This window comes from Callorhinchus milii, unplaced genomic scaffold (genome assembly GCF_018977255.1).
Source record: "Callorhinchus milii isolate IMCB2004 unplaced genomic scaffold, IMCB_Cmil_1.0 Scaffold1, whole genome shotgun sequence".
In the NCBI taxonomy this organism is placed as follows: domain Eukaryota; kingdom Metazoa; phylum Chordata; class Chondrichthyes; order Chimaeriformes; family Callorhinchidae; genus Callorhinchus; species Callorhinchus milii.
In genome coordinates, this window is record NW_024704742.1 from 33,816,874 (window position 1) to 33,961,052 (window position 144,179).

General features: G+C 40.3%; 2 protein-coding genes across 5 annotated transcripts; both read right to left on the minus strand.

Moving 5' to 3' along the window:
• Positions 1 to 9,930: 9,930 nt before the first annotated feature.
• On the minus strand, positions 9,931 to 51,347 carry ap1ar (adaptor related protein complex 1 associated regulatory protein). Of its 3 annotated transcripts, XM_007897002.2 has the most exons (10): positions 50,952 to 51,347; positions 33,098 to 33,146; positions 31,192 to 31,218; positions 28,952 to 28,977; positions 25,974 to 26,070; positions 24,594 to 24,692; positions 22,630 to 22,694; positions 20,329 to 20,405; positions 15,111 to 15,239; positions 9,931 to 10,677 (listed from the first exon to the last, which is right to left on the minus strand). In XM_007897002.2, exons 1-10 carry the CDS (start codon positions 51,020 to 51,022, stop codon positions 10,415 to 10,417), a joined length of 903 nt encoding a protein of 300 aa, XP_007895193.1. In that variant the 5' UTR covers positions 51,023 to 51,347; the 3' UTR covers positions 9,931 to 10,414. The 3 variants fall into 3 exon arrangements, with proteins under 3 accessions (XP_007895193.1, XP_007895194.1, XP_007895195.1); XM_007897003.2 differs by lacking the exon at positions 24,594 to 24,692 and having other exon boundaries at positions 50,952 to 51,084; XM_007897004.2 differs by lacking the exon at positions 15,111 to 15,239 and having other exon boundaries at positions 50,952 to 51,083.
• Positions 51,348 to 56,342: 4,995 nt separating this feature from the next.
• Positions 56,343 to 67,273, minus strand: fam241a (family with sequence similarity 241 member A). Of its 2 annotated transcripts, XM_007896999.2 has the most exons (4): positions 67,188 to 67,273; positions 61,444 to 61,506; positions 57,680 to 57,947; positions 56,343 to 56,552 (listed from the first exon to the last, which is right to left on the minus strand). In XM_007896999.2, the coding sequence occupies exons 1-3, from the start codon at positions 67,236 to 67,238 to the stop codon at positions 57,702 to 57,704; spliced, it is 360 nt and encodes a 119-aa protein (XP_007895190.1). In that variant the 5' UTR covers positions 67,239 to 67,273; the 3' UTR covers positions 56,343 to 56,552; positions 57,680 to 57,701. The 2 variants fall into 2 exon arrangements, with proteins under 2 accessions (XP_007895190.1, XP_007895189.1); XM_007896998.2 differs by having other exon boundaries at positions 56,343 to 57,947.
• Between the last annotated feature and the right edge of the window lie 76,906 nt (positions 67,274 to 144,179).

The window sequence follows — 144,179 nt, forward strand, 5'->3', positions numbered from 1 at the left end:
TCTCGACTACAGATGGCTTCTTTATTTTTCCTGCAGAAGTGAATTACTTAGCACTTTCCTATTAAACTTCATTTACCATCTATATGCCATTCTGCTAGCCTGTTTATATCTTCTCACATTCTTCTGCAATTCCCTTTACTGTTTACCATGTCCCATAGTTTAAAATGCATAAAAAACTAATTTAAGAGGAAGGTGATGGTGGAACTTCTAAAATGTTTTATTCCATCACACTATTAATAGTATCTGTAGACAAAATGACACATCTCTTCTTGGCAGACAGGACCTTCCTCATACGCTTTACTGAAAATCTTTTGAAATGTTTTGCTCAAGGTCAGATGCATAACTTTTCAAAAGGACATTTGTTTTCTAAACATTCAAGGATTTAGTTTGAGTTACTTTGGACTGCAATGAATGCTGTTAGTTACAAATGTTCAGGGTATCAGAATGGATGAGATCAAATGGTCTGAAGAATCTTATTCATCTTGTACCTCTCACATATGGAAAGATGCCTCTCGAGGCAGTGTGGTGGCCAACATTTATGGTTTCTAACAAAATAAATTTTCTTAATTGAATATTTCTTAATTTAGGCCATAAATCAAGAAATATCTAATTAAGAAATAATCTGAAAATGCATTAATGATCAAACATGGATTTATCTAGACTTGTGCCACTTTCAGCCTGCAGACCACAGGTGGCCTCCACTGATCGATACCTCTCTTGTTGATTCTCTAGTGAAAATACATGCTAATGTACATTATTAAACCACTATCACACATGAATCTCTCTCCAACCAGCAAAAAATCTTGATTTTGTATTGTGCTGTAATGCGATTTGATTTGGAGCATATCAAACACGATTCATTTCACAGTTGTTAGAAAACATGACTTGTAATGCATATCCACAGCATCTATTCTCCTTTTTATAACTGGTTACAATCTACATTGGGCCTTGAAAGAAATCTGATAACATTTTAGTCACTGACTCTCATTCATGCTTTCATTATCTGACTATTTCCAACACTCTAGTTGACAGACTCCCTAATTCCTCCATACTCATGCTGCAGACTATCCAGAACTCAATATCCTCTCCTGCACCAGGCTCTGTGACCATATCATCTCTATGCTTGCTCAGCTCCGCTGGCTCCCCATTCTCTAGCAGATCAAATTCAAGATCTTCATGCTTATGTTCAAATCTCTCCACAGCCTCACTCCACCCTACCTCCTGCAACTTCCTGCAACTCGACTGACCTGGCCGCTCCCTTTGATCATGTTCCTCATGCTATGGATCCCAACATCGATGGGTGAGCTTTCAGCCATTCTGCCCCCGCTCTCTGAAACTCCATTCCAGAAACCCTGCAACTTGCTCCCTCCCTTCCCAATTTCAAAGCTTGCCTCAAAACCTACCTCTTTAACTTTACCTCTTTTAGTCATCTTTTCCTGTATCTCAATACCTGTCCAGAGCGCATTGACTAAAAGGAAGTACGTTACCAATAATGGCATGAGCAACTAGGGTTCAGTAGCACAGAATATTACGAACATTTCCTTTGTGCCTTGAATGATTTAAATTAACAAGCAGAAAAACATGAATACAGTTAAGCATGGTGAAGAATGAAACCACAGGTTACCCACCATCTGCAGTTTCAGCACAGAAAATTAACAGTACTTTGATAATAGCCACATTTCTGCAATTAAGACTGCACCTATGAGTCATGTTTTCCAATAACTGTGAGCATGAGTGGTGCTTGGTATGCACCAATTTAAACCACATTGAAGCACAATAAACGTTAATGATTTACGATATATCAATGCAGGTATCTATCTTCATTTAAAGGAGTATTTAAATATTTTACTTCTAGTTTGGACAGCATATTATAACTGTATTGTGTATTCTGTGCTGAAGGGATTATTATGTACAAAGTACTGTGCTGTTTTAGTTGATTGATTTCCTAGGCATTTTGATTAACTTGACCTAAACATAATTTACACACAATTTACTGAAACAAATATTTTTTACATACTGAGCATTGCATCTCCTTTTTATAACTTGTTGCAATCAATTAATCAGTCAATAAATGTAATGTTTAGTAATGCAGTTGTTTCCGACCTTGTGTATTGTCTTTGTTTTTTCTGTTATCTTAGTATGCAGAGTTTTGTTCAAAATGAAAATGTGCTAAAGGATTTGTAGCCAAATTAAAAATATGCTTCCTTTTTGATATTTCTCAACATAACGCTTGCGAAACATTTTCATCACTAACATTTGTGGAACTTACTGAAGGAAGCTATGAGTGAAACAGGAAGCGTCAATGTGTTTGAGAGGGAGTTATTTGGAGAGGGGAGTAGCAGGTGCATAAATCCTACTATGAACTAGTTGAACTGAATGACCTCTTACCATGCATTAATAGTGTATGCGCAGTGGAGTCCTGTAGTGTAGTGGTGTGAGACAGTGGCAGAGCCGGGCGATACTGCTGAGGTGAGGGAAGGCAGAGTGGGTAATGGCACGGATGTTGTGTAGAAAAGAAAGTTGAGGGTCAAACAAGATGCCAAGGTTCTGGACTGGCTTAGTAAGGTGGAGTATGCAACTATGGATGGCGATGCTGTCAGCGCCTGAGGAACGCTGCATGTGATGGTGTGGGGGCTAGAGGAGAAACCGTTTGTGGTGATGAAGTGGAGGCGGTGTGAGAGGTATGATCTGAACCCGTTAAAGCAGAGCCGTGAAGGTTGCGGTGAGAGGAGAGGCGGTGGATGAGGAAGTGTGGTCATAACATAACATGTAGGAGCAGGAGTAGGCCATTCGGCCCTTCGAGCCTGCCCCGCCATTCAATCATGGCTGATCTTCTAATCTAACTCCAGCTAATAACCTAACCCTGCCTTATCCCCATATTCCTTAATACCAATAAGAAATCTATCTATCTCAGTCTTGAATATGTTCAAGGACTGAGCGTCAACAGCCCTTTGGGGTAGTGAGTTCCATACATTCACCACCCTTTGAGTGAAGAAGTTCTTCCTCAACTCAGTGCGAAACGGCTGACCTCTGATTTTAAGGTTGTGACCCCTGGCTTTAGTTTCTCCAACCAGGGAAACAATCTCCCACTATCTACCCTATCGTGCCCTTTGATGATCTTACAGGTTTCTATCAGCCTATCTTCGTAACTCATCCCTGGTACTAACCTAGTAAATCTACGCTGCACCCCCTCCAAGGCAAGTACATCCTTCCTTAAATAAGGAGATCAAAACTGCACACAGTATTCCAGATGTGGTCTCACCAGGGCCGTGTACAGTTGCAGCAAGATGTCCCTACTCTTATACTCTAATCCTTTCATAATGAATGCTAACATACCGTTCGCCTTCCTAATTGCTGCTGCACCTGCAGACTAACTTTCTGTGATTGGTGTACAAGGACACCCGAGTCCCTCTGGACGCTAACACATTCCAATCTCTCCCCTTCTAAAAAATAACCCGCTCTATTGTTTTTGCTACCTAGGTGGATGACTTTGCACTTCCCTACATTATACTTCATCTGCCACCTACCTGCCCAATCACCTAACCTATCTATGTCTCGCTGCATTTTTTTAATGTCATCCTCTGTGTTGACACTTCCTCCTAGTTTTGTGTCATCCACGAATTTAGATACGTTAACTTTGATGTCCACATCTAGATCGTTGATGTAGATAGTGAATAGCTGAGGCCCAACGACTGATCCTTGTGGCACTCCACTACTCACATCCCGCCAATCTGAAAAGGACCCGTTTATCCCTACACTTTGTTTCCTACCTGTTTAACCATTCCCCATTTCAGGTTAATATGCTCCCCCCAACGGGTCAACGGGGTCAAAGGCAGCAGAGAGGTCAAGGAGGACGAGGAGGCAGAGGGAGCCCTGGTTGCAAATGGACAGAATGTCATTTGTCACTTTGACAGGGCTGATTCTGTGCTGTGGGCGGCACGGAAACCCGATCGGAGGAGTTCGTGAAGGGAGTGGCGGGAGAGGAAGGAACGAAGCTGGGAAGCAACAACTCGTTACAAGACCTTGGAGAGGAAAGGGAGGTTGGAGATGGGGCTCAATCAATCTTGTAATCAATCTTGTAATCTACAATGATCTACAATTCAAATTGTAATCTTGCGGTCATTGCAACTACCTTACTAAACAGAAAAATGTTATAAAATAAACTTGATGATAAATGTTGTGAACTTATGATCTATTCATTTCAAGATCCTGATCCCTTTCTTTACTGCCGTCACACTGTGCTGATGATTTCAGCACCAATCCACTAGTAACTGCAAATCACTCTCCTGTGTTGTGTCCTGTTGATGATATAGTTTGTATTCTCAGGCTGATTCTCTTTCTCTAATCTCTTCACTCTTTATATGGATGTTCGTCTACAAAATGCGCAGTCACTTCATATTACAGTATATTCCTGTGAAGCGCTTTGACGTTGTCCTGATGTGAAAGGGGCTATATCAAATGCAATGATTATTATTATTTGTTCACATTAAATAGTGTTTATATTTGTCAGACCAAGTTCATAAACTATTGAAATCACTCTGTGATTGATTATTCATAATTTTCGGGACCCCTAATTAATGAAATATTCTAGAAGATACGACTGGTGATATTTACTATAAATTAAGGGAAATATTACCCAAAGCTTTTGCCTAGTGACCAACAATAACAACTTGCGTTTTTTAGCACCCCTCATGCAAGGTAGCTTCCCAGAGTTCTTGGGAAATAATCCTTGCATTTGATATAGCACCCTATCAGGTTGCCGAAATATCTCAAAGTGCTTCACAGAATATATTGTAAAGTGAATGGACTGTATATTTTGTGGGTAAAATGCGGCAGCCAATTGCGCACAGCAGTGTTCCACAAAGAGTTGTGGATTGAATAACCAAATTATTATTATTTTTTTTTGATGGGAATATTACTTCTGGAAAGCGATCTGCCAATCAACTAACAATTGGGTTCTTACTTACTGCTTGGTAAACTGAGACATGTGAAGTAAGGAAACTTGCCTAAGGTTTCTCCGTGCCTAAGAATTCCTGCTAAAGTTCAGGATGAATGATTAACCTAGACATGACTTGGCAACCCTCTTGCTATACTTATTTTATTAGCTGAAAGGAATAATCCTTAGGGGAAAACTAACATCTGCTGTTGAGCAACACTTCCGTAACAACTCTTACCGATACCTGGCTTTATTACATGATACAGGTACAAAGAGTGTGTTATAAATACTGTTCCTTGTGATCACATCAAACTGTAAGAGCAAAATTCAAGCTTTGTTAATTTCAACTAACCCAAAGGTCACCTTATACAAAGTCCATCAGTCACCATTGTTTTCTCTCCCCGGTATCTGACAACCCCCGGATAAAATTCCTTGCTTGCTTCACAGCTATTTGCAGGGATAATTTCAAACTTCATGCAATGGAATGAGTTTCTTTAAATGGGGAATAAAACAACTACAGTTATGACTTTCAGCACTTACTTTCACTCTGATTCATTTAGAGAGACAGTCATTAAACTAAATTACCCTTCCTTTAAAAGACAGCAAAGCCAATGCAATCCAACAATGCAGCAATTCCCAGAACTGCAGGGGTCAGTCTATCTGACTCTATTCACATTTGAGATGTTTAAACCGAGATCCCTGGTTCAGGTGGACGTTAAAGATTCCATGGTACTTTTGGAAAAGAAAAGGGAGTTTCTCATAGTGTCCTGGCCAACAATGCTCCAAATAAGATTGTTTCACAGCTGTTTGTGGGATATTGCTGTGCCCAATTGTGTTGCTGCGTTTGCTGACAAATAGTCACTCAATTCTGCAGTAAATCCTGTGAATCGCTTTGAGACGTCCTTTGGACATAATAAGTCGTTATACCAAATGCAAGGATTATTACTAGATTAGTAACTAATTTACTGTTGCAATAAAAAAGGCCAGATTGTATGTAATTCCAACTCAGCCGGAGTAATGTAGAATGGGCGCTGTCGGGAGTTTAAAATAAGAATCAAGACATTCAGTTCTGGTAACTCAGGATGCAAATGACCTTCTTGCAATGTGATGATATCTTGGCCAGTAACCACAGAGAAAGAGTAAAAAAACAAATTGAATTGCAGCATTTATGCCATGGTTGCTGCCAGATGTATTTTAAAAATGCCACAGGAAGCAACTCTGCTTGAACAGTTTTGAAAAGTCAACCAAAGCGCACAAAGTATCTATCTATACTAATAAAATGACAATATCTGTCTGTCTGCATGCGCTTCAAGAAGGATCTCAATAACCGATTGATGTAGAGACATGATTTATACCTCATCGGAAAGGTCTTGCACCTGGGAATGACATGAACATTTTGTTTTCAGGTATCGCATATCATTCATGAGTTATGACCTAAAATGTAACAGTGCACCAAAATGAGTTGCCCACTCAGAAAACAACATGGCCAAAATGAGTCCTCCCACAGGAGTCCTCGCAGCTGAATATAAGTGTGTGTCTGTCTGTGTGCCGATCGACATTCCATATTGGAGCCTTTGGTTGCCATCAAAGCAGCAATGGGTACAGCTGGTTTTTAATAAGCAGAAAGAGGAACTGCAACTCGGACCAAACAAAGATGTTGATCCTTTCTCGGAAAAAAATATACTTCATTGGTTTTATTTCCTTCCACTCTTTTTGGAAATAACTGACTCAGCATGAGGTAGTTGGTTGACCTCTGGTAACTTATTCAAGTGGAATTCATGCAAGTTCAGACAGGAGTATCAGGAGGCTTATGTGAACATGGAGTGGTGGGACAATCAAAGCCAATGCAATCCTATCCTCGCACAATACCCATATGTGCACTTCACAACAACTGTCATAAGGCTGATTCCCCATCTGTCCTCATAGCCCAGGGGCTACGAAGGCCAATTTTGCACCACAACTGACGTCAGTTTAGTTCCACACTCATTTGAATGTTATTAATTTTCTACAAGGAAACTGTTCGCTCCCAAATAGTCACTAAACTTTACAGTAAATTTTGCAAAGCACTTTGAGACATTCACAACGACATAGGGTGCTATATCAAGCGCAACGATTATTATTATAGTACAGTATAACTTGTAAAATGATGCATATATTATTCTACTAGCATTCTCAACTGGAATCATAGCCCCCAAAAGCCAGAAAAATACCATTTTATTTTTAAGGATAAACAAATCATTAATAAGCTTCAAAAAACATTGCTCTGCCAATCTGCAAGGATGCCAATCTGCAACATCCTTTGTAACTCAAGCTTTTCCCCTTTTTATATACTTTATCGTGTTCATTAGCCAACAGTGTGACAAGTGACCATCGTTTGCAACATTTAAAGGGCTTCCTTGATACCTTCCAGCGTTCATCATTCAACAACAACAACTTGCACTTATATAGTGGCCTCCACACAGGATAGCGTCTCAGAGCTCTTAACAGTGGCGAAGCCTGACATTCATCCCGTTAATGTTATCTGGCAAAGGATTCTCCTGCAGGGAGGCAGATGCAGTTGGGTTGTGTGTTCAAGCCCCACATTGGCACTTGAACTCACATAGTCTAAATTGACACTCCAATGCAGTGCTGGGAGGGTTTAACATTTTCAATCCCATTTAAATATTACACACCTCTATAAGGTCACTCTCTGATAAGTCTTTCAAGATGGTTTAACGTCTCATCCAAAGGAGGTGCTGTCCTTTGGATGAGACGATAAACCATCTTGAAAGGAGACATATGTAAATCCATACTTTAGAATGAACAAATGCAGAATGAGAGAACATAGATATACAGTTACAAAAGGAAATCTCAGACCAGACACCAGGAAGTTTATTTTGCCGAGTGTAATTAACAGATTTCCAGGAAGGGTGGTTGAGCCTATGGTATGAGACTTACTTAAAAAACACACATCTTGATGTTATGATGGGAGCCAGTAAGGTGGGTATTATGTATGGATGAGATCAAATGGACCCCTCGCATAAAGGAACCTTCTTCATCCAAACTGATCTTGTTACCACTTCACCAATGAACTCAGTGTTGCCCTGCACTCCAATGTGCAGTTGGAGGTGCCGTCCTATGGTTGACTTTAAACCAATATTCTGTCTGCCTGTTTAGGTGGACATTAAAGGTCCCAATGGACTACAGCAAATCCCTGGGTTACTGGACTCCAGGTATCCAGAATTTGTACCCAGCCGGACTGGGTTTGGAATGCAATTTTTTAAAAAAAACATTTCCGCAAGCCGCATGTAGACTCCCGCCTACCCACTCTCCAAATCACCCGGCCCCCACCTCACCATTCTTGTTGGCATTTAGTGGTCTGAGCTATTGACAGACTCAGTTTGAATCCCGCGAGCAGAAGAGAGCTTATTCGCCATCTTCTTCTCACGAGATTCAAACGATTACAATTACGGCATTTAGCAGCATTTTTTGGCACTGAAAAAAGCCAGTACTGGCATTGTAATTACACTGAGCTGGAAATCCTGGCTCAGCTGGACCATTAGTCTGGCCAGCCAGGGGTTTAATGTATTCAAAAACGGAAGCGAGTTTCTACTAGTGTCCTGGCCAACAATCTCCAAATTAAGAAATTATCATTTACTTAATTGTTTTTTGCAAGAGATAGATGTGTACAAATCGGCTGCTGTGTTCACCTGTGAATATAGTCAATACACTCAACAGTAATTGCAGTAAAGTGCTTTGAGGTGTTTTGACATTATAGGCACTATATCAAACACAAGGATGATTATTATTTTAGTAGTACCATTATAGAATGTGGACTCACGTGATCGGATCTGGACTGGATTTGAACCTACATCCCATGTCACTAATCATGCACTACGCACTCCTCACAAACCAAATTAGAAACCCAAAACCTATAAATTCAATGTTCTCAGTGGGCAAGATTATCCGTTACCAGTTTAGTCAAGCAGCTGGATGAAGTACTTCACAGAATTGCCAAATGATTGCCATCTTCACCCTGTCCTGCCTCCAAGAAATTGTGAAAAATGAACAGAAAAACAGAAAGTGATGCAATTACATATTCCATGGTCCATCAACCCAACCATTTACTTGTCCTGATGGAATACTTTTAATTTTTTTTAAAAAAAGTAACAAAACGCATTTGGATGGAAAATGAGTTTCCATACTCAACTAAGAATGATTCACAACTTAACAGAAACAAGGATTCATTCATGATATGCAAATTAAAAAAACAAATTCAATTTCAAAAGGCTTCATGATATAGTGGAAGCCGCTTAAGCCGGACACTGGTTAACAACAACAACTTGCACTTATCTTGTGCCCTCCACGCAGGTTAGCATCTCAGAGCGCTTAAACGTAGTTTAGATTGGTTAGCCCTTGGCGTTGGATAAACCGGACGCAACGCCCAGCCCTAATTATTTGTATTTTCAGATGCTTTAAATGTGCTGGTTAATCAGGATAAGATATCATGCCGGTCGGCCGGTCACTGTTGCGCCTACTCACTCGTGCTTTCTGTGTCTCGAGTAGCTTCGGGATGGGAATGGGAGGAGACTGATTGCAATTAATTGACAGTGTACTCCAGCCATTCACAAGCAGCTCTGGGCTGTCAATCAATGAGGGGGGCGGAGGAACAGAAAAGTAACAATGGAGAAGGGGAGGAGTCAAATTGCAATGGACACCCTGGAGCCACTTGCGATTGGGTGGAGAGCCCATCCATTCACAAGCAGCTCCAGGCTGTCAATCACCTCAGAGCCACTGCTAATTGGTCCCTTTCCCATCCAATCAGAACAGCAATGGGCGGGACATTGAGTTGTCCCTCTTAAGCAGCTTCCACTGTATTTATAAATTAATGCAAGAAATCAAACTTGATCAATGGGCCAAGTTACCAATCTAGTGTGCTAACCTATAATACCAGACCTACAACCAGAATAGCAACGACCCACGTGAAAATAAATTCTTACACAACAACCATCAGGGATCTAGAAACTTTTAACCATTTATAGCATATTTTTTCCCCAATCACGTCACAGCCTTCTTTAGTTCACACCCAGAGTAGCGGGTTTTAAAAAAAACATTCATAAGTTTGAAGTTTACAAGAATTGCACTTATCAGAAATTGCGGGGTCTAATTTGTGGTATTTCGTAGCAGATTTCTTAATAAAGAAAGGGCATTCACTGAATTTTTAAACACATGAAATGTGCTGAAGAATACATTTTTCAGTATTTTTTTAAAGAAATTTGATAATTACACATTTCTACATAATAATCTGTTAAGAAATATAGCAAATTAGATCCATAAGTGTGCTAACGTGATACAAATCAACCGCATTCTTTAGTGGCCTATACACAGAGTCATACACCCACTTTAAAATGTAAAAAGTCCCACGTAGATGGAAATACATTCTTGCAACATTTCAAAAGTTTGGTCTCAATCAATCCACGTCGTCCACGAACAGCACTATCAACCCTGCTGGTCACTCTCTGAAGTAGTCACATCGCTAGGAGAGAGTTCTAGAACCGGGTTCACAAAACCTGCATATTCGGAATTCCCATTATCATCCAACTCGGCGCTGACAAAATCATTTTCCCATTCCAATCCTGTGGACTCATCTGAAGCAGACATGGGGTTGCTCCCAGGCCTACGGCTGCTGTGTCTCAAGGCTGCTTGCAGAATGTCTTCCTCTGTTTTTGAGCGTTCTCTCATTGGAATCAGTCTGTTAATTCCTTGAATCAGAAACAAAAGTATTTTTTAAACACAGAATGTTTCAGAATGAAATATGGATGGTAAACAATCACAGTTCCTTTACCAAAGTTTTAAATGAAGTGTCTCAAGATGCCACTGTACGTGAAGCTGCTATATAAATGCAAGTAGTAGTTGCGTTAAATTAAATTTGGGCTTAGTTATTGCACCAACTTACAACATAAAGCCTGAGATAATGGAGACTCAAACCATTGTGTTATAATGGGGTTTCTCTGTACTAGTCACCTGGAAGCTAGAAATAATTTGTTTGATTAGATTATAGCATGACAGAATAATTACCTCCAGAAATTAGAAACTCAAGTAAAGCTTTAAATAACAAATAACTGATTCATAAATTGCAACAGATTAACATGTTTACTTATAAGAAAAGACCACTAAAGTGGCTGCTCATTGGTCATGATACCGCTCACAGCAATATATTCGGTTAATAATTCTGCAGTGCAAAATTAACCAGTATATGAAATTGAGAATTCAATCATTGATGAACAGACATTTTGGCCCCCAAATTGTACACTAACAAGATTAGTCCTCCAAAGAGGAAGTATTTGGACTTTCCGACTACAAATCAGAAGAACCATAACTTTCTGTTTTGGCTTCCTGGTGTCTGAAACATGTGGAAATACGTCACCAATCGTAAGAGCATCCAAATCAGAGTGCCATGCATGCCAACCATACATGGAAATGTCCAACTTTAGAATGGAATGTGCATTCTTTCCCCAGAGGGATGTTTCTTAGTTACCTAAGTCTAGAAAGTATTAGACGCAGGTTAGCAAGAAACAAGGCTTGGAGACCACAGTGTGTGTGTTTGGGTACTGTTGAGCTAGGACCAGTCCTCATTTAAGGGCTTTGGCTTGCAGGGCTAACAGGAATTGAGTGGTAAGAAACCTTTTCCTCAGTGAGCAATCTGCTTCTCCACGTCCGACTCATGAACCAGGCTGCAGACCCGCCTGGCTCAAGAAACGGATTACTGACATTGCCACAGAGGGTTGATTATTTCTGACATTCCTTGCCAAGTACGTCACCCTAGAGCCAGTTTAGCTCCAAGAAGACCCTGCTTACCTTTCCTCCTTCCCTGGTCAAGAGGATAGCCAGTAATTGGATGCGACAATTTCCATATCTAGGTGGGATTCATGGAATTCCCAGCTTGGTTTGGATACTCTTAAGCATGGTGATGGGCTTTCACGTGTTCCAGACACCCAGCTGACCAAAAAAAAGCAATTTGTCATTTATTTGTTCTTGTCAAAAGTACCCCTCAACTCTAAAAATGAATTAAAAAGATGACTCATACAAGGCATCAGGAAATGGCTGCTATCATGTTTCAGTTTCTTGCTGGAAAATCAGATCATCTGACACACATCTAAATCTCCAATGTTACATAACTTGTTTACATGTTGGCATCACCACAATCTCAGACTCAGAGCACTCGGAAGGTTGTTACATTATGATGATGAATGACAGACTCTTCCAGTCAGCTGCACTGTAATTCTCTGCTCATAAACGATACAAGAGCTTTGTATTTCAATGCCTCAAATAGTACATTCAGCAATCTCAGCTTTCACCCCATGCGTTGTGTAGGTGGTGAAAGTGGTTAATGTGAATTTTCAGTGACAAAAGCAAAAGCAGGTAAAATTATTCAACATTTTTGTCAAATAATGTAGAAAAGGCTTTTACCAACAACTAAATTCAGAAAAATGTGTAATGGTTTCAATTGCAGAATTTGAAAACACTCACAGTTCATTTCATATAAGAACATAAGAAATGCTAGAGGAAAGACCAAGGTCCATCTAGTTTGCCCTCCACCTTTCTGGTAGTCACATATGTCCCGAACTACCCATGTACTATATCCCATTTCACCCCTGTAGTGAAATATAACTAATGTTTTCCAGTCACTTTTGTTTTCTGCATTATACTCCCATTCCTCCTCTCCCCACCAGCTGTTTGTGTCCTAATGATGCTGAATGTGATGAGAATTCTGCCGTTAGCACTGCTTGCCATTAGCATTCACATCAATACAGTTTGATTTGCACAGCAATGAGTCACTGCTCAGGAACTCGCAGAGAACAGAGAAGTGATTTGAAATAAAAATACCTTTCATACTTAAAAAAAATTCTTATAATTTTCTACACAAGAGTGTGACATAATATGTACATTTGAGTAGAAGGGGCTACAAAGGGGTTTGGTGAAAAGACAGACCATTAGAATTAAAATGTCTCCCAAAATCTAATTAGCTGGTGAAACCGGTTCAGTCAGATGAACGGCCTTTTCCCATGACCTAATAAAATAATAATAATCCTTGTGTTTGATATAGTGCCTTATCAAGTCATTGAGATGCCTCAAAGTGTTTCACAGGAGAAGCTGTAAAGAGGATTGACAGTGTATTTTGTGGGTGAAATGTGGCAACCAGTTTGCACACAGCAATTTCCCACAAATAGCCATGCAGTGAGTGACCAATTTTAATTTGGGGGAATAGGGCATGGGATCTCTAATGTCTATCTGAACAGGCAGATTGGACCTCAGTTTAACGTCTCATCTGACAGACATCACCTCCGACAATGCAACACATCTCCAGCACTGGATTGGACTGTCAGCTAAACTATATGCTTCCAAAATAACAGAACAGGCTTGATGGGTTGAATTACCTTCCTCTGTTTCAATGCTGCTATACACTAAAAACATTGAAAGATTAGCTTCACCACTTTGATTCAGTTCTTATTTTTTTTAAAAAAAGGAACTAATCATAGCTGAAAAATTATTTTAAGATTAGTTTTGCAGCATACCCTTCCGTAATTTCTACAGAAAAGAATTCCATGTTCACTGGGTCTGTACATTTTAGAACTGTCAGGTTAGCATTAAAGAAGTTACTTCACATGACAATAATAAGCAATTTTAACACAAGCTAATTTTGATCATTTTATATAAACTCCCCAGTGAAGTAAAATACAGTGGACAGTAAGAGATGCAATTGGGACTGAGAGTTAGATCTGTTGCCACAATCGGTTGGAATCAAAGGGAATAGGTTTGGTTTGTACATTGCACCTGAGAGGAAAATGACCAGTAATGCCCACAGGGCCAAACCATCCATGATAATATTGCTTACTCTAGTTACTAGTCTCTCTTCTCACAACACGAAGATTAAGGCAGCGGCATAACAGAAATATTTTAGACTGCACATTATTCAAGTATGCGAATATTACAACTTCAAAAAAGGTCTATTCTGAAGTGAATAAAGTAGTCAGTTCCTGACCATAACAAAATTGATCTAAAATAATTAAAACATGTTCTGCACAAAAAAGAAAGTACAGTGAATTATTGAGTGTTTAAACTGAGTCTTACATAAACGTAATGGTATCACAAGGAAGCCTTTATAGAAATCAAGCACCATAGTTCACACACCGTATCCCCTGTCATTCTTCCAATTCATGGAATAGTAAAATAGGATATAAAAATATTTTCAAAAGCTATGATCACCATTATGCCTGAGGCCTGTTATACATTTCCTGTAAGTAAAAAACAAAAAAGAACAGATGGAAACCCAGTCTCTTTGCTGCTCAGATACATTTAACCTGCGAATGTCTGCGTCTATATCTAACTTGAAATAGATAAAACAACAATCCTTCCATTTGATATAGCACCTTTCACACTGGAAGGACATGTAAAAGCACTTCACAGGATTTTACTATGAAGTGCAGTGACTGTAATCCATAGGTGAATTTGGCAGCCAATTTGCACACAATGATCCACAAACAGCTAATAATGTGAGTGACACATTTTATTTGGGGGACTGTTGGTCAAAACTCCTTTCTCTTTTTAAACAGTGCCTTAACGTCCACTTGAACAGGCAGATGGGACATCAATTTTACATTTCAAAGGATGACAATGCAACAATGCAGGGCTCCTCCAGCTTGTATTAGAATGTTAGCCGAGACCAATTTTAAAGCTCTTTCGTGGTTTTTGAACCTTCGACCATCTAATTCAAGGTGAGAGTACTACCAACTGAGCCAGGATGACACCCAAGTACATTCTTTAACATTCTTCTTCAGAGTACAGGACAAATAATGCAGACTTGCAGAGTTGGAAACTTTTTAATAAAAAAATAAAGCCTTTAAATGTGGATATATTCTCTCCAGCCTCTGATTAACACCCTCAAACGTTACACTAGTCTGTAGCCTCTGCCATTAAGAAGATGTGAGAATCTCCTTCGGATTTCCTTTTCCTGTGGGAAGCACTTTCACAGGCCTCATTCACAGTGCAGTGAGGTCAAGAACAACAACAACAAAAAGATTACATTTGTATAGAGCCTTTCACGTTGGGAGGACATCCCAAGGCGCCAGAATGTGGTAGGCGTGCAGGTTATTGTGGATGTGAACAGTAACCAAACAATATGCATGCACTGTACCTTCTTCATCCTCCCACTCGAGGTCCAGTGAAGTACTATCATCGTTTCCACTTGTTGATTTGGTTTTTACTGTCAAATCACAGCTGCTTTCAGTGTTTGGGGTCAGAATAGTAGGTTCTGAGGAGATTCCTAGCAGAGACACAGAAGATTCTCAACAAATCAGAACACTGCAGAATTGTGCTGAAAGGCATACACATTACAGCAATAAGAAGTGCAGGGAACCAAACAATTTTGATAGTAGTGCAGACTGGACTCCATAGCTGCCAACCTTCAAATTCTTAGCAGGTGAAATGTTCAGTAGAATAACCGTTACACTACAACTAGCGTAGAGGAATTGGATATTTCAAGTTATAAGAGAAGTCATAGAGGAAGGACTTTCCCAGGATCATTAGACACTGCCACAAGCCACTTTGAAAACAGTCTTGCAGCAAGGCAGCTCTGGTCAAATGTGAATCTGGGACTCCAAGGTGAAAGGCTAGTGCCCAACCCTTCTGCGACACTGAAATTTCTACCAGCAGATTTTAGTGGCCAATCACCTGGGCCAATAGTGTGCATCTCTCTCTGAGAGCGTGTCTCTGAGTGTGTCTGTCTCAGTGTGTGTGTGTCCGTCTGTGTGTGTGTGTGTGTCCCCGTCTCTCTGTGTCTGCGTGTCTCTCTCTCTGGGTATGTGCGCGGTCCTGGGTCCTGAGAGCTACTGTAATCTCACTGGTGTTCTCCCCTTCACCCCCACAAAAAAAATGGCCACTCATTTTTTGTTAAAGAAGGAATATAAATTTTTTTGCAACAATCTAACGTGTTATTTCCTCATGTTTAGTTTTCATCAATAAAGTGAAAAAATGCTGGTTGGCAATAAAATGTACTTCAATAACACCAAACAACTCTTCGCCATTTTTTGCAAAATTTGGCAAAAGGTTTTCCTGAAATTTTCTGCAAAATCCGCAAATCTCCCCGCAATTGGGGACAAATATTTCCGCACTTTTCTATTGGTCCAGCCAATCACTATAGGGTGCTGCATGCTCTACTTGTAATGCTCCACTCAGCCAGGAAGAGAAATCAGTGTTCCAGGTAATAGGAAACGAGCTACGTTATCAGTACAATGTGTAATGAGTGCAAACTTCCTGCAGTTGAATGTGGAGCAGACGGACTTCTTGGCTCCCGTCAACGTCTTCACTCCTGCGGATCTGAACTCCTCAACCTCCCTGCTCTCTCTCCCTCAGACTGACCAAACTAGCTCCACTATTCAAAAGAACAGAACTCTGCATCCGCGTACTGACCCGGACCAAACTCCGTACCCACATCTCACCAGTTCTGGCCAGGCTCCACTGGCTTCCCATCACTGAACAGATTGACTTCAAGATCCACATTCTCGTGTTAAAATCCATTCACTCCCTGGCACCTCCCTGCCTCTCTGACCTCCTCACTCCACCACCCGGCTCCTCTGCTCTACTGGCACCGGCCTCCTGCTCGTCCCTCGCACCCTCCGCCCCACCATCGGAGGTTGTGTTTTCAGTCACTGTGCCCCAAAACTCTGGAACACTCTCCCTCAATCCCTCCGCATTGCCCCCTCTCTCCCCTTTTTTGTCTTGCCTGAAAACCTTCTGGTTCGACCGTGCTTATGGCCAGCCCCCCACTGGCTCGGAGTCGGGCTCTGCCACAGTTAGGTGCTCTGAGATGTTAACATGCATGGATGGCTCTATATAAGTGCAAGTTGTTGTTGTGGTGCCATTCAGACCATTTTACGGGGTCAGAGCAATTTGCAGTTAATGTTAATTTGGCATGAAGATAACATAGTAGAGTAGAACCTGCATCAATCATGCGTTAACCCACTACACCGTGAAACCCTGGAAGACTCTTCCTCTATCCCTCTGCCTTGCCCCTTCCTTCCCCATCTTCAGGTCATGCCTGAAGACCTTCCTATTCCAACGTGGCTCCAGGCACCTCCCCATTCCCTTGGTGGCTCGATCCGCCATCCTTGGCCTCTGGCTGAATTAGATGGTATTAGCCAGGCTAGCACTACTTTAATGCCCTAGCCATGGGGGGGAAATCATTCTGGCTTCCTGCTCTTGAACACTATTTAATGACTCCTGCTGAAGCATGTGGATTGCGTCTTGGAATGCTGATCAGACTAGTTGGCTTAAAGTCTTCTTCTCAGTTAGCGGTAAAGATCCCATTATGAGATTAATGTGGCCAACAGCAGGCAATCTCTTACACACATCAAAAGATACTTAAGAAATAAGGTTATTAAAGGATATGCACAAAAAAGAATTAAAATATATACAATCAATGCATTTTACAATGTGTTTGAATGTCGAATGGCCTATTCCTGTTCTTAGCTTTCTTGTACTATATGTACACTTAAGTATAGTTTTGAAAACAATGATTCTGGATTTAAAAACACACTTTACATAGGACTGGCCAGATAGTAAATTGGCCAGTAAACAGCCTATGAAAACAGTGCCAGGTCTGTAGAACAATTTGCTCATTGTTTCGCAACAGCACCACCTACATGGCCAAGCCTGGCTGTGGTGACAGATCAATTGAAAGCTATGAAATTAAGTAGCCTTTTGTCTTGCTTATTTACATTCAGTTGATATTCAGTTTCATAGGTTTCATGGGGATAAAGGCTGTGTCAACAATCCTTATAGCCACTAGAATTTAGCATCTGGAATATCAACCTCAATATCTGCCAAACAAAACTGTACCGATTAGAGACTAATTTCCATTGTCGCAGGCTGGACAGAAACAGCTATTTGCATAGATTCATAGAAACTACAGCACAGTTGAGGCCATAGGGCCATCCTTCCACTTGGGGCATCTATCCTAATCTTAATTTCTTGCTTTTGTTCAGTATACCCATTTACATTGTTCTTCAAAATGTGCTGCCCACAATTTTATTTAATGACAGGATAGCAACTTGTTACATGGACACATTCTGCAATCTTTCTGAAGACTTTCTGAATAAACGCCCAGGCCAATCAGGAAATGCCAAGGGCACATGTGGCGACATACAAATTCATACTTAAAAATAAATTAAACCCCTGGGGTAAATTTGATCAAATTGAATTAACACAATTAAGACATGAACCATCGTCCCTTGCAGGTCAACTAATAGGATGATTTTTCTAAACTGATACACAAGTAACTTCAAGAATATTGGTTTCAAAACCGACTACCAAAGGTTTTTAATATCTGAAAGAAAATAAATGAGGAAAAGCAGATGACATATTTTTGGGACAGAAATCAACTATAGAAAACAAAAATCAGATAGAAACAGAAAGGGTTAGGGTAATTAACTAAAATAGTCTGTATTGAGAGTACTGATATTGAGAATTCCTGGCATTTAAGATTTTCTCTGAAGGTGGCTGAGGTAAGGTGATATAATAATAATCCTTACATTTGAAATAGCATCTTTCCACATCTTCGAGCCGTCTCAAAGTGTTTCACAGAATATACTGTAAAGTGAATTAACTGTGTTGTGTGGGTGAAATGCGGCAGTGAATTGTGCACAGCAGTGACCCACAAACAGTCGTGGATTGAGTGACCAAATTATTATTTCTAAAAATGTTTTTTTGAAGGGATTATTTCCCCCAGAAAAGCGGTCCGTCAATTGACTAACAGTCGGGTACCTACTTACTGCTAAGTAATTGCTCTAACCATACTCTACAGGACTCCACTGGTAAACGTAGCAGACAATTTGTGTATAGCAATGTTCCACAAACAGCCATGATGCAAATGATTAATTTTATTTTGGGGATTCTTGGCCAGGACATTTCTAATTATGAAAAAGTCCATATCGTAGATTGGCTCAATAGATTAGATTAGATTATTCTATATGTGTCATCCAAGAACCATGAAAAACAAAATATAGTAATACTTCAATTCCAAGCATGGTGAACATATAGACTACACTATAACAACAAAATAATTACATTTGTAAAGCGCCTTTCACGTTGGGAGAACGTCCCAAGGCGCTGAACAGTCAGGGATCAGGACTATTGATCCCTGACCGTTCTGACTCCCTAGGGAGGGACGTTTGCAAGCAAGTCATTTGTAATGTAAGATAGAATGTTTTTAAAAAGCGAGTGGGCAGATAAAACCTAATGGTATTTATTTTATGGTTTTGTACATTCCTTCATAAAGCAATTTTATTAGTGTTATTTTAGCTCCTAAAATTCTCTCTCTGAGGAAGTGATTTTCATTTGTCAGCTTTGATTGGAATCCTTCATTCTACGCTTTGCGAATGCTTTAGTGAACCGATGTCAGTTTAGTGCACTGTTTAATTTTTAAATCTTCTCAGTCAAAGACTATTATATAAAGTGGCTCTCGGGGTTAAAACATATTTAATAATGTACTAGCTTTTAAGCTTTTTTAAAACAAATTCTCTACACTAATCCCTGAAAATGCAGTATGAGCATTTTGAAATGTCCTAACATGAAAAGCTCTATGTGAATGTAAATTGTATCATAATTAGATTGTATAATCAATAAAGTTAGAAACAAAAGGTCCAATTAAATATTTCAACTCCGAAAACATGGCAACAATTATAATTAATTGATAAACTCTTGTTCAGTTATTTGCTAAGGCTTCCAGATGCTGTAATTCAACTTCAATTACCTATCTGCTTCAACGAAATGCATTCCTCATGCATTTCCATTGCTTAATTAATGCAGTCTTTTATGGTATTTATGATGCTTTTTAAATTGAAAGTGAGATTAAGTGGATTGAAAGAATGATTAAATATACCCAATATTAAAAATAATAGAAATCCAATACATTTTGACTTAATTTTATCACTTCTGTGTCAGCCTGGCTCAGTTTATAGCATTCTAGTCTCCGAGTCAGAAAGATGTGGGCAGAAACCCCACGTCGGGTCTTTGAATTTATATAATCCAGACCAAAGTTTCTCAACCAGTGAGTCGCAACTCAAAAGTGGGTCACCAGAATGTGTCAAAACAGATTATGAAATTTTATGCATTTTGTGTGGTTTTGGCCGATCGACAATCATCACAAAGGCCATTCACTGAATTAATACAAACAGTGTCGCAGTTGTGGAACGTCGAGAATTTACAACCTGCGGTTCAAATTCTGTTATAAAGTTATTTAACAGCACTGAAATTTGTCAATCAAAGGCAACAATCCATCCTTTTACTGTAATCTTGCAGTGGAGAGTTTGGAACGTCAGAGAAGCTAGTCTTGTCGTCAGTGAAACGATACTTACTGCATTGGTTCCTGAAGGCTTCAGACTGAGATTTTGCATTCTGTAGGTAGGATTCAAAGTCCTCCTCTCCTCCATCTCTGCAAAAAAATACAGGATTGGCAGGTAAAACAACCCATTCAGGTAACGTATACGTTACGCGCAAGGCAAGAACATTTTATACAAGATGTGGGTCTCATTGTGTTAAATGCACAGGTGAACTTCTGCATGCAGGTGGCAGTATTTGTTCATCACCAAGTACACAGTAATAGCCCATTTCAATTCCTTGTACTTTTACAGTTCTATTTTATTAATTATTCACCTGGCATGAAACACTAGGTACAAATCCCCAATTAAATTCCAGGAAGGCATTAACGTTCCAGGCCTGCACACAAGCTGTACAATGAAGCAACAGGATCATTAATTAAAGATGCAGCACACTCACAAAAAGAAACATCTCCTGAGCTTGGAGTAAGTATTATTCTAAAAAAAAGTAGGGCAGGATAATAGTCTGTGCTACAGCAAGTTCTCTGACCCTGGGAGTGAGAAAAACCTCAGCTATCTGATAATTCCTTAATTTTCCCCTCTTGGGAATTTAGGTTTAAACATACAAACAGATGTTGAACTGAATTTTCATATTGCAGCATCCGTTCTTCATGTTTGATGTTGTGAGCGAGGGTATTGCCGGGGAATTCACCAGAGAGACAAGTGCTATGTGTACAGAGGGGATTTTTGTGAATATTAGCTTCCCACAGTTTGGTGTGGAGATACGAATGGCATCCTGTCCCACTGCGGGTGCACAAACAGGATGGTGAGTAATGCATGAAGAAATGCAAACTAAATTTTGCTTTGATCCCAGGTCAGCCAAGCAGCAGCTCTGGGGCACTAGATTTGCTCTCCGTGGCCTTTGCACATGGAAGGGAGAAGAAAACATCAGACAGTAAGCCTATTCCTGATCACAATCCAGTCGCACCTGCTGGAAAAGGTCAAGACTGGTGGGGGCTCATTTTTTTTTAATGTGGATCCTGCCAGCAAGGAGTCACTGCCAGACCTTGTTAAGAATAATTGACCATTTGGGAAATGTACCAGAGGGAATCCGATGCTCTTGGAACTCTACCACAGCACGAGTCAGCATCTTCAGTAGATGGAGCGCCACAATACCACTTTACTTACTAGTGGCAGTAACATCCACCTAAAGCCAAGTATCAAGTTCTGTTTGAGCAATAGTTTTTGTCCGTTACATTTTATTCGGACCTTCGTTTCAGGAAAATATTCTCTAATTGCAAGTGAGCTCTCTTTGAGTCCGTCTAATTTAACTGTTTCTTTGACCTCCTAAAAACCTACCTTTCTAACCCCACCTATGGTCACCACCCACTTGACCCCTCGGTGTCCAGTTCTTTCATTGCAAAAGCGCTGCGAGACTTTATCCTACATGAAGGGTACAAGGCAAGCAATTCAATGTTGTAATGCTGTTGTGTACAGGGTATCCACAAGATCCTTTTACCCCGTTACAAAACAGCAATATGAGATTATGGAGATGCTGACACAAGCTGTCGCAAATGCACTTTGCCTCTTCACTCCATCCATGTTACGGAAGATGTTGTACCGAACATGGCTACAGATCATTATCTGCTATGAAAATTATGGCGCTCACACAGATCCTCTGGGTGTCTAAATACAACTAAACACTTGTACTGAATACAATTAAGTACTTCTAACTACTATTATCACCAGGAAATGCCTGTCCCAATATGTCTAGCATTATAAAACATCCTTTTTACAATTCTGTTTGGCTCCCAAAGGGACTCTTGCTCTCCTGCTTTAAATTGCTGGGGCGAGCAATGCCAGGTGAATAATTAATAAAATAGAACTGTAAAAGTACAAGGAATTGAAATGGGCTATTACTGTGTACCTAAGGTGTTCAATTCACCTGTACAGAACTCCTGTTAACACAAGCAGCAGCAGAAGAGTGGTGACAAGATTCTCCAGGCTGCTCAACCGGCTGATTCAGCATCTCAAAGCTTCCCCCATCTCTCTTCCTTTATTGGGTTTTGGTTTTACTGCCAATTAATTGTCCTGATGTGAATATGTGGAATATCCAATGCCTTGGGACATCCTCCTGACGTGAAAGGCGATATGCAAATGTAATTTTGTATTGTATCGTGAGGACAAAATAAGGGGTGGGGTGGGGGGGACGGGAGGTAGAAATTGCAGGGAAACGAAAATGCAAAGGAAAATCTGGAATAGAACCAATCTGAAGTCTTCATAAACTTCTATAATGCACTTGTTAAAGCTTCCTTATGATGTTAAAAAAATCTTTCTTACCCTTTTTGTTGGTCAGGGGTTGCAGCAACCTTTGCTCTCCTTTTCATCTTTTGTAACCTTTGTTGCTATAAAGCACATAGATCTTAAATGAGTCAACTTCACACACAGCAAACCATCCTCATCTTCAGACCAGCGCCCAGAGCAACGAGCGAAGAATGTACAAAACACACAACATATTTATCTTAAAAACTAAGCTGCTCTCAGGGTACATTTACACACATTAAGTATCAAGAGGCCTGAAGTTCCACGTATGATATTATAATAATATTCCTCGCCTTTGGTATAGCACCTTTCATACCGGGAGACCATCTCATTGTATGTATAGCCTCAACCTGGCCGACCATTTTCACTTAAAATTTAAGATTGCACAGAATTTTGGAAAATTCTTAAATTCATTTCGAACTGATCCCAGATTGAGACTGAATTCAAGAATTTTCAACAATCTTAATCAATCACCATCTTAAATTTTAAGACAAAATGATCTTACAGGCTAAGACTAAGTGGAATTTCAGGCCTCAGAAATTGTGAAGCGCAAGACCTCAAATGAAATTTTCATTTTAAACCTCAAGTTGTCAGCTTTTGAACAACTAGATTCTCGTCAGCTGGATTGTCAAACAGTGTTTTTCAGGATCCTCCACCACTCCAAAACTCAACCAATGAAGAAATGCTTGTTCTGCATCTTCACCATTTCCAAGCTACTTTGAGGAAGAAGTGCTATCAGTTCTAACACATTCTAAAAATGTTTTTGAAAAAAAGGCATACTAAACTTGTGCAATTCAGTCAGCAAAGAAAAATACGTAAATGCAGTAACTAAAAAATTGACTCAACTAACTTTAAATACTCGCAGATATCAAAAATTCTAGTTTCACATTTACTCTGTATGAAAAGATGGCACTCCAGATTTCTGAGTGTGGAAATTCTTACCATTAAACATGTCAAAGAGTGTTTTTAACACTATTATAATAATCCTTATATCATTGTGCGTAATTATGTCGGCGAAACACTGCAAACAACTTCACAGGATTTACTGTAACGTGTAGTGATTGTACTTTTAGGTGAACGCAGCAGTAATTTTGCACAGCAATGTCCCACAGAAAGCCATGAAATAAATGATTAATTTCATCTGGGGATTGCTGGCAAGGACACCAGGAACTCCTCCCCTTCTCTTTTTGAATAGTATTATAGTATCTGAACAGATGGGTGAGACCTCATTTTAATGTCTCATCCAAAGGATGGCACCTCTGGCAATAAAGCGTTCCACCAGCATCGGGACCATAAGCTCAAAGCCCTGACAAGCAGTGGATTATTGCTATACAGTATTAAAAAGAGGGGAAGTTTTCAATTATGTAAGTTATAGACAGGATAGAAAAACTTCAAATGGATTTGGCTTATTATTACAAATGGGATAGGAGTCTAATAGACTACTTCTGGAGTACCCTCTTTCTCTTCTGTCAGAATCACAGATACATTTCTGGCATATGGGTGAACATTTAAAGCAAGAATGTTAAAAGCCTTGCAGATTGCATGAGAAGTCAGAAAGAAGGGAATAAATTGAGGATTATCAAAGGAAGAAAAAAAAGGGAGGTTATAAAATCTGTTTTTATTTATATACACAATAGAGAACTGCAGGAATTCTATGCCACAAATGGCATTTGAGGCAATGCCCTTAACATAGCACTGCATAAAAAAATGGATAAATACCTGAGGAAAAAATATTTAATGTAAAAGAGAAAAATACAGGGAAAGGGATCAGAAAAGGTACAGTAGCTCTAATGTGGGTTAAAGCAAGCACCAGCATAGATACTAAAAGCCTTAAATAGACATCTTTCCATGCTGTAAACATTCTGAAAGTTGTTTTTAAAAACGAAGGCAGCCTGCTGTAAGTGCAGCCATTTTAAACAGGTCTGTGTATAAGAGATTAGGTTTTGCAGATCCAAAACCAAACTGGGGCTTCATCCCCTCACCTCCAAAAGCCTTTTCTGTTTTGCTGCCCTGGCTGCTTCACGCTGGGCATTATAAAATGCCTCTTCTTCTATCCTTAACTGTTCCTCTTGTGCAGCTAACTGCATGTGAACGAAACAAAAAAGGTTAACAAAATGATAAAACGCTTCATTGGGTAAATAAACATCAGGTGTGTTACAAGCATTCTGAGCGAAAGCTCAGTATTCTACGTCGAAACGAAATAAATATAATGTACAACTCAATCAAACATTAAAAGCAAAAATAATAAAAACGTCCACATAAAAATAAATAACATTGAGAATGTGTTCTTAAGGGAAGGTGTATATATCAAAGGTGAATTTTTTTCTCAGGCTCAATTATTTCTGGTGTATTTCAATGCAATTCGATTCTCAGGTTGGATAAATTAAGCCCTCAGGATAAGGCGCTTAACAGGCTTCACATTCCATTCAGTTGACAGCTGCCAATTTAGCTCTGCACCAGATCATCAGTCTTTCTAGTCCCCGTCAGTCACGCAGAGCACATAGTGCAGAGATAGCTAATAAAGCAGTTTCAGGATCCAATTAATTGCCCCATAAAGAGACTACTTGAACCTGATGCATTGTAGCTTTTGTTTTATAAATTCACAACCGAATGGTGCACTATATATCGCACATTGCGAAACAGAAGTGCAGAGCAGACTGGCGCTTGAAAAGTCCAATACCTACTCAGCAGAAAGACAGTAAATGGAGGGGAATTGGTTCTTTTAATAAAACTCACACTACACTTTTATATTCCAAATCTTCGAAATCTAAGAGGCTCAAACAAACAAAATGAGCTTTCAGGATGGGAGGTTCTTAATACAGCAATTTGCATAGTGGTGCAGGAGGTTTCTACATCAAATTGCTGTACATAGTGCACAATGGATTTAAGGATTCCATTGCAAACAAACTGCAGTAAGCCAGAACTTCCAATAACAGCAATGGCATAATACAGGATGATCCTGTAACACTGCGGTGTCTCGGGTCCATTAAATTAGATCCACGATATAAAAGGTCTGCAAAACCAATATGGTGGCAATACCACTTCTGGACAGTTGCACCTCTTCTGGCATGAATTGGACAGGTCCCTGTTCATATGCTCAGGAAGCTAGACGCTCAGCGACTACTCTCACAGCTTTCTCGAGTGCTAGAACTGCCCATGAAAACAATCACAGCTGACCAGCCAGCCTCCTGATCAGCTGGGTAGGAAGTCATGCAGTCTGTATCAAAAGCTGTTGGGTATTTTACGCCTAATAAGTGAACTCGCGCTTAAGCAAGACATGTTATAAAAAGGTCATCCTCTATTTTGTGCATGATATTTTTGAGATGTTCAAAACAACAGAGAGCACAGAGAAACAATCCTACCTCAGTTTGCAGCTGGCTGTCCACCATCCCTTGCCTCTCGGCAATGGAGTCATAATGTCTATTCTGAAGGATTTGGATTTCATCTTCACTGATTGGTCTGTCAAAATTGAAACATTCAGCAATAATAATAATTGAGCTCCCAATCTACAGTATACACTGGAGCCATTTAATACATTTAACATGGCAAAGGTATATGCAATTGGGTCACATGTAGTGTGGCACAGTCTTAACGTTCAAAATCTCCACTTTTGATTTAAACAGTTTGAATCACATCAACAAAACGATTTAAAAACAGCTTGGTATTGATGCCAGACTTTTTAAAAATGGGTGTTACAATGAGATCACCTGTTTTTACAGGCCAGCAGCCAAAAAAAAGCTCACAGTTTGCTGATAAACATCAATTTACAACACAAAACACCCCTTTGACTTCAAAACAGAATTTATTTATTCAGTGTTTCAGAGCTGCTGTAATTCCATAATAAGATCATGCTGTTTTAAATATGTTATCCATGACCAATGAAGGAAAACACTTAATGATTTTCAACAACAACAAATTACAATTTGTATAGTGCCTTTCATGTCAGGAAGACGTCCCAATGCCGTGGACAGTCCAGGATCTGCACCCAACTAAGTAATATATGAAAATTGTTTTATAACGTGATCACCTAGGCCCAATGTCTCAGGCCCTGCACTATAGAGAGGTTGGTTATAGTGGCCAACTTTCAGATCATCAAGCCATCACACCGAGGAGATGTTAATGCTGCTCGTTGTGCACAGCTGTTTGAAATGGTTAGTGTCACAATCCAATCACTTTATAAGTGAACCCACACTACCTATGGCAAGGCATATTTTAACAGCTTTGAGATGAATTTTCAAAAAGGGAAAACAGGATCCGTTTGCGCCACTGCTTCACTGGACAGTCACAAATGCTCCAGGGTCTGCAGTTAGTTTTGTATAGCATGCAATGTGAACATCATGCTCAGTGATACATGGGCAAATAATAATAATAATAATCCTTGCATTTGATATAGCGCTTTTCACGTCGGGAGGACGTCCCAAAGCGCTTCACATAACACACTGTAAAGTGAATTGACTGTATATTTGTGGGCGAACGCGGCAGCCAATTACGCACAGCAGTGTCCCACAAACAGTCGTAGATTGAAAATGACCAATTTATTATTGTTTTTTGTGTTGGAGGGATTATTATCAGGCGTGTGGAGTAAGGAAACTTGCCCAAGGTTTCGCCCTGCCTGGAATTGAACTCAGGTCTCTCGCTTGCAAAGCGAGTGCTCTAACCACTGAGCTACAGGACTCCAAAAATGTGTGCAGCACAGAAGGGAACCCTTTCAGGCACCAAGAGCTGCATTTTCTAAGTGGAGTCCTATTAATAAATAAAATTGGCTATCTTCCAGTCACACACACACACCACAGTTGATAGCAGATTCATTTAAATTATCAATGTCACTAAAATCTTCACATTTGAGCAGTGACAGATTTAAATGGAGTCCTGTAGCTCAGTGGTAAGAGCACTCGCCTCGCAAGCGAGAGACTGGGTTCGATTCCCAGCAGGGCGAAACGCTGGGCATGTTTCCTTACTCCACACGTCTCTGTTTACTTAGCAGTAAATAGGAACACGGTTGTTAGTCGATTGGCGGATCATTTTTCGGGGCATAATAATCCCATTGAAAAAATAAATAATAATAACTATTTGTTCACTCAATCCACAACTGTTTGTGGGATACTGCTGGGAGGAATTGGCTGCCGCGATTCGCCCACAAAACAGTCAATTCACTTTACAGTATATTCTATGAAGCGCTTTGGGAGGTCTTGAAGACGTGATAAGGTGCTATATCAAATGCAAGGATTGTTATTATTAATAAATGAATGGGTTTTGTCAGCAATAATTAAGTCAGTATAGAATCACAGAATATTGCAGGACATAAGGAGGCCATTCGGCCATTGTGCCTGTTGGTTCTTTGGAGGACAATCAGTCCCACTTCCCGCTCTTTTCCCATATCCGTGCAAATTTTTCCTTTTCAAGTACCTATCTAATTCTCTTTTGAAAGCTGTTATTGAATCTGTTTCCACAGCCCTTTCAGGCAGTGCATTCAGGACCGTAACAACTCTCTGTGTAAAGAAAATTCTCCTTATCTCCCCTCTGGTTCTTTTGCCGATTATCTTGAATCTACGTGCCCTGGTTACTGACCCACTGGCAAGTGGAAACAGTTTCTCCCCAACTACTCTATCAAAGCTCCTCATAATTTTGAACACCTCTATTAAATCTCTCCTTAACCATCTCTGCTCCAAGGAGAACAATCTCAGCTTCTCTAGTCTCTCCACATAACTAAAGTCCCTCATCCCTGGTAGTATTCTGGTAAATCTCCTCTGCACCCTCTCCAAGTATCCAGAAAATTTACCAATTAGCAGGTTTAAAAAGCTACACTAAATGTATCAGCAGCCTGCATTAATAAGCTCAAGATGCAGTTAAAGCTCCATTTGAAGACATTTAATGACCTTGTATTAAGCTCTAATTATTGGTTCTAAATGTCATTTCTGATGTTAGATATTATAATCGGACAGCTGAAGGCAGCGTTAAGTTGTTCATCTGCATTCTGCACCAGACAAGTGGCACTGCGGGGTTCAGGAAAATATTAATTCTAAGTTTCTTCAAAGGCTTTGGCATTAAACACTAAGGTGGCTCAGCCAGCACTGCATTGGAGTGTCAGCCGAGACTATGAGCTCAAAGTTCCGACTTAGGGCTTGAACTCACAACTCCCCTCCACCAACCCCCATACCCACCCCACCGCCCCGATGTCCGAATACTACCAGTTGAGCCAGGCTGACTCATTAATGCCTATTCACCTCGACTTGAAGGTTAAACAAACATGGCAGAATGATAATTTTGTGCAATGGTTTAAATGAGAGTCAAATTCCACTCCGAATACATGTCTAATTCTAACAATTTTGTAGCTCCTTACCTGGGGTTGGCTCCTGGGCTTTCACCCTGTAAAGTAAAAATCACAACATTAATGCAAAAAGATCTGCACTCAGCAATGCTTCACAACGGAGTCATGCAGTTCCAACCTTTTTTTGGCACAGTATCCTCTCCTCCCCCATTTTTAATCTGTTTTCTTCCTCCACCTCAAATCCCTCAGGCACCATTAACAAAGAGGTTTTTCAAATGATCGAGTTCTAAGACTCTTAAGTGTTTTTTTTAGACCAAATGGGGAGATATGGAGGAGTGTGGATTTGGTGAAGGGTGGGGGGAGAAAAGAAGAGTGCACAGATTAAGTTACTTTTAAGTCTCACTCTTCTCTAAAAGCTCTTCTCAGACATTTGAGTTGAGGAGCATTTGGGAAAAATTAGGAAAATCAATCTGACAGTACTAAAAATGAGCAGCAGTTATGCTATAATTTCAGGAACAGTTAAAGGATGATTCTAGCATGCTAATTTATTTAGCTTAAAATGTAAGTGCTTTTACAACTCAAATCTTACATAGCGAAAACTGCAACAGAACTCACACAAGTTGTATCAGTTGGGACCATAACACTTAATGTGACACACAAAGTCCGAGTGTAGGCAAACTTGTACAAGTCGTATAAAATCCGATTTAATGAATATTCTACACTGCACATACATAATTCAATGCAGCCGGTAAGTCCGCATGTGGTAGTTCATCACTGCAGCTGGTAAGTGCACATGCAGTGACAGGTCAAAACTAAGTTTCCCGCGATCCAATGAGTCTTGACCCGTCATCTCATTCGCACTTACCGGCAAGTGTTGAAATTGCATTGAATCACAAGAAGTGAAGTACTTCTGCGCATGCATGGGTCGAAGAATCAAGACTACGTTTCCCGTGATTCAATGTTGCTGGCCGGTAAGTGCTCATATATCGACGGGTCAGCCATTTACCGCGAATCAATGCACTGATATGTGTGGGAGTAATGGAGAGCAGGGGAGCAGTGTTACCAATTAGGAGGTGATAAATACGACCAGTGCAAAAAAATGTAAATGATCTTGATAGCAAACTGAATGGGACTCGGGTGAATGTATGAGTTAGGCGATTATACAATTTATAAAGATAAGACTTATGCAAATTTCACTGTATTACTAAACTGTTCATTTTAACCTAGATGATCGTATTGATGAGAAACACTTAAAATATAAATCTATATCTGAATTGTTACTGCATCAACCAAATAACTCTGCTGTTATCCAAAATGAAAAAGGCAAATTTGAAGCAAATGTTGCTTTTGGTAACATTAGGATTTAGTTCAATAAGGAATGTCACTGACGACCACACACGGGATCACTAATGTAATCTTGTTAAATTGTCATTCAAGCTCTTCAGTGATGCCCTCTTGCACACTGAGAAAAGAGCATCAGGCCTAGACCTCTGACCCTTTGAAGATCATCTCCCAGGAAATGTGACAGATGGCGAGCCCAATTAATATGTTCAGTGGTTTGTAATCAGTTAGGAAAGTTTCTTTTTTCATTTCCCATTAGTGTCATGTTTCACTCCCTCATGGTCAACTAGAAAAAAAATCTTTTGACATTGATGGTCTTCTGAGAAAGATATCCATCACAAAGGGGGGTTCAGATGAAGAAGGCCCATCATCCCACTTGATCTCATCCTTCCACAACAGCATCTCAACTAACTTCCCATTTCAATACCAAGATAGGTCTTAAATGAGATCAGTGATTTGCGTACAATCACAGTTCCCAGTAACTTGTTCTCACTGTTGATTACATTCCGTGTTTTTAAAAATAAAATGCTTTCTGGTGTTTTCCTAAAATTGCCTTTACAACCCTGAACTTGTACCATCTTGACATGTTTCCTTGGCATACTTGAAAAATTGTTCTGCGTTGATCTCCATCCCATCAAGCATCTTATAAGATTCTCTCCTCTCAGACTTTTTTAAAAAAAAATTATCCAGTTATTATTAATCACAGCTCAACACTGTCTTCAAAACGGGAATCAGCCTCATTGCTCTCTTTGTGCCTTGAGGGCCCTGGCAGCCTTACTATGTCACACTGAATAAAACTGTATTCCAGGTGTAGCCTAACTCAATTGTAGTTTTAGTCCAGTTAAAATGCATGTTTAACGCTGACCTAATTACCCGGCGAGGGAGACAGCTGTGACACAGATAAATGCCAATAGCCCATGAGACACAGATGCACTTAGACAAACTCCTCAAGGGAGTGAATGCAAACATACCTCATCACTCTCCACCAAATTCTCAAACTGCAAAAGAGAAATAGAACACCAGTTAAGTGCTGACTCACCGTCTCGACCTTACAACACGTACATGTAAGAATTAACTTGAGCAAGCCTCTGGTTTCAGTGAAGGAAAAAGAAACCGATCACAGTAGCTCTTCCCTAATGAAACTGGAGACCTGAAATTTTAGATTCTGTTCTTTATTAATCCAGAGCAATGCTGCTTTAACGAAATGCCTCATAACCCAAAAAATGAGACAGATTTATAACTGGTCTGAAAAAAGCCACATGTCCCCACTTCCAGGTCACAGTTTTGCTCACAAAACAGTCACGACATTTTACAGTATATTCTATGAAGCTCTTTGAGACATCTCAATGATGTGATAAGGCACTATATCAAATGCAAGCATTATTATTATTGTTATAAACGTCACTCCTGGGGCAAACCGGCTGGCCTGCTGCACATGGGCACAGGAAGCTGGTTGGTCAGCCACATTTGCTCACACAAACATTTCTAGCACCAGAAATGTTTGTGTGAGTGGCTGAGGCTAACAATTTGGCATCCTGCCCACCTCCTCAGGAGCCAGGACATTCCGCGCCAACAATTTAAATGCACTTCTTGTAAATGCAGATCAGTAGATCCACGTTCTAAGCAATTCCGTGCTCCAGGGAAATGCTTAGTAACAATGTCATCATGTAAATAAGAATAATTGAACAAATATTGCCAAAAAGCTCCTTAAAGCAATAATGGATTGAATGTGCTGTGGAAATTCGTCAATCACGGTAAATAATCTGTCCCTCTTTCCATAGTATTCTCTAGTCAATTGTGCCAGCTAGGTCTCACAAGCAGTTACGATGAAAATGACAATTATCTGGAGATGTATATGTAAGCGTGCTCAATAAATTATCTCTCCTACACGGTACCTTAGTTTAATAGCACAACTGAAAGACAAGTTGCGGCCATACGTGTAAAATGAAAGGCTCAAAGTTTTTTTTAGTTGGCTGGATGTCTGACATGCGGAAACCCATCAGTTTGACATATGTTCAAGGCATCACTCACCCTGAAGTGAGGATGCACAGAAGGCAAAGTTCTACATCAGTCAATTCCTATCAATTATCCTCAATAACAGAAGAATTTTTTTTAAAAAAGGAGGGAAAGGGATAATAATCCTTGCATTTCATACAGCACCTTATCACGTCTTTGAGACTTCTCAAAGTGCTTCACCGAATATACTGTAAAATGAATTAACTATATTTTGTGGGCGAAATGCAGCAGCCAATTGCGCACAGCAGTGTCCCACAAACAGTCGTTGATTCAAGTAATCAATTTATTTATTTTTTTGAAGGAATTATTAGCCCCGGAAAAGCGATCTGCCAATCGACTAACAACCAGGTTCCTACTTGCTGCTAGGTAAACAGAGGCATGTGGAGTAAGGAAACTTTCCCAATGTTTTGCCCCGCCAGGAATCAAACCCAATCCCCTTCTTTAGAGGTGAGTACTCGAACCACTGAGCTACACGACTCCCCAAGGAATAAGGGTGCCAACTTTAAGGCACGCATTTTGACAGGGGGTCAGGGCCACTGGCAATTGAACCAAGTAAATCTAAACACTTTACTTCTGGGAGGCCAAACACTGCGAAATAGGTTCTCCTGCACAGTTCAACCATCCTGGAAGTCTTTTCAGACTAGATACCATTATATCAATATAATGGATCATTCTATTGCTATCTCCAGGAATGCCATTATAAAACTATAATCAAATGAGAATACTAATTTGGATAAATGCAAAATCTATTAATTTTGAGTTTGTAAACATTTCACCCACTCAGCACTTTTGTCACTGCAGAATTATTCAATGAAGATGAACAATGCATTTCCAGGCTGCAGTAAATAATACATTACATACCTCTATAGTAAAGTGTTCTCCGTGAGCGCTCGACCTAAAATACTTCGATCTAGAAAAGAAAGTGATCCGTTAGGTGTTGCTGGATGTTATTCTGACAAGGCAACAAAAATTAAACTAGTTACACTGGTAGTTACTGCAATGCTTCCTCACATTGAAACATCTTAAAACATTTCATACAATTACTGTATTTTCTTTGAAGTTCATTCGTGCTAGGAATGTAACACAAACAATGCAAAGAACGACCAAATGTTTTTCAGCAAATTTACATGTTGCCAGGACACCACTGCAACTTCTTTTAAGATCCACCTCAGTCTAATGCCTCATTGGGAAGAGACCTGGGTTCGATTCCTGGCAGGGCGAAACGTTGGGCAAATTTCTTTACTCCACACGCCTGTTTACCTAAGTAGGAACGCTTAGTCGATTGGCAGATCGCTTGTCTGGGTTGTAATAATTCCTTCAAACAATAAATAAATAAGAAATTGGTCACTTAATCCACAACTTTTGTGGGACACTGCTGTGCGCAATTGGCTGCCACGTTTCGCCCACAAAATATATAGTCAATTCACGTTCTTTGAAGCGCTTTGAGACATCCCGAAGACATAAGGCGCTATATCAAATGCAAGGATTATTATTATCTTCAACGATACACCTCTATTGGCTGAAATTCCAGTCCAAACAAACATGGACTCAAATTCTACTGTGGGGCTCAAACTCACAACCATATCACCCAGAACTAAAGTAACTCAGGAAATGTCACCAGCCATAAACAAATTGATCACTAGATGTAAATTTCACTACTCATGTCAATTGGGAGAACAAAGTAGTTCATTACTGCCCAAAATAGTCTTCCTGTCATTTATACAGTGCAATTATTTTTAATGACTTTCCATAATAAAACCCGTCTCATTTGGTAGCACTTTTACCCCTTTGCCAGAAGGTTGTGAGCTCAAACCATACGTCAATACTTGAGCTCAGTGGCACTGCAGTGCAGTCCTGGGTGTGTGCTACATTTGTCGCTGTCCTTTGTATTAGATGTTAAACAGAGGTCCCAGCTGCCTGTTCATGTAGCTGAAGATCCCACTAACTATTCAAAAAGTAGCTAAAGATCCCATTAACTATTCAAAAAGAGAAGTGAGCCTCTCCTGGTCTTGGCCAACAATCCTTCAGTTCATTACTGATACAATGGCTGTTTCGGGGATCTGCTGTACAAATATACAGTCAATACTCTTCACAGCTGTGAAGCTCTTTGAGATGGAACTTTATAGCATAGAAGGCCACTGAGTCCATTGTGTCTGCTCTTTCTTTTAAGATCAATTCTTGCAGTCCCATTTACCTGCCCTTGCCCCTCTCGTTTATTCCTTTTTGGTATTTGTCGAATTCCTTTTTGAAAGCTCATATGGATTCTGCCTCAAACACTTCCTGGCAGGACATTCCATATCCTAACTACTCTAACTACTCCTAACGTGGAGTCCTGTAGCTCAGTGGTTAGAGCACTCGCTTTGCAAGTGAGAGACCTGAGTTCAAATCCAGGCAGAGGGCGAAACCTTGGGCAAGTTTCCTTACTCCACACGCCTAATAATAATCCCTTCAAAACAAAAACAATAATAAATTGGTCATTTTCAATCTACGACTGTTTGTGGGACATTGCTGTGCGCAATTGGCTGCCGCGTTCGCCACAAATATACAGTCAATTCACTTTACAGTCTATTCTGTGAAGCGCTTTGGGACGTCCTCCCGACGTGAAAAGCGCTATATCAAATGCAAGGATTATTATTATTATTATTATTACTCTGTGTGAAAAAATACTTCAGCATTGTAGGTGCTATATCAAATGGCAGTATTATTAAACTATTTTTTAATTGCATCCATCAATTACACAGAGAAGAGCAACTTTAGCCATTCTCAATTCTGCAATGTAACAAAAGCAAGAGTAAATGGGTAGAACGTAGTCAGTGAGCATGCTCCTCGGGCTCCACCAAAATCATTCTTATCAGGTTGATCATGTTAACATGATGTAGGTATAAAACTGATTATATACCCAAGACAAAACTGATTTTAGATATTAAATCCAAAACACAAAGTCAATAAAGGATTTGGGTTTGTTAAATTAAATTGCACCGTGTGAGGCGCAGGTCTGTACGCTCGACTTGCAAGCGAGAGGACTTTGGTTCGATTACTGGCAGGGCGAAACATTGTACAAGTTTCCTTACTCCACACACACACCTCCGTTTACCTAACAGTAAATAGGAATCCTGTTGTTAGCCGATTGGGGGGACCGCTTTCCAGGGGTAATAATCCCTTTTAAAAATATTTTTTTCAGCGAAGTTCAATTGTGTTATTTGAATCAGATCCTTTTAAACTGTGAAACATTCGGCACAATTATAGATTTTTGCCCTTACAATCTTAGGTTGTATCTCAAGAGTACTTTGACAGCAGTGTCAGTATCACACATCATCAAACCCTTAAGTGCTATATCACCAATGTACTGGGGATCTAGTGACAACAGTGCTCGTGCTTTTAGCCTTTTTGTTTTTAATTCAATGTGACGGCCTTCATGAATAATTAGTCTGGAAGGTATTGTGAAGTGATTTTAATGTCAGAATGGCTTTCCACAGCCACAATGATTATTATAGCTCTGGGTTATTTTTTTCTCTCATCAATACATTGTAAGAGTTTAAGACCAATGGGTATAGTTTCTTCACTGCATGCAGTCCTAGATATTGGTTTGGCCTAGATCATGGCTGTGGATTGAATAGGTCAAATAATTGAATTGAAAAGAAAATGTAGCTGTAAAGACAACAGCGTCCAAGACAAATATATTGCCTTTAAAGAAAATATGGGATGATATCTAATTAAATAGGATAATTTGTTGAAGTACAGAGACCCCCAATTTCTCAACAGTTTGATAAGACCCACGATGAAGAGTTATAGGGAGGGACAAAGTACAATACTAATTGAAGCAGCAGCACTGTTCTGACAGACTGAAAATAGTGCAGATAAAATAAAAGCAACAATGCCTGCAACAACTTGCATGAAACTCATGATCAGAAGTGTTGTTATAAAGGCAAATACATGCAACAGGATTTACAGTATTGAGGGTAACCCTGAAGCTGTTCCATCCTTTCACTTTGTTAAAATGGATTAAATTGTTTAGATTACAAGTGCTTCCCAATACTGATGTTACTCAGTAACCAGAAAACATGCTCGATGACTCCTGGTTGGACAACTCTCAATGTCTCCAATAGCTTCTAGACATTACAGAATGCAATATATTATCTTTAAAATGTTACTGAAAAAATAGGTTATTAAAAAAATCAATAGCTTTCAATATTAATGAAATGTGAAATGACTGAATGCATCTGATTTGTGATTAATAATAATCCTTGCATTTGGTATAGTGCCTATCACAATAAAACATCAAAGTGATTCATAGACAGTTGCTATCAAGCATAGTATTGTATATTATATGTAAATGTGGCAACTAATTTTGACAAACAGCTATGATGCAAATGACTAATTTATCTGGAGGATTGTTGACTAGGACCCCAGGAAAAACTCACTTCTATTTTTGAATAGCTATCATGGGATCTTTAATGTCCACCTACACAGGCAGATGGGACCTCAGTTTAATATCTTATCCACACTCTTCCAATGCTGCCTAGACTGTGAACACAAAGTCTCCAACAGGTGACTTGGACCCACAATCAGAGATGTGAGTGCTACCAACTGAGCCAAACTGACAATTTACTGGTAGTACAAAACCGATTTCCACTCTCATTGAGGCAATCTCTTCACATCACATTATGTAGGGTAATTATTATGTGCGTATAGTGTCAGCCGAGCTCAGTTGGTAGCACTCTCGGCTCAGTCAGAGGATTATGGGTTCAAGCCCACTTTGTGGTTTTGAACTCATATAGTCGAGGCTGACACTCTCGTGCACTGCTGGAGGTGTACTACTTTTTCGGAGGTGCTGTCCTCAGGTAAGACTTTAAACCAAAGTCCTGTTCAGGTGGACGTTAAAGATCCCAAAGCACTATTTGAAAAAAGGAAATTTCTTCTGGAATATATATAGATATATATTTATTTGTTGATATATATTTACTCTGGTCTCAAATAGTATCAAATCCTTTACGGAAAAGAATATGCAACATGTTATTATCCCGTTACAGAATGCAACCGACCCAGCACCTAGTGGCGGGGGTGGCCTCCGTACACTCCACTCTGGTGAAGGAACCAAGGCTTCCTCGCCTCGGGGTTCTGCTGCCCTTTGCAGGGTACAATTACAAATGGGGTCTTATACCCCCCTCCCTATCTCTCCCTTCTTAGTGGGGAGCGGGGACAGGTTCACTGTACACAGGTTGTGCACAGTAGCTCAGTGGCTAGAGCTAGAGCTCCTGTAGCTCAGTGGTTAGAGCACTCGCTTTGCAACCGAGAGACCTGAGTTCAATTCCAGGCAGAGGGCAAAACCTTGGGCAAGTTTCCTTACTCCACACAGAGCCTAATAATAATCCCTCCAAAAACAAAAACAATAATAAATTGGTCATTTTCAATCTACGACTGTTTGTGGGACATTGCTGTGCGCAATTGGCTGCCGCGTTCGCCCACAAATATACAGTCAATTCACTTTACAGTGTGTTCTGTGAAGCGCTTTGGGACGTCCTCCCGACGTGAAAAGCGCTATATCAAATGCAAGGATTATTATTATTATTATTATTATATTTGTTTGGGACGCTCCCTCAAAGGCCAAATCTGGGCCAAGTACAGTAACACCAAAAGCACCTCAGACATTATCACCAGGTTTTTCCCGGTGATGGAAAGCGAGCGCTGGCGCCACATCCCCAGTTTCTTCCTCACTGTATCTAGATGCTCCTCCCAGCTTTTTTGGTACGCCCCTGCCACCCCGAACTAGATTCCGAGGACCTTGCATTCTGTTCTTCACTTCATGGCTGCAACCTTGCTAGATGCACTGGAGGATACAGGCTACAACCTCACATAGAATGTATTCACTACACTGGAAGATTGTACGACCTCCACTCTTCAGTTACAGAGTTACAGTTCAGTTACAGTGATATTAATAATCATGAATAATAAGCCCTCCAAAAACAAAACAATAATAAATTGGTCATTTTCAATCCAAGACTGTTTGTGGGATATTGCTGTGCGCAATTGGCTGCCACGTTTCGCCCACAAATATACGGACAATTCACTTTACAATCTATTCTGTGAAGCACTTTGAGATGTCGAGAAGACATGAAAAGCACTATATCAAATGCAAGGATTATTGCTATTATTACAGAGAAAGTAAACCTAGAACAATATTTTCAAATATGCCAAGAAAACAGGATGAAAGGGCACAGGGTTAAGATTGTGAAGGGTAATGTATGAATTACCACCACCAGCAGATGGTGATTTCTTTAGAATTTTTAAATTTAAAATTTCTAAATTTCTTTAGAGAGAATGTGATCAACAACTGAAATAATTTACCAGGAAATGTGTTTGAGGGTAAAACGCTGCACTTATTTTAACAGAGACACTAGAATCAATATGCTGGACGAATGAGATTAAACGCATTGAAGGGACTTTTTCATCTGATACATTTTAAAATAAGTTTAGAAAAAAAATTAACCTGGGACTTCAGCTGAACCACAAATACAGTCCAATGTGTATCTGTATTTACTGAAAAAGTACTTTACTTACTGCTCAGTTTATACTTGACTGTTGACAAAAGATGACATCTGAACAGCTGCCTAGAACAACTGAACATTTACCATTAATGAAGTTAATGCCAGTTCACAGTAGCAAATCCACACCACAAACTCCGGAGTTGACCAGCAAGGAGTATACGTGGTAAAAATGGATTGCTCTAATTTTTTTTTTAAGTTGGCTTATTACACACACACACACACACACAGAGCCTTCCAGTATACAGATAATTGCATAGAATTGTCACTGCGATGATCCAGTTAAAACTTTTAACCTCTTGCAACATCTTCAGAGTTCAACAAATGACATGACCTTTACCATACACTCAATTTGAAATGTTTAACTGGTGAAACAAGGTCTATTCGCCATTTAAAAAAAATTGGGCCAAACATTTCAAATTTAAAAAGGGCTTTGTTAAAACTAATAACATTCTCATCTCTCTTGCAGCAGTGCTGTTGGAAAGATCAACTTTTAAAGAGAAATGATTAGCTTTTACTGTCAGGTGCACCAAGACAGAAGAGGACACAGGTTTAGTGTTGCAAAAGGCATTTCAAGACAGATAACCAGGAAGTGTTTCTTTACCCAGAGGTTAATTGATGACTGGAACACATTGTCAGGCCTGGTTCAGGCCAGAGCGCTGGACCCATTTGAAAAAAAACAGCTTGATACTCTGATGGGATGACACTCGGGTGGGAGTTCTGGGAGAATGAGATCAAATGGGATGAAGGATCTTCTTTATTGGAACCAATTTGGGGTTCCTGCCAGTAAACTGGGGTAAGAGGCAATAACTAATTCTATCACATTGGTCATTTAGTCACAAATTGTATGGGAAAAAGGGTCAGAAGCAGTTTGCCAATAACAGTTACTAGATTTGACAACCATTGTCCTGTTCAACATAGATAATTTGACCCAGGTGCAATAAAATTGCAGTTTTTTTTTGTTTACCAGGATTATCAAACTTTTCTAAGGTTGACGTTTCAGTGATCAGTTATTGTAATCTCCTCCTGTATCACCGACGAAACAAATCTTTCCACAGAAAAGTGATGTTAAAAATTGAACCTGAAACATGTTGCAGCACAAGGTGGCAGTTTTGACCACAAACTCAGGCTTTACAATGCACAAGCTCTAATTTTTTTTTAAAAAAATTACATTTGGAACAAATAGTTTAAGATTAGGTCGTCATCATGAAATATTTCTGGTTACAATATTTACTAGGCTGAACTGAAACTCATCTCACCAACAGCGCAATTGAGCCAACTAACCCCACATCTTGAGAAACTCAGATAAAGATGTTGTGAACACATACATCAGCATTGAAAGACCTTTGCAGTGCGTTTCAGATTTCATAGCTTCACTGCAGCATGTAGCAGCACGAGCATCAGTCAATTGATTTGGCAGATTGGTGTACTAAAGCACTAGGGGAGTCAGACTTAGTGCTTGCAACTCCTTCCCATACAGCAAGAACCTTGGAGTGTTGCCTCGTGCAAAAGCTTAGACTGGTAAAATGACTAGCTGCGTGGTCATCATTTCAATCAATGTCACAGTTCCAGTAGGAACTCAGATACTTGTTCATGGAATGAGGTGGAGCGAGGGTAAAGGGAAGAGAAAATGAGTCTCAGATGCAGAACATTCATACCAAATTGTACATTGTACATCAGTCAGTGTAAAACCTCATGTTCTGCACCAAACCCATTCAAAGAATAAAAACAAATATTGCACATTCAAATGTTTAGCGATTCAATATCGGTACAATTCCACCTTATTTCACAGGAACAGAAAATCGATTTTTTTTTTTAAACCTTGCATAAAAGAAAAGGTATTTTGAAAGCTGCCAAATATTCCTTACTGAAAGGGTTATCAGGAGATGTGGGTCCTCGTCCTCTCCTTGCACAGTTCGATTATTCGAGAGTCAAGGCTGGAAACAAAACACATCTGCAGAAAATCTTAAGATTTGACTCACACTGTTTTTGGGTACACAGTGTATTCAAGTCAAGGCTTTTTATTTGTGCTTGTTCAAAACTGATCCACGGTTGGATCCATTACCCATTTACCACATTCTTTTGCCATGTTCCTACTTTAAAGTAGGAAAGATCTTACTTTTAAGTTTGTCTATGTCGTAGCCTTAACAGATTAAGAGCTTAGTTAATTTTGTTTTCTGCTTTTGTGACTGGATTTAATGCTCCATTTAAACTGCACAGTTGGTGACGTGTAAAGGCATCTATTTGAATCTAATGCTGTTGGCAGCAAAAGAAATTAATTCCCAAAATTCCAAACAGACTTGAAACTTCAAATAAAAATCAATTGGCAGCTATTAATATGTTGAGAGAGATGGCCAAACTTCTGGCTATGATACCATAATAGTTCAGCACTGGTCTGTGCCCTGCATTTAGTTTCAAGTACGTTATCAGCTCAACAACAACAACAAAATTAAATTTGCATGGCGCCGTTCAAGTCAAGATGCTGGACAGTCAGTGTTTGGACCCAAGCTGGGGGTCAGGATCGGGCAGGGGGGAGAAGGAGGGTGATCGAAAGCATGGTCAAAGAGGAGGGTCTTTAGATGGGTCTTGAAGGAGGCAAGGGAGGGGTGAGGTGGAGGGACTGCGGGATGGAGTTCCAGAGGGTGGGGGCAGATTGGCAGAAGGCCCGCCCGCCAATGGTGGGGCGGGAGAGGTGGGGGATGTTAAGCAGGCTGGAGCTCACTGAGCGGAGGGAGTTGGCAGGATGGCAGGGTGTTAGGAGGTCGCAGAGGTAGGGGGGAGCAAGGCTGTGGAGGGCTTTGAAGGTGAGGACCAGGATCTTGAACTGTATCCTCTGTGTGATGGGAAGCCAGTGGAGTCGGGCGAGGATGGGGGTAATAGGATCACGAAGCCTGGTGCAGGAGAGGACATGGGTTGCAGAGTTCTGGATGATCTGCAGCCTATGGAGGGAAGAGTTGGGGAGGCCGACAAGCAGAGAGTTTGCATAGTCAAACCTGGATGTTTTGCAGTGTCAGACAACCCAGCACCTAGCAACAAGCAGTTCAAACCAGTTAAGCGAGCGGAAATACATCATTTGATGTGGCATCAAGAGATCCAGAATAGATTCATATAAATCCAGAATTGCTGTGTCTGGCTGGTATTGAATTTGCTTCAGTCCTGCACAGGTCTCTGATGTAAATGATATTGAAAGGCTTTGTAAAGGACAATTCTATGCAATTTTATTCCTTGTGTGAATGTGTCAGTGTGACTGAGTTGGTCACACTCTTTTCCATGGTTGTGGTTTGTTCCTGTTACATTCTTAGGTGGCAGTCTAGCTTAGTTGTCAGCGCTCTCGCCTCTGAGACAGAAGGTTGGGTGTTCAAGCCTTACCTATCTACTTTAAGATTTTGAATTCTTATGGTCTAGGCTGACACTCAATACTGCACTGCATTGTCGGAGGTGCCGCCCTTCAGATGAGATGCTAATCTGAGCGGATTTGGATCCAGGACATTATAAGAAACTCCCTTCTCTTTCCGAACAGCACCACAGGATCCTTTAACATCCAGCTAAACAGGGTACAGACAAGGAGCACGGCTTAGCATCTCAGCCGAGGGATGGCACCTCCAACAATGCAGCGCTCCCACATCAATCTCCGACTGTTTGTGGGACACTGCTGTGCGCAACTGTCTGCCAAGTTTCGCCCACAAAAATACAGTCAATCCACTTTACAGTGTATTCTGTGAAGCGCTTTGATACACCTCAACCACATGACAAGGCGTTATATTAAATGCACATATTATTATTTTATCAACAGGAAAATCTTGAATTAACTGATCTCAGCCGAGCAGCAATGAGGTGCTACAATCTCAAGTCTTCATAATGGGTGGTGGGGGGGAGAGAAAGAGCTGAGGTTTCCCCATGACTACTATCCAGTGATTGTAGTTGTAGATCAAGTGTATTCTGCTACAAATAGTGTCCCAATACTGTCCTCAAGATCATACCACACCCATTTTTCAAAGATTAATGAAAAGCCCAAAATGGTGTTGAAATGAATTGGGTCCAATGTTTCAGAGGCTACATTATAACAAAGTGCAAAAAAGGGCAGACTTCCGGATTACCTGGTTGCTGCAAACTTCCAGTGTGTTGCTCACATGGACTGACATCACTTCTGTTGCAGCATGCGGGAAGTGACATTGGTAGTGCTTCCTGCTCACAGCACAGGAAATGACTTACTGATGTCTCCTGCACATATCAAGCATGCACAAGAAATTACAGTGATGACTCCTTGACCCAGAGATTGGCCTTTGTTGTTAGCATGGGGAATTGGCTTGACCATGCCAGAAGCTGGGTTTATCATGGTTCCTTGTACTTACTATCCACCTACTGAGGACTTGTTGGATGTCGAACGACCAACTAGTGACTATCCCCCTTGGGAGGTGGGGAGGGGGGAATATAAGCGGGGTCTCCTTGGAGCTGAACTGGTGACACGGTGACATGCCTGGCAATAGATTGGGATCGAGCCAGCCCTCTGTGGCTGTCTCAGTAGTCCAGTAAGCAGTATGTGTCCCTTCAGGGAGTGCGCCTTCCATTCCAACAATCTAGCTCTGTGTAGATGGGATGCAAGGAAATCTCGGCTTGGTTTGGATACTCTTTAGTATTGTGATGGTTTCATCATGTGTCAACGACACCCGGCTGAACAAAAATGGTTCTACTACTCAATCGATCGCAACTCTCAGCAAACTCATGCTCAATTGGGATGCATTTTAACAGGGTACTGGCCCTGAAATACAGCGACATGTACTTGGCTTCAGAGTATGCAACAAAATTCATCTGATAAAACAATATTTCCCAATACTTTTTCCACAGTGGGATGCCAATTGTGTCAGTTTTAGTCAGAGATCTTCAAATCAGTCATACTGATCAGCAATAGAGCCAACTATCCAATTTATAAGAGCCAGTGCGGAGAGTAATGGGAAGAGAGGCGTAGGACTTTTTTAAAAAGCTATTGTGTCATATTTTGCAATTCTAAAACTACAGAACCACGAGTCTCAGAGGAAATGCAAGGTAGATGTGGAAAATAGAAGACATTAGAGCTCTGGTTCAAGGAAAATATTTTCCAAAGTGTTATTTTGTTCATTGCTAGAGCTACTAAATTATGTGCATTTTTATTCACTTAATTATTTAGGCCAACAAAGTTTTACATCGACTGTCTGAAGAGTAGAACTGGCAGAGAAATGGGAGAATGTTAAACGTCCACACTCTTAAGTGAGGAAATAATCTATTGTCTGGGGGATTACTGATGGGACACACAAACCATACAGAAAGGTGGAGAGGGGAAACAAACGCACCCCACCTTGTATCTCAGTAATGAAGGCAATGCACATTCACACCATTTCTTTCATTTATAAGTGACCAGAGGCCAAAATCCCAACACACACTAACAAAAGCAAAATAGACATGTCTGTTGACTCTCCCTTAACAGTGAGCTTCCAAAGTAGTAGGAACAAAAATCAAGTGCATTTAAAAAAAGTATAGATTTTGTAGCATTAAGTCTATTTCATTAGCTAGTGATGAATCTCTATAGATTCCTGGCATAACTAGGCACTGAGCAGTGCTTATACCAGATGTGCAACAGTTGCACATCATGCACTGCACTGGAGTAATTATCTTTTGTTCCTTTATGCCAAGCAACACAGAATATATATTTTTTAGAGGTACTACATGGTGTTTTCTCCTAAAGTATCGCCCCACTGGCAATCAGATTGAAATGGAGCTGGGTCTCAACTCCAGCAGGGAGCACCAATACCAGCATAGCAACTTCCAATCTGATGGGTATTCAGGTGAGTAGACAACGGGAAATAAAAATCTTACAACATTTGGTTTTAAATGATTGGAATACATGAGAGGTGCTGCTTCTCTAAATAACTCTCTGCAGCTTTAGGAGAAAAAGCCTAAGCACACACGACACCTTGAACTAGTTTCAATGAAAGTACAGGGCAACTGATAGGCCTTCATGGACAGCTGTTGCAACTGATTTTTAGAGATAACAATCAGAGAAAATTCAAAATACTGAGATGGAACAGTTGAATTGGAATTAAATGGTATTTAGCGTTTGGCAAGAAGACCTTATCCATAACTTGAAGTTCTGGTATTTGATGTCTGGAAGAAGCCAGAGTGAGAAATAGTGCAGAAAGAGATATACCGCAGATTGATGGGGTTTGTCAACAACTGGAGTCCTGTAGCTCAGTGGTTAGAGCACTCGCCTCACAAGCGAGAGACCTGGGTTTGATTCCCGGCGTGCGAAACCTTGGGCAAGTTTCCTTATCCACATACCTGATAAGAATCCCTCAAGAAAAACAAACAATAATAAATTGGTCACTTCAATCCACGAGTGTTTGTGGGACACTGCTGTGCTCAATTGGCTGCCGCGTTCCGCCCACAAATATACAGTCAATTCACTTTAAAGTACATTCTGTGAAGAGCTTTGAGACGCCTAGATGTGAAAATGCTATATCAAATGCAAGGATTATTATTATTATAACAAACAATTTTACATGGACATTCCTGAGAAGTGTTTCAAAATATAATTTCAACAGTAATGCAAAATATCTAGTCGCACCACTCCCAGGGACCATTGGGAAGTGTTTATGCTCTTGTGGTGGCTCAGCAAGTTTATTCATAACTGACCATATAACCCAAGACGATCCTAGGTTCCATCCCTAACTTTTGGCTGATCTCACCCAGCATGGCAACCTGGGTACTACAACTGGCCCTGGTACTGAACATGGTTGCAGCAGGTGTATTGCGTACAGTAATAGTGTACCGAACACTATTTGTAAACTTCTATTGTGTACAGTAATATAGTATACTGAAGGTTTTGCAGCATTTGTTTTTTTTTAAAAAACAATTAGTATCCAATCGTTTTCCTAATTTTCTCCCCAGTGACATATGACTCTCTGCTTTTGGCCTGGCCTCCTCTTACATGAGTATGTTTCCACAGCCTCTGTTGGCCCTACGGCACAATTCTACAGAAGAATAGTTTTAGATCCTGGTTCTCTAAGGCACACCCACTGTGACTCTTTCAACTGTAGTTTTTCACAATGATAGCCCTTCACAGATACAGTATTAATGCAGCCATTAGCTCCCGATTTGTAATGTGGAACAAGCACAATGGCATATGAAGAGAAATAAAAAAAAACATTCTATGCCAGAAAACAGGAATTCTGCAATACATTTAAGTGGAAACCCCTCTAAGTCAGCAGTTTTAAATTTTGCTAATAATCAGGTAGGGCCCCCTATGGTGGCTCCTCAAACGCACGAGAATTTTCAAGGCTTTATTTTCATCTAGAAATGATTGTGCCAAGCAGTCTCCAGAGTAATGATTTTAATTGGACCCATAACAATTACACAAGCTTTCAAACCTGAGTTTTCTTACTCAGGTACATTTTGCACGAGCAGACCTACGGAGGAGGGGCAGATTGAACCTGAATCTCTCCTCAATGACTGAACACCCTGCTTTCCCTCCTGCCCTCCAGCCTTCCCAATCCCCACCCCCAGCTCAGGTCCGAAACTCTTACTGCCCAGTGCCTCGGGATGTCCTCCCGACGTGAAAGGCGCTATACAAATGTAAGTTTGTTGTTGCCTTTCTCATTGCTGAATCGGCTGGATTCAGGGGCTCTGCAGCAGGGCTACGCACTCATTGATGCGGATACATAAGCGATGCTGCAACTGATCAAGTCTTCATCTGGACAGCTGCATCTTCAAAATCCTGCGGTGCTTTTGCATAGAATCACACAGCCAAGTATTCACACCAGCTCCACTACTTGCTTAAGAATAGCTGGGACATTAAGAGCCCCAGGTTTTTAATGCAGATAAAGAAAACTGCAGTCTGGATACGTACAGCATCTGACAAGTACAACACATTGGCATTCATTTACTCCCCAACTGAGTACTTCTGTCTCTAATAAAAGGATTTGTAACATGTTGGCCTCATGTCTAGATAGATCCACATATGCGATTATGTGACAGAACAATAAGTGCAACCTCTGTCACATGAGTACCCTTTACACTTACAACATTTTCTTTCTCTTTGGAATACGTGACATCAGGCACAATATCGAGGAAAACCACGTAAAACAATGATCATTCCAGCTGGTGAAATATGCCTTTTACATCTCGAGACTCTCAAACTTATGGAATAAACTGCATGACTTTGTGGCTTTAACAATGCGTGTAAAAGGTCAACTATCAGATGAACAGTCAGTCAGGTGTTTGATCACTTTTGGGTTTGAAAATTGTATCAACATAGAAAAGTTACACTACCAGTTTCACGAGTCATGAAGGCGTGGTGAATACACCAAGTTCTGTGTCAGTCGCACCTTTCATGTACTGTGCGTATAGATGAGCCTTGCATTTGGTAGTCAGGAGGTCATCTCAAAGTGCTTCACAGGATTTACTGTAAAGTGTTGTGACTGTATTTTCTAGACAACCGTTCAACAGGCGTTCCTCTGTGGGTCGACATCAAGAGGTTTGACTTCAGTGGAACAGAAAGATTTGAGACGTGCCCATCAACTATATACCACCTCATCTAGACCCACTAAATTGGTATCAAAAGAAAAACAGCTGGATTACCACAAGCCCACTGTGAAACCGGCTCCTACTGTCCCATTCTCCCTCTGTCCCTCTACACTATACTTGTCCAGTCATAACTTTTACTCACAGTATTTCTTTCCTGGGTGATTCACTTCAGTATCACCTCCATTTTCTATCGTTCTTTCCTGAACTGACTCGCACGAGGTTCTGGCTTTTCCACATTTCCTTCCTGTTTCAACTCTTTCTCAATCACAGTTTCTTTTTCCATCTCAGCAAGATAATTTGCATATTCTACACAGTAATTTTGGGTCAGCAGATATTTGCTGTGGCTAATTAATAATAATACTTGTGTGTTAAACAGCCTGCTGTACCCCACCAACATTTACTTCACTCAACAAAACTATGTATGTACATCAGAGCATAGTTCAAAATTAAACACCAGATTTTTACTCTACATTAATGACGTCAAAAAGGTACAAAGGACCAATGCAGTCCATCTAGTACTTTTGATGCAGTCAATGGAATCAAACTGATTCAGCATTCGCATTCTGCCAAGAGTCCACAAACCAGTGTTTGAATACTGCAGACCAGTCCAATGTCACAGCAAATAAAGATGCAAACAACCTTTACAGTAAACAATAAATATTATCACAAATTGTTTTAAAAACATAAATCCCTAATGTAAAAGCTGCTCATCAGTCAGCTGATTGTGGCTAATTTACAATATGGACTTGTATAGTGCTTTCAATGTAGGCAGAATATGTTAACATGCTTTACAAAGATGAAGTGAACATCACTGACTTACTGATCATTGTTCACAATGTTAGAAAAAAAAACCTTGTTTTGATTCTACTACATCAGGGACTGGATGAGTGCAACCATCCTGCAGCTGAACATGGACAAGATGGAAGCCATACGCCTTGGCTCCAGTCAACATCTTCACTCCTATGGATCTAAACTCCTCAACCTCACCGAACCAGCGTGAAACCTAGGCATCCGGTTTGACTCCCACCTGACCTTCCTCCCCCACATCCGGACCCCGACCAGGACTGTCTTCTTACATCTTCGCCACATTGCCCACCTCTGACCATACCTTAACCCAAATGCAGCCGAAACGCTCGTGTATGCATTTGTCACCTCCCACCTGGATTACTCAATCGCACTTCTCGCCGGTCTCCCCAGCTCCACCATTCACAAGATCAGCTCAGTCACAACTCTGCTGCCCGCATACTGACCCGGACCAAACTCTGTACCCACATCTCATCAGTTCTGGTCAGGCTCCACATCACCGAACAGATTGACTTTAAGATCCTCACACTCATTTTCAAATCCATTCACTCCCTGGCACCTCCCTACCTCTCCAACCTCCTCACTCCCCAGTCCAACACCCGGCGCCTCCACTCGACTGGCATCGGCCTCCTGCGTGTCCCTTGCACCCTCCACCCCACCATTGGAGGTTGTGCTTTCAGCCATTATGCCCCGAAACTGTGGAACACTCTCTCTCAATCCCTCCGCTTTGCTCTCTCTCTCCCCTTTTCCAAATCCTGCCTGAAAACCTTCCTTTTCGACCATACGGTCACCTACCCCCACCCCCCCACCCGGCTTGGAGTCGGGCTCTGTCATTGTTAAGCCCTCTGAGACGCTACGCTGAGTTGAGGGCGTTATACAAGTGCAAGTTGTTGTTATTATACAAATTACAGATGCAATTTGGTATGAGTAATCAAGAATATCACACAATATATTGGTACAACATTAAAACTCATCTTGCGTGAATTTTCCTTTAATGTATTAATAATACTCAATAAGTGCGTGATATTCACCACTACGCCCCCAAAACTCTGCAGCACTCTTCCGCTATCCCTCCTCCACCTTGCCCCTTCCTTCCCCATCTTCAGGTCGCGCCTATTTGACCGTAACTACGGGTAACTCTCCCTCTCCACGGCTCAGATTGTGCTCCCCCACTGTCAAGCGCTCTGGGATACTACATAAATGTATGTTGCTGTTGTGGTAAAGTTCTACTCACAAGTACAAAGTTTTATTCACAATTCAATGAGCGCAGAATCCACCAAATAGCAAAAATCTAGTCACTCATTTTATTTAGTTGTACCTTTTTGTGGAATTATTTCCCAAAATTACATTAAAACTTACATGAGTCACATTAGTCGGGACTGTATTTAATATTACTTACACGGAGTCCGAGTTGCAGGCAAACTGTCCAGACTGTATAAAATCAGATTTAATCAATAATCTACACTGTGCATGCGCAATTCAATGCAGCTGGTATGTAGGCATATGTTAGTTCATCACTGCAGCTGGTAGATGCACGCGCAGTGACGGGTCAAAACTACTTTTCCTGCAATTCAATGTGTCTTGACCCATCGCCACATGTGCACGTAGACGTATTGGGAGTTTTCTCATTGATACTTGTGATAAACTTTTAAAAAGTAAACTAGGTTAGGCTGTACAAACTACATAAACCATACAGGTTGCACCTTAAAAGAGGCTTAAGGACAGTTTTGCCCAATTCCTGAACAAACAACCCAAGATATGTAGTGACGAGGAGTCAGGTAAGAAATAAACTCAAGAACAATCTCCCTCTTATTTCTGTTCAGATTGTGTCAAGAGAGGAGAACGTAAATATGTAACATTGAAACACGAAACACCAAAAGTGATGCCTTACATTTAAAACAACTGGTTTTGAATGGCCATATTGTAACATTTTGGTTGCAATTGCAATAGGGACGAATGAACTGCACTCGACAGGACTTAACGTGTGGGAAACGACTCCAGCAAACACGAGCTGGGACTTGATTAACAAAAAGGGGGGGAAAGAAAAACACTCACAGCTCAATTCTTTTAACAGGAAAGATGAACGCACGTCCCTAACACATTTATTTATTTATGCATTCATGAATTTTTTTTAAAAAAAAGCCCATATACACCCATTATATCCTGAAGGGTGTGTGGCAAAGTATAACCGGAGTGGCTGTTTTTATACGGTCGGGGTTGCATTGAACCAGATGTGTAAACTCCTGTGCACATCTGTAGTCCCGACTGCCAATGAGAAGTGCAAGTACTTGCACCTGGTAACTGCCCCTCTGACTGGGGGAGAGGAGGAGGAGGAGGGGGAGAGGAGGAGGGGAGACAACATGGAGTCCTGTAGCTCAGTGGTTAGAGCACTCGCTTTGCAAGTGAGAGACCTGAGTTCAATTCCAGTCAGGGCGAAACCTTGGGCAAGTTTCCTTACTCCACACAGAGCCTAATAATAATCCCTCCAAAAAACCAAAACAATAATAAATTGGTCATTTTCAATCTACGACTGTTTGTGGGACATTGCTGTGCGCAATTGGCTGCCGCGTTCGCCCACAAATATACAGTCAATTCACTTTACAGTCTGTTCTGTGAAGCGCTTTGGGACGTCCTCCCGACGTGAAAAGCGCTCTATCAAATGCAAGGATTATTATTATCATAAAGGCACAAGGCAACACCTCACACATTTAGCAACGAAGCAATAATAATGACAGTAATAATAATAATAATAATAATGATGATGATGATGATGATGATGAAGTGCATTGGTGCAAATTAACCGAAGCACTCACCCTCCGCCTCGCTGGATCCTGTTGGCCTCTTTCCTAAACAACCCGAAGCACTGAGCCCAGCAGTTGCCCATCGCGCATACTGCACCGCACCTCTCTCTCTCTCTCTCTGTGTGTGTGTGTGTGTCTGTGTGTGTGTGTGTGTCTGTGTGTGTGTGTGTGTCTGTGTGTGTGTGTGTGTCACCGGGTGAGCAGGAAGCACAGCACTGAGGACACCGCGTCCGTGCGACCCCGGCGGCGGGGGGTGAGGGGGGAAGGGCGAGCCACCCAGGCCTGGCGGGAGGAAGATAAATAAGCGGCCATGTATTTAGAGGAGGAGAGAGAAGGGAGAAGGGAGACCACAGCGCTGCAGCCACACACACCCGCTGCCTCCTCCTCCTCCCTCCCTCCCGGGGACACGCGCTCCGGGACACGTCCGTCCGCCCGTCCGCCCGTCCTCACCATTGTCGCGTCACGTCCGGGAGCGCACACCCCGCCCCCGACCCCGCTCGCCGCGCTACACCAGGGCCACCGGAGAGGGCGCTGTCACCCGCTCACACCCACCGCGCTACACCAGAGAGGGCGCTGTCACCCGCTCACGCCCACCGCGCTACACCGCGCTACACCAGAGAGGGCGCTGTCACCCGCTCACACCCACCGCGCTACACCAGAGAGGGCGCTGACACCCGCTCACACCCACCGCGCTACACCAGAGAGGGCGCTGACACCCGCTCACACCCACCGCGCTACACCGGAGAGGGCGCTGACACCCGCTCACACCCACCGCGCTACACCAGAGAGGGCGCTGACACCCGCTCACACCCACCGCGCTACACCGGAGAGGGCGCTGACACCCGCTCACACCCACCGCGCTACACCGGAGAGGGCGCTGACACCCGCTCACACCCACCGCGCTACACCAGAGAGGGCGCTGACACCCGCTCACACCCACCGCGCTACACCAGAGAGGGCGCTGTCACCCGCTCACACCCACCGCGCTACACCAGAGAGGGCGCTGACACCCGCTCACACCCACCGCGCTACACCGGAGAGGGCGCTGACACCCGCTCACACCCACCGCGCTACACCAGAGAGGGCGCTGACACCCGCTCACACCCACGCGCTACACCGGACCGAGAGGCGCTGTCACCCGCTCACACCACGCGCTACACCGGAGAGGGCGCTGACACCCGCTCACACCCACCGCGCTACACCGGAGAGGGCGCTGTCACCCGCTCACACCCACCGCGCTACACCAGAGAGGGCGCTGACACCCGCTCACACCCACCGCGCTACACCGGAGAGGGCGCTGACACCCGCTCACACCCACCGCGCTACACCAGAGAGGGCGCTGACACCCGCTCACACCCACTGCGCTACACCAGGGCCACCGGAGAGGGCGCTCACCCGCTCACACCCACCGCCACCAGAGAGGGCGCTGACACCCGCTCACACCCACCGCGCTACACCGGAGAGGGCGCTGACACCCGCTCACACCCACCGCGCTACACCAGAGAGGGCGCTGACACCCGCTCACACCCACTGCGCTACACCAGGGCCACCGGAGAGGGCGCTGTCACCCGCTCACACCCACCGCGCTACACCAGGGCCACCGGAGAGCAGCTGCTGGTGGGAGCCGTGGCTCAATGTGCAGGGAAGTGTGTGCAGGCTGTGGGCAGTGAGACTGTAGCTGATAAGACTCGCCGCAGCGGCAACAAAATGACAGCGGTATATAGCGCCGGCGTTGGGGGAAGATGAGCAAATGGGGTTTTGCTTGGAACGGAGTCGGCCGAGATGTCAAAACCGAGTCACTCCTCTGTTGCTGAGCCAGAACGGTCCTCAGCAATTCAGGGAAGTCCCTGTCGGCAGAGCAGACCTGACGTGTCGGCGGGAAATGAATGCAAATACGTTCCTCCACACTCTCAAACCTGTGCCAAAAATTATATCTGTAATGTGCAACAAAAAGTGCGTTCTTCGCTGTTGCAGCCGGTAAAAACAGCCCAACCGCTGCCGGTGTTTCCCTGGATTGGATTGTGCAATAACTGTGTTCTGTGAAGCGCTTTGGGACGTCCTCCCGATGTGAAAAGCGCTATATCAAATGCAAGGATTATTATTATTATTATTCTTTGTAGTGCCCTCTGTGATGGTGGCGGTGGTGGAGGTGGAAGAGGATGGTTCCACTAGATGTTGGTTGACCGGTAACTGAGGGTAGGGAGTCATCCCATTGAACTCCTGTGATCCCTGCAAGCTGAAACTCAACGTGTCAGATGGTCCTCGCTGGACAAGCAGTGGGAAGCTCACCAGCCAGCTCTCGCCAATGATTACACACACACTTGTACCTCATCCCTAACACCAGAGTTACCAGAGAGGGCACTACACATGTTGCAAACTCCCAGCAGGGAAACTAATCTCCAAATAATTTCAATAAAAATGTGACATGAATTGTACTTCTGCACAAGCTTTCCAAGAAACAACAAAACAGGTTATTTTCCACTTATCTACTGGTTATGACTGATAATAATAATAATAATCCTTGCATTTGATATAGCGCTTTTCACATCGGGAGGACGTCCCAAAATACTTCACAGAATACACTGTAAAGTGAACTGACTATATTTGTGGGCAAACGCGGCAACCATTGTGCACAGCAATGTCCCACAAAATGACCAATTTATTATTGTTTTTGGAGGGATTATTATTAGGCGTGTGGAGTAAGGAAACTTGCCCAAGGTTTCGCCCTGCCTGGAATTGAACTCAGGTCTCTCTTCTAAACGTTGCCCAGAATATTTTATTCACCACCACAAATAGCTACCGAAGCTTAGTGCATAACAGCGTTTAAAATGCAACTGGTTAAATCTTGAAGCAAAACAGTAAAGGATATTGGGAAAGAATAGAGGAATTTAACTTCATTATTTTTATAATAGCAATTATGGGTGCTGACTCTGCTATCTTTCCTGCCAATGTTAGCAAACAAGTTGAGACTAATGAATAGATTTTTAAAAATCAAGTGAGAGAAAGATATGGTTGGCCTTAATGACATGACCATTTCAGACAAAGTATTGAGTTTGTGATAGTTCCAACATCTCCTGTTAATCCTGCAAGCCAAAGCCCTGATGGATAGGATGGCTCTAGCTGGACAAACTATGGGAAAGCTTGGTGGACAGCAATATCAATGGCAAGCTATGCAGTTTTAACTGGTTAGACTCCAGCAGTTATAACTGGTTAGACTCCAGCAGTTACCCCAACACGCAGTGTGGTGTCCTCAAGCCTAGCTCTTGGCAACCTGCGCTTAAAACCTTCCGGAATTAGATTAGCAAGATGCTTCCCTCCAGGGAGAGTGCATATCCCGTTCCAACAATCCATCTGTGGGACTTCCATGTGTAAATGGGATGCATGGAAATCTGTTTGGTTTGGATACTCTTAAGCATGGTGACGGGTTTCCATATGTGTCAGACACATGGCGTTCCCCTCCCAAAGAAAAAATGCCATCTGTCAAGGGCAGGATTAATCCCTCACTTGATGGATGACAGAAACAAGCAACTCCCTGCGAGGTGATCTAAGTTTGTAATATTATCCAAAGTGACGAGTTGCACGGTTCTGGTCAATTGAAGGATCATGGCGTGGCCTCCCGCCCTTTCCAGTTACAGCAAAGGGCGGGAGGTCATAGTGCAGCCCTCCAGTAGACCAGAGGCTTCTGATGCATCCGATCATGAGCACCCCACCTCTGCTGAGCATCCACACCACAGGATAGGGGGGGAGGCCTCTGTGATACAAGGTACCAGATTATAGGACAAGTTAACCAATTAATTTTACGGTGCAAGTACTTATAAGAATTTCTACAATGCAGAGTTACGTGTTAAGCAGTCCCTTATTAACATTTTTAATGAAAAGCATGTAGGATATTTGACAGCCTGATGAATTAAGTGATAATGAGTTAATAAGTCAGTTGAGTTCACTGTATGCAATTCCAGATAGCACAGTGGAAGAAGCATTAAACAGCATTTCCCCCCACCCACCCCACCCAACTGCATGTTGCATGCCTGATAATAATCCCTGAAAAAAAAATTGGTCATTTCAATCTATGACTGCTTGTGGGACACTGCTGTGCACAATTGGCTGCCACATTTCACCCACAAATATACAGTCAATTCACTTTACAGTCTATTCTGTGAAGCGCTTTGAGACGTCTAGAACATGTGAAAAGCACTATATCAAATGCAAAGATTATTATTATGCTAAATGGAGCACTATTCTTTCTTCAGAACCTTAAAGGCAGTAACTGTTAAACTAAAGCAGGTGCAAGTAGATAGAGCTGTTTCAGCCAAACTTTCATACAGATGATTCAACTTTGAATCACTCGCACAATGAATCACTCGCACAAATATAATTTAATTCCGTCGGGCATGATTAATGTAAACAGCAAAATAACAATCAACAATATTCTACTTTAGCCTCATGTGTCTTTTCCTTTTAAAAAAAAGAAATTATGAATGTGAATAGCTTAGACACAGTAAAATGTCATTTAGTTACCAACATTTATAGCATTCTCATCTCCAGCAGCTGCTCCAAAATAATCAGAGCAATTATAGCTGCTTAACAATACGGTGAATCCCTGCTGCGCCCCTTACAGATGTTAAAACAGGGCCAATTCTGACAAATCTGTTCTTAGTTTTTCTATTGCTTGATAAACAATCCATTGTTTTCTAACCAAAAGGTTGCTCACGGGGTGGGGGCAAAGCCCTAATGGGTCAGTTGGCCCTATCTGGACAAGAAGCAAGAATCTAACCAGACTGTGCTTTCTAGCTGTGCAATTTCAGTTGGTTAAACTCTAGCACGCACAAGCTTTGACTCTTGCCAACCACCACCTAACTCTGGATTTAGGTGAGCAGGGTGCGTCCCTTCGGGGAGAGTGCACAATGCATTTCGGCCAAGGAAATTTCTGTGTGTTGATGGCATGGATGGAACTCTCGCTTGGTTTGGATACTCTTAAGCGTGGTGACTGTTTTTTGCATGTGTTGCACACTAGGGTGACCAAAAAAAAAAATCCTTTCATAATTTTAAACCCAACCAGGTGCCTCTATCCTCCTATACTTGGGGAGTGCTGCGTTATCAGAGGTGCAGTCTTCAGTTGAGACATTAACATAGGGGACTGTTCAGATGTATGTTAAAGATGTGGGAACTTTCATGTTAGGACATCCCAAAACACCTCACAGTGTTGGAGGGAAAGATGACTGAAAAAATAGTCTAAGAGGTTCTGTAGAAATATTGTGCCAATTAAAGTGAAGAAATTACTAAAACGGCCGCAATGTCGCAATGGCTTTGAACAAGGAAATCCTGTTTGGCATCCAGAGCGGCCCAAAAAACTGAGCAATAACATTAGTTAGTGCCAACATCAGACACAAACACACACATGCATTGAGTGGTTCCAAACATTTAAGCAGTAATGTGATTTTCATTGGCACATGAAGTTCGCTGTGTCATTTTACATAATGAAAACACTATGCAATCATTTAGGATCCAGTAAAAATGAGAGGCACAAGAACCCAAAACACAAATGAGCTCAAATGTTCGTCTTTTTTTCCTTTCTAGATGGCTCTTCCCCATCAAGTACAGAAGTATCTGAAACTACAGAATTAAAATGTTTTATCAAACATTTTCCACTTAGCAACAGGCCTAGCAGTATTAAGCAAACTGTCTTTGTTTGGACCCTATTTGCACTAAAACTGCTCATCAGCTTCAGACTCCAGGTTTTAGTGCAACTATATGATCCAGATCAGATCCTTCCAGTTAAACCTGGAAGCATTTGTACAGCATACAAACAGTTTACAAAAACACTTAACTAGAATTAACAAAAAAACAGTAAGAGATATTTTGATACATTAAGAAATCTAACAGAAGTACTTGATGGTACAAGTCCCTTACTCCACAAAAATACACATTTGTTTTCAATTAGTATCCTTAAAAAATACACTGAAGCATTCATGTGCTTACTGAAATATTTATAGCAATTTTCCCCCAATAATTGGCATTTAACAAAAATCTTATCATTCAATACCTGATTGAACAGTCTGCTGCAACTCACTTACAAAAACATTTTCATTACCTAATGTTTAGTTCCATGCATACTGCCAAAACTCAAAGGAAACAAAATCCACAGATAAATATAGATATCCACTGAATCTACTTTAAAGCCGGTTCAGATGGGTATGAAGGAATCCAAACAAAACCAAAGGGAGGGGAGAAAAAGAAAACATCAATAAAAGTATTTCACTCAACATAATATACTTTACAGAAATATACTTTACAGAAGACACAAATCTGGTACTGTATACAAATTGCTTGCATATGTTTTACAAAAGGATTTACAGTTATTAACAAGAGTTTTTATCTACAAACTACATAATGCAAACATATATTTCATGCCCTGAGCTTTTCTGAACTATTCTGGGATATTTGAAGAATCTTTAGCTTAATTCTGCTTAAAACTAAACATTTTAATATATTCAATAGAATTACAACATTTTAGCCCAAACCTTGAAAATATTGCATGTTTTTTGCAACACAATAAAAAAACTAATTTCCTCTTTTTCAGTTGTAAATACCAATACACCATATCTATCTGGGTATTTTGCATATTTTGACATGTAAGTAGCATACAGTATTTATAAATGTATGTACACAATTAAGAATTCATTACAAATTCTGAACATAATTATATAGCATTTACAAACAAGGTAAACAAGATTTCATACATTCTTTTTAGAAAATGTCCTCCTATCCATGGATGAAAACAATAACAAGGCTGAGAGCTCCCACCAAAGTTAAAGCTTGTAATCCAAGAAAACCCAACATGAACCAAAAGAAAACGATTACAATAGGTTCCACATCATATGTCCCCAATTCCATTCTTGAGAAGCCGGCATTGAGTAGACATTTGTTGAGCTCGCCAAAGAGTGTTCCCATTTTTTTACAGTCATCATTCGAGCGTTCTGTGGCAATTTCTCCATCCTCCACTGCAACCTATTTAGGAAAGAGTACAATGCTATCAGCAGGTTTGCCACTTGTGTACAACCCCCCTGTTCAAACTTTAATACACAAATACATTCAACTGTATTTAATTGCAGAGCAACTTAACATCATGTCAGCTTGGCCCATTTGATAGCATTCCTGCCTTTGGGTTAGAAGATTGTAGGTTCAAACCCCACATCAGGACTTTAAGCAGCCTGGACTCACAGTCCAGACTGACACCCCAGCTCAGTGTTGGGGGTGGGGGGGGGTTGGGGGGCAGCTAGTGTGGCATTGGCTAAAGTCAGATGTGATGTCAAACTAATGTCTGTCTGTTCAGGTGCCTAAAAAAACCATGACACTATTTGGAGGGCAATTCTCTATCTTATCCAACAATTAGAATCATAGAATCATACAGCACAGAAAGAGGCCATTCGGCCCATCATGTCTGCGCCGGCTCCTAAAAGAGCAATCCAACTCAATCCCACTGGCCCGCTTTCTCTCCATAGCCCTGCAATCCTGTCCTCCTCAAATACCCATCTACTTCTCTCTTAAAATTTGTTATTGAATCAGCTTCCACTACCCTTTCAGGTAATGCATTCCAGATCCAAACAACTCGCTGGATGAAAACATTTTTCCTAACCTCCCCTCGGTTTCGTTTAACAACGATCTTAAATCGGTGTCCTCAGGTTACAGACTCACATGCCAGTGGAAACAGTTTTTCCCGGTTCAACCTATTAAATCCTCATGATCTTGAAAACCTCTATTAAATCCCCTCTTAATCTTCTCTGCTCTAGGGAGAATAATCCTAGTTTTGCTAACCTCTCCTCATAACTAAGGTCGTTCATTCCTGGTACCATCCTGGTAAACCTCTTTTGCATCCTCTCCAATGCCCTAACATCTTTCCTAAAGTGCAGTGCCCAGAACTGAATGCAGTACTCCAACTGAGGCCTTACCAGCATTTTATAAATATTCAACATAACCTCCTGACTTTTGAATTCTATGCCCCTATTTATAAAGCCTAGTATCCCGTATGCCTTTATAACAGCTTTATCTACCGGTCCTGCCACCTTCAGAGATTTGCTTATGTGGACCCCCATGTCTCTCTGTTCATTTGTCACCTCAGCATATAATAATATGGGATACCGGTGTGCACAAACAACTATGTTTGCCTACAAATAATAATAAAATAAATAATAATCCTTGCATTTGATATCTTCGAAATCACATCTTCGAAATTTCTTAAAGCGCTTCAGAATATGCTGTAATTTGAATTGACTGTATATTTTGTGGGTGAAAATACACAAATCACTACAGTTTACGGTCATTACCATAAGCAGGTTTCAATCTTAAAGACCCAATATAAAATGCAGATGATATGCAAGAAGTTACTATTTTTGCAATAAATTAATCACATCAAAATAACAAATAAATGAACTAGATCATTTTGGATCATTTTAATATTGCGGTAAAAATCCAGATTAACATTGTAACTATAAAATACTCGTCTTATCTAACATTTCATAATCACAGTTCGGGAAATTAGACTTTTTGGTTGCTACTTTTCTTCTCTGTCCCTCCCCCTCCAGGGCTTTGGGTTCACAGGCACTGGTTAGCTTCCAGGACCTCGCCCTAATTGGCAATTTTTCATGGGCGAGTACAGATAATGATAACACATTTTTTTGAAAATCCAACCGTTTTCAGTGCATTTTCTAAACTCACTTTGGCCTTTTCATTCAGTGTAATATTTCTGCAGGGCAAGGGATCAATTTACCATATATTCCAAGTCCACTGAACTGCTAGGGCGTGAACAAGAATTACTGCTTTACAATGTTCTCACTCTCACACCTAGTCACAGAGAGGTAACACGAAACACACTGCGTGGATATACAGGAGAGTTCTACCCTACCCCCCACTCCCCGGGGTACCAAATTGAATGCAAATGAAAACATTCCAAATCCTACGCAAAAACTTCCCAAAAGAATTCAAGCATCAAACATGAAGAACTCCGAAATTATCAAATGATTTATGTTACACAAATACAATTAGCTACAATTTATTAGTTATAAGTATGCAATGTGGGCAAAACACCCTCAACCTTCTGGTGTTATGTAAGACCATCTCGCCCCAAACTCCAGACCAGGGAAGTCTGTGTTTGCCTTATAATAATAATATTTACATTTGGCAGCCGGTCTTAAAGCACTTTGAAGGATATACTGTGTGTTTTGTGCGCAAATGCTTTATATTGAAAAATTAATGCTCTAAAGCCCAAAACCAACACACTGAAATACTTCAACAATAACCGAGTTGTTCAGACATTGACTCACTGACATTGGGATGAATCATACTCTGATTGTTTAAAAATGGTGATCTTTTCCCATTCATAAAGATGTAATGAAAAGATCGCTGTTATTAAGCAACCATAGTATGATCGCTTAGGTTCTAGCCAGTCTGATATAATGACAATTCTTGTAGAAACAAACAGGAGTTAAGAAAAGCATTAATAAAAAAGGCATAAAAAAGACTGGAGAATGAGAAAGGAGTGCAAAATTAAAGAGAGATTAGAAAAAAATTAAATTGCACATTATATGATTAATGCTGGTGCTGCAGCCAGCATTGCAGTACAGTTTCACAGGAGTCAGTGCAAGATTATGATGGTACAAGTCAGCCGAATAGTGAGCACATCAGAATGGCACATATGGGGCATTTATTTGTAGAAGCAGATTTCAAAGTACAATGTCCTGAAATTCAAATAAAAAATAGCCAGTGTATGGTTCTTTCCCCTTAGCACACGACTATGCCTACAAGATTCATTTTGCCCAATAAAATCAATAAGCAACAAATTCTGCATCCAGATGTGTCTATATAAATAATGCTATTTATTTATAAATAAAGAAAGGTACAGTCTCAGATCAGCAACAAAGTACTCCAAGGTATCAGACTGGGTTCCCTTGGTGTCACTGTTGTAAAGTGTGCACACAGTGCAGATCTGTGGTGACAATTCATAGTTCAGGATGCTTTACTATTCACCTTCACATTTCTTGACCAATTTGATATTCCAAACTATCACTTGCCTTTCTGTCTGAATTAATTCTAGTTAGTGGACTCTAACTTGATAATGGCATACAACCAGATTTAGGAGATTAGTTACAATGCAAGTAAAGCTTTAAAAGCTACATTTAATCATTTTTCCAATGTTGCAAAGCCAGAACATTTAAACTTTCTTCAAAAATATTTTCATTAAATGATCAACATGTACCCATTTATCCCCATGCAACTGAGGCCTCGGATTTGACAGACAGCATGAATATAAAAGCACTATTTTACTATCAGTTGTATTCATTGAGGTTTTAAAGAAATTATATCCCTTATTGTAAATTATTATAGTTCCAATTGAACTGAACATGTTTTCATCTTGCCCATTTACACACCATGCATTTGTCAACATTTCAACCAAGATCATTCAGTAGCAGCAAAACAATGTGTACAACGTTAAATACAATAAATGTACCTGATTCTCTTGAGTACCCTCTGTAACAGTCTCATTCACATCTGAAATTGTTTTCTTAATAGCCTAAAGGTGATCAATAGGATGGAATGGAATGAATTAGATTCACAATTAACAAAACATGAGGTTGCCGGCCAAGTTTTAAGAGTCCGCAAAGCAACCTGCACACCACTGGACCTTACAAACATCTTTAAGGAGCTTCTTCCTCTTCTAATTCCATGCTGTTCAAAGCACTATTGTAAGTGCCCATTAGCTTGGGTTTTGGAGAAAAGCCAGCACAACTACGGGAATGGGCAGAACATTCTAGCAGTTTGATTCCAAAAGGGAAAAGTATGTATCCTTTTCAACTCTGACAGATCATTTCAGTTGTAAGTTACCTTATTTCAAAGGATACCATAAGATAATAATAATTCTTGCATTTGGTACATAGCGCCTTTCACATCACAAGGACATCCCAAAGTGCTTCACAGGATATACTGTAGAATGACTGGGACTTTTGTGGGTGAATGTCAATTTGCACACCAGTAATAATGTCTCACAAAAAACCATGGAGTGAATGAACAATTTTATTTTGGGAGATAGCTGGTGGAGAGATTCCCTTCTCTTTTTAAACATGCCATGGGATCTTTAACATCCACCTGGACACACAGTAGGTACCATAGTTTATCACCTCATCCGAAGGACATCACCACCAGCAACCCCAGCATGTTAGAGGCATATGGGTTCCCAGTTGCATTGCTGGGCGATATGACTTGGATTGCTGCGTGCAAATTGGCATATACCCACCAAAGCCAGTCATTAAGCAAGATGTTTCAAGGGCGAGTAGAAGAAGCAGAAAAAAGCTACAATATAGTAATCCTTCCATTTGATATAGCGCCTTATCACATCGTTGAGATGTCTCAAAGTGCTTCACAGAATATACTGTAGTGAATTAACTATGTATTTTGTGAGCGAATCGCGGCAGTCAATTGCACACAGCAGTGTCCCACAAACAGTCGTGGATTGAGTGATTTTTTTTTTTTTTAAAAGGATTATTACCGCAGGAAAAGTGACCCCCCCCAATCAACTAACAACCGGGTTCCTACTTACTGTCAGGCAAACAGAGGCATATGGAGTAAGGAGACTTGCCTAACGTTTCGCTCTGCCCGGGAATCAAACCCAGGCCCTCTCGCTTGCGAGGCGAGTGCTCTAACCACTAAGCTACAGGACTTCACACAGTTCAAGTCAAGTTGATGATTACCTTCAGAAAATGATTGAATAAATACCAGTTAAGTGTGAGATTAAAGGTTGTAAGGACAAGCAGAGATCTAAATAATCAAATGCACCTCTGAACATCAATGTTTCTGTGCTGCTGGGACCAGAAGACGTAATTTGTAACCAGCAACCAAGCGATTATAGATTTTAATTGTAAAGTTACTGTTGAAGAATTTATTTACGATTAGCATATCAATATATAATATAATCTTTTAAAGCCCTCCATGGTCTTGCCCCATCCTACCTTTCTAAACTTCTAAAATCTTACCAATCCGCTCTTTCCCTCTGCAGGTACTTCACATTCCTCACCCTGCTCACTGTACCAACGCAAGACCTTCTTCTTTGACCGCATCTTTGGTCATCTTGCCCCCTCCCTCCCCCCTTGGTCCCCATCCTTCTTGTATCCAATTCGCAGCTTGGGTGAAGATCCTTAATTGAACAGCACCTTGTGGTATGCTTCTGATGTGAAAGGCGTGATTTAAATGCAATTTGTTCTTGTTGTATTTTACTATATTTTCATTGTAAAGCACCCATCGAGGGATTTGCTTACTATTAACTGTTCATGATAATTCATGTTACCAGTACTCAAGGGCTTCTGAATTGCCAATCTGTAGGATCGCGCATGCATGTCCGGAACCGCCCGCCCCACAGTAACGTTGGATAAAAAGCGCGAGAAGCTTGGAGCCAGAAGCTTCAGTTTACACTGGAGAGGGTGTGTTTATAACGGATTCTGCTGATAAATTGCAGCCGCATTTTTCTATCGCCACAGCTTATGAGTTAGGTCAATCCCACTGGTCTGCACTATACTGCACAGTGCATGCCACAGATTCTTAGAACCTACTAGTGCTGCACAATACATTTATTGTGTAGTCTTTATTAAAAATCCAAACACGAGCGATTTAAACAAACCGATAATCAAACTGTCCCTGCAAGCAATGGGAGATCAGTGACTGATTGTGACTGATCCTCAGACTAGTCAGTTCTTGTTGGGAGGCAAAGACTTAGAACATTTATACTACAAAAGCTTTCAAACAAAAATTGTTTCAGCAATTAAAGCATGTTGAGATGAGAAATACAGCTAACTGAAGAGCCTGCATCACATGCTATATATATTTTTTACTTACTGATGTAATCGAATATCATCAGGAGCTTGCTGATGATGCACCAACACAAATAAGTTCCCCCCTCCCCACTCCCACTCAAAGTCACATTGAAAAATAATACTTCTGCAATCTACTTTCTAATTTACTATACAGGAACCACAAAATTGACCAGATTTGGAATGTTTTTCCCCTTATGATAAAGTAGCACAAACCAGGCCCCTTAACCAGGCTTGATGCCACAATAGGAAGACGGCTCACGTGGTATTCTGGAAAGGTGGAAATAAAATCAGCTGGAGGATCTTCTTCAACCTAACCTAAAACAATCCTCCACATTTACACAACACAAATAGATGAGGCATAGTAAGTATGGTAGTGAACTACAACTGGAGCCCTGTGAAGTTGTAAACGTAAATAAAGGCTAGCCAGAAACGCCCATCATAACCACCCAGCTATACTACACATTGGTATTTGAGAGAAAAATATATTATTATAGTTTCAAGTGCATAACTATTAGTTTCACTAAGAATTATATACAATTTTTCTACAAGTCTGTGCAAAGTATCAAGACAATGTATGAGGCTGTGCCACTACTCCTGTATACAGGATATATTAAATATTAATGCAGAAGAGCAGTAAATGGGGTAACTCTATTATTACTTCAATGGCCAGATGCTAGAGTTATAATAATAATAATCCTTGCTTTTGATATAGCGCTTTTCACGTCTTTTCGACGTCTCAAAGCGCTTCACTGAATAGACTGTAAAGTGAATTGACCGTATACTTATGGATGAAACGCGGCAGCCAACTGCACACAGCAGTGTTCCACAAACAGTTGTGGATTGAAGTGACCAATTTATTATTTTTTTTGTTTTGGAGGGATTATTATTAGGCGTGTAGAGTAAGGAAACTTGCCCAAGGTTTCGCCCTGCCTGGAATTGAACCCAGGTGTCTCGCTTGCAAGGCGAGTGCTCTAACCACTGAGCTACAGGACTCCACGTTGAGGACTACAAGAGCATTTTAAGAAAATGTTATACGTTAGTAAGTTGTGTAACAACGTAGCACTTCCTGTGAACTGTATAAAAACCACAAGAATAAGCATCAATGTAGGAACACAATGAACCAACCCACGCAGGTTCCTCCCTGTGCACACATTTTGAGGATACATTTTATTACACTCAAAGCAATGCAGACAAAATTAGAATTTTTTTTACAATATGCTCATTGGTGAAACCTTCCAGTTGTTTAAAAAATGCTCCTACATTTTGTTAATGCTATTTCACATTTACATTTGTAATAGGATTTAACAAACTCTCCAATAAGACCACCAACACACCTTTGGTTATTTTCAATACTGGTTTTCCTGTTTTTGGTAGGATTTCTTGGCAATCAAGGGATACAAATTTTCTTTCTAATTTAATCTCAAGCCTATTTTTATGTTTTGCTGAACATCTTATGGACCATAATGGAAGAATATTTTTTTGCTGGAAGGATTTTTCATGGGTCAGTCATGCATTTCACATATATATATATATATATATATATATAAAACCTTGATGCAGCCCAAAATAAAACACACCTGTAACAGGGCAGAGGCAGTACAGACCTCCACTCAAATGTTAAGATCACTATGTTCTCATACAATTTTCCTGTTACATACGTTATGTTACCACCCACCATTTATCCAATGAGATAACTTCCAGACATCAAAGGTAAATAAGGTGTGACACATGTACTACAAAGTAGGCTGTTAATTATTCATTGTGGTCAGTTTGCAATAGCTGAGCTGTTATCACAAGCCAACAGGTAATGTAAGTGGCAAAATGGGAAGGTATGTTTAAATCTCATAATTCTGTTTTGTTGTTTGAATACAATGCTTTTTAGGCTTCGATACTCACACAACCATCGATTATGTGTTACGTGTTGCTCAATGGTCGAATCTTTAGTATTCCAAATTCTGGCTGTAGTTTTGCTCAGCTGTCTCACTGCAGTACCTATTCATGCTTCAGGCTAGACATCGAGTGTCTGTGGGCTATATACCCTCAACAACACAGCAAAGCATCCAAACTCAATCCAGTCCCCACCCAAAAAAACACACCGTTGCATTTTCCAGCAGAGTCCACTTCAGAGCAACATGTCAGGAACCCTGGTTGACCTCACTCTCTTTCTGCCCCTCCACAGCTAATCCAACATACTGTATGTATATGGCTTTCTCATCACTACTGCTCCAGTGTACTCCTCAATGACTCTGTATTCTTCCTGGCTGGCAACACAAAATTTGCTAAAGCATTTATAGACACACTTGGGAGGTCATTTTCGCTGCTTTCCTCCAAATCTACAGTAACTATAACTCACTACACTTGAGAGTGAAATCCTGTGGAGTACTCTGAGCCACCCTGTCGGTGTGTGTGTGTGTGTGTATATATAAATAAATACAAATAATGATACCACATCAAATTCAAGGATTAAGGTCGCTTCAAACTACAAATCCCAAGTAGCAGCTCTCCCTCTCTATCACACAACCTCCTCTCCCCTCACACACAGCACTGGCAGCTCACATACTCACTCACTCACACGTGGCAATTTAAACATAATAATAATAATCCTTGCATTTGATATAGCGCTTTTCACGTCGGGAGGACGTCCCAAAGCGCTTCACAGAACACACTGTAAAGTGAATTGACTGTATATTTGTGGGCGAACGCGGCAGCCAATTGCGCACAGCAATGTCCCACAAACAGTCATAGATTGAAAATGACTAATTTATTATTGGTTTTGGTTTTGGAGGGATTATTATTAGGCTCTGTGTGGAGTAAGGAAACTTGCCCAAGGTTTCGCCCTCTGCCTGGAATTGAACTCAGGTCTCTCACTTGCAAAGCGAGTGCTCTAACCGCTGAGCTACAGGACTCCCACATATAAAACCTCACACGTTTCTCACAGACAGTTTGATGATTCGGGACTCTCTGGCGGTTTGGATGCGGAGTGAAAAAAGGTTATCTTTCACTTCTAATAATACATCGTTATATATATATACACAAACACACACACATATATATATATAGAGAGAGAGAGAGAGAGAGTTTGCATATTGCATTACAATAGTGGGATCAAATCACCCACTGAACTCACCCTCGAAACCTCCCGAGTTTATCCGACACGGTGAGACACAGTCACACATTAAAACACACACACCACACACACACACAGAGGTGCCTGTGACAAGCTGCCCCTGGCGCCCCAGCCCCAGCCCACCGCCCCACCACCTTTGCAGCAAGACTACGAAGCACAGAAAGTTCAAGGTTTAAACCCGGGGCTCAGCGGGGTCTGCATGGACATGCGGCACGTGCCCACCCCCCCCGGGGAGCGTGTGCACTGACTGATTGATTGCCTTACCTGCCCCTGTCCCTGTCCGCCTGAGCCCGGGGGCTGCGCGCCTGTGGCCATGTCTGAGTGCTGGAGCTGCCGCTGCCGCGCGCCCCGGGTGAGCCTGGTCAGCGCGCGCGCGCGCGCCCGCGGCGGCGGCCTCTGTGACGTCGGCTCCCGGGTGGGGGGGGACGACGACGACGGGGACGGACAAGGCCGGTTCCCTGGCAACCGCCTGATTGACAGCCGTTGATTGACGGCTCCCGGGTCCTCGCCCTCTCCGGGGCTCCCGCTCTCGACCGCGGCCGCAAAGGCTTTTGCTGAAGCCCTGTGACGTGCGGCCGCAGCCTCCAGTGCCGCGCTGGGGGGGGGAGGGGGTGCCGGGCTCGGGGGGGGTGCCGGGCTCGGGGGGGGGGTGCCGGGCTCGGGGGGGTGCCGGGCTGGGGGGTGCCGGGGTGGGGGGAGGGGTGCCGGGCTCGGGGGGGTGCCGGGCTCGGGGGGGGTGCCGGGCTCGGGGGGGGTGCCGGGCTGGGGGAGGAGGTGCTGGCTGGGGGTGCCGGGGTGGGGGGAGGGGTGCCACGCTGGGGGTGCCGTGCTGGGGAGGGGGTGCCGTGCTGGGGGAGGGGGTGCCGTGCTTGGGGAGGGGTTGCCCTGCTGGGGAGGATTTCCGTGCTGGGGGAGGGGTTGCTGGGGGGGTGGGGTTGCCTTGCTGGGGGAGGGGTGCTGGGCTGGGGGTGCCGGGTGGGGGGAGGGGGTGCTGGGCTGGGGGGAGGAGGTGCTGGGCTGGGGGGAGGGGGTGCCACGCTGGGGGGAGGGGTGCAGCGCTGGGGGAGGTGGTGCCACGCTGGGGGTGCCGTGCTGGGGGAGGGGTGCCGTGCTGGGGGAGGGGTGCCGTGCTGGGGAGGGGTTGCCTGCTGGGGAGGGGTTTCCGTGCTGGGGGAGGGGTGCTGGGGGGGGGGTTGCCGTGCTGGGGAGGGGTGCGTGCTGGGGAGGGGGGGGGGGGGTTGCCGTGCTGGGGAGGGGTGCGTGCTGGGGGAGGGGGGGGGGGGGGGTGCCGTGCTGGGGAGGGGTGCCGTGCTTTGAGGGGGGGGAGGGGTTGCCGGCTGGGGGGAGGGGTGCGGGCTGGGGGGGGGGGTGCCGGGCTGGGGGGTGCCGGGCTGGGGGAGGGGAGGGTGCCGGGCTGGGGGAGGGGGTGCCGTGCTCGGGGGGCGGGTGCCAGGGTGGGGGGAAGGGTTGCTGGGGGAGGGGGTGCCGTGCTGGGGGAGGGGGTGCCGTGCTGGGAGGGGGGTTGCAGGCTGCACGCATTGTCAGAGGCTCTTGAGATGCTAAACAGATATCCTGTGCCCTCCAGCGTTCTTCAAAAAGGAAAATGGGAATTTCTCCCCAACAAAAGCAACGCGCGGCATTTGTGCAGTGCCTTTCACATCTGGCACTCTACAGATGAGCCTGGACATCCCACAAATAACATTTTCTGGGCCGGATTGCAGAACCTCACTTGAAAGTAATTGCTGTCTTGCGCTTTTGAGATGTTTCAACATTGTAGGCGTTATATCAAATGCAATGATTATTATTATTATTATTATAAGAGCAGATACTTCTTTGAATCTAAAACAATAATCCAATCTTGGGATTCAGCGAGATGAACGTCAAGGGCTCACTTTATTCTTTCAATTTTTAACACCGTTGGATTAATAATCCTTGTATTTAATACAGGGCCTAAATGTGGAAACCCGTCAAAGTGCTTGATAGGTAATTGCTGTTAAGTGCAGTGACTGTATTTTATAGGTGAAGGGAGGTAAGCCCCTTTTTCATTGTGGTTCCTATGGGTTTAGGTGCAAGTGGCTATTGGTGGACTAGAGGAAACTGTGAATAGTACTTTTTTCACATTTTACTGCAAATAAGCAACAGTTTGATGCTATAATGGGTATTCTGGAAGGATGAGAACAAATGGCCAAAAGGGTCATTCATTCATTGTGTCCTCTTTTGTCACCTTGGTTGAGTCCATTTTCATGCTCTTTATGATTATACAGAAAAAGTGCTCTTTATTAGGTAATGTGGCAATTTTCCCATTGTACACATTTGACTCGGTTCTAAAACCTCTGTTTCCAGTCAGAAGATTGTGGGTTCAAGCCCCGTGTTTCAAATCACAGGCTAGATAGATACACAATTGCAGTCAAGGTGAGCACTGCTTTGAAGGTGCTGTCCTTCAGATAAAATGCTAAATTGAGCTTTTCTCCATTTGGATGGATTTTAAGCCCCAGTGATATCATTTGAAAAGAGGAGAGAGTTTTGTTAGCAATCCTCCAGATAAATTGAACATTCCCTTCATGTCTGTTTGTGGGTAAATTGGGTGTTGTATTCCCATATCAACCTGTCCGCTCCCTCCGCTCAGCCTGCTACACCCTTGCCTAGCCCGCCCTACCATCGGCGGTCGGGCCTTGAGCCTCTCCGCCCCCACCCTTCGGAACTCCATCCCACATTCCCTTCGCCTTGCTCCCTCCCTTGTTTCCTACAAAGCATGTCTCAAGACCCTCCTCTTCACACACGCCTTTGGTCACTATCCTACCCTCCCTGATCCCAACCCCCCTGCTCAGGTCCAAATCCCCAACTGTCCAGCATCTCGGGACATCTTCCTGACTTGAAAGGTGCTATACAAATGTAATTTTGTATTGTATTTTCCTAGGAAATAGACAGTCACTGCACTTGACAGCATTTCCCTGTGCAATGCTTTGATATTACTGGTGCTATATCAAATGCAAGATTACTAGTTTTTGTACAACTGAGTTGTGAAATCACATTTAACTCCAGCGAGTCACTTTTTTGTGACAAAATAATTTCCTATTGGGTTTCAATGCAAAAAAGAACATCTCTATTGATTTTAATATGTTTACAATCTACAAAACTATTTTATGAGATAGGACCCTGGTTTAACATTTCATTTGAAGGACAGAGCTTCCAATAATACAGCACACCCCCAGCTCTGAACTGGAGTATTAGCCTAGACTGAGTTTAAAGCTAAAATTTGGAGCTTGAATCAAATGACATCATGCCGATGTACTAAAAGCAACAGTAAGGATAAATTCATCAGATCTATTTTAACTAGTTATGATATTAACTATGTTACTATAATTATTGCCAATAAGAACACATTAAAATACAATTACAGAGATCATTACTTTTTAATGATCAAATTTCTTAAAGTATTTTTCCTTTTTTCAGTTCCTTAAGGTCCTGTAACATTTCAGGCAATACTATTAACAATTGCCCCAGCTCATGCGCCGGATAATATTCTGAAATCCCAAAAGGCTGTTGGTAAAATCTGGACAAACATGGTAAAACAAGAACAGGTACCTCTCAGTTATTTGAAGAGAATAATCCAATCCTGAAGTTCAGGGTTGACCATAAAGTATCTATTTAATTCTTCCAGTGTATAAGGCTCTTGCATTGAACTTTCTGACATATTCACATCAGATAATCCAAAAGATCTCAAGAAAGAGGGGCAAATGATACCCACGTACATTCTAAAATAGTTTCTGCTGTGATTTATACATAGCCATGATCTAATAACTCAAAATTTTACTGTACATATTTTTAAAGGAACTCCCTCTTAATAAAATCTTTTGGTAAACTTTTTTNGCTTCTTGGGAAACAGCATCTTCCTGTAAATTGTATCCATACATGTCATGTTGTGAATCAAGTGAAGTTTGGTGTTATTTCCTCCATAATTAACACAAGGTTTGCAAGCAGATTTTGCAAGAGTAAAACGTTATGAAATATAGGTGGCAACGATCAATGCAATCAATGCAAGTAACAAATTGCCAATCAAAATAGAACAGTCAAATGTTTAACTTTGAGCAATAAGCAATAAAATAATAATAATATCAATGACGACTTTTAAAATTCATTGTTATCTGCTTCAAACCAATGCAGAACAAAGCTCTTTAAGACATTACACTGGGGAAAATTAGTTAATTAAATGTACTCCCTCTGGAATATGTGTAGAAAGGAGCCAGTTGGAATGACAGAAGGTTTTATTAGTGTGAAAGCAGTAGTTTGTGGAACCCTGTGGCGCAGTGGAGTCCTGTAGAGCAGCGGTCAGCGCATCGCCTCACAAGTGAGTGGACCTGAGTCCGAGTCCCAGGTGGACCGAAACCTTACGCACGTGAGCGGACCTGAGTCCGATTCCCAGGTGAGGTGAAACCTTGCTGCACACACCTCTGTTGACCTAAGTTGGAAGTTGGAACCAGTTGCTAATTGTTTGGCGGATTGCTTGCCAGGGGAATAGTCCCTCAGCTGATTGTGGGATATTGCTGTGCTTAATTGTTGCATTTCACCCACAAAATATTCAGTCAATCCACTTTACAATATATTCTGTGAATGCTTTGAGACGTCTTAATGACGTGATAAGTCACTATAAGCAATCTGATGGAGACCTACCTTGTTGTTCTCCTGACTGGGAAAAAAAACCTTCCTTTGAATGATCAGTGGACAGTTATCAGTGGATCAATTGGCTGCCGTGTTTCACCTACAAATATACAGTCAATTCACTTTACACTATATTCTGTGAAGCCCTTTGAAACGTCTCGAAGACATGAAAAAGCGCTATATCAGATGTCAAAGATTGTTATTATTTTATTATGGTTATCACCAAGCTGAATTAATCAACAGTTGTTGTTCAGGAAGGAATTTATCCCAGTGGCCTGGTTAACAATATTCCAGATAAAATTGGTTATTCACTTCATTTTTTTTGTGGGATTTTGCTGTGCGCAAATTGGCTGCTGCATTTGACTGCAAATTCACAGTCACTGCAGTTTACATTGAAACACTTTGAGACACTTTGATGATGTGCTGATCAAATGTGAGGATTATTATAATTATCAGTGAAATGTTTTGAGCTGTTATGATTTATAGGTGCTGTGTGAAATACAAGGATTATATTTTTCCCCACCAGGCCTGGTGGATAGATATTTGAGACCAGTTATGATACTGATAAATTCAATCTGACAAGACTGACTTGATCAAAGCTAGTTATACTATCTCTGCTTATTTATATGTTGAAGCAGATTCCTGTCTCTTTTTTTATCTCTGGTGTTCAAGCATTTTTTTCTTGAGAAGTGAATTCTGTATCATGTAACTAAAAATAAAATTAAAGTACACTGGAATCAGCTCCAGTCGCAGTCAAATCAAAACTCTAGAGAATTCTGAGATTCATTATTTAAACTGGAATACAAAGTCCATTACAGTGAAATTTGCTGGCAATATGCCAAATGGATAGCATTATTAGAATTATTCATGGATGAATGATATAATCAGAACTATAAATCTCTTCAATCCCTATCACCTTCTCTCCTATTACCTTCCTATCTCTCTGATAATAATAATAATCCTTGCATTTGATATAGCGCCTTATTACATCTTTGAGATGTTTCAAAGTGCTTCACAGAATATACTGGAAAGTGAATTGACTGTATATTTTTGGGGCGAAATGTGGCAGCCAATTACACACAGCAGTATCCCGCAAACATGTGGATTTAGTGACCAAATTATTATTATTATTACCCCCTATCCCACTCCTCTGCTTGCTCCGTCCACTCGACTAACTCAGGTTTGCTACGTTCAGATTTCAGATTCTACGTTCCTAACCTCTCGAACTCCCTCTTTCTACCCTTCCATCATGCCCCCCTTCCCTCTATCTGTCTTCAGGTCCCAGCTTAAAACCTACCTCTTTGACTACTTCTATCATCACCTTTCCCTTTTCCCCTCTGCCCTCTCCTCCATTCAGTGTCTGACCCTGTCATTGCAAAGCATCCAAGGTATACATGGTATTCTGCAACAAAGTAGCGACAGAGGTCACATACCCATCCAGAGAGATACATCAATACTAATAAAAACAAAATGTCTGTCTGTGTGTCTGTCTAACCGATTGACGTAGAGACATGATTTATACCTCATCAGAAAGATCTTGCAAGAAAGAGTGTCAAGGGCATATATCATTGGGCAAGTTTCCTTACTCCACACTCCTAATAATCCCTCCAAAACAAAAAACAATAATAAATTGGTCACTTCAATCCACGACTGTTTGTGGGACGCTGATGTGCGCAATTGGCTGCCGTGTTTCGCCCACAAATATACAGTCAATTTACTTTACAGTCTATTCTGTGAAGTGCTTTGAGACGTCTGGAAGACGTGAAAAGCGCTATATCAAATGCAAGCATTATTATTTATTTATTATTATCATGACCTAAACAAATTCATCACACATGTATGGACTCCAACAAGAGTCCTCCCAACCAGGAGTCCTCCCATTGAAGCCTCCCATTGAGTATTCCCAACAGAAATCCTCCCATTGAGTCTTCCCACTGAGTCCTCCTAACAGGATATGTGTGTAAATATGTGGACCAGGCATGTTAATAAGTTCAATAGCACATTTTCTTACTCTTAAGTGATGAAGATGCCTAAGAAGCAAAGTTCAAGCCTTTCAAGGACAAATAAAAATGCCAGACGAAAGAGAGAAGGCTGATTAAATGAAACTGGTTTCAAGCTGCAATGGGTACAGATAGTCCTACATAAATGTAAGTTAGAATCATAGAATTATACAGCAAAGAAGGAGGTCATTCGGCCCATTGTGTCTGTGCCAGCTCTTTGAAAAGAGCTATCCAAATCAATCCCACTCCCCCACTCTCTCCCCATAGACTTGCATACTTGTTCTCCCCAAATACCCATCTACTTCTCTCTTAAATGTTGCTATCGAATCGGCTTCCACCACCCTTTCAGGCAATGCATTCCAGATCCAAACAACTCGCTGTTTGAAAAGATTTCTCCCCACTTCCCCTCTTTCTTTTAACAAATATCTTAAATCGGTGCCCTTGGATTACCGACCCACCCGCCAGTGGAAATAGTTTCTCGTCGTTCACCCTATCGAATCCTTTCATAATTTAGATTTTTGGCCGTAACTGTGTCTTTAATCAATATAGCCACCCCGCGACCCCCTTTTTTTTTTACCCTCCCTATCCCTCCTGAATATAACAACAACAACAGGATTGCATTTATAGAGTGCCTTTCATGTCAGGAGGATGTCCCAAGGGCTGGACAGTTGGGTCGGGACCTGAGCAGGGGGGAAATGGTCAGGGTGAGGGGAGGGAAGGAGCGAGGAAGGGGTAGAGAGTCGAGAGGGGAGGTGAAGGCACGGTTGAAGAGAAAGGTCTTGAGACTGGCCTTGAAGAGGAAAGGGAGAAGGCAAGGCGAAGGCACTGGGGGATGGAGTTCCAGAGTCTAGGGGCTGAGAGGCTAAAAGCCTGGCCACCGATGGTAGGGCGGTTAGGGAGGGAGGGGTGGAGCAGACCGGAGCCAGAGGAACGGAGGGTATGGGCAGGTAAGTAGGGGGATAGTAGGTCAGAGAAGTAGGAGGGAGCAAGGCCGTGAATGGCCTTGTAGGTGAGGATGAGGATCTTGAATTCGATCCTCTGGGGGATGGGGAGCCAGTGGAGGCGAGCGAGGGTGGGAGTGATGTGGTCCCGAAGCCTGGTGCGGGACAGTACACGAGCTACAGAGTTCTGAATGACCTGCAGCTTGTGGAGGGAGGAGGGAAGGCCGGCGAGGAGAGAGTTCCCATAGTCCAGCCTTGAAGTGATAAAGACATGGACCAGTGTTTCAGCAGCGTGAGGGGTGAGGTAATGCCGTAGTCTGGCGATGTTCCGGAGGTGGTGGAAGGCGGTGCCAATTGTGGCGCCGATGTGGGGAAGAAAGGACAGCTCAGGGTCGAACAGAACACCGAGGTTCCTGACCGGCTTTGAGAGGTGGAGAGTGCAGCCTTGGATGCTGATGGTGTCAGCGCCTGAGGTGCGGAGGCGCTGACGTGAGCCAATCAGGAGGGCCTCAGTTTTACGCACGTTGAGCTGAAGAAAGTTGTCTCTCGTCCAGGACTCGATGTCGGACAGGCAGCTGTCAGGACATCAGTGGTCATGGAGTTGAGGGTAGAGGAGGAAAGGTAGAGTGGGTATCATCCACATACACGTGGAAGTTAACCCCATGTCTGCGGATGATGTCACCAAGGGGGAGCATATAGAGGGTGAAGAGGAGGGGACCGAGGACGGAACCCTGAGGGACGCCGCACGAGACAGTGCGGGGGCTGGAGGAAAAGCCGTTTGTGGACACAAAATGAAGACGGTGGGAGAGGTAGGACCTAAACCACTCAAGGACAGGATCTTGAAGGTTGAGATGGGAGGACAAGCGGTAGAGGAGGATAGAGTGGTCGACCATATCCATATACATTGTAGCGAGGAATATTCAGCTCCCATTCCTGCCCTTGTTTGCGACAGGTCTCCATTATTGCCACTACATCATAACCCCACGTGCAACTTAAGCCTGCAGCTCACCAATCTTATTTATCACACTCTGTGCATTTATGCACATGCACCCCAAGACCGATTACTCCTTATTACATTGCTATCCATCTCTCCGAGCCCTCTATGTAACTTGTTTCTCCTTCTAATGCTACATCTTGATTCCCTTCCCCACTCAAAATTAGTTTAAACCCTTCCCCAAAGCACTAGTTAACCTCCCTGTGAGAACATTAGTCCCAGCCTTGTTCAGGTGTAACCCATCCACTTTGTACAGATACCACCTGCCCCAGAACTGGTCCCAATGATCCAGGAACCTGAAGTCCTCCTTTCTGCACCATTTCTCCAGCCAAGCATTCATATGTTTGATCCAGAGATCACCACCTTTAAGGTCCTACTCTTTAGCTTTTTCCCTAGCTTCTGATATTCTCCCTGTAGGATCTCAGTCCTTTTTTCCCCTACACCCAACATGGACCATGATTTATGGATGTTCCCCTTCCCCCTATAGAATGTTTTGCACCTGTTCTCTGATGTCTTCAACCCTGCACCAGGGAAGCAACATACCACGTGAGAATCACGTCTCTGGTTGCAGAAATGCCTGTCTACTCCTTTCACCATTGTGTCCCCAATGACAATTGAATTCATACTCTTCCCTGTGCATCCATTTGCTTTTGACTCCCCTCCCCAGAAGTGTCATCATGCTGACCGGTATTCAATACAGAGAACCGGTTTGTGAGTGCCAAACTCTCAGGGGATTTCTGCACTGCCTGTCTCCTCTTCCTACCATGCCAGATGGTGACCCACTCTTTCTCCTTCTGAACCCTCTGTAGCTGTGGGGTGACCAGCTCCTGAAATGTTCGATCCATGAACTCTTCAGCCTCCCGTATGCTATGTGGTGACACCAGCCTCTCCTCAAGCTCAGAAACTCTGAGCTCAAGCTCGAGAAGCACTTCCTACACACCTGTTTGTCCAGGGCACACAAAGCATCCTGGAGTTCCCACATGGCACACATTGTGCATGCAACCAGTCTCAGCTGCCCTGCCATAGACCCAGACATATTTTATATTATTTTAATATAACTTATATATTTTATAATTCTGCACCTCTTTCCCTCTCTGCACCGAATTTCCACTCTCACCAAATTCCTTTACAGAATTCTCATTCTGTTCCACCTCACCCAGTTCCCTCCTCATGCTGCTGGGCTCTCTGCTCAACTTATTTTTGTTTTCTATGGTTCTGGCCTTAACTTTCTCTAAGATGTTATAGACCTCTATAAGGTGCCAGACCTCCAGTCTACCAAGATGTTCTTCATAACTCCTCTGCACTGCCTGTAGTCCTTATGTCATGGAGATCAGGACTGTATACAGAACTGTAACAGATGTAGTATTTGCAGAACACTGTATAATTTGAGCATGACTTTTGGAGATCTACAACAACACCTTTTTAAAATACTTTCTTCTGTGATTTCATAGTTGCAAACATGTCAACTACATGACCAAAAGCTTAGTGTATATGTCAAATCATATAGACAGGAATGAGAGTGTATTCAATCTATCCTGGATCATTGTAGATCTGAGTGAGTTTTTGATGAAACTCATGTTTGAGAATGAACGTTCACCTTCACAGCCTGTTACTGGTTATGTTAAGAACATGCAAAGAGCAACTGCCACACTTGGAAATGTTGCTACAGATAAATGCATCAAATGTGTCTGCCTGTGCTGCTGGCAGCTGAGCAAACGAGTGGATGTAATTAATTAATGCTGCCAATTAAACTTCAATGGATAACCATTGAGCGCTTTGAAAGAAACGTATTTTGTTGCAAATGTGGGTGATTAACTGTGTTTGGGTGCCAAAGATTTAGCAAAGAACATTAAAAAGACGAGAGATTGCAGGTTAGTGGTGGGAGTGGGAGGGGGTCATCAACCACTACCCCACGTGAAGGGCGCTATATAAATGCATGTTTGTTGTTGTTATAACTCCATGTTACTAGCTGCTTTTTGTTGTTTATATTTCACATAAACTGCCAGGTGCTTGTGTGAAATGGTACAATAGAGCTATTGTACCTATTGTTTTTTGCTTCACAGTGCGTTACTTATTATCAACTAGCTGTACACGTTGCAGCTACGCTTACAACCAAGGGAACGAATATTGAATGTAGATTTCAGTATTATTATTATACTTTATATTATATTATTATACTTTATATTATATTATTGTACTTTATATAATGATAGGATATTCCCCCAAAAAACAATATGTCCATGACACTCCGACATACAAGACCTTTCCGTTATGGTATAAATCATGTCTCTATGTTCATCGGTTATTTAGTTATTGGCAGACACACAGACAGATAGACAGACGGACACACACAAACATTTCATCTTTATTAGTATATAGAAGATGAACATTGTTGTGTCAATTTTCTTTCCTCGGCATCTGCTGCCACACTGTGGCAGAAGCAAATTATTGCATGCAGCCTGAATATTCCTTTCAACAACAGCCTTCCCTTATTCAGAGGAATGAAATGGTTGGTACTCAGTGGGGAAAAAAGGTTATTTTATGTGACATATGTGTTAGAGAATCATGGAACATGATAAGAAATTGCAATAAATTACTTTATACAGCTAGACACATCTTACAGCTTAATGATTACTGGAGTTCTGTAGCTCACCAGTTAGAGCACTCGCCTCGCAAATGAGAAGACCTGTGTTTGATTCCCGACAGGGTGAAACATTGGGCAATTTGCCTTACTCCACATGCCTCCATACACTTAGCAGTAAGTAGGAATCCAGTTGTTAGTCGATTAGCAGATCGCTTTTCCGATGGGTGATAATCACTTAAAAAAAAATTGGCCACTCAACCCATGACTGTTTGTGGGACATGCTGTTCGCAATTGGCTGCCACATTTCGCCCACAAAATATACAGTCAATTCACTTTACAGTATATCCTGTGAAGCGCCGATTCTTGAAGACGTAATAAGGTGTTATATCAAATACATCGATTATTATTATACTCTGTGAAGCGCTTTGAGACATCTCAAAGACATGATAAGGTGCTACATCAAATGCAAGGATTATTATTATTACAGCACTGTTTATCTACCCAACGATAACTGTATGTTGTCTGAGCAGGGCTCAGATGTTTAAATCAAGTTGGCTGCATGTGAGTGAAAATTTTCAGTTGGATTTGTTTGTTTAAGGTATCAAGGTGTACAATTTTACTTCAATGTACATGACAAGAATTTACAAATTGCAAGTTTCTATCTCTCCCATCTTATTTTGACTTTAATTGTCTGCCACTGATGGAAAATAATGGATAGATCTTGAAAAAGAAGGGCAAGAGAAGGTGAGTTAGCATTGACCGTGGGTTTCCATATCAATGTATAAGATGGGATAGAGACCGGAAAACAGATTACTTTGATACACAGTGTAAATAAATCTAAGAACACAAAATGCACAGCCAAACCACTTTACAGTATATCGTGTGAAGCGCTTTGAGACGTCTCATAACGTGATAAGGAACTATATCAAATACAAGGATTATTATTAACATTATTATTAATTTTTTATGAACTAATTGACAGTAATCCATTCTAAAGTGCTTTTCAATGTCGGAATCAAGTCAACCCTCTGTGGCACTTTGGTACTTCAGGTGTTTATGACATACTCCAGGGACTGTTGATGAGATTCAAGATCCTCATCCTCACCTCGAATTCAAGATCCTCATCCTCACCTACAAGGCCATTCATGGCCTTGCTCCCTCCTACCTCTCTGACCTACTATCCCCCTACTTACCTGCCCATACCCTCCGTTCCTCTGGCTCTGGTCTCCTCCACACCACCCGCCCTAACCACCCTACTATCGGTGACTGGGCTTTCAGCCTCTCAGCCCCTAGGCTCTGGAACTCTATCCCCCAGTGCCTTCGCCTTGCTTCCTCCCTTTCCTTCTTCAAGGCCGCTCTCAAGACCTTTCTCTTCGACCGTGCCTTCAGCTCCCCTCTCGACTCTCTAACCCCCTCCTCGCTCCCTCCCTTCCCTCCCCTCACCCTGTTTATTCTAGAAATCAAAGACTTAACAGGTAGTTCTAGCATCAAGTTTACTAGACAGTGTTCGCAATGGCATGATGGCAAGCTATGTCATTTTAGTTAGTTAAATTTGGAGCAGTGCCATAACAACCACTGTAAGGTTCCCAAGCCTTGGCTCTTATTAACCCATACCTAATACTTTCCAGGATTGGGTAAGCAGAGCATATTCCTCCAGGGAGAGAGTCCACACATCATTCTAGAGCAGGGGAATGTCCATTCATAGATAGCAAGCATATATAGAATTCTCAGATCGATGTCGATGCTCTTAAACATAGTAATGGGATTCTCGGTTTGCCAGACACCAGCTGACCAAATAAACTTGATAACCTAATGTGATAAGAGACTACGACATCCAAATTCTTCCCATAGCTATTTTTTTCCCAAAATCAACACAACTTTCATTCATATATTCATCATCCTGAAACATTAACTCACTTTCCTCTCTTCATAGATGCTGCCTGACCTGCTCACTGTGTTCCCAGTGACTTCTGTTTTTATTGCACTTATATAGAAGCCTACATTTAGCAAAGCATCTCAACAGAAAGGAAATGGGAGCCGAAGCAGGGTAGGAGATGGAGGGGCCGGGGGTGAGGTGGGGTGAGGAGATAGATGGTCAAAGGCACAGTCAAAGAGATAGGCTTTATATGTGATTTGAACCCTGCCCTCCACCCTCCCCCACCCCGACTACCAGCTCGGGTCCGTAACTCTGTCTGCCCAGCGCGTTGGGATGCCCTCCCGATGTGAAAGGCGCTATACAAATGTTGTTGTGTAAAGTATTTATGGAGAGGGTTTGTGAGAGCAGGGGCAATGTGCTGAAATCTCACACAACCACGTCCAGGAAACATGAAGCAGGCTTGAGCTGGCAGAAGGAGGAAGTAGGAGGGCAAAAGAATCATATGAATGTAGAGATAAAAGTACTCTTCTAAGGTATAAACTCAACTTTACCCCAGTTGACTTCACGTACAGGATGGTACTAGACTGTATAACTCAGCTCCACCCTGTGGGATTTTTACAGAAAGGAAGGTTTACAGATTTAGGTTAGTATTTTGGGTGTGGTGACATTAGCCTTGGCCTGACCTCAGGCAGTTGACTACCGTTACTGCTCATATGTTTATCAGAGATGCCACAAGAGGTTTTGCATTACCACAGGTGAATCTGCTGCATGACCCCTGATGCCTAGCAGTTTTCAAATTCAATACCCAGTTGTATGAAATGGCAATCTATAAAGGTTTCAGCTGCTTAAACTTCAGCACTGCCCCAACACACACTCCAGGGTCCTCAATACTTGGCTGTTGCCAGACTGCACCAAATACTTTCTAAGATTAGGTAAACTGGGTCCCTCAGAGGAAAGAGTGCATATACTATTCCAAACAGGATCCTTGTCATATTTATCCAGTGATTGTAAGGTCTTGCACTGAAATAACACTGGCTACATTTGAAGAAATAATAAGGAAAAAAAAGAAAAAAATGGAGCCAAAAACTAATCCCAAAGGGGTTCAACTAGTAGTTTAGTGAAACATATTGACAGTTTAAGTGCAAATACCCATTGAAACAAATAATTTTCCAAATCATGTAGTGTATAATTTTAGTTGCTGTGATGGTGGTACACAGAATCACATGCTCCACAAATGGCAGGAGTGACGTAAAATACAGCTTCCAGTAATGATTTATAAAAATCAATTTTTCACCAATAAAATAATGACATGGGTATAAAAATATACTACTATAACTAAGCTATTTCTATGAATAAAATAACTGAGATCAGGCTTTATCAGTAAGTACTTCATTATCTGGTTGCCATGGATTTAACCATTGGAATTATGAAATAATTCCCACAGGTATTCAGAATCTATAGATCTCTGACAGCAACTGCCTTGCCTTGGGTAATTCAATGAGCTAAACTTAGAATGTAGGATGGAGTATGACTACATGGCAATAAAAATTTTGCAAAATTCTGTCCTACACTACTGCAGGCTAAAACATCTTTGTATACTTTGCTGACTCTGGGAAAGAGGAGGAGGAAACTGGGGTGTCCCTGGTGGTCATAGAATTATAGGATATTACAGTATAGAAACAGGCTATTTGGCCAATCAAGTTTGCACTTATGTTTTATTCTATTTGGCCACCTAATCTATTCTCACTCTTCTGTTTGCTCTACTTACCCTTTAATATTTTTCCTTTTCAAGCATTTATCTAATGTCTAATCTATCAAAAATGCTCAAACTGGCTGGCCCATTTGTTTATCAAATCCACACTTTACAGTAAATCCTGTGAAGCACTTTAAAAACTTCTCCAGCATGTGAAAGGCACTGCATCAAATGCAAGGATTATTATTGATAATAATACTAATTTGCTTTCAAGATAATTCAACTATGATTATGGCAGAGAATTCCACATGTAACTAAAGTTTTTCTAATTATCTTGTTTAATTTGTGCTTTCCGGTTATTGACTTGCTGATCGGAGAAAAAATAATCCATTATTAGATATTTTTTAAACTGGTAACTATTATCCTTCTCAGCTCTAGTGAAAAAAAACTAATTTCTCAAAACTCTCTTCATAATAGAAACCTCTAATCCTTTGTTTAGAAACTTAAGGATTTTGGCAGATGAGAACATCATATTCTTCACATTGTGTTACATGAATCCAACGAATTACCATCCAATTATCCGTAGAAAATTGCCTTTGAATTCCGTTGGGATGACTGATGTATCATCTGCATTTCTTTGCTGGATTTTCACTGTCAATTCTGAAAACTGTGCTGTTGATTGAAATTTAGCAGGGGAAATACATTATGTATCGCAATAATAATCCTTGTATTTCATATAGGATTTTACTATGAAGTGTAGTAACTGTAATATTAGGTAAACGCTGCAGCCAATTTGCACACAGCAATGTCCAAGCTTATCTGGGAACTGTTGGCCAGGACACTAGGAGAAACTCCCTCTTCTTATTGAATAGTGCCATGGAATGTTTAACGTAATGGATTTCATGATGTAACCAGCTTTCACAGACTACAAAAAAGTGACCTTCTTTATTATTTTTTCAGGAAACGTTACAAAAGGATCGGTCACACGTTATTACTGGCCTTGTAAGGAGCTTTCCAGAGATTTCCTCACCGATCAAGAAAATTCATCATAAAAACAGTGCAAACAAAGTCTAGCCAGCAGATGTAGCAGGATATCGGAAAGTTTATGACCATAGTAACCTTTGTGGTGAACCAGATCTGAGCTGTACTAAAGTGGACTGGGCAGTAAAGGGACAATGATTTACAATCTGTTACAGCATCAGTCACCACCAGGTACACTGTATAGCTGCTTCAATACTTGTCAGAGCTGGCAAAAAAAATTCAATTTTTTTTTAACTGGTATGCTTTTTTCGATATCTTTGGGGTGGTTGCACTGAGATACATGGACAATAAAATCACTAATAATGAATGACTAAGTGTGACAGCACAGTGTTATAAAATTCATGAGCTTTTACTGTTCCTATGCAATATCACGGTGCAGTAACAACAAAAATGAACGAAAGGGAAAGAAAATCCTCTCACTAATGAGCCATTGCACACTGGAAATGCTTTTGAACCCTGAGGAGAAATACTGAGAGATAGAACACTTTACTGTATCTTTACTGGTTCAGGGAGAAATTATAATGAATCCATTAAATTGGCATTTTATAGACTGACTGTTACTAATGAGACTATTGCTTGGAGTATGCTTGTTTTTTTTAGAATTATAAAGCACATTATAATATTATTATTAATAACAATCTTTGTGGATTTTCTTGTCAGCTAGGTATCTGACACATGTTCAACTAGTTAAAACCTTAAACTGAAGTCGCTGGGAACATGCAACAGGTCAGGCAGCATCAGTTCTGACGAAAGGTTATCGACCTGAAAAATGTTAACTCATTTTCCTCTCTCCATAGATGCTATCTGATTCCAGTGACTTCAGTTTTTATTTCGGATTTCTGCAGTATTTTGCTTTTTGTTTAAAACCTTAAGCTTGTCAGTGAAAGCACAGCTATTGGGATATGGCATCAGTTGTACTCAGAAACAGCACTGAGATCAATTGTATGATGGTTCTATTTTTACTGTGCTATGTGCAAATCACTCCCTTTCTCCTTCCTCCGCCAGCTTCTGTCTCTCTCACACATGCAATATACAAAAAATGTCGCTGACCAGCTAACAATTATATAATATCTGTAAAGCATAATTTTCTTTTTAGAGTGATATTTTAACAGTAAAGGGTTAAGAAATAATGTTACCACCAAAAACAGTAAGATGCCTTTACAATTCTTCTTTTAAACCTGTCTTGCTCCTTCCCTTGCCTCCTTCAAGGCATGTCTTAAGACCTTCCTCTTCAACTGCGCCTTTGGCCACACTCCTACCCCTACCCTCCCTGCCCTCCATCCCTCCTGCTCCCAACTCCTTGCTCGGGTCCAAATCCCTTACTGTTCAATGCCTTGAGACGTTCTTCCAACATGAAAGTTGATATACAAATGTAATTTGTTGTTGTTGTCTTGGGATTCTTTTTCTGGGAGTAATAATTCCTTCAAAAAATAATAATAAATTGGTCACTTCAATCCACTGGGACATTGCTGTGTGCTGCCCACAAAATATAGTCAATTCACTTTACAGTATATTCTGTGAAGCGCTTTGAGACGTCTTAAAGACATGATAAGGCACTATATCAAACGCAAGGATTATTATTATTATTTATTGTCCATCCCTGGTTATACCGAAAAGCTGGTGATGCCCCCTCTCTATTAACCACTGTCTTTTTGTACTGATTTTTCTTGACAAATTAGTGATTTGCTGGGCCATTTTTTAAAGAATCAACCACACAGTTTGGGACTAGTCACAGGTACCCTCAAACCAGGTGAGGGTGGCAGATATCCTTTCCCTGAAGGACACGAGTGAACTAATTGAGTTTGTAACAACAATTTGGGAGCTTGATGACTATTTTTCTGGGAGATTTTTCTCTCTGTTTTGAAAATTTGGATTACATAAATATTTTAGTGGGATTTAAACCTGTGGCATCTGGGTTGTTAGTCCAAGATTATTAATGCTCCACAACTACTCCTCTCACTGTCCAATGCTTTGAGAATTCCTCCCTCTTCTGTGGCTACAGGAAAACCTGAATTAAACTTTCAGCTCTATACTATAGGCAGATTCTTGTTATAATGTAGGTAATTTGAGTGCATAAACACAGACGCATGTTATAACGAGATACCCTAAAAAATGCCACTGTCAGTTCTTCTGGGTCATCAGGTCACTGCTGACGTTACATCCTACACAGCATTCACTGGGATTCTGCAGGTCTGTTATGCAACCACACTGTAACCAGACCTATGTGCTATATTAAGGCATATTATAGCAGTTGGCTTGAACTCTACATAGCTTCCTATAACAACATCAAATGTGACTTAAGGAGCCCAAGGTGCTGCATCAATCGCCGTTTTTGGTAACCCTTTCTAGCTGTTGATTATCCTTTGTGTAGAGACATGCTACTTATAATCTTCCCCTTCACAATCTTGAGCTTGTGCCCTTTTAGGAATGTAGGATTATAGAAAAAGGAGGAGGCCGTTCAGCCCTTCGAGCCTGTTCTGCCATTTAATTAGATCATGGCTGATCTGTACCTCAAATAATCCTTTCAATTCCAATTTTCCGCTTTCTCCCCATATCCCTTTATACCCTGACCTACCAAAAATCTATCAACCTCACTCTTGAAGGTGTGGATGGATCCAACATCCACAGCCTGTTGGGGGAGAGAATTCCAGATTTCTACCACCCTTTGAGTGAAAAAATGCTTCCTGATTTCACTCTTAAATGGCCTGGTTTTAATTTTAAGACTATGCCCCCTTGTTTCGGATTCCCCCACCAGAGGACATAGCTTCTCTGTCAAATCCTATCAAATCCCTTTATCATCTTAAATAGCTCAATCAAATCAACCCTCAAACTTCTAAACTCAAGGGAATACAATCCAAGTTTACGCAGCCTTTCCTCGTAGCTTTACCCTTTTAGACCTGGTAACATTCTGGTGAACCTGTGTTGCAGCCCTTCTAGGGTTAATATATCTTTCCTGAGGTGTGGTGCCCAGAGCTGAACACAGTACTCCAGATGCTGGAGATGGACAAACCAATTTATACAGTGTTTTTTGGCGAGAAGAGGAACTACGTGCAGTACTCCAGTTGTGGCCTGATTAGCATTGTATAACTTGAGGATGACATCTGGGCATCTGAACTCAATTGATTTGTCAATACAATATAGCTCAGCATTTTGTTTGCCTTGTTTATTGCTGCTTTACACTGTTTAATAAATTAGTTAACTAAGACCTCAATATCTCCATCATCTTTCCCTTTGGCAACACGCCAATGCTAAGAAGGATCTGAAGGCCAAGCCTAGAGTTAATGAACTTAATAAAGGGAGAAGAAGATGTAACATCATCATAACCGTGACTGGGAGGAAACAAATAAAGAAATAATCCAAACAGAAATGCAGGACATCGCTTTTGTGACATGTTGGTGTTTAGTTCAAAGCTCCTTTTACCATAGAACGATAGGAATTCATGGCATAGAGAAGTTGTATCTGCAAGACCTCAATCCTTACACCTATCTTTTTACAATTTTTAAAAAATAATATTTACCCCATATTATTATTATTATTTTATACACTAGTAGATGACTCTTTTTAATGCCAATATGGATTCTGCCTCAACTGTCACTCCCTACAGGCATTCCATATCGTAAGGACTCTGGCATGAAAAATAATCTCCTAACCTCCCCATTTGCTTGTTTACTGACTATCTTAAATTGATACCCTCTAAGTCATGACTTACCCATTAGTGGAAATAATTTATCCCTATTGGCTCTATCAAAAAACCCCATAATTTAAAAGACCTCTACTGGGTCACCCCTAGTTATTCTTTGTTTCACCCAAAACATTTCTTCAGTCTCCCCACTCATAGGCCAAACCCTCATCTCTAGTGTTATCCTAGTAAATCTCTTCTGTACCCACATTATCACCTTGAAATCTTTCCTAAAGTAGGGTGACCAACACTGGACACAATATTCAAACTGTGGTCCAAATATTTTTTTCTATATAAGTTTGCAGATCTCAGATTTCTTGCTTCTGTTAAAAAAAACTTTGCTGAACTTCAACAAAGGCTCAAAATGTCACTCCTCAACTGAACTTATGCAATGAACAGCAATGACTTTTGATTAATGCCCAAAACTTTGCAGCACCGAATATAGAAAATGGCTTGTGTCTACTGAGCATCTGTGCTGAGCTACATCAATTAAAACCTGAAATTAACATGGAAAGAATCAAGGGAAGATGGAGAGGTTTGGTTATTTCAGTTTAATGAAAACATTGCAATATATGTTTATTCACTAGGTGGCGCCCTAGTCAATTTAATAATAATCTTTGCAATGATATGACACCTTATCAAGTTGAAATGTCTCACAACCTTTAGTCTAGTGACTGTGCATTTGTAGGTGAACAGGGAAATCAATTAGTGCAAAGCAATATTGCACAAATAGCCATGAAGTGAATGATCAATTTTATATGGGGAATTGTTGCCAGGACACCGGGAGAAACTCCCTTCACTTTTCTAATAATGCCATGGAATCTTTAACATTCACTTGAATAGACAGACGGGACCTTGAATTAATGTCTCATCTGAAAGATGCCACCTCATGGCACCTGAGTGTCAGCTTGGACTGTATAAGTTCAAAGTCCTGTCATGGGACTTGAATCTACAACCTTCTGTCTCAGAGGCTTCTGGTTCTGTTATTTGCTCTTTTAAATCATTTTCCTCTTGACATTAATCATCTGCGATTGCTTCACTTTTTCTCTCTCTGTCTGTCTTTAGAAAGCCCTAGTTTTGTTTTATCTGTACCGCACAGAGTAAGGTTCAAAGCACAATAACATCCAATGTAGGATATTAAACACTTCTGATGACTGTAACCAGCTCATAAGACATTATCAAAACTCCAGAAAACTTACATCTTCTATAAAAGATGAGAAACGCATACATGAAAAATAAATGGCACAACATTAAAAATGGAACAGCAGTGGAATTGGGAGAAAAATACATCAGAATCCAGCCTCTATGTATCTTGTCATGTTAGACACATTTTCCTGGCAGTGTCTTTATTGTTCCACAGTTTTTCTCCAAAAAGAGATTGGAATGGTTTGAGTGTACCTGGATCTGCCAAACTTAGTTTTCTTTCTGATGTATTCATTCTTTCACTTTGCCGTTTTCTATATTGAGTCAGGGCATGCATTTAATTTATGAGCTCCTGTTATGTAAGTGGCTCTATTTCTTTTTTAAAAAAAAGGTTGTGTTTCCGTTTAACAAAATGAGTGATGATGGTGCTGGAGAATAATATTTTCCAGTTGTTTTTGTACATTGACAGTAGCAGGTGCTTGGAGGTTTGCAGTTTTGAGCTGAGACACAAAAACACGTGTGGAAAAGAAGGTATCAAAGAAAAAAAATCTAATAAAATGTTATATTCAAAAAATAAGCTCATAGTAGAGACTGAGAGTTCAAATGTAATGCTGTGGGAGAGCTATATTGTCAGATGTGCTGTTCTTTATACAAAATACTCTTTACATTTTGCCCATAAATGCACATTTACTCCATTTTACTGTAAATCCTGTGAAGGACTTTGGAATGTCCTCCCTACGTGAAAGGCGCTATACCAAATGCAAGGATTATAATTATTATTAGATCAACATCTGCCTGTTCAGGTGGATGGTAAAGATCTCATGGCACTATTCAAAAAGAGAGGGCTTTTCCTCCCCGTGTCCTGGCCAACAACTCCCCAGATAAATTTATTCATTCACTTCTTGGCTGTTTGTGGGAGACTGCTGTGCACAAATTGACTACTGTGTCCGCCTACAAAATAAACAGTTACTACATTTTGCAGAAACACGGTGAAGAGCTTTGTAAGTTTTTTTTAAGAACTACAGAAAACTGGCTTCAAAGTAAGACTGTATGCAACAATTAGCCAAATTTTAGTGTTCTGAAATGCTAAATAAATAAAGTAACATTAAACCCAGGCAGATGCCTCCCCCCAAACAAGTGGTTTAATTTGTGTAATTTATAAAATGATCTGTGACTAGAGAATCCCTGCAGGTCTTGCAGATCCACTTGGACTCAAATCTCATTCTGACATTGACAAACCGGGTTCCGGCAAGAAGACCTAATACCACAAGAGATCAGCATCAACAAACATAAGAACTTGCATTTATATAGCGCCCTTCACTTGGGGTAATATCCCGGAACCCGAAGATCAGTTGGAGTCTGAACAGAGTTGAAGAGGACTGGACTCAAACACATATGTATAAATACAAGATTGATCATTTGCAGATCAATTGGTGAAACTCTTGATTAGACCCGAATACATGTAACTGAAAAAGAAGGGAAAGTACATTATTCACCCATTAGATGGCGCTGCTCTACTCTCCAAGTAAAAACGTCTTGGAAAGCGATGCACCTGAACACTCCAATATTCTAATGCTTACAGGATACAGTTTAAAAATATCTATAATTTATTGAAGAGAAATTGGCTTCATTCACTAATACATACACACAGCTGCTATTGGAAAGCATTCTGCCAAATAATGAGCAGTAAATTACTGCCAGTAATTAGCTGAGGGCCCGTCACTTGGCAGAACACCATTCAGCAGCAGCTACATGAAAGAAACCATACCTTGGAATAATTAGAAACACATGTGACTGCATCAGTATGTTGTAACTAGATAATAAAGGCATGAAACAAGCACGCTCTTAAAGGTAATTTATTGTGTCCAAGTGTGACCCCGTACATATAGTCGACATCGCCTTCTTCAGTAGGGTAGAGGATATATGTTGGAGAATGGTGGATTCTAGACTTCAAACCACTGATCAACACAGATTCACATGAATAACGGCTGCCCCAGAGCCAGAGTAAGTTATTCAGGTATATTTGCATAAGTGTCTAGTTACAAATCGTACAATCACCTAATTCGTACATGTACCTAAGTCCCATTCATTTTCCCATTCAACAAAAAAAAACTTTGATTTCCTTGCACTAGTCGTATTTTACAAGTTTGATAAACGGCTTAGTCATAATGATTTCTTGGTCCCAAATAATCCTAAATCCTAAGGAAATCATCTCTTAACTCGTATCGCCACTACCCCACTTACCAGCTGCATAGAGCAAATTTAGTGTTGCATTTGAAACAAGCACAGGAATTAGGTCTTTCACCATCACCGCATAAGCATTTACTGGCTGCATTGATGAAGTACCACATGCGCATTTAGTGCTGCATTTGAAACAAGCCTGGGAAACAAGGTCTTGACTCATCAACATGTCTCACAAGACAAACCTAATTTGGTGTATTAAATCGGGCGATATAACGTATGGGAATTTGCCCGTAACTCGTACTTCACGTAAGTCATATTAAATGTTATGGCCCCAACTGAAATGACTTATCCAAGTTTACCTGTATAGGGATCTGGAATATCTTGCTTCCCATAATCCACAAAAATAATTTTGTATTAAAAAGGCATTACAATGTTTTGATTCTAATGCATACACAATTTACATTTACGGTGTCTTTCATGCTAGGAGGCTTAGATGGGGAATCAGGAGAGGATGAGGAGGGGATGGAGCTGGGGAGGGAAGGGAAATGTTGGCCATAAGCATGGTTGAAGAAAAAGGCTTCGTGGAGGGTTTTGAAGGTGATGGTGATGATGATGAGGAGGTGGGGTGGGAGTTGGGGGAATCTGGAATGGAGTTCCAGAGAATGAGGGTAAAATGCCTGAATGCTCACCCATAAATGGTGGGATGGAACTGGCTGTGGATGTAAAGCAGATCAGTATTTGCTGAGCGAAAGGAGTGGCCGTGGCAGTAGGATTATAAAGGGTTGCTGAGGTAGGGTGGGGGTGAGGCCATGGAGGCATTTGAAAGTGAGATCAAGAATTTTGCTGGAGGATGGGAGACAACGGCTGAGCTGATGAGCTTGTGGATAGTTCTGAATAGTCGGCAACTAGGAAGAAGCTGGAGAATTCGACCAGCAGAACATTAAGAGTAGTTAAGCCTTCAAGTGATGAAGGTGTGGTGGAGAGTCTAAGCAGCTTGGGGGTAGAGGTAGTGGCGGAGACAGGTGATGCGAAGGTGAGGAAAAGCAGAGAGAATGAGAGTCTGACTGTAAGGCTTGAAAGCTAGTTGGGGTTTGTTTAGAGATGTATCCAGAGGTATTGTTTTGTATTGCAAAAATACACAAGACCTGCAACACAAAGTATTACGTAATATTACACAAAGTATTATGTACTGCAAATTTATGTAATGTACAATTGTTGTTTGTACAAAGTGTAGCTTGTAATGCGTACCTATATCTATTTCTAACAGAGCTTTTAGGTTTGTTCTCTTCCTGTCAGGTTATACTAGCTGCCTCCTGTCTGCATCTCCTCCAGTAACAACAGATTGAATCAACCAATTCTGTTTACTCCATTGAGGCCAAGTAAAACAAAAAAAGCTCTTATGGATTAATGTTCTGCAAATTAATCCTGCCACTGAGCTAAAATCCTGAAGACCTTGGGAGCTCACTGATCTGGGAACAAAACCTGCAAAACAACCAGCAAGGTTGTTGAGACAACAGACATAAACAGGAAAGCTTCACTGTGTTCTTTTTCAGTCCTCATGGAAGCACAAATTTGAAAAATACAATTTTAGGCATAGCATATGTATACTATATATTGTTACTTATATACAGATAACAATAACCCTTTCACAGTCTCAAATCGCTTCACAGAATATACTGTTAAGTGAATTGACTATATTTTGTGGGCAAAACGCAGCAGCCAATTGGTATATAATATAAGTATATATCCAATATATATATAGATATCTATAAAGCATGACAGATTACGGTGCAATGAGGACTGAACAAACTTAACCTTTCTATAAAAACGTCAGAGGAATTGAATTTTATTCTTTAAAGTATGTATAGGTCTGTATCCTAATTAAATTTATTGTAGCTTTGTTTCCTTTTGATGTCACTCAAAGATCATCTCAAGATTAACACACTAGTCAGTGTGAAGCTTGGGTTATGAAGTGAAACAATGAAACACAAATCCTCTTGATATAGTTTTACATTGCTCACCACAAGTATTTACCATTCTGTGCTTTCAATAATTTGCAGAAATAGGAGAGCAGCAAGTGTACATGTTGACTGAGTTGACATGCCTTGTGTGAAGGTATGTCCATCATGGACAGCTCAGTAATACTTGTGTGTTGAAGCTATTCCATTTGAGTCCTGATACGGCCAATCACACTTCTAATATATAAGTAAATGTTCATCATTTATGCACTTACAGTAAATCCTACAAAGAGCTTTGAGGCACCCTCCTGACATGAAAGGCAATATATGAACTGCAAAGATTATTATTATAATCATTATTATTCACAGTAAAACCTGTAAAGTGCTTTGGGATGTTCTCCTAATGTGAATGGGCCTACATCAAATGCAAGTATTATTATTACAAGTATTTATAATAAATACAATAGTATGTAAAATTCTCAGTAGTTTGGGGGAACATTAAGAATGGTGCGCATTGGCTGACCAAAAAAAAACATTTCCAAGGTTTATAAAATGAGTACCATGACTAAAATAATATATCATAGGGGGAAAGCAAACTGGGGTCTCTCTGGGATTGACCGATCTCTGAGGAGACATACTGACTGCAATAATCTGATGAAGACCATGTGAGCTGAAATTTCATTTTACAGTTAGAAGACACACTATAACTACTGTGACGTTCTTTCAGATTGTTCAATACAATAAGATGCTTTGGCACATGAAACAATTATTATTATTATACAGGGTAAAATGGCTCTAATAGGATGTGTCTAATTTTGCAGTTTTTAAGAATAATATCCTTACATTTTGTATACTGCCTTTCACATCACTACAGGATATCATGGAGGTTATTGGTTAGAGCACTTGCCATGCAAGCAAGAGGACTTTGGTTCGATTCCCGCGCAGGGCGAAACCTTAGGCAAGTTTCCTTGCTCCACATGTCTCTGTCTACCTAGAGGTAAGTAGGAATCTGGTTGTCAGTTGATTGGGGGATTGCTTTTCCGGGGGTAATAATCCCTTCGAAAACAAAACTTAAAAAATAATAATTTGGTAACTCAACCCACCACTGTGTGTGGGATACTGCTGTGTGCAACAGGTTGCTGCGTTTCACCCAGAAAATATACAGTTAATTCACTTTGCAGTATATTCTGTGAAGTGCTTTGAGATATCTCAAAGTTGTGATAAGGTGCTATATCAAATACAAGGATTATTATTATTATTAAGACAATGTTTCAAAGTGTTTCATATAATGTATTGCAAAGTTTTGTGGGCAAATGTGGCAACCATTTTACACACAGCAACTTCCTGCAAATCACCATAAAATGAATGATCAATTCCTATTTAGATTTGTTGGCCAGCACATGGGGAAAAACTCCCTTCTCTTTTTGAATAGTGCAATATGGTGTTTAATGTCACCTAAACAGGAAGACCGTCGAGAGAAGTGGCCCCTGAACATTTGCATGAGTCTATGTAAATCCGAGTTCAATCAGTCATGTGTTTTCATTTTTTTCTCGATTGAATATTTATAATAATAATAATAATCCTTGCATTTGATATAGCGCCTTATCTCACGTCTTTGAGACATCTCAAAATGTATGGCCTAAATCAAGAACATTTATTTTGTTGAGCAACCATAAAGGTTGGCCACCACTGGCTTGAATATGTGAGTTCCAACTTCCAACCAGGGACTTGAACCCACAACTTTCTGACTCACTGTGTGAAGAGTACTATATTGTTCTTGTTGTTACAAACTAAGCCAGGCTGACATGCACATTCAGTCACTATTCTGTACAGCAACTGCTGTGAAGTTCTTTGAGACATTTGGCATAACAAGGTGCTAGCTAAAATACAAGGATTACTCTAATGTGAAAAGTGACTCTACTTTGACAAGTGATTGCTCGTTCACTACTTTTGTGCTTGGAAGTCTTAAGAACAATGTCAAAATTGTTATTTTTAAAGCTGCCGAAAATACAAACCTCATAGTTTGGATACAAAATGTGGCATTGGAAGGTAGCCATTTTTAATTTTTTGGGAAAATGCACACTTCAAATAAGCGATGGAACACATAGATAAATCCTTTGCAGGAACCATTGCCATGGGTTTATACTGAACCAGTTCAGGCTGACCTGGTTTGGATCAGATTTCCTACACCCTAGCAATATTCATAAAACCTGCTGCTTTCGGGTGCTTTGGCACTCACAGCACATTTATGTTGTTTCAGTTCACTTTTCCTGGTTTCAACAATAATAATCCTTGCATTTCATATAGTACCAATAATGTCAAAATGCCTTAATGCACTTCATAGGGAATTATAGCTCCTTTCATATCAGGAGGCAGTCTAAAAACACTTCACGGGATTCACTGAAGTGTAGTGACTGTTGGCAAATTTTGTAGGAGAATGGACAGCCAATTTCAGTGGTCTGTTATAGTGAATGTAATTTCATGTAATCAACCTTGCTTCTTTTTCTCTGAACCCTCTCCAGCAGATCAATAACCATTAAAAGGTAGGAGAGTGTCCAAAACTGTACCCATCTCACACATAATATTCATCACTGAGCAATACAAGATCAGAATAACTTAATTTTGCTTACAATCAAATATCCTCATATTGCTTGACATTGACCATACAACTCCAGTTAATGATCCACGATCACACCCAAATCCTTTTCCTTCTCTTCAAGTTCTGTCGAATGCCCCTTCACTATGTACAATATTAATTAATTTAAGTTCCAGTGTGTAGGTCCAAAACTCTAATGGATTGCTTGGCTTTTAACAAAGGATCTGGGATCTAAAAGCAAGTGAATTTTATTGTAGAGAGGGCTAGGTAGCCACAACTCATTTTGGGGTATTGTATTCAGTTTTTCATGCTTAATCTTAGGAAGTATATATTATCATTGGGGGCTGTCCAACGACAATTCAACAGATTAATACCAGAATTGAAGGATGAGAAACTTGAGTTATTATTTATTAGATGTAAGGGGCCCAGTATTCTGGCTTTTTTTGCACTTGGAAGAAAATCCAATAATCCTGTAAAAACATTATTTAGAACATATTAAATACTCACTAACTGTTTCACCATAGATTTACTCATAGAAATACATATTTCAGAACATATTTAATGCCTTAGTTATTTTATGGGTACTTTTAGTCCCATACAATGGGCAGAAGGTGATTTCAAGTGTTAGTTTTTGGAAATAAATTAGATTCATCTACATAATACACAGTAAATCCTGTGAAGCATTTTAAGACGTCCTCCCAACATACAAAGCACTTTGTATCAAATACAAGGAATATTATTACATCATTGACCATGGGAATCAGTAACTAAGATGATCATGGTTTCCTTACTGGCCGTAAATGCTTATCTTCTCAATGAAAACTCTGTCAAAGGGAACATCTGGTACATTTTGCGTCATGGAGGATGGCCATAACAATTAGGCAATTGGTTTGATCTGTTCCATTAGTGGGGGTATCACCTTGACATGTCAGTACGTTAATGCCAAGTAGTTGTGCAACTAATTATGCACCAAGGAGAGCAGAAAAATGACCTTGGTCCTGTTTACTCACCCGAGTTCGGCTTTATATTTACTTTTTATCAATTTAGTCCAATTCTGAGAGACCTTCTCAGCTTTTCAAACATGCACGTCTTTTCAATTGGAAACCATCTGCATAACTCGGTTTCTGCAAATTTATAATTTCCATGATGACGCAGAAAGGAGAGAAAAAAAAGTAGGAGAGAAGAAACCAAGGACTTCAACCCATTTCAATACTGCTCTTGGAATGAGCCAAACACAATTGTAAATCTGCTTCATGTTTGGAATGTTGTGCAAGAAGGTTTGCTAAACTCCAATAGTTTTTTTAAAAAAAGAGACAGAAGTTGACATCATGCTCTCAACAGGGGCCTATTGCCAACGAAAAACGCTCTGTTATAACTATTATGTTCTTCTGGCAATACGTCTTTTTTTAATAAATGTTTTTGTTCCTACTCCCCCAGCAGTATTGATATATATTAACTCCTGAAATGGAGGGCTTCTTTGGTGGTTCAGTTGGAAAAGGCATTGACCAGCATTCACTTTAGTCACTTAGATCAGCCAATGGTTTATCATAGAGCCTTTCATATGAAAGAAGGTTGCGAAGTGTAATGGCAAACACCAAACAGCCTAATAAGAGATCCCAATATATTGACCAAAGGCACAGTCAGAGAAGTAGGTTTTTGAAAGCAGAAAGAGGGAGAAATTGGTTTTGGCATAGTTTGAGAAGACCGTGGTATCGTGTCAAAAGGCTCAGTCACTGATGGTGGAGCAAAGAGATTGAAAAATCAAAATGGGCACAGTGTAGGGTAAGGACTGAAATGTTGGGCTGGAGAGTATTTCATAAGTAGAGTGAGATTTGCTTTCCAGTCTGTAATAATTGGGAGAAATTCCATTCTCTTTTGAAATAATGCCATGGGAACTTTAACATCCACCTTAACAAGCAGATGGGGCCTCAGTTTAACATCTCACCCAAAGGATGACATCTCCGACAGCCCAGCCCAGCGCTTCCCCAGCATTTTTACCCGGGGTGTTGGTTTGAGGTATCTTCTTGACGTAAAAAGCTCTATATCAAATGTAAGGATTATTATTATTTTTACCACTTGAGATTACTTAACTATTGCAGATGGGCTGATGCCTTTTTGCCTACAAATATACAGTCACCATACTTTACAGAAACCTATATCAAATATAAGCCTTATTATACCATACCACCCAATGGAACATTCAGGCTATAATTTCCTTAATGATTTGCTTTGCCAGTTTCCTGATATTTCATAAGCATTCGTGTTCTTTCTGTTACTTAGATGACATGTGTTCAGTGTGCCAGTAACGCAATCAACAATTGCAGTTAGAGATGTTTGGGATAAATTCATCTTGTGAAAGCAAATGCAACCTGTGGAGGATGACAAAGAAATTAATTCTCTTATTACAAGTATTACAAGACAACTGTTTCACTCACAGTTATTGTGGTGTCATTATAATAAGCTATAGATGTGCCCATCTGCTTCATTTGAACATCACCATTTCAGTTGTGTACAGTGTAAGCTTCCCAAACTTCCATTTAACAAGAAACAAAGCAAATATTTTAATTTTATTTGTTCCTGCTACAGGTGGAGGTAATACAAATACCAAACATGTGAACAGCTTTCCATTACAATGGCCTTTCAATGGTAAACTGACTGCATCTTGCCAAAATGTTTTTCTTGTCTTTGTATTATTCATTCACAATTTTCTTTTATCATTTTATTATTAGACACATTTGAAAAATCAATTTAGTACCATGTGAGTAGTAATAATTTTATATTAACTATGGATTATATAGACTTAGCAATAAACAGTACTGGTTTTAGCCTATTAAACAAGGAAAGAGAAACTTGTGTATTTAGAAGTTACTATTCTCTTTAAATCTCTGAAGCAGTAGATTACTTCTAATGAGAAAATATCTGCTGTGCAAACTTTGCCCTAAGGATACCACTCTTGGGGGAGCACAAAAAATACTGGTGTAATGGAAGTAATGGAAGTTTGGGGCAACTATCAATATTCCCATTCCTTATATGCTCAATGCAAACATATTAGGTTAAAAGTTTAAGAAAATGGGGTTATATTGATCTCGCTGCCCTTGTCAAGGCGTGAAGGATATAAGTTCTGTTACACGCTTGCATGCCTTGTATTGCTTTTCATTTCACTCATTATAACTGACAGGATTTTATAACTTATAATAATCCGCAATAAAACATTTTTAAAAAAGGAACAACACATGCCTGGCAGAAAATTTAAAGTAATAATTAAATCTCAGACTCCCCACACAGATCTCCATAAACCACGAGTTATGCGCTCATAGTTTATAGTTTACATAGGAACAAAGGAAGACATTAGATCTTTTAATCCCAATATAAAAACAGAAGTTGTTGGGAACACTAAACAGATGAGGCAGCATCTATGGAGAGAGGACATTGAGTTAACATTTCAGATTGATAAACCTCTTGTCAGAATGTCTTTTGATCCCAATGCCCTGCCCTTTTCCATTTTCTTAATACCTGCACTACCCAAATATGTGCCAACCTCTCTTTTAAACATCTCTATTGATTCTACCTCTACAGATATCTTTACAATCCTCTGTGTGAAGATAAGATTCAATTCATGCTACCAATATTTCTTTAGCAACTTTCACAAATCTCAATTTGATTTTTGCAAATTGACAAATTAAAACAATAATGAAATTATTACTTCCCACTCCTTTTGTAACTATCACATTATGAAATTGTTGAAATATAAAAGCTAACTGCTTCAAGAGCATTGTTAACTGATTGGATAAACACTTCCACGCACATTTTGTTTCATGATTGCCTTCTGCTACAATTGAACTGCATGAATGTACATATAGATAGATATTAACCTCCAGTGATTGTAATGAAGTGACCAATATTCACTTAATCTCCATACTTACCAAAGGAAAAATAATAAAATGCTGGCTATTTTTAAAACTTTCTTTGCAGTATCCTATAGAGACAAGAAAAAAATTAGGTAATTCTTTTAATGGGGCTCAAACATACCCAGTGTCAGCATGATCAATTTACAATCATGCCAAACCAGAAATGAGATTGATGTCTGCTTGATCCTTTGATGTATCTTAGCTCATTCCAATTCAGATAGTTATTACTTTGCGTTATACCCACTGGACACCAGCAGTATGAGCTGGGTGAGTGCTAATGACCAAATTATCCATATATTATTCTTTAAATTAACAGTGCTCGGGAAAAAGATAAAACTGAATTGGCAGCACTGAACCTAGGCTTTTATTTCTGAAATAGCCATTCAGGAAAGTAGGATGATGTCCATCTGTCTGTCACTGACCCTTTAGGAAATAGTTCCATATTCAGGGTAAACAGAATAATTCATTAAATCATTGTGTTTTTAATCTTGGGAAAACCCACTAATGAGTCATTTAGTGACATCAAATGAAATTCTTAATTCCAAAAGTTATGTAAATTATATTTAATGGTTTTAAGTATCAGTTGCATTGATTTGTAAGAAGAGGATCCAAACTCACCCTCAACTTCCAGTCAAGGTTTGAAGTTTACTCATGAAGAGGTGCTGAGCACATATTAATCAATAATAGCTTTACTTAGGCAACCAAAATCACAAAGGAAGCCAAGGGCGAAATATCTCTTTTGATAGATGAGATACTTTACAGTGAAGCTAGAAGTTTCCTTCTGTCAACGACTGAATAACATTACCAATGTAATTTGGTGCCCAAAGACTCTAGAATACGACTGAAGTCAGAATGATGCAAGTTAGTGATTAACATTAAGGGCTTTTCTGGGTCTTGGTTCAGAGATGCAATTAAAAATGAATCTATGAAGACAATGTATCCCAGGACAAGTTTCTTTCTAGAGCACCTTGAAACACTGACAAACCATTTATGTAGGAACTGTGAGTGTTCTCACCACAAGTTTGTCACAAATATAAATCCATTGACCACTAGAGCTGATCTTCACCCAGTAGATTATTAGAACAGATACATACTCATTGCATTACAAAAGTAGACGTATACCCAACAGACTACTAGGTTAGATGTATATGAATGTGTACCCACTAGCAGATTTCTGAATTTACATTTGATAATCTTAGTTTGTTGGTGTGATTTGTGGCAGATTCCCAGCTATCAGATGCTATAATAGTGACAAATGTGTTATTGAAAATGAAAAATGATCTAATTCGAGTTCTCAATCAAGAGCTTTTAGAAATTTGTTAATTTCATATTCTTATTAGGAAATCTGTTGAGAAATACCACCGATACACTACTGCATAATGAAATAATCGCTGCTGAGAAGTTATATAAAAAAAACAAGGTTACTCAAAATTACTTGGCTGTCATTTTTTGAATGATGTTGTGATAATAAAAATACATTATCCTATTGGTAGAGGAGTGAGTTTCCATCTAATATTGGAATGTATTACTGTGGACCTCATTATCTATAACATTCCTGGCTAAAATCTGTCCCATCTAGATTCATTTTAGACATAAAAAAACATGTGGACTATTATTTTAACAATGTCATGAATAGAATTTAATGTTGAGCAAATTGTGGGTATATAGAGCAATTCATTATGCCTATCTCTGTAATATTTCTGGCATGACAGTCTATTTTTCATTTGATAATAACATCCTTCACAGCAGGAAAACGTCTCAAAGCACTTCAACAACAACAACAAATTACACTTGTATAGCACCCTTCATGTCAGAAAAATGTCCCAGGGCGCAGGCAATCAAGAGTTTTGGACCCAAATTGGGAGTTAGGGTCAGAAGTGGAGGAGGGCAGGTGGGGTGGGGGTGAGAGGGTGACTGAAAGCATGGTCGAAGAGGAAGGTCTTCAGACAGGACTTGAAGGAGGTAAGAGAGGGACTGCAGGATAAAGTTCCAGAGTATGGGGGCAGAGATGTTGAATTCCCGACCACCAATGATGGGGAGCGAAGTGCGGGGGACCTGAAGCAGGCTGGTGTCTGCCGAACAGAGGGAGCAGACAGGCTGATATGGGGTTATGAGGTTGGAGAGGTGGGGGCCATCAAGTCTCTCCTTTGAGTACAAGGTCCAAGAAAATGAAAAAAAACACTTGTTTCACTCATACTGAAGTGTCATTCATAGTCCAGGAAAGCAACGATTTTGGTCACTGGAGAAAGTCACATCAATCGTATGCAAGGAGAAAGCCAGAAAAGACATGAGCAGCATTCTTAATGACAGATCCACTGCCCAGAAAATGTGGCAGCAGGTTCATTAAGGTGTCTGAATGATGTGAAAGAAAATCTAAAGCATGAAACTGGCATTCAACAACTAAGTCTGGAAAACCATGTCACAACCATAAGAGGTGAAAAAAAAACTGACTGAACCACAATAGGTAATCATAGCCTGGAGAGTGCAGAATGCAGAGTGCAAAGGCTGTTTTTATATAATAATCTAAAAGTGTTTTCCCTTCCATGGCATGTTGTACAGCAATTGATTTTTAAATTTTGGTTTTAATCACTGGTGATAAGATCAATTTTGCATGTTACCACTTATTGGTGAATCCATAAATAAGGCACATAAATATAACGACAGCACCTTGCAATTATTATAGTGCCCTTCAAAAAGGTTAGTACCAGTGACATAGTTTGACCCCAACCTAGGAGAAAGGGAGGTAACCATAGGCATGGTTATAGAGGAAAGTCTTCAGGTATAATCTGAAGTGGAACAAAGAGGGGGTAAGGTGAAAGGATTGAGGTAGGAAGTACCAGAGTTTTGGGAGGAGAAGTTGAAAGCATGGCTGACAATGGTGGAACAGAGGGATCAAACGATGCACAGAAGGTCCGAGCCAGCTGAGCAAAGACTTTGGGAAGAGAAGTAGGGTGTGCGAAGATTGGAAAGGTAGGGAGGTGCTCGGGCATGAAATGGTTTGTAGGTGAGTTTGAGGATGTTGAAATTAATCAATTTTACAACAGAGAACCAATGGAGCCTGCCAAGGACTGGGGTGACACAATACAATATGTAATACAAATTATATTTGTATAATGCCTTTCATGTCGGAAGGACATCCCAAGATGCTGATGGAGGTATAGAGTTTGGTATGGGTGAGGATCTAGACGGTGGAGTTTTCAATCAATTAGTCTTTGTGAATGTGGATCTGGGGAGACCAGCAATGGATGCTTTGCAGAAATTGAGGCAGGCGGTGATAAAAACATGGATGAGGGTTTCAGCAGTGTTGGGTGTGAGGTACGGTCAGAGGCGGGCGATGTGATGGAGTTGGAAGAAAACAGTCTTGATCAGGTACTAGATGTGAGGTAGGAACGGCAACAAGGAATCAATAGCCACCAACAGATCAAAAGTAGAGTGTAGGAGGATCTTTCCACAGATGGTGGTGAGAATATTGAATATAAAGCCATGGTTGAAACAGTAAGCATCAGTGTATTTAAGAGAAACAACAGTGGATACATCAAAGAGAAAGGAATAGAGTAATATGTTGTTAAATGGGTTTGAGAAATGACTTAGTGATTTTTCTGTGAATTGTTTTGTGAAGCTTTGTGTATTCTTTGGAGTGGCGCTTGCTACAGCTGAAGCATTGTGTGTGTGCTGGCTGATGATCAAAAACCTTCATTTCATTCAGAAATCTCTCATGGTTCTCTTGCCTGCACTCAGAAGGCATATTAACATTCAGAAAATATACTTTGTTCAAAAGACTGGAAGTGAGAAGCTGGTAGGATTATTTGCTGGGAGTACAGGACAATGTATTGAAGTTACACTTGTTGAATAATACACAACATATGTCCATATCCTCAAGTACCAAATACCATCTGTTTTCTATGGAAACTAAACGGTAGTTTCGCTTGCAGCTACAGCTCCAGGAGCTTCATTCTCTACTCGGTAAATTTACAGCTTTAGTGGTGTGCACTCATAATGAGGTATAACTTTCCTCAACCTCCCACAGCTAATTGCTAGCCTCTACTATGTTTCAGATTGAGGCTACAATATATCTAACCTCACATTTATATACCAGAATGAAATGCAATTCAGGTTTGCCTCTAACAAGGTCAATGCTTCATCTATTTCACAATCTGATTTTACAATGTTACATTTAAATTAATAAGATAAAATGTAACAATCATGTAACAACATTTCTTACACTTTAATTTAATTGCTTGTGTAATTAATGCATGAAATCATACTTTATATTTTTCCTGTGGATTTCCCATTTCTTTCTGTTTCTCCTCTGGATTTCTCATTTCTTCTCGTTTCTCCTCTGGATTTCCCATTTCTTCATAGTTTTCCTCAGGATTTCTGAATTTCTCCTCGTTTCTCCTCTGGATTTCCCAATTTCTCCTCGTTTCTCCTCTGGATTTCCCATTTCTTCCCGTTTCTCCTCTGGATTTCCCATTTCTTCATATTTTTACTCTGGATTTCCCAATTTCTCCTCGTTTCTCCTATGGATTTCCCATTTCTTCATAGTTTTCCTCAGGATTTCTGAATTTCTCCTCGTTTCTCCTCTGGATTACCCATTTCTTGTCGATTCTCCTCTGGATTTCCCATTTCTTTCCTTTTCTTCTCTGGATTTCCAATTTCTTCTTGTTTCTCCTCTGGATTTCTCAATTTCTCCTCGTTTCTCCTCTGGATTTCCCATTTCTTCTAGTTTTTCCTCTGGATTTCTCATTTCTTCTAGTTTTTCCTCTGGATTTCCCAATTTCTCCTCGTTTCTCCAATGGATTTCCCTATTTCTCCTTGTTTCTCCTCTAGATTACCCATTTCTTCTCGATTCTCCTCTAGGCTTCCCATTTCTTCCCGTTTCTCCTCTGGATTTCCCATTTCTTCTCGTTTCTCCTCTGGATTTTCCATTTCCATATTTTTCCTCTGGATTTCCCAATTTCTCATTGTTTCTCCTCTGGTTTCCCAATTTCTCCTCGTTTCTCCCCTGGATTTCTCATTTCTTCCCGTTTCTCATCTGGATTTCCCATTTCTTCATATTTTTCCACTTGATTTCCAATTTCTTCCCGTTTCTCCTCTGGATTTCCCATTTCTTCTCGTTTCTCCTCTGGATTTCCCATTTCTTCTAGTCCTGGATGAGAGTCAACTTTCTACAGTTGTACATCAGCAAGACTGAGGCCTTTCTGATTGGGTCACACTAGTGCCTCCGCATCTCAGGCACTGGCAGCATCCGTATCCATGGATGCACACTCCACCTCATCAAGCCAGTCAGTAACCCAGGCATCTTGTTCGATCCTCAACTGTCCTTTCTCCCCCACATCTGTGCCATGATCTGCTCTGCCATCCCCCATCTCCGCAACATCACACGGCTCCACCACTGCCTCACCCCTCAAGCCACTGAAACTCTCAATCATGCCTTTATTACATCCAGGCTCAACTATAGCAATGCCCTGCCTTCCCAACTCTTCCCTCCACAAGCTGCAGATCATCCAGAACTCTGCAGCTTGTATCCTCTCCCGCACCAGGCTCTGTGACCCCATTACACCCACCCTCGCCCGGCTCCACTGGCTCCCCATCCCTCAGAGGATCGAGTTCAAAATTCTCATCCTCCCCTTCAAGACCCTCCATGGCCTTATCCCTCTTACCTCTCTGACCTGCTAACCTCTTATCAACCTGTCCACTCCCTCCATTCAGCAGGCTCCGGCCTGTTCCATGTCCGCCACCTGGCCCGCCCCAACATCGGGGGTTGGACCTTCAGCCTCTCTGCCCCCACCCTTTGTCTCTCCATCCCACATTCTCTTTGCCTACATCAAGATGTGCCTCAAGACCCTTTGGCCACCCTTCCTAATCCCAACCCCCACCGATACGGTCATAATCGCTGACTGTTCAGCGCCTTGGGACGTCCTCCCGACGTGAAAGGCACTTTACAAATGTAATTTTGTGTTGTACAAGTTAACTTTTCATACCTCTAGCGCACTCATGTTATAACCAGCAGAGGGTGTTGTTTCCAACTTTATTGCTTCAGAATACAAATCATGCCCAAACACTTTACATGTCCTTGCAACAGTTCTGTCAACAATAATATCAACAGCAACAAAAAGCAATAGTGAAACGTAATCATCTATTAAATGTTCACATCTACATAATTTACAAATGCATTGTATTCTATTGATGTTGACATTCAATTTTCCAACCTATTTAATGGACTCAGACATTGTGAGTGTATAAAATATGTTACAGTACTAAACATAACTAAGAAAGATACATAAGGCTACAGAATTTTGACATAGACATTTTAAAACTGAGAGTATTCAGAGCCAACTGTTCTAATCATTGGAGTTGAGTTGTGAAACATATGTAATGGACTTGATCCCATAACAAAATGTATTATTAATGAATATAATAATCTTTGCATTTGATATTGCATTTTATATCGAGACGTCTTAAGATATACTCTAAAGTGGATTGAATGTTTTGTTTTAATAATAGCCATATGCATTTTAAGATTAAGTAAAATGAAAAAGTTAACACTGACATAGATTTTTGATTATATAGATTCTGCTTCTCTTCCCCCACCTCCAATCTGCTTCCCTAACCCTACCACATGTTTGCCACAAATGCTGCACTTTACAGTAAACCCTGTGAAGCGCTTTGAGACGTCTTCGTGATGTAAAAGGAATTATACTGAATGCAAGGACTATTATGTTTTATTAGCATGTTGCAGGTTAACCTTAAAGAGAGCATTTTACTCTATTTGGACCAGAACGAGGGAGGTGGGAAGAGGTTGGAATTAGAAATCAAGAGTAGACTAGCAGATAGAAGGAGGTGGGAAGAGAGCCAGATTGCATTGAGTTAAATTGAGCAAAATATATTTAGCAATGTAGTGTTAAATATGTCAACATGCCTCCTTCCATCACCACAATTAAAGCCAGTCCAGGATTTGAGGATGCCACTGTTGGGGGCAAGAAGGGATTCAATGTCTGTCCTCAATACTATTCTGCAATTTTGTCAGAAGTACACAATACTCAGCCAGTAGGTGGCAGGGTAACTACATTCAGCTTGATGCTGGAATGGCTACAGTAATATACATAATAATAATAATAATAATAAACCTTTCATTTGGCAGCCGGGAATGAGAGAGGAAAAATAACTGTTGGTGCTGGAGAGATAATACTTTAGTTCTTTTTATTTAGGCTATTGTGTGACTTTTCATCCTCTATTTCTTGACTCAGGTAAAAGCCAAACATGCTTGAAGAACAAGTAAATTCTGATTTTCCTGGATACCTGGTCAAAGTTTACACTATAAAATATAATCAACTCCTAATTACTCGACCCTGATTTAAGTTGTCACTATCATTTAAATCATCATGCTGTCAAAAACTTGGCCACATTTATTTATATATTTATACATATGCCTAACTCATCACTCCAGATAACTCGTCACTGAGCCCTTTCCCCTTGGAGTGACGAGTTATCAGGAGTTTACTGTAGAATGTATTTTTCTGTCATGGTATACAGGGGTCACTCAAAACAATCATTTGCATTATGATTAGCTCCAATACAGAACAAAAAAAAACATGTTTTTAAAATGCTTTAAGTAATTGTGTGCATTATGGTACAAAAGTTAGTTCTATAGAATGACACAAGGTTCTATTGGAGTTTAATGTGCTGGATGTGTAAAGCTATGTTTAAATGCCTGTAATTCCCTCTGTACACATTTGTACAAAGAGAATTCCAGGCATCCTTAAATATGTTTTTAACATTCAATGAAAGGGATTACATTACAATTAAGGGAACCCGTAATTCCCACTGTGCACATGCATTTGCACATCCCGCAAATTAGACCCAGATGTGGTAATCAACTGAATGTGCAATAATAGATGAATATTTCAAACTTAAATTATGTGTGTGGGGTCAGTTAAAGCAGCCATTTCCACAAAACAGAGAAAATAAATCTCGAAAATGGTGGGAAGGTTTTATCAATGGCAACTGTGAAAACTCCATTCTAAACGGATACAATGCAATTTTGTATCTGTTGTATCCAGATAATAAAAGTATCACCAGTGTTAGTGATCAGCACATAATGAACTTCAATGAGATTCTCCCAAAGGTATCAGACTTGTTCTGGTCCTGCTGAATGTATCACATTCTTTATTTTATAGATGTGCAAGGTATCCCATCTGCAATAGCAATAATAATAATAATAATTCTTGCATTTGATATAGCGCTTTTCACGTCGGGAGGACGTCCCAAAGCGCTTCACAGAACACACTGTAAAGTGAATTGACTGTATATTTGTGGGCGAACGCGGCAGCCAATTGCGCACAGCAATGTCCCAAAAACAGTCGGAGATTGAAAATGACCAATTTATTGTTGTTTTTGGAGGGATTATTATTAGGCGTGTGGAGTAAGGAAACTTGCCCAAGGTTTCGCCCTCTGCCTGGAATTGAACTCAGGTCTCTCACTTGCAAAGCGAGTGCTCTAACCACTGAGCTACAGGACTCCAATGTGCTTGGATTCTGCAATTACAATAATAGAGTAAGTGCAATCTTGTATTTTCCAATTACTTTTTTTTAACAAAATAAAATCCTGATCTGACATTAATAGAAATGTAATACCATAGAGTTTTTTTCTTAAAAAAGAAGAAACTCATCAGTTATCTGCACCATTTATAAAGCATTGCAATTCACATGTTCAAAGTGCTAATTCACGCCTGCGGTAGGAGAGAAAAATACATTTGGATATTAATCCTTTCCCGAATAATAATTTCAGTAATTTTCAAGAAAGCCTTCTGATGCACTGCTCCCCCGGGGTCAGCCTAAAACATGAGCTCAAAATCCTTACATGGGACATTTACCCATCAACTTGGAACTCAGAGATCAGAGTATTATCAGAGTGGAGTCCTGCAGCTCAGTGGTTAGAGCACTCGCCTTGCAAGCGAGACACTTGGGTTCAATTCCAGGCAGGGCGAAACCTTGGGCAAGTTTCCTTACTCCACACGCCTAATAATAATCCCAAAACAAAACAATAATAAATTGTTCATTTTCAATCCACGACTGTTTGTGGCATTGTTAGAGGTGCTGTCCTTTGGATGAGAATTTAAACTGAGGCCCATCTATCTGCTCAAGTGGACACTAAGAAGTCATGGCACTATTTGAGAAGGAAATTTCTCCTTTGTCCTGTTCCAGTGACCTGGTCAACAATCCTCCAGATAAAATTGATTATTCACTTCAAGGTTGTTTGTGGGACATTGCTATGTAAATTGGTTGTTATATTAACCTACAAAGTCACTGCACTTTATAGTATATCATGTGAAGCATTTTGAGACATTTTGATGACATGATAATAATAATAATAATAATAATCCTTGCATTTGATATAGCGCTTTTCACGTCGGGAGGACGTCCCAAAGCGCTTCACAGAATATACTGTAAAGTGAATTGACTGTATATTTGTGGGCGAACGCGGCAGCCAATTGCGCACAGCAATGTCCCACAAACAGTCGTAGATTGAAAATGACCAATTTATTATTGTTTTTGGTTTTGGAGGAATTATTATTAGATGTGTGGAGTAAGGAAACTTGCCCAAGGTTTCGCCCTCTGCCTGGAATTGAACTCAGGTCTCTCACTTGCAAAGCGAGTGCTCTAACCACTGAGCTACAGGACTCCTTGCAAGTACTCCAAATGCAAGTATTATTAAATTGACCTTGATTCAGATTATACAGGAATAATCAAATAGTTTACTAAAGCACTGAAACATATTTTGTAAATCTAAAACAATTTTAAAAGGAATGCTCTTAAGAGCTTCACCTGGAAAAATACAAAAGAATTCCAAACTTCCTCTCTATTTTTATTCTTGTTGACCAATCTGTTCTATAAAATTGACAGAAAATGTACATACTACAATGTAATACCAACCTATTCATTTAAGGCTCTCCAGTGGTGGAAATGCCGAGATGTATGCGAATGGTGCCATTGAAATTCTGATGAATCCAAGAAAGCAATTCCAAATTCTTTGGAAAAGGAGATAATGGATAGATAAAGCAAGTGATTTTTGATTTCTATCAGGAAAAGCCTCAAGGCATTTCAGCTAAATGTATATTTATGACTTGGCCTAGATTTTTTGTGTTGTTATGGTCAGTGAACAAGTGATATATGGAAGGATCTAAGCATAAAATCATAAAATTCAGTCTTAATTTGGAGTCAGTCCTGAAAAGTAACATTCTAAAATTCTAAACAATACAGTCAACTCTGGATAAATCGACCTGGCTTAACTTGTCACTGTAGTATAACTCAATCCAAATCAAGGTTGTGTTAGTAGCTTCTTTATTTGTCAATCCAAACTCTGAATAATCCACCACTCTAAACCACACGCTTTGTCCCACTCCCCAGTCCTTTTCTACTTCCTGCCCTTATTCCTATGAGGGGCACTGGGAGCATAAGTAGAGGACCAATGGTTAACTTGTCACATTGGATAATTTGTCACTAGGACCTTTTCCCTTGAAGTGATTATGCAGGGTAGACTAACCTACCAACTATTGCCCCACCAATATCAGACTGAAACAGAAAGAGGCAATATTAATTGTTAAATGGGAGAGACATAAGCACAAATCTCCAAAATGTACAGTACCTCAGTTTGATCTGAATACCATTTGTTGTTCAATTTTCATAATAAATAAAATCTCACTTAGACTATTTGTGTTAATGGATCATTTGTTTATTTTCTTTAAGTTAAGGACAACTTTCTAAATGCAAGTTACTGAGTATTGTTTACTAAGAGCAAACTGAAACCTCAATTAAAGTAGAATTGGATTGCGTATCTGCCAGGAAAGCTTTTTGCTTGCATAATGCTGAAAGATATTGAAAAGGTATCTACTGAATGCAACAGTTTATCAGGCATTGATTGTTTTATTTTTATTTTCTAAAAAATGAACTTGGGCAAAAACAGGCTTTCAATTCATTCACTTTCATCCAGGCTTTCAATTCAGGCAAAATAATGGCCATTAAGTCTTTTATTCCTCAAAGATTCATATTTGTGCCTGCTCAAATGGTTATAGCATTAGAGCTCTGTATAGTTCAATTAAAAAAAAGTATAACTAAATACACTCCTTCAAAACTGAGCCATCAAAGAATTTGATCTGATTTGAGAAGATTGAGAAAGTCTTTAATCAAGCTGCTTAAAATATTCTAAAAATGACATTTTAAAATTGAGAAAGAATTATAGTGGCTGAGAAATAAATTCTCAGGTCCTCATGTATGGAATATAGCAAAGAGACATGCCGGTCATGAAGCTGTTTCACCTCCAGGATGTCGAGTGGCAAGTCAATATTTCCCTTCCTGCCTGCAACTGCTATCTCATTTCTATAAATCCACCTGACATCTCGGTCCTGGATTAATCAAATAAGATGAACAACAACAAATTACACAGGCATAGGCCCTTCACGTCAGAAAGAAATCCCAGGGCGCTGCGCAAACGGATTTTGATCCGAGTTGGGGTCAGAAGGGGAGGAGGGCAGGGGGTTGGGTGAAGGCACGGTTGAAAAGGAAGGTCTTCAGATGGGTCTTGAAGGAGGCAAGGGAGGGGGTGAGGATAGAGTTCCAGAGTGTGGGGGCAGAGATGCTGAACACCCGACCGCCAGTGGTGGGGCAGGAAGTGCAAGCGACATGAAACAGGCTGATGTCCGCTGAGCAGAGGGAACAGACAGGCTGATATGGGGTTATGAGGTCGGAGTGGTAGGTGGGGCAAACAATTGGATCAACAATTGGGACAGTTGCCTCTTTAAAGTCCCCTTTTGAACTTCACAAAAATCATAATACCTCTGTTACATGATGTGACATTATTTTGTGATGGAATTGATATGATTGTACAAGGATTTACTGATAGCTTGTCTAGTTCGGATTTCCATGTTTGAAATAGCCGTATTACCTTCAGTACATTCAGCAATATTCACTTCAGCAGTGAGGCTCCTTTCCAATTAGCTGATTTGATACATGACGGTTTTATTCCTCATCGATTGTTGTTGGTATTCATTGTCATTTTGTTAAGTCCTTATAGAACTCAGATATAAGCTTGACACAGTTATATCAACAAAAGTTAACTGAGACCTGGGAATGATCTCAAAGCACGAATGAGATTGAAAAGTTCAACTGATGTCATAATCCTTAAAAATAAAAGTATTAAAACTGTCATCTGAATCTGGGGTGAGAGTGCAGCTTTGAAATAATTTCAGCATGTCATTCGTAATCTGCTTGCAAATTTTGTGCACCACTTTTATCCATTTAGGATCCTTTTATTTTATCGAAGAAGCAACTACGAGTGTGAGTAGTGGCAGTCAGTGAGCTCATATCTGTTGACATGTCAGGAGTACACACTAGATGCTTTTGATGTAATTGCAAGATAATCAACGGATCATTCTTGAAGAATAATATAATCTGCTTATATATTTATTTTGTAGTACATTTCTTGATAATCCACTTCAAAGAAAAAAGTTACATTAATCTAATACCAGATGCAATTTAAATTTCAGTCTTATGTCTATCATTATTGTTCCACTTATAGGCCTTCCTAGACATAAACTCCTCCAAAGGTTACACAACAGAAATGTTTTCATCAGAAGGGATCAAATATTGCATTACAACCTCAGTCTGTAACCATTAGGGGATGCCTAATAATCATTGTATTCTTAAGAATCAAAGAGGATCAACATTGCTGTCAGGAGCAATAAAATGTTCTCGTTGGCAGAAAACTACATTTGCTAAATTTGTGTGAATTCTCCAAACACATGTTCACTATGCAGAAACAATTCACAGAATGTCAGAATTTAATTAATTTAAACACATCTGATGATGTTCCTCCAACTAAGCATATTCCTCAGCAACACTAAGGATCTTCCACTCACATGACCTCACAAGGAAAGAATCAGCTACCTGAGTTTGAAAATAATCTTCAGATCTAAAGAAAACAAGTTATTTTAGTCTGCTATCAATCCTCCAACAAATTAAGATGAACTTCCGTTGCTGTCGGTTGCTATTCATGTCCCTCAAAGGCAAAATTCCACTTAATCAAAATAAACTGAATGCCAAGGATTAGAATAGGTTTTCTAAATAAAGTGGTCAACTAGTTAAGAGGTTTATATACAATTGTAGAAGACCCAGTATGAATTTATCACAGGTTTGTGTTTCCTGACATGGGTGATTTGGTCTTCCTGCTTACCTGATATTTCCAGTGCCTTGGGACGTCCTCCCGACATGAAAAGCGCTATACAAATGTAATCTTGTTGTTGTTGTTATTTTGGTCTCTTGTTTGTTTTCAGTCAGCCAGGTGTCTGACACACATAGAAACCCATTGGTTTTTCAACATGGTTTGACCTTCAACGTCAAATTCCAAATAGTCCTGAAATCTCTATAGCTCTCAGCATGAAGAGAACATTCTTGTTATGTCACTTTTAAAGTGGCAGCAACTCTTATTAACTATGATGAAGGGGTAAACATCTCATTGGCTGTTTCGACTCAGACAATAAGTTAGCTTTCTCTCCATTCCTTCAGCAAATAAAGGGCTGCAAGGGTTACAGGATCATCATAGAATGAAAGTGTAACCTGTGATGTGGGAATCATCAATTGTTGTGTTAAGCCAATATCTTGTGAAACAGCAATGAAAGAATGCAATACTTACTTACCTCTGGTGATAATTGTCACATTGCCAAAAATTGTGCCCAAACCATACTTATCAACTTGCTGCAGGTGTACATACACCCTGACTTTGACAAATTGGATGGGCCCACTTCTGGCTGCAGATGGTGTGAACATCCCCTTCTCCCGAAATAGTTTGGCCTGAAGGCAGCCATGAAATTATTATGAAATATTGTGCTTCACAAGCAGCAAAAACAAATAGTGGTGGCTAGAGGCTTCAGTCAACTTCAGCCAAACTATTGGAATGAAGTTGGGGATAGAAGAAGCAGCAATGAACAATGTTTACATGCAAAAACAGCCCATAATTCCAGTCAATAATTAAAGTCTGATTTTGGGCTTCAGTCTTCGGAGATATGATACTTATGCTGAATGCAAAAAATAAAGATTTCCTGCTCACTCTTTATGATAGCAAATCCCATTAGTCCATTTCAGTGAAGGCTCATGTGCACAAACTCTTCAATGGACCCGTGTGTTTATCCAGTGAGTAGCTGGAGGACATCTAGCGGTGATTCACCAGATTAATATCTGACATGTAGGCGTTTAGCTATGATGAGTGGCTGAGGAAACTTGGGTTATCTATCCCTGAATTGGGGAAGTTAAGAGGTATTCTGATTGAGGTGTTCAAAATAATGAGCGCAATTGAGAGGCTAAATTTCAGATGACTCCTCATCCTGGTGGAGGGATCCAAACACAATCTTAAAATTAGAATTAAATGATGAGTGGAAGTCAGAATAGAAAACATTTTCTCATGAAAGGTTGTGAAAATATGGAATGCACTGCTCCAGAAGGAAGTAGATGTAAAATCCATTGGGAACATGATAAACACTTGCGAAGTAAAGGCTGCTTTTAATTTTGATCACAGTGGTATTTGATGCCTATTGAACAATTGTCTGATCATCTGATGTTCTGCAGTCACGCTGGGTTGTTTATTACATCAAAACGTCTTTAAAGGCTTCATGTGATTTACTTCATGTGATTCACTAATGAATCTGTATATTGTGAGCATTTGCTGCTGTGTGGAGTTCATGGGAGCAGCCAGACAGATTTTGACTTAAATTCAGATATTAAAAAGACAGAATGCCCCATGTATCTGAAAAGAAAAAAATAACCCACAGATATAATATGTGTGGCTTCCCCACAATCCCATTCAGCCTCATATTGTCCAGTTGCAGTGCTGCACTGACAGCAGCCTGGGGAACTCCACTGCCCAGACCATTTGATAAAGCTACACAACTCCAAGAGTCTCCAAGACTAGGAAATAGGAAAACTGCATGTAAATTATGCACAAGTGCAATAGATTAAATTTCCTAATTTTTGGAAAACATCTCCTCTATTAACTTTATGAAAAATCTTTCAGGGAATAAGTATGTATATCATTCTGTCACATAGAATCGATGAAGTTATCAGCCGCAACTTATAAATGTGGTGACTTATACACATAAATATGAAGTGGAGCTTCTAGCCAAAGCCTGATATTCAGCCAACATTCATCCACAAAATACACAGTCAATCCACTACATCAACATTATATCCTGTGAAGCGCTTTGAGATGTCTTGATGGTGTGATAAGGCGCTACACCAAATGTAAAGATTATTTTTATTATCATAAAGAAAACGCCTTTGTAGAAAAAAATGCCAATAATACATGATTGCCACAAGGTGGCACAATGGACAAACATTAGCGCTCTTTCAGCAGCAATCTCAAAATACACAGACCAAAAGGGTTAATTAAGTTATATCTGCAAACTAATTTCTCACTAGTTATTATCAGACTATTAGATTTGATGCTTTTATGACTATGAGAGCAATGGGCTATCGAAAAATGAGACACTGAGTGCCCTTGAGATGATACCAGCCCATAGGCTTTCAGAATTTGTTTTGTGCATCCCATTCCTAAGCAGATCCATTCTTTATATATGTTCAAATAATGCGAATTAATTTAAAATGTTCAAATGATTAAATCAACTGTGATCATTAGACACGTGGAATTAACACCAGAATTAACTCAGTGGAACAGAGCCCACTGTTCTTAGTGCCATGTCTTAGAGCTCCAACTAGCAACTCTTTGTGGCAAACAGTGACTGCTGCTAGTAACCTATAGTTGATCTCACTAATCTGTGGTGGTTAGATTCTGTCAGAGCAGAGTTTGGAATTGTATGTTTGTGACTATTATGTTTGAACGAGAAGTTAAACCGAGGTCCAATCTGCCTTTTCAGGCGGATGCTAAAGATTCAATTGAGTATTCAAAAAAGAGAAGGGAGTTTCTCCCGGCGTCCTGGCCAATAATCCCCCAAATAAAAATTGGTCATTCTTTTCATGGCTGTTTGTAGGACATTGCTGTGGTCAAACTGGATGTGGCATTCGCCTACAAATACACAATCATAACACTTTACAGTATATTTCTGTGAAGAGCTTTGAGATGTCCTGTAGCTCAGTGACTAGAACACTTGCTTCGCAAGCGGGAGACCTGGGTTCAATCCCTGGCAGGGTGAAACCTTGGGAAAGTTTCCTTACTCCAAATGCCTGATAATAATCCCTCAAGAGAGAAAAAAACCAACAATAAAATTGGTCATTTTAATCCATGACTGTTAGTGGGACACTGTTGTGCGCAATTGGCTGCCACGTTTTGCCCACAAATATACAGTCAATTCACTTTACAGTATATTCTGTGAAGCGCTTTGAGACGTCTAGAAGATGTGAAAAGTGCTATATCAAGTGCAAGCATTATCATTTTGTTATTATGTCTCGATGATATCAGATGCAAGGATTATTATTATTTATATGATAAGATGTTATATCAAAGGCGAGGATTATTATTATTTTTATTGTTTTGACCCACTGTCACATTTTGCAAATCTGACCCTGTGACTTTACAAGGTCACAATTTGTGATGGGTTTAAGCAGTCCATATATCTCAATTAGCAACATGTACTGGAAAATCTGTGCATATGTTCTGACAGGCTGTAATAGACACATCTCAGGAATGGATTAAACTTTACCACAAATTTGTATGATGTATTTTTCGTCAACTTTTAGTTGATCCATGACAGCAACTAGCTCTTATCGTCAAATTCTTCCCTCATGTCAGACGATACAAAAGAGACTACCCATTCATGAAAAGAAGACAGATCATCGTGTCTTACAAATCAACACGCAGCATATAACTATGTTTTACTTTAAAGACCTGTGGTCTCTAAACAAGGAATGGAACTGTAACCCAGTAAATCCGTAGTCAGCAGCAGAGCCCAGGTTATAATAACTAAATGGATTAGACTGATGGAAAAATTAGATGCTCAAAGAGATGGGATAGGGCCATTTCCAGTTGGTGATTATACTCGCTTTATGTTAAAAGCTACAGTGAATGATAGAGCAAAGCAGTCACTATATACTGTGGATTACACTGAGTAGAAGGATCAAGCTTTTAGATATTTAGCTGGACAGCTAGTCGCCGTGTCAATTTTACGCTGAAGGTAACAATGAATGCCACAAATAAGCAGACAAGAAGAGGAACACGGAGCAAATCTTCCATTTATCTCACCTCCTTGGAAAGGACTACTGTACCAGTGTAATTACAGTCTCCCAGCAGATGCCGTGTTTTACTTTCCAAATCCATGCAATTATTGCTAATGCTCAGTATCAAATGTCACATCCACGGATTACCCTGCATTCAGGCATTGTTGGTGCTGATTCTTGTTGCAGACAGACTGGGCTTTGTTGGGGGTTTACATGAAGGCTGCAACATGTTCCATTATTGCAGAACTTTTAAAAAAGGCCCACCACCTCAGATGCCTTCATTTCTTCTTTGTGAATGTGCATAACCCAAAACATGGTAACTTAAACCCTGCAATGTCAGAATAAAAATGCTTTCAAAGACAGGAACAATAATGATACTATAAAGGCCACAGTCTTGTGAATTCGATTATTTACTAAATGCTTTATATTAACTGACAGAAATACAATTTTTTTTCTTGTAAAGGAGTTATGGAGTAAAATTTCTAAAGTTTCACAACATGTTGATCACAATAACACATTATGAAACGTCACAAATTTCACCTCTGTTTTGTAAAAGCAGCCTGATTAATTATAGTCATTTTACCAAAGACATTGAAGTGCCTTAGCAGTTCCATTGACAGAGGCTATTTTTCAGCAATATTGTTTCTCTGAACACAGCAAAAGCAGTTTAGGTCCTAGATTTTTCCAGTGGCTACAAACATTTTATTTTGCAATACAGCAAAAGTATTTACAGAGCTGGACAATTAAATAAACTTCCTTGGAGATAACACCCAGAACAGAAAATGCTATGAAGCAAGAGAATTAAAATGTGTTAATCTCACTGTTGACATTTTAGATCCTCAGTCCCACCTAATTGGTAATTCATTCAAAGATATGGGAAGATTTAAAGCTACTAGGTCTAAGCTAGACACCATGTTCTCTAAAAGGGTCATGTTTCAGTTGAGAGGTGTGGTACTGTTTTCAACTGAACAGCTTGAAGGACAGTTTTTCGGGGAAACAAACATATAATAACACTAATAATAATAATCCTTGCATTTGCTCTAGCACTTCACATCTTCTAGACGTCTCAAAGCACTTCACAGGATATACTGTTAAGTGAATAGTTGTGGGCGAAACAACATCCTGACTGAAATGGGTGGCAGTAAATATGGTCCAGTAATTGGCAAATGTAAAAGGTGACATAGAAAAGTGATACGCTTTATCAATATCTTGTGCAGTAAAGATTAATACCAATAATTCTTTAACATAGAACCTTATCACATCTTTGAGATGTCTCAAAGTGCTTCACAGAATATACTGTAAAGTGAATTGATTGTATATTTTTTGGGCGAAACGTGGCAGCCAATTGCACACAGCAGTGTCCCACAGTCATGTATTGAAGTGACCAATTTATTATTTTTTTCAAGGAATTATTACCCCCGGAAAAGCAATCAACTAACAACTGGGTCCCTACTTACTGCTAGGTAAACAGAGGCATGTGGAGTTAGGAAACTTGCCCAACATTTTGCCCTGCCAGGAATTGAACCGAGGTCTCTCGCTTGCGAGGCGAGTGCTCTAACCACTAAGCTACAGGACTCCAAATTGAAAAATTGCAGTGAATGCTATCATGTGTCTTCATTGTATGTTTATGTGACTCTAGATGCAATTCCAGCTCACTTGGTTTGAAGGCTTTCTCCAATAGTTTTTAGATTTGCTGTAGGATTAGAGAGACAAAGTCCAGGGGTGGAATGGTAGTAGTGGTTTAGGACTGTCAGACCCAAAGGCGTAGTATGATCTTGCACTTAAGGTTATATAAGCAGTCGAGAGGCTTCGCTTTCTACCCACCAGATTAAACCTTCTCGGATGCTCTGTGAGGAGGGGTCGTGGAGTATTCTCAGTTGTGAGCTGGACTGGCAGATCCATTCTCTATTTTATTTAACCCCATGTTGGAAGCCAATCCCTCCGACTGTTATTGCAAAACATTCCTTTTTAAAATTTGGGAAGAAGCAAGTATCAAGATGAGTTGTAGTCTTTCAAGAGGGTGGAGTTATGGTGTCTTTGAGCATGTTAGAAGTAATTTTTTTTGATTATGCTCAGATTAGGGAGAAAACAGGATAGACTAAAAATCGGGTTCCTACTTACTGCGAGGTAAACTGAGCATGTGAATTAAGGAAACTTGCCCAAAGTTTGGCCCTGCCCTGGAATCGAACCTATGCACTGATCATTGAGCTACAGGACTCCACTGGAAGAAGTGGAGAGGGTGATTGGGAAAGACATTCCAACGACACCCTTGCTTGGTATTTTAGGATACGGAAAGGAACTGTGGATGCCTTACAGCATGGAGGATATTCTACTTTCAGCCTATTTGGCAGGTAGGCAACCCACAAACCAATAGCACCTCCATTAATGCATCACAAGCAAAACCCAATTCTGGACAACAGTAATTTAGAGCAATGATTTTTCTGTGCAGTGGCTGAATAAGGTAGATTTAGATTGATCTGGAGTCAACGGGTCTGACAGGTACCTGTTTGTGAATTTTTTGTCACCCTCTTATCATGGAATTTCCCACTTTAAGCACATAAGTTAAAAGTTTGCCAGTATTTGCAAACACATATGTTACATCTCATTATTGACACAGGAGCACACCAGTAAGGTGGGGCACGAAGTTATGCAAAAGCTGAGGCAAGTTACTTCACTTACTTCAGACAAGTGAAAATTGAATGTGAACATGCTTTTGATTGTCTCATCTTATTTTAATTTCTTTCTTCTATTGTTTTACTTCTGACAAACAGTCTTAATTTATGCTGTAATAATACTGCTAAATTGATCTCCATGGGTTAAACTATTAGATTCTGGTATCATCTTTCTCTTGTTGAAAATTTATTTTAAAAAATGTTTCATAACAGATTTCATGTGGTAATTATCAACCATAATTATGAATCATTGCAATTTTTACCCCAAATTATACTATTTCTGTTACACCCTCATTTTTCAAGCATTGCTGGGTGCTAACCTAAAGCTTGACGTATTTCATGTTCATAGGCTTAACAGCATTATGTAAAACATCAACAGCAAGATCTCCAGAATACGCCAAATTAAGACTGAATTGAAAGGAGTGTTCCAAAATTCTGTATAAAATTAAATTTTAAGGCAGGGGTCTTAACCTTAAGAACATGAGGATTTCAGGCCCCAGGAACCTCCTGAATAACGCTGGGTACTGTATTCTTACAGTAAGAACAATTTATGATCCTTCAATTATAAGAGTATATCTGATATTTATATAAGTGTATCCCTTCAGAAAAGTAATAATCCATTAAAAAAATTGATGATAATAATTTGGTCCCTCAATCTACAACTATTTGTGGGACACTGCTATGCCCAATTGGCTGCTATGTTTTGCCCACAAAATATATAGTCAATTCACTTTACTCTGAAGCGTTTTGAGACATCTCGAAAATGTGATAAGATGCTATATCAAATGCAAGAATTATTCTTATTCTGAATATGGAATCCACTGGGGACCTGTCCCACAAATTGTTTTCTATAACACATATGTGGTAAGTACAAAAGGGAATTAAAATTATCCTTCCATTGCACAAATTAGCTTCAGTTGATTTTTTTTAGGTGAAAATGTGCTTTACATGCAAAACAGGATGTGTCGTACCTATTTGACAAATATCTCAAATATAGCTTGAGTTATCAGGCCTCAATATTTACCATACTTCACATTACCAAAGAAATATCCTCTATGTACAATAGTTTGTGATCTGCTCCAAACTAAGATATGTCTTAAGGTATTATTATGATATGTATCTGCATGTTATATTGTTTACTACATATATGACTTGGGGAAATTAAAATGGCATGTGGAAATTTTTCTTCACAGAAAATCAAACTATTAACAAATTATAAGTGTGCACACCAGTCAGTAAATTCTACATTTTCTCTAAATTGTCTAAAACACAGTTGCCTGTGTCAGCCTGGTGCAGTGGTAGCACTCTCTTCTCTGAGTCAGAAGGTTGTAGGTTTAAGCCACACTTTGGGACTTGGACTCACATTCCAAGCTGACACTCCAATGCAGATCTGGGGGAGGTGTTGCATTGTCGGAGTTACCGTCCTTCAGATGAGATGTTAAACCAAGGTCCAGTCTGCTTGTTCAGGTGGATGTTGAAGATCCCATGGCACTATTCGAAAAGTGAAGGGAGTTTCTCCTGGTGTCCTGGCTGACAAAACCCATTATGTCTGATGGTCCTTTACTGTCTATTACTAGATCTGCAGAAGGAGGTCATTCGGTTTCCTTCCAGATCTAGTAATATACAAAATCACAGCATCTGGTCTGGTTGTTTCAAATAGACAATAATAATAATCCTTGAATTTGATATAGCTCTTTTCACGTCTTCTAGATGTGAATCAACTGTATATTTGTGGGCGAAACAATCTAGTCTCTGGCCAGACTAACCAACCTAAGTAGTTTACAACAACAAATTAATTAGATTTGTATCGTCCTTTCACATCAAGAGGACATCCCAAGGCACTGGACAGTCAGTGTTTCGGAGCTATGTCTATGAGCTCATGAGAGCCTTGTGACAATGTTGCTGCTTCTATCTGAAGGATCAAGGAGAAACCTTCTGGGGCAAAGCCGACTGCCAAATTAATCACATCACTGGGCTTCTCTTAATTACAAGAAAATCAGAGCAGAGAAAGCGCTTATAGAATTACATGAAACTATTTGAGTTTATTTTTTGCTCTCCAAAGTCCCAAAGACAACTCATTTCACCTCGTTCAGCATGGGATTACTTTGCATTGCAGACATTGACTGGAGACACCACGCCCAGACTCGCCTGTGCTGAATTTCTGTCACTACATGCCAGTTACCGCAAATCTCCTAATTCTTCCACGCCTGTTAGAATAAAGACCACAACATAATTCAGTTAAAGATGTCATTAGATGAATCTTGCTGCCTCCCTTCTTTTGTGTTAGCTCTGTAGATTGTCAGGGCTAGCAATCTGCCTCCTCTGCCCTGTCACTCAAGTCCACCTCCAGAATCATGTGAAAATAATGATTGTCACACAGTTACATTTTCACCAGACATCTAATAAAAAAAAGATAGCAAAGGGATCAAGCCATCTTTTTTTTATCCTGACAGGTCAGATTTTGTAATCTTTGGGGTCCCCGCCAAACTCACAGTTTCATAATTACTTGTGTTGACATTTATATTGACACTGATTTAAATTGATTTTTTTTATCCAATTGAGGTTGGGCTGAAAGGTAAATTGTTTTTCTTCCCCCCCAAAAAAGGAACATGTTAAAAAAAATTACAGCAATGGAATGAAACAAAATTTGCTTGAGCAAAAATGCAATTTCACTTAGAACTTACTCTGAAGCATTCACACTGAATTTATTTTGACAAACAGGTGGCTCGGTGCAGTTTTACTCCAATAAGGTAATTTTAATTATGCAGTATTATTATTCAGTAGGATTAAGAGCCAGCTAAAACCAAATAGGAATATAATCCATCAATTCTGTAAGAGCAACGTTTCTGAAGGTACTAGGTTCACTGAATACTCATTCCCAGGTCTTAGAAGGGCCAAGATGAGACGGCAGCACATTGTTAGTGATGCAGAGTGCATTGTTAGTTTGAAGTGGGAAGTAGATGGGTACATAAAAATTAGAGGCTTGAAGTAATATTTGGATAGGACAGGATAGTGCGATTAAAAGTAGAGGTTGCTCTGAGAGCTGGTGCAATTTTGATGGACTGAATGGCCTCCTTCTGCACTAGTTGTCTGTCTGTCTATCTGTTGGCCTTGTCTATTTAATTTAGCATTTACAGCTCTTTCACTTTCACTTGGGTTGTGGTAAAATTACTAGAATCTATTATTAGGGGCAGAGTAATTTAGCATCTGGATACAAGATCAACTGATGAGAGAGAGGCAGCATGGTTTTGTGAATAGGAGACCTTAGGGGCTGACATATATTTTAAATTTAAGAATGTGTTATGTATTAATTGGGAATTTAGCTGGATGTGTAGGAGGTAGGCCCCCCCCCCCAAACCCCCAACCCCGTTCTCAATATTGGCGTGCATGAAGCTGAGTTAATTGCTATTTTCCAAAGCAACCAACAAGAACAACAACAACAAAATTACATTTGTATAGAACCTTTCACGTCAGGAAGATGTGCCTCTGTGATCTGAACAGTGAAAGGTTCAATATCGCAACCGCCAGCTCAATAGCTGCTACAAGCCATTTTGGGCAAAACCATTTAAACAAAGTTGAGGGGTTTCCCTACAGCAGTTGTTGACTGGGACATCTCCAGGGGTAGAATGTTTCAGAATATAATGCTTGTCACATCATATATTTTAGAGAGGAGTATGTCCAACTTTGGTGGTCACAGTGTGCTAGAACATGTAGTAAATTGTGCAGAAGAGACCAGAAAATTGCAAATGGGCATAAACAGATTAAGTGAGCAGGCAGACCTATGGCAGAGGAAGTTCAATGTGGCAAAGTGTGAGGCAGGACAGTTTGGATTTAAGTATGATGGATGGTAATACATTCTACATGGGAAAACACTAGGTAAGGGTAATGAACAAAAGAGGTTCAAAGGGTTCCAGTGCATGTCATTAAAAGCTGGTTTGCATGTACAAAGAGCAATCAAAAAAGTTAATGGGCTGCTAATGTTCAGAACAAAGTCGGGAATTCAAGACTAAGGAAGTGCTTCTACCAAATGTACAAAGCACTGGTATCATGTATGAGATTTTGCGCAGTGTAATTTAGGCCAAGGTTTAGGGACATCAAAGTAATACATTTCTACTATTTCAATGTGCATTCCCAGCTGCATTTAATAATAATCTTTGCATTTGATATAGCACCTTATCATGTGGTCGAGACCTCTTAAAGTATTTAACAGAATATATTGCAAAGTGGATTGACTGTGTATTTTGTGGACGAAACATGGCAGCTAATTGCACACAGCAGTATCCCACAAACAGTCATGGATTTTTTTTTTCACATTTGCACATTCTTACACTTTAAATACAAATGAAAATTATTGATATGTATGTTAACCTAATTTTAGAATCACAGAAAGTTTAAAAGATAGAACAAGGCCATTCGGTCCATCATATCTGTGCTTGAAGCAATCTGTTCTGTTGCTCTGACAAAGGTCAAACCACTTTCATAAAATATTTCAAAAGCTCCCTAAAATTGATATTTGGAGCACATGCACACATAGTTTTATAGACTTGTTGTTTAATATTATAATTATTAGATTTGATAAGTTTTACCTATGGTTTTCAATCAAAGCGCATTGGAAGCAGAAATTCCAAGTGTGTCTAGATTTATGCTTTTTTTATTAGCATTTCAGAAAGTTCAGAACTTGGCAAATTGTTATATACAGTCATAACTTTGAAACCATTTTTCTTTAAGTCTTTTAGGAATGACAGAAAACCAGCTCCAACGTTAAGACTAAATTCAACAATTTGCCAAATTCTGGGTACTCTGAAATGTTAAGAAGATGGAGTAAATCTTGGCCAAGGTAGAATTTTTTCCCCATGATAGGGCCAAATGTATTCAGTCTTCTGAAATTGGTCTAAACAAGCAATTTACTATGAAAACACAATTTAAAACTCTTATACACTATGTCCACATGGCCACAAATCAAAAAAGCTTTAAATTTATGTGAGTTGAACTGATAACTTTAGTGTACTTAGAAAATGTTGCACCTTACAGCAACTTTTATTATGTGGGCTTGAGTGCTGAAATGATCCTTTGAACAATCATCTCAACTACACGAAGGAAACAAATTGCGTTTATGGTGTCTCTAAGAGGATTAAGTATCACTTGCTCATGTTTGCTGTGAAACATTATACATGCCTATGATTATACATGTATCTTAAAAGTTCGCTGTGGTTGCGTTGGTGGTTCACCGCCCTTTCCAAAATCCATCAAAACCAAGATAGATAACAGATGTCTGGAAAATATGACTCTGAAGAACACATGGAGTATATTTTAGTAACTGTAGTCTGCGAATAAACAGACAAGTTCTAATCTTACCATGCAGTGCACTTGGTACAAAACTACTGCCAGAGTGTCTGATGGGTTTGAAAGATCTCTTCGGTATTGCACTAATAATCATATCATAATCTTTGCATTTGATATAACACTGGTAACATTGAAACTCCTTAAAATATAGCGACTGTGCATTTGTAGAAGCAGCAACCAATTTATCAATAGCAATATCCCACAAATAGCCATGAAAGGAATGATCAATTTATCTGGAGAATTCTTGGCAAGGACACCAGTAATTCCCTTCTCTTGTAAATGCAAACTTTAATATCCATCTGAACAGGCTGCCAGGATGTTGGTTTAACATTATATCTAATGTTGCTCTTCCTCGCATTGCTTTGAAGTGTCAGGCTGGACTGTGAGCTGAAAGTTCCAAAACAGACTTGAATCCATAGCTTCCAGAGGCAAGAGTACTTCCCTCTTAACCTGAATCCTGAAATCTGACCTTGACTTACCATACAAGATGATTTTGTCTAAAAATTTAAGATTATGCAGAATTTGTGGACAATTCTTCAATTCATTCCTCATTTGGAAGACAATTCTTTTTCATAACTGAGAAGAACGCAGCTTCAAATTTCAGAGTAAAATCATGAATTGTACAATTCTGTTTGATCTTACATTTTAAAAGAAAAAATATCTTACAGGCTATGACGAGATGGTTGGAGGAACATTTAAATCATCTCAGAAAGCTCTCTAATAAAATAAAGACAATATCTTCTGAACGAAGCACTGAAATGTTGCTCTGTGTCTAGTCAATTTTTGAGATGACTTTGATTCAACGATTATGTTGAATCACATCCAGTCCTAGCCAGGCTCCACTGGCTCTCAATCACTGAATGGATTGATTCCAAGATCCTCTCACTCATTTTCAAATCCCTTCATGCCCTTGCACCTCACTCCCTATCCAACCTGCTTACCCCTCACTCCACCACCCACTGCCTCCGCTTGGCTGGGTCTGGTCTCCTGTTTGTTGTTCGTGCCCTCTGTTCCACCATCAGTGGCCGTTCCCTCCGTGACTCCCTCGTTCATTCCTCCATCATCACCAACAGTTGCTCCCCTCCCCCGGCACCTTCCCATGCCAGCGCAGGAGATGCAATGGCTGCCCTTTCACCTCCTCCCATACCACTGTCCAGGGCCCCAAACACAGTTTTCAAGTTAAACAGTGATTTACGTGCACTTCCATCAATGTACTTTACTGCATTCGCTGCTCACGATGCGGTCTCCTCTACATTGGGGAGACGAAACGTAGATTGGGTGACCGATTTGCCGTACACCTCTGTTCTGTCCACAAGCCTGAACTTCCGGTTTCTTGCCACTTCAACTCTCCCTCCCACTCGCACTCTGACCTCTCCATCCATGGTCTCCTACACCGTTCCAATGAGCCACAGCGCAAGCTCAAGGAACAGCACCTCATTTATCTGCTAGAGACTTTACAGCCCTCTGGCCTCAATTTTGATTTCAATAATTTCAGACAATAACAGCTCACCTTCCCCCTCCCCCACTTCTGTGACCATTCCATCATCATCTGGGTCCCAGACACACCTTTTCTCTCTCTGGTCTACCTGGTTTTTGCAATTTCCCCCCCTTATTTTGCATCATTAACACCTCTTCAACCCATCATCCTCTGTCCTCTCATTTGTCTTCCTTGCCCTGCCTCCCTCCTCTCTGTTAGCCCTTAAAAGCCTCCCAACATGCCCCAGTTCTGACAAAGGGTCATGAACTGAAATGTTGCCTCACTTTCCTTTCTCCATAGATGTTGCCTGACCTGCTGAGTGTTCCCAGTGACTTCTGTTTTGTTTCAGATTTCCAGCATCTGCAGTATTTTACATTTTGTAATATAAATGCAAGTTTTTGTTGTGTCAATGTCAGGTGTGTATGTGATGGGGAGGGGGTTCATTGCTAATGCGAATGATGGCTATTAACTGCTTTTGATCACATTTTTTTGGCCATATGGTATTTATCATTTGCCTAGTAATACAGTTACCACACCTTAAAATATATCCTGTGAAAAGTTTGAGATGTCCTCCTGATGTGAATTATAGATTCATAGAATATTATACCATGGAAGGAGGCCATTTAACCCATCGTGCCTGTGCTGACTCTTTGGAAGAGCTACCCAATCAGTCCCACTCCCCCGCTCTTTCCCCACATCCTTGCAAATCTTTCTTCTTCAAGTACCTATCCAATTCCCTTTTGAAAGTTGTTATTGAATCTGTTTCCACCACCCTTTCAGGCAGTGCGTTCCAGACCATAACAACTATATGTAAAAAAAATCTCCTCATCTGCCCTCTGGTTCTTTTGTGAATTATCTTGAATCTATGTTCCCTGGTTACCAACCCACTTGCCAGGGGAAACAGTTTCTCCCTCCCTACTCCTTTTGAACACCTCTATTAAATCTCCCCTTAACCTTCTCTGCTGTAAGTAGAACAATCCCAGCTTCTCCACATAACTAAAGTCCCTCATCCCTGGTAAGTCTCATCTGCACTATCTCAAAGGTCTTTATATCCTTCCTAAAGTGTGGTGCCACTGTGTCCACTGGTAGAATTGGACACAAAACTCCAGCTGAGGCCTAACCAGTGACTTATAAAGGTTTAGCAGAACTTCCTTGCTTTTGGACTCTATACCTCTATTTATAAAACCAAGGATCCCATATGCTTTTTAACAGCTCCATCAACCTGTCCTGCCACCTTCAAAGACCTGTATATGTTAATCGCCTGTATCAAAAATGTGAAAATCACTATATCAAATGTAAGGACTAATATGATTTATTATTCTCACTGTAATTATCACATCAAGTTGTATTTCCCCAAATTTGTTATACAGCTTATAATGCTACCTCTCACTGAATGTAACTTTCTTCTTCTTTTTAGTCACTCCCCCGGCACCTTCCCATGCCAGCGCAAGAGATGCAATACCTGCCCTGTTTAGTCAGCTGGCTGTATGACATATGCATAAACCTATCACCACGTTTAAGTGTATTCAAACAAAACTGACAGTTCCATGCATCCCACTTTTACATGGAGATTCCTGAGATATGTCTTGTGATAGAATGTATATTCTCCCCCTGCTAATTCCGGACAGTAATAGGTGTAGGTTGACAAGGCTTGGGGACCCCAGAGTGTGTGTTGGAACACTGCTGGAGTCCAGTCAGCTAAAACCACATAGCTTGTCATTGAGAGCACTGGCTGTCAAGCTTTCCCGCTGTTTGGACCACCCTATTTGTCAGGACATTGGCTTGAAGGGTTAACAAGAGCTGGTGGGAAGAATCCTTCCTGCCAATGACTGGTCTGGTCTTTCAAATTCTGCTAATGAACCAGCCCAGATGTGCTGTCATCAGCAGTGACCTGGAGTACTGTGGACCCACCTGGCTCAGAAATTGAGACAGTCACAGAGTGTTGGGTCGATTCTGACGTTCTGTTGCCAAATATGTCATCTTGAAGCCAATTCAGCTCCAGGGAGACCCTGCTTATCGCCCCCCAAGAAGGATAGTCACTATTTGGTCAACTTTCTTCTTAACTTCTCCCTCTCATTTTATTTCTTGCCTTTCTATAAAGGGGCTTCGAAAATAAAACAATTCTGTTCTGATTAAAGGCCACACTCAAACTGTTAACATTTTGCTTTCTTTCAGATATTAATTTGACTTGCTCTGGATTTCCAATTGTTTTCTACTTTTAATTTATTAATGACCAACCATAATGAATAGAAAGCAGAGCAACTCTATTCTGAATGAAAGATACGGCAATGTCATCGGAAATTACCCTTTACAATCAGGTAACTTTACCATTGATGTTTCTCTGTGTTCCATTACATGAGCAGAAGATTAATCTGTGACTATCTCACTAAACCTTACTTACACTTTTTACTTTTAATGAAACTGAGACTGTGGGTAGTTACCTAAAATGAAAAACATGTGAAAGTGTTGACTGGGTCCAATATTCAGTGAAGTGATATTGACTGTGATACTTTTACTGCTGTCCAGACCTATCAGGTATGATACTTTGCAGTTTAAAGGAATGTTCTATTCCAATAACAGTCTAGATTACCATAAGAATTAGAGGTGAAATAATGTATCAAGTTCAACAACAGCTGTTTTACTATGGGACCAGTGTCAGTTTTTGAGGTGTTTTAGAAGAATCATCAAAACAGTCATGTTTCTGTCATTTTTAATGCAGTATCATGGAGGTGGGATCCTGTATGAAGTCATCAAGGCCTGGTTTCTTATAAGCCTCAGTATCACACTTCTGGTTTGCATTTGGACAGGCATTAAAGCCAAGTGTTGAATATTATTTAGTTTCACCGTAATAAATAATTTGAAAAAGATGGTTAGAATCCATTCTCAACTTTAAATGCCTCCACAATCATGATGCACATAGATGAGAGGTTTTACAAGGCACATCTGGGTTTAAAGAATAAAGAAAAACTCTCCCACTGAACAGAAGAAGTTCAGGTAGGGTTTACTGTGCAATAAATTGTAACCGATACCTTTTAAAGACTGTTCAATGAAATATGGAAGCCTTCCAAGGGCATCTTCCAAGGCACCTGAAAAAGTAAAACTCTTTTGTATAAAAGTAACACATAAGACAGGTTCTACCATGGTGTTATAATTGAACAGGCACACCTAACCTCTCCCTGTTACCAATCTGGGTAACTGAATCCCCTCTGAATATTCCGCTAGATTGAGAGAATGTATTTCATTTAACACACTGTACAGGATAGGATTATTTTAACAATGCAATTGAAATTTTTTTTGTGATTTAATGCCTACTTTAAAACATAATAAACTGAAGGCAGCAGCTACAAACTTTAGAATTGTCTGCAATAATAATCCTTGCATTTGATATAAGCCTCATCATGTTGAAGCAAAGCTCTTCACTTCACAATAATTGCTGTTCAGTGTCGTGACTCTGTATTTGTAAAAATAATAATATTTACATCATATGTAGTGCCTTTTATGTTGGGAGGACATCTCAAAGCATTTAACAGAATTTACTGAAGTGTGGTGACTGTGTTTTGTGAGTGAGCTAGGCAATCAATTTATGCACAGCAATGTCGCCCACACACCTGTGAATGAATAATTGTATCCAGGAAATTGTTTGTCAGTACAATGGAAGAAACTTCCTTCTGTTTTTGAATAGTGCCATAGAATCTTTAATGTCTACCTGAAGAGGTAGACGGGTTTAACATTTCATCTGGAGGACAGCACCTCTTACAATGCAGCACTCTCCCAAGATTGCAATGGGGTACATCTTAGGCCATAGGCTAAAAGTCCCCAGAACCTCTGACAAGAGTTTTAACAACTGATCCAAGTTGACAACAACAACAAAATTACATTTATAGAGCTCCTTTCACATTGGGAGGATGTCTCAAAGCGCTGAACAGTCAGGTGTTGGGGCCCGAGCATGGGGAGGGGTGGTGTAGAGGTGAGTGAAGGCAGAGAGGTGGGAGGGCGACCAAAGGCATGATAGAAGAGAAGGGTCTTGAGACCGGCCTTGAAGGAGTCAAGGGAGGAAGCGAGGCGAAGGGACCGTGGGATGGAGTTCCAGAGTGTGGGGGCAAAGAGACTGAAAACCCGGCCACCGATAGTAGGGCAGATTGGTCGGGAGACATGGAGCAGGCTGGAGCCCACGGAATGGAGGGAGCGGGCAGGTTGGTAGGGAGTCAGCAGGTCAGAGACGTAGGAGGGGCAAGGCCATGGATGGCCTTGAAAGTGAGGATGAGGATATTGAACTCAATCCTCTGGGGGATGGGGAGCCGGTGGAGTCGGGCGAGGGTGGGATTGATGAGGTTGCAGAGCCTGATGCGCGAGAGTTTTCGAGCTGCAGAGTTTTGGATGATCTGCAGCTTGTGAAGGGAAGAGTTGGGAAGGCCGATGAGGAGGGAGCTTCCGTAATCGAGCCTTGATGTGACGAATGCGTGGGTGAGGGTTTGGCAGCCTGAGGGGTGAGGCAGTGGCGGAGTCTGGCAATGTTGTGGAGGTGGTGGTAGGCAGTGCGGGACATGGCATGGCTAATAATAATCCTTGCATTTGATATAGCGCTTTTCACGTCTTCTAGACGTCCCAAAGCGCTTCACAGAATATACTGTAAAGTGAATTGACTGTATATTTGTGGGAGAAAGGACAGTTCAGGGTCAAACAAGACTCCCAGGTTCTTGACTGGCTTAGTGAGGTTACACTAAGGTTACACCTGAGGTGATAGCTTAAATTGTTTAAGTGTTAGCAATCATTCGTAAGGGGATGTGGCAATATAGAACAAACTGACTAGTTTGTGTGGATTTGTTGTTCAACAACAGTGTTAAGGAAATTAAGAGTGATATGCATTCATTGTAGTTGTAGACTTAATAGTAATTCGGGCACATGCTGTACTTGTCAGACTGACTTGAATTGCACAAGACAAATGTTTTGAATAGAAAAAGATCTTCCTTGTTTTGCTCATATTGTTTTACCAATGCAATCCATAGAGAGGTTGAGGGTGACCTCATAAAGAGTGGGGAAGGGGAAAATTGGTACAATATTATTACAGATTAAGCCATATAAAAATATAAGGGGAAGAGTGATCATTTGTGATAAAAATGTAATACTAACTTTTTAAAAACTATTTGTAAAACATGTTTTTGTTTTTTGTTTTGAGCTGGTATTGGCACTCAACAACCTGACAAATCTACATTGTCAGTATCTTGGCTTCCAAACTCAAAAAGTGCACCATCGCTGGTCTACAGTGAGATATGGTGATTGCACAGACAGTGTGCAATGGGAAGAAATTCAAAATTGGTAGCACATCAAGGATTAGACACATTCCTTGGAAGTATGGAATAAATTTATAACAATAATATATAATACTAGAGACTGGAGACGCTGGACCTGTTTTAATTGGAGCAGAGAAGGTTGAGGGGGGGCCTGATTGAGGTGTACAAAATCATGCAGGATTTTGTTAGGGTAAATAGAGAGAAGTTATTTATGTTGATAGGGACGTCAGTAATTAGGGGACATAGATATAAGAGCCACAAGAAGAGCAAAAGAAGAATTTAAGAGGATTTTTTTTTCACCCAGAGAGTTATTTGAATGTGCAACACCCTGCCTAGTAAGATGGTGGAAACAGAGTCCATTGTAGCTTTCAAGAGGGAAGTAGACAGGCATATGATAGAGAGGGTCTTGAAGGGGTATAGGGATCAAGGGGGGCTAATATATATTAGGAACCACTTAACTCCACTTAAATTCTAGCATATGGTATCAAACAGCATGATCTATGCCTTAGGTAGAATGAAAGTAAAGCCTATTATGTGGGAATGCATGTACATGAAGGTATTGTGGTACAAAGTATATGCAGAGATTGATAGTGCTCCTGAAGATGTGACCCTTTGTTAACTCTCTTAAGGACCCACATATTAACTTCGGGCTAGTGCTCCAAGTTTGAAAGGATCTGGGATGCTTTCTGGCACGTTATAACAGCTATGGCTTGGAGGCATGGAAGGGTCAGACTCAACAATACGAGTGACTGATAAGTAACCTACTCGTTTATTCCTTCCAGTCAATCTTCAGGTTCCTTCCTTCCCTCTATTCTTTTATGCGTTTGGCAACACATTTGTTACTGTTCGAGTCTTACCATGCTGGTTTTCTACCTTCAATAAACCAATTGTTGAGTTTCTATATCTTCTAAAAGGATAGGGTTATATGTAATACCTTTCAAGAAACACCTAAAGTAAAAATTATGTGAAAGATAGAATAGTTAGAAAAATGACTAGCCCAACTAGTCTATGCCAGTGTTTACTTTCCACACGAACTTTCACCCATCCTAATGTTCCCTTCCTAACCTCCTCCATACCTCTCTATTCCCTTCTACCTCATGAATACAATACCTTTCAACTTGCATCTGGAGGTGTAACCCATGAATCCTGGTGAGTGATGTGTTTCTTAACGTAAGCACTGCAGATGCCATCTGTACATTGAATTTAACAACAGATTGGTGCTCACGTTTTGTCCAGTGTTGCCTAATTGTTAAAAAAATTGGCACATGTTACAATATTGCAAAACCTGCCAATTTAAGTACTAGTCCAGGAAATTAGACAACAGACTAATTGTTAGTGGATTAGTCACTGTCTGACAGCTGCTGGTAAACAGGGTCATTGTGTGAGTTTCAACAGATTTCGAACTGGGTGGACACAAATTGAACACTTCTTGAAAAACAGCTTCTAACATGAAGAGAAGTGACAAGATCAGGCCTATCTTGTGGTAGGGAACTAGACCTCAAAGTATCATTGATGGCAAACATGAAGAAATCCTTGGATGGCAGGAAAATGGATGAGAGCAGAACTGGCAGTGGAGACCTTAAAAGTAAACAAAAACAAATAACAGAAAATATTTGTATGGATTTGAGGCTGCAGGGTTTATAAGGGTGGTATGATGGAGAATAACGGTATTTTAGAAAATCTGAATGGCGAGACGGCCTGTAATGATTTTTTCCGGTCTTGTGCATTCCTATTTTCCTGAGTACAAACCAGAGGCAATTGAATGATAGATTACTGCCCAGTACCAGTGTTGTGAGATTGAAAGCAGATGACGGAACACTGAGACTTTCTATGTGTTGTGTGGGTCTCCAAAGCACAGTACAGTTCATTTATCATAAGTAAAGATTGACCCTTTTTTTCCGGGAGCTGAAATCATCCTGTTCACTCCATGGAGTTGAGATGTGATAACATTCACATTGAATGATTATGAATTATTTCAAAAAAGTAATCCATTCCTCAATTGATTCCAGGAATTAATAGATAAATAATAATAATAATCCTTGCATTTGATATAACGCTTTATCACATCTTTGAGACATCTCAAAGCACTTCACAGAATATACTGTAAAGTGGATTGACTGTATTTTGTGTGCAAAACAGGCAACCAATTGCACACAGATACTAATATAGCTTTTCTTAGTATCTAGGTAAGATAAACAAGAACAGATTGTTAGAAGTCTACAGGACAAACCTGTAAAAAAGAAGGATCTGGGAAGTGGTGTGGGGTGGATACTGGCAGTGTAACGTGAACTTAGTACATAACAGTGACAAGGAATGAACACAGGTTTTAGGGAAAGATAGGGTAGAACATACGATACAGGATGTGACAGTGGACTTATACAAATCATTGATCTGCAGTATCCAGTGAGGTTAAATTCCTCCAACTCCTTTCAACACTGGGGGGGTGGGGATCAACATTGTGGTACTGTATTTGTAAACACATCCTATTGTTTACATAAGGAAAGTTGTTCATAGAATCATAGAATTATACAGCACAGAAGGAGGCCATTCGGCCCATCGTGTCTGTGCTGGCTCTTTGAAAAGAGCCATCCAATCCAATCCCACTCCCCCACTCTCTCCCCTTATCCCTGGAAACTTGTCCTCTCCAAATAATTATCCACGACTCTCTTAAAAGTTGTTATCGAATCGGCTTCCACCACCCTTTCAGGCAATGCATTCCAGATTCGAACAACTCGCTATTTGAAAAAATTTCTCCTCATCTCCCCTCTGTGTCTTTTAACAAGTATTTTCAATTGGTGTCCTCGGGTTACCGACCCACCTGCCAGTGGAAATAGTTTCTCCTTGTTCACCCTATTGAATCCCCTTATAATTTTGAAAACTTCTGTTAATTCTCCTCTTAACCTCCTCTTCTCCTAGGAGAATAATCCTAACATTTTAATAGGTTAAAATATATTTTGATATATCTCCACCATCAACTTCAAAATCATGGTAGAGCCTATACCTGGTGGAAAAATCCTGGATGAAAAATCAACTTGGATTTCCCGTTTCATTTTTGAGAAACAAAACAGGCTGAAACAATCTTTCTGAGCTTCTTCAAGGAATACTGGTCTAATGTAATCTGAATAAACTAGGAGAGGCTATTTTCTGTGCTTGCAAATAACAGTAGAGGCCTTGCTGAAATTTGCAGAACACTGGATGGGATTTCCCAGTATAAATAATTAATAATAAACATTGTTATTTTAGTGTTCATCTTAGTGTGGGCAGTTTTAAGATGGAACTCAGCAGTGATGAGGATGGGACTGTGTATAAGAGATAAGAAACTATGGTATTTATATATTGGAATGACCATAGTGGTCTCATCCTGTCTGCTCATTCCTATGAGAGATAATCAAATATTTTCTAGAACATGATTGTTTCTGAGCTTGTAGGATCGGGAAATATCAGGTCAAGGAAAGGAACCATACTGAGATAACAGCAACCGAAGTTTGAAGGACAATTGATTAAATTCCACAAAATCACGCAGAGCTTTTAGTTTGGAACAAAAATTCTGACAGAGCACAGGTCAATTAATTTTTTTAAAATTCTACTCAGAGTGTTATAGAAATACTGTACTTGCGTGTTTTACGGTAGGCAGGATATTTGATGATGTTGCTGATCTCTTTTAAGAGAGTCGTAGATAATTATTTGGAGAGGACAATTTGGCAGGGATAAAGGGAGAGAGTGGGGGAGTTTGATTTCTTTACGGAGTGGCAGTTCCATAGCAAAGCTGATTTTTTAAAATTAAAATAATGCCTCCCCATAATTTAGTTTTCCACATTTCTACAATCTATATACCCAATCTTTAAAAAGCTGCATCAATAGTACAACAAATGATTTGTATATCCAATGGGTTATTCTCTGCTAGGCACGAAAAGCCCGAGCGTAGCAGGTAAAAGTTATCCTCACTAGTGCGTCCTTGTTTAGGCTGTTGGTTCTTCAGTCAACTCAGTGTGAGTATTTTGGGACTCCCGGAACATCATAAAATCATATTTCCTTGAATAGCTCTTCTAAGGTCATTTACAATAATACAAATACAATCTCAACAAGCTTGTCAAATATATAACTGCTACATGTACATTGGTGCAAAGTATAACAGTGGACAATTACCTCAGCATAATGATATCACAGGGGCTCAAAGCACATTGTTTCACATGACAGCTCAGATCAAACGTATTACGCCTTTGGTCCCTTTTGGTTGGGTTGAATATTATCAGTGTTTTAAGGAGGAGATGTATCTGTCAAGGGGTAGCTATATTTTGTGTTGGCTGCACAGAAGGTTTACAAAGAAAATTGACTGAACAAATGTTAAATCGAGATTCTGTCTGCCTGTCAGGTGATATTAAAATCCCATGGCTCCATTTGAACAGAGAATGAGTTTATCCCACTGCGCTGCTAACAAACCTCCAGGTATAATTGATCATCGCTTTATGGCTGTTTATGTGTTTGTAGGCCATTGCTGTGTGCAAATTAATTGCCATGTTTGCTTATAAGTAGTCACTACACTTTATAGCAAAAGCTCTGTGAAACACTTTGAGATGTTTTGATGACATAATAAGGTGCTATATTCAAATTAAAGGATTATATTATTATTATATGGGAAAACCATAATACGATTAATGTAACCTGATGTCACTTGAACCATGGTTTCTGCTAATTTCTGTCAGAGATGTAATTGCAGATATAACTGCAATTGCCTCAGTATCCTGAGTCAGGACATGTAAAAAGGGCATCAGTCACACACAGAAAACAAAGCTTTTTTTAACAATAACTTTTGCATAACAGTTTTAACAATAATTTTTTATTTTAAGAAAAATGTTCATTTTGAAAAGGAATCTGTACCTTTCAACATCTCCAGACTCTCCTTACTTCTCACTAGCACTTAGCTTTATACTGGTGCTTGTCAGCCTGTGCCTGATACCCAATTAGCACTTAGGGCTGGAACTCCAACGTCTGCTTGGAGTCCAGCTCTTGTTAGATTGTAGCACCTTTTTACCGAGTCACAAAAAACAACATGCTCCTTTACATGTAGGCTGATCGCTAAAAGCCATAAAAGTAGTGACAGGGTTTATCCTCCTGTCACAACACAGACAGAATTAAGTGAAATTGTACCTGGCACTAGATTTATTCTATTTATGTTGCTTTGTGGAGCATCTAGAATTTTTTGCAAATTGTTTCGCGAATTGTTTGAAGTTGTTTTCTGTATTATCTAGAATGCTACATAAATAGAGTAAATCAAAACTCACTAACCTTCTGTTGAAAAGTGGGCATGTGGATGTAAGAACAAGCTTGAGATTGGCTGTGATCCTTCTATGATCATATAACCTACTGACAATTCACTGTCAAGATTCACATATGAAAAATAATCCCTTGCATGACCTAGGTTAGGTATTTATTTGCCTCTGGAACTCCAGATTGACAGCATGTGATAAAATATTGCTGCTCATATTTTGAATGTACAATAGTGGTTCAGGTCTCAGTCATTATGAAGGTAATCCTCAGTCTCAATCATTATAAAACATTCTCAGCCATTTGTATACTTGTTAAGGCAATACTTTCTACTGTAACCATCAAAAGCAACCTCTAACAGTAGAGACACGCTCATGAAAATTTGCAGTCATACAAATTAATGAACTGGAGGCTTGTGAAAACACGTTGCAAATTAATGCCACCATGCTGGATTCTATAAGCTTACAACTATAAAAGTGGCAGGTACAGATAAGCTTGCATGAGCTTGCCACGTACAAAATAAAAACAATAGAGATGATAGCAAGACTACAGCCATTATTTTCTGTCAGTTTAACTGTAGCCTTGGGCTGAGTTATGCTGTCTTGTTAGGTTGTTCTATCATTGACAGAGCAGTTCTTGAAACCCTGCCTACTTTTCCACAGTTAAGTCTGAGGGGTATAACTTGAACACTGACAGTTTGATTAAACATTGCCTGGATGTCATGTAAAATAGTGAAGACAAGATAGATGAAGGAGTCCTGTAGCTCAGTGGTTAGAGCACTCGCTTTGCAAGCGAGAGACCTGGGTTCGATTACCGGCAAGGTGAAACCTTGGGCAAGTTTCCTTACGCCACACGCCTGATTGGCCAATTGGCTGCTGTAATTCACCCACAGATATACAGTCAATTCACTTTACAGTCTATTCTGTGAAGCACTTTGAGACGTCTAGAAGACGTGAAAAGCGCTATATCAAATGCAAGGATTATTATTATTATTATGAAGTTTATCTGATTGTTCTGATGGGGAAGGGCAAAGGTGGGCACTCTGCTGTTATGCTATCCTCATCCTTCCAATTATCCATCTATAATTTTGCACTTTCTCAATGCAATACCTTTGTATCCAGTTTCAAACATCACAACCGACATCCCAGCCATGAAGATGTTATCCCAGAGGTTCACTAAAATGATATCAGAGATGGGAATTCTTGTCATGTGGATGGACTTGAAAAGCTGGAGAAGAGGAAGTTCAGAAGCGTTGTAACAGTTTTTCAAAATTATAGATAGAAATAAACTAATTCCTGTGTTCATTTAGTCAATTACCGGGGAACAAATAAGATAGGACTACCCTGTCCTTTAGAGCTTTGGCTTGGTGCAAGAAAAAAACCCAAAACAATAATAAATTGATCACTTCAATCTACAACTGTTTGTGGGACACTACTGCGCACAATTGGCTGCCGTGTTTTGCCCACAAATATACAGTCAATTCACTTTACAGTATATTCTGTGAAGCACTGTATCAAAAAGCAAGGATTATTATTAGATAGGGTTATTCCTCACAAAGGAAAACATGCAGTTCCTATACTTTACAGTTTATCCTGTGAAATGTTTTCAGATGTCATCCCGATGTGAAAGGTGCTACACCAAATATAAGGATTATTATTATTATTATCATGAGCTGAGTGGGATGAATCCATACTCCTAGTATGCATTGGTTAAGTCCAAAATGATAACTCATTTACTAAAGTGAAATGTTTCTTACCATAAGAAAGTGGTGCCAGGAGATTTTTCCTCACTGTGAAAAATATAATGGACCTGAGCTTAATCCTCCTTGGGCCACTTAAATTGGACTACACTGGAACTTTTGAAGAATCCTTTTTAAAGTAATTAAAGAGGACTACTTGTGTGCTGTAATGTTCATAATATTAAAATCTAACATTTAAATTCAATGTTTTGCTGATGGGCCAAAGCAAACACGTGCAGAACCTCAGCATCACAACCTTAATGTTTTTGAACAGGTTTTGCAGTGATACAGAGCAGGAAGTTTACAGCAGTTTCCATTCCCACATCACCACACAGTCAGGAGTTAAGCCATTTTAATAAGAATAATAAAAATCTTTGCATTTGATATAGTGCCTTTCACATTGGGAGGATGTCCCAAAGCACTTCACAGGATTTACTATGAAGTGGAGTGACTATATATAATAATCCTTGTATTTGATACAGCGCTTTTCACATCTTCTCGACGTCTCAAAGCGCTTCACAGGATAGACTGTAAAGTGAATTGACCATATATTTGTGGGTGAAACGCGGCAGCCAATTGCGCACAGCAGTGTCCCACAAACAGTCGTGGATTGAAAGTGACCAATTTACTATTGTTTTGTTTTGGCGGGTTTATTATTTATAGATGGACACAGCAGCCAATTTGGGCACAACAATTGCCATAAATAGCCCTGAAGTGACTGACCAATTTTATTTGCGGGGTTGTTGCGCTCTCAACAGTACGATTACAGCATTGTAACAGACCAGAATTAAACCTGGGATCTTTCTGGTTTACACGGCTTAAACTACATCACGCAGTGCAATTATTCAATGATCTCACCAATTTCCTCTCTCCTTTCCTTGAAGATTGATTTGTGAGCATCTTAGATGTCTTGATTTCAATCATAATGCAGGCTTTACTGATGTTCATGGATGCTATAGATTCTTGAGCAGAAATGACTGCTGTGGTATTTGATTACAGTATTCTTTCAGGGATCCATCTACGTCTGCACTGATATTATTGCCACAATGCTGATTACTGTTGGTACTAGTTGCTGAAACAAAGATGCTCACAATATTATTGCGTAAGTGTGCCCTTTATCTGTTTTGCGTTATAAATTCCATGGTGCAAGACAAGGCCACAAACAGGGTCTGTATTGCAATGAACAAATACCTGATGGCAATGTGCTGTTTTATGTGCTAAATTTATACTGATGCCATATTTGCTCTGATGAAACGCACTGAGGCCATGGATAGTCACAGGCAACTTGATAAATTATGACCTTGCTAACTTACTTTTACCATTGTTTAAGTACTGTTTAATGAGTTTGTTTCAGCTGTTGACCTTGATCTTTTGACCGTGCTTCTCGCTTTGTATGACATAATTCAAACCTAATTATATTTGTATTATCAGTTTATTGATAACAAAATAACACAGTTTAACTCTGGTTCTTTCTTTAAACAAGAGAACACTTTCATGTGAGGCACAGTGCACTCCCTGTACAAGTACAAGCAAGCCATAAATCAAACCTAACTTCAAAGCTGAACCTTACTGAGCTGAAACTATTAAAAATTAAGCCTCACCGTTCAAGAACAGGGATCAGGAATGAACAGTGACAATCATTAATCTGACTGGAGGCCACTTCTGGAGAAAGCTGTATTCCCACAAATACTTCATATGTTCTGTTGTGTTTCTCACTTCCTTTCAGATGTCCTAGCATAGGCCTCGGCTGCAATATTTTGGAGGACGAGGTGAAAGCAGAAACAGACGGTTTTCAAAACCTTGTTCCATTGCAACTGAATTGGCCCACGGAAAGGTTCATAGAAATATCCCAAAGAGATACAGTGTAAAGAAAACTCCTTGAATGCTGCAATTCTGTGATATAAACAGAAGATGCTGAAACTGCATAGAGGTCAATAATAATAATCATAATAATAAATAAGCTTTGCATTTAGTACAGCACCTTTCACATCAGGAAGATATCTCAAAACTCTGGCTGTCATCTGAGCCGGGGGAGAGGGGGGATGCAGGTGGTGATGAAGAGGTTGTTGGTAGTGGAAATATGACCGGAAGTGCGGTCAAAGAAGTCTTAGGTCTTACTTTAAAAATCCAACTTATAAAGTCTGACTTAAGGGGCTGAGTTGGAGTTAGTTCTAGAGAGCAAAATATAGTTATATGTAGGATGTAGTTTGTTCCAGAGAGCAGAAGTACTGAAAGCTCAACTCCAGTGTTGGCTGGATTGGGTGGGGTACATGAAGCAGGTCAATGTTGTCTGAGCGAAGGGAACAGCTGGGTTGGTAAGGTCGCAGGATTTTGCAGAGGTAGGGTGATGCAAGACATAGATAGACTGGTAAAGTGGGCAGACATGTGGCAGATAAAGTTTAATGTGAAGAAATGCTAAAGTGATCCATTTTGGGAGAAAGAATGAGGAAATATAAGCTAGATGGTAGAATCTTAAAGGGGGTGAAGGAACAGAGGGACCTGGTGGGGGGGTCATACAAATAAATCTTTGAAGGTGGCAGGACAGGTAGATAAAGCTGTTACAAAAGTATATGGGACACTAGGCTTCATAAATAGTGCCATAGAATACAAAAGTCAGGAAGTTATGATGAACCTTTATAAAACCACTGGTTAGGCCTCAGCTAGAGTACTCTGTTCGGTTCTGGGCACCACATTTTAGAAAGGATGTGAAGGCATAGGAGAGGGTGCAAAGGAGATTTACCAGTAAGGTAGCAGGAATGAGGGACTTCAGTTATCAGGAGAGGCTAGAGAAGCTAGGATTATTCTCCTTAGAGCAGAGACGGATAAGAGGAAACTTAATAGAAGTTTTTCAAATTATGAGGGGATTCGATAGGGTGACAAAGGATAAACTATTTCCACTAGTGGGTGGGTCGGTAACCCGAGGACACAAATTTAAAATAGCTGTTAAAAGAAACAGAGTGGAGATAAGGAGAAATTATTTCACCCAGCGAGTTGCTCGGATCTGGAATGCATTGCCTGAAAGGGTAGTGGAAGCCGATTCGATAACAACTTTTAAGAGAGAATTAGATAATTATTTGGGCAGGACAAGTTTACAGGGCTATGGGGAGAGTGCGGGTAAGTGGGATTGATTTGGATAGCTCTTCTAAAAGAGCCGGCACAGACACAATGGGCCGAATGGCTTCCTTCTGTGCTGTATAATTCTATGATTCTAAGACTGTGGAAGGCTCTGGGGTGATGGGATCAAAAAATGGCTAATTGGAACAAGATTCACCTATAGAATCTTAGAGTCATTTATTGGAAATCCTCATTAGAATATCATAGTTTACTCGAGAGATCCTTGTTCTGAAGTATTGCAACAGATCAAGGATTTGCCGAGATACACTGCCAGTCACTGGTAGGATTTCCCACTCTTAACAACTCAGAGTTGCTCTCAGTGAATCCTGACCCTTTTTCAGCCTTAATAGCTCAATTTTATTTCTAATATACTAGACATTTTATTAGGACACAACACACAATTCTTGTTATCATCTGCTTAAAAATGTGAATGCATTTCTAAAACATTTACATTGGCATGCTTGTAATTTTTAGCTACAAGAACATGCAGCTGCATTTTGCTCTCTCCTCCTCTCCTGTAGGGGTTCAATTATGATAAGTTGCAGTTTCATGGCATCCTCCATGACCAGAAATATGTTACACACACCATGTCAAACCATGGGAACTCCTCCAAAAGAAGATGTCAATGAAATAATCACACAGATCAATGACAATAACAACTTGCACTTATATGGCACCCTTCACATGGGATAGCATCTCGGAGCACAAACAGTGACAGAGCTTGATGCCCAGCTTGGGAGAAAGGGGAGGTGACTGGTTAAATAGGAAGGTCTTCAGGTGCAATCTAAAGATGGGGATGGAAGAGGCAAGGCAGAGGGATTGAATGCAGGGGTTCTAGAGTTTGAGGCAGAGTGAAAGTATGCCTTCTGATGGTGGAGTAAAGGGGCTGAGGGACATTACGATGCTTGAATCAGTAATTACTGATCAGTAGATCAATATAATGTACTTTCAGTTATCAAAACAGTCTCCACTCACACTCCTCAATAAGGAATCCCATTAGAAATTGCCACACATTTGAAACCAAAAGGGAGTTCCCTCAGTGGCAAAGAATCCTCCAGAACAATTGGTCCACATTTGTCCACCAAAACAGTCACTCACTTGACAGTAATTATCTCTGAAGAGCTTTGACATGTGGTAAAATTGCAAATGCTTTCCTACTACAATGCAACAAAAATTCCAAAGCACTCAGACAAATTAGGTAGCAGCATTTTTTGCAGAGAACAAATATTTAGCAAATGGTCTCAACATTTTGGGAAATTGAAGGTGAAAGAAATAAAGAACGAAAAGTATGCAGTTTAAGATAGAAATTGGCTGATGTGTATAAGCCTACACTGTGCTGAATTTTAGTGGCTTTCCAGACTATTTCACAATACTGAGGAGCTTCACATTCAGTACAACGTTCAGATTTTGGCTCCATAGATCTGCAAGCAACATGGTTCTCTCACAATATTTATACAAGCAACAAGAAAACAAAAAATAATTAGGATATTTTGTGCTGCAAAATGTACAGTTCAAATTAAGTCATCTAGAAATTCAGACGGAATGGGAATTAAACGGCTTTGTGTAGATAGGGTTATTAATGATTTGTTAAAACAAAGTTTTTTTTCCCTCCAGATGCCTAATGACAACTCGCTTCAAGTTTAATCCTTTATTTAAACAAAGGCTCAAAATGGAGCTCTTTCAAGGCACAAATATTGTGTATTTTTTTTTCTTTTTGGTTTTGAATATGCCAGCGCAGCTCATCTCCAAATCTCCAAGTACACATTTTATTCTGCTTTTCAGTAGTTTGCTTTAATTAGTGTTTCTGAGTGCTTTGGGATGCTTGCGCTCATTTTAAACAAACAAGGGTTTCAGAAGCTGTAAAACAGTGTCTTGGGTTGGTTGGCCCATATCCCGCACAGCCTCTGATTTAGAGAAGAGGACACCATTAAGTAAACACTTATAATTGCATTTAGTGTCTCTGGAGTATTTGCACTTCAAGCATTGGCTTATAATATGCTGACAGCAGCTTTCTAACATCTGTAGTCAAATGGGATTTGCTAAACCCTCTTAGAAAAAACCCCCGTCTGGTGCAGCCACTAAGAATACATGGAAAATTTTGGTTAAGTTCACAACCACTTTTTCGATTTCTGCCTCCTCTGTTGACAAAAGTAGGGTCAAAACGTATAAGTTGTGCAACCATAGTCTAATCGGAACTAATTGGACCCATTAGCATTATATCTATCCTGGAAGTTTTGAGAGAAACCCCAAAAGAACTTCTGTCAATCCAAAACCCTCCTCGATATTCCCAGGCTTTACCTGTGTCCCAAAGCCAGTCATTTATCCACTGTGAGCCTGGCTAGAACTCTGAAAGTCACTGAATCATCCATCTGGATGAAATGAAGCATTGTACAGTGTCCAGTCCCTCAGGTTTAAAACTCTTATCTACAACATACACAGTCACTACATTCTACATTGAAATTCTGTGAAGCTCTTTGAAATGTCGTCTCCTGACATGAATGGTGGCAACTCAAATGCCAGTTTTATTTAATATTAGTGACCCGCTCACCATTTCAGTTGAGAAGCCGCAAGGCTCTTGTTGCCTCTGATTCTCTTGCCGATGGTGAACCAGTCATTTATCTGATGTACTATCACGTTTGTCATGGCGACCAATTGCTCACTGTGTATGCCTGTGTACCTCAACTCCCAGCTTTTGCCTTTCGAGCTTCTACACATGGCAGAGTTCTAAGTGCAAAATGAAAGCTCTGTCACCAGCTCTCCAATGTCTGTCTCAGGCACAGCACAGTTGTGTGTGCGAGGCGGAAGCTCTGACTTCGCCATCCTCCACTTTACTGGTCATTCTCTCTTTGCTCCCATAGTGATTGTCAACTATCTACAACCTAATCTGATCAGTTTCACCAACGTCCAGAAAGTCTGAGGCAAATATCTGTAGTTGCACCGGGGCACTCATTTTACAACAAAACAACAACAGCAAAATTACATTTGTATAGGACCTTTCACGTCGGGATTGATTTTCTCGTCAAATCAATTCCATGGGGGTGGAAAAATGATGGATTGTTCTGTAATGCACACAAACTGTTCGAATAGAAAAGACTGCAAACAGAATAAAGCCATTATTGTCCCCAATGCCAGCATTTATCCAGTACCCTACATGAAAAGACAATTAGGTCCAGTACCATGTATTTTGTGAAGACATGATATTTGTGAAGGTTTCTTTTGATGCTTAAGTCATGTGTTTATCTAAAGCAATCCCCCTCAGCTTTCAAAAAGATGTGGTAGTGACTGCTAATGCATAGGTCCACCTAGCAATCATAACCATTCCTGTTCCAAACAGTGTAGACTGTCAAGACATCAAACGTTGGAGTGCCTTTCAATGCACAAATCACAAACAAGTAAGCCCACACAGGAATGTAAAAGGATTCTAATCCATTAGCCTTAGGCTTCAACAAGAGCCAGAAAAGAAATGGTGGTGTCTTAACAAGCATATCCCTAAAGGGAATTTGCACTGTGGGCCGCTTGGATGAATTGAAAGTAAGATAATAGCACATTCAGGTCAGTCTGTTGTGACAGTCAGTGGTTCAACTTCTGGGTGGTAACTACGTACAGTACTTAAGGCTGGCATTCAGTGAACAGATCAACTTTGTGGTATATTAGGCAGAGTAATTGCACCTCTTCTTCATTTCACAGAATTTCAAAGAATTTAGTGGATGAAACAAAACAAAACAGGCCAGAACTGCACCTTACAAAATTACTGTATTTTTTGAAAAACATCAAACTAAGACAAAACTGGTGCTAATAAGATTTCTGGCTCAGTTGGTAGCACTCTGAGTCACAGGCTATGGGTTCAAATCTCATGTCAGGACTTTTAACACACCTATTTT

Bases quoted from the DNA above. Each gene is read 5' to 3' on its own strand.
- fam241a (XM_007896999.2), bottom strand. From the start codon at position 67,238: ATGGCCACAGGCGCGCAGCCCCCGGGCTCAGGCGGACAGGGACAGGGG. The intron at 61,507-67,187 runs GTAAGGCAATCA...GATCACCTTTAG, and splicing joins GCGGACAGGGACAGGGGCAG to GCTATTAAGAAAACAATTTC. The intron at 57,948-61,443 runs GTACATTTATTG...TTTCCTAAATAG, and splicing joins AGGGTACTCAAGAGAATCAG to GTTGCAGTGGAGGATGGAGA.
- ap1ar (XM_007897002.2), bottom strand. From the start codon at position 51,022: ATGGGCAACTGCTGGGCTCAGTGCTTCGGGTTGTTTAGGAAAGAGGCC. The intron at 33,147-50,951 runs GTGAGTGCTTCG...TTTCTTTTCTAG, and splicing joins AGGATCCAGCGAGGCGGAGG to ATCGAAGTATTTTAGGTCGA. The intron at 26,071-28,951 runs GTAAGGAGCTAC...CAATTTTGACAG, and splicing joins AGCCCAGGAGCCAACCCCAG to ACCAATCAGTGAAGATGAAA.